At 42.9% G+C, this 120,633-nt stretch overlaps 1 protein-coding gene and 1 long non-coding RNA gene across 6 annotated transcripts; one reads left to right on the forward strand and one right to left on the reverse strand.

The window, feature by feature from the left end:
- Window positions 1-33,613: 33,613 nt before the first annotated feature.
- Window positions 33,614-84,872, forward strand: EMCN (endomucin). Of its 5 annotated transcripts, none has more exons than XM_083756914.1 (14): window positions 33,614-33,781; window positions 45,271-45,312; window positions 45,993-46,022; window positions 47,463-47,516; window positions 50,574-50,669; window positions 55,442-55,507; window positions 57,135-57,242; window positions 72,358-72,408; window positions 73,279-73,374; window positions 75,756-75,780; window positions 79,210-79,271; window positions 82,712-82,790; window positions 83,326-83,402; window positions 84,519-84,872. In XM_083756914.1, the coding sequence occupies exons 1-13, from the start codon at window positions 33,688-33,690 to the stop codon at window positions 83,351-83,353; spliced, it is 831 nt and encodes a 276-aa protein (XP_083613040.1). In that variant the 5' UTR covers window positions 33,614-33,687; the 3' UTR covers window positions 83,354-83,402; window positions 84,519-84,872. The 5 variants fall into 5 exon arrangements, with proteins under 5 accessions (XP_083613040.1, XP_083613041.1, XP_083613042.1 ...); XM_083756915.1 differs by having other exon boundaries at window positions 33,614-33,775; XM_083756916.1 differs by having other exon boundaries at window positions 33,615-33,775; window positions 45,274-45,312.
- Window positions 84,873-97,845: 12,973 nt separating this feature from the next.
- Window positions 97,846-109,308, reverse strand: LOC310852947. Its single transcript, XR_014568472.1, has 3 exons — window positions 109,202-109,308; window positions 102,839-102,903; window positions 97,846-100,693 (listed from the first exon to the last, which is right to left on the reverse strand). It is a non-coding gene; the product is annotated as an uncharacterized lncRNA (long non-coding RNA).
- Window positions 109,309-120,633: the final 11,325 nt, after the last annotated feature.

The raw sequence follows: 120,633 nt of genomic DNA on the forward strand, positions 1-120,633 counted from the left end.
CATCAGTTAATATCTTGAATTTTATTCTGGGCTTTTTGCCCTGCCAGACAAATTTAGATATATCTTTCTGCCACTTCTTGAAACAGTCCATTCTATCAACAATCTGTAATGTTTGAAACAAAAATAACATTCTAGGCAATACATTCATATTAATTATAGCAATTCGGCCTAACAAGGAAAGTCTCAAATTTGACCATATTTCTAGATCTTTCTTTATCTCTGTCCAACATTTATCATAGTTATCTTTAAATAGGTTCACATTCTTAGATGTCATGTTAATCCCCAAATGTTTCACTTTCTTTGCCACCATTAATCCAGTTTCACTTTGAAATCTCTCTTTTTCAGCATTTGTTAAGTTTTTCTCCAAAACTTTAGTTTTTTGCTTGTTCAACTTGAATCCTGCTACATGACCAAAAACTTGAATTAGTTCTAAAACTCTTTTCGTACTAGTGTCTGGCTGTTGTAAAATTAATACTAAGTCATCTGCAAAGGCCCTTAGTTTGTATTGTTTAGCTCCGACCTGAATTCCTTTAACCAGCTGGTCCCCAAGATCATATTTAACAAAACCTCCAAGACAGATATAAAAAGTAGTGGGGATATTGGGCACCCCTGTCGTGTCCCTTTTTCTATAGGAAGTTCTTCAGTAACCACATTGTTTACAATTAATTTCGCTTTTTGTTCAGAATATATTGCACCTATACGATTTTCAAACCTTTGGCCTACCCCCATCCCATGGAGATTCTTCTTCATAAAACTCCAGGAAATATTATCAAAAGCTTTCTCCGCATCCACAAATATTAATACAGCCTTCGTGTTAATGTTGACTTCTAGAAATTCCATAATGTCAATTATATTTCTCACATTGTCTGACAAATGTCTCCCTGGGAGAAAGCCAGCCTGGTCCTTATGAATCTCTTCCACCAACACCTTCTTTAATCTTTTTGCCAAAATGTCAGCAAATATTTTGTAATCCACATTAAGTAATGATATAGGGCGGTAGTTCTTTATCTGGTTCTTTTCAGTCTCAGTTTTTGGTATAAGTGTAATAAATGCTTCTTTCCATGATTCAGGTGCCTTTTTCCCCTTCAAAATTTCATTGCAGACCTCCTTCAACGGTTGTACTAACCATTCCTTCAAAGCTTTGTAGTATCTGGAGGTCAACCCATCTGGTCCTGGAGATTTCCCTAATTGCATATTTTGAATGACACCCTCTATTTCTTGTTCTGTTATTTTCTCATTCAAAACCATTGTACTTTGTTGTGAAATCTTTTGTAAACCATATTTCTTAAGGAAATCATCTATTTCTCCTTCATTCTCCGGCCCTCTTGCATATAATCTTCTAAAGTAACTCTGAAAACAGTTACTGATCTCATTTGGTTTATAAATGTTCTTTCCTTCCACCTCCAAACTTGTAACTGTGTTCAATTTTTGTCTCTTCTTCAGTTGCCATGCTAGAAGTTTCCCACATTTGTCTGCTGATTCAAATGTCCTTTGTCTCATTTGCTTGATTTTCCATTCTATCTCTTGATTCATCAGTTCCATATACTGCATCTGGTAGAACTTAATTTCTCTTAAAATCTCACGAGACTTTGGTTTTGACCTCAGTTTCTTTTCTCCTTCTTCAATCTTTTCCAAGATCTTATCTTTCTTCTCATTTTGTTTCTTCCTCTTTAAAGAATTCTGTTGTATTAGGAAACCTCGCATCACGACTTTACTTGCGTCCCAAATTACTCTTTTCTCGACATCTGTCCTCAGATTTATCTCAAAATAGTCTTTCAAAGTTTTTTGGGCCTTCTTGTAAATCTCTTCATCTCTAAATAGGGTGTCATTCATTCTCCATCTGAAGGAGCCAGCTGTTGTTAATTTCATCTTCATCTTTACGGCGTTATGGTCAGAGCAAGTCTTTGGGCAGATTTCTACTTTTTTTATCTTTGGAGCCATCCCACTAGTAACCCATATTTGGTCGATTCTTGTCCATGTCATTTTTGCTTCAGAGAAAAAGGTTGACTCTCTCTCCAGAGGATTCCTTGTTCTCCAAATATCAATCAAGTCCATATTTTCAGTCATTTCAAAGAAAGTCTTTGGTAATCTCCTGTCTTTGGAGACCACCTGTCTTTGTGCTTTGTCCATGTTTGTGGAGACCACACCATTCATGTCTCCCATCATGATTACATTATAATCCAAATAATCCATTAAAGTCTCATGCAACTTTTTAAAAAATTCTGCCTTCCCTTCATTTGGTGCATAAATTCCGACTGTCAAAAATTTTTCTCCTTGGACTTGTATTTCAATTGCCAAAAATCTTCCTTCTTCATCTTTAAAAATCAGCTTTGGGGCCAACTTTTCCTTTGCATAGATCACCACTCCTCTTTTCTTAACTTTGTCTGATGAGATAAATTCCTGTCCTAATCTTTTATTTATAAGCAATTTTGCTCATCTCGCTTTATTGGCTGAGGGAGTACAGCTTCCAGGTCATGTGGCCAGGATGACTAAGCCACTTCTGGTGAACTGGAGCAGAGCATGGAAATGGTGTTTACCTTCCTGCCGGAGCGGTACCTATTTATCTACTTGCACTTTGACATGCTTTTGAACAGCTAGGTTGGCAGGAGCAGGGACCGAGCAACGGGAGCTCACCCCATCGTGGGGATTTGAACCGCCGACCTTGTGATTGGCAAGCCCTAGGCTCAGTGGTCTAACCCACAGCGCCACCCGCATCCCCAATTAGTATTGGGGGGGGGCTAATTCATGTCAATCACCATCACCAAACACCTGGCATTTATTTAATTGTAAAACCCACAATTAGGTCATTAACATAACTTGTCATTCGACTCTGAGGAGGGGAAGAAAATCCTGACTTCGAGTCAAAACCTGAGACCACAGAACCCTCATCCTATAGTATCCTTTCCCAACCTGGTGTCTTATGTTGCCATTGGACGTCAACTACCATCAGCCTCAGTCAGCAAGGCGAATGGCCAAGGATGGCAGTTGTTGTAGTCCAGCACATCTGGAAAAGAATAGGCCAGGGACGGCTGTCCTTCAAGACCCCATGAGGCCAAACATATTTCTGACTACTAGCCAGCTTTCATCTTGAATCTAGCGGGGCCATCAAGACATTGATCTAGCTATCAAAGTGAAGAGTTAAAATGTCAAAACAGACCCTGAATTTGCCAAGTTATCATTCCCATTAAGGAGTGCAAGAACTATTAATTATCTCTTAAGGAACTTTTATTCCGAGCGAAGGGCTCAAGATAGCAGTTCATTTCATCTTGAAGGCTGTTTTGCCTGAAACTGTAATCTCGAGTCCTTTTACCAGTCAGAAAACTTGACAGGCAACCGAGTAGGTTATTAATATATGTGATGGCTTCAAGTGCAGTATCAGATTTACTGCTTGGCTTGGGGTTTGTCTAGACGGGTGTTTTATTAAACAGCAGAAGGTTTAGAAATTGTTTGCAATGACAGGGCTAACTGACATCATTCTGACTCCTCTAATCAGCAAAGATGCGGGATTTGAAGAGGGCAAGGAAAATGCCACCGTCTCTTTTTAATTAATAATGTGTACATAATTTCCTTTGCAAAATTAGCTAGATAGTCCTGATCTTAATACACTCTAGTTAATTAAAGAAAATGCTCTTCCTGACCACATTCTGATATTAGGCAAGTAGGTCAATGGTTTCCCTTTGTCTAATATTTGTACATTTCTCTGAAGAAAAATGAGGCCTTCAAATCACAGAAGGTCTTATTACCCAGCTACCCACATTGCATTGATTCAGATCCTGGTACAGTATCGGGTAATTGGATCTTGCCAGTTTATTTTACAATAAAAGGGCATATGTTATTTAGATAGTTTGATAATGCGAGAGCAGTGACTTAAGAAAAGGAGAGGGGGCTGGGAAACTCATCATTATTTGTTACTCTAATCCAAATATTTCAAGGTAAGAAAACTCAACTGAGTCAAAGCTCAGGCACACTCCAGAGGAGCCATGGATCCCCAAATCTCAAAACTGATGTTGAATGTGGACCAGTCCTGTGCATGTTCACCTAGAAATGATTCCAGCTGTGTTCATGAAGGCTTACTCCTAAAAACACATAGGATTACAGTCTTACATGAACATTTATATGGTCAAACAGTGCTGCAGAACCTTTGGCCCACCAGATGTTGCTGAACTAAATATCATCCCTGGCTAACAACCTCTGGAGTTCACCTAGGCAGAACACGTAGAAGCCAGTGGGATCATGCTCAATAGCTGGTGCGTGCCTGGAGGAGTGATGCAAACAACAGATGCTAACTCAGTCCACTCCACACATTCATTTCCAACAAAGTGATTAATGTTAGGTAACAATTCTATACCCTCTTACCTAGTAGCAAACCTCATGTCTAGCTTCTGAGTACCATTAAGCTCTTTTGTTCCCAGTAATTAGAAAATTACTGGAGGGTTTCTAGTTTAATTGGCTGGTAAACATGACACTGATCAGTTGATTTCCCCTCCCCCCATTAATTTACCAGAAACACCATTATTTATATGATCAGTGGCAATGGCCATTAGGCATGATGGCTGTTCACAACCATCAGAGGGAGTATGAACTTCTGATCCAATAGAGTTCTTCTTATTCTCAGTGTGTCCAGCAGTGAAATCAGTTTCAACTGCCCATCTGGCTTGCTTCTGTGCATGCAGATCTTGTCATCCTCCTTGGGTAGCAAAATGTCTTGGACAGGTCCTGCATACAATTAAGAGAACAAGCACATGTTTCAAATGATGGGGCATTTATAAGGGTGAATTAGCCTTCTTTTAGTCTTGAACAAAGGCTTTAACAGGTACATTAGGCTTCTATCATCTTTGTATGAGAACAAATTTCACACTTGTCGCATTTTGTAAGCAGCTTAACAGCAGTAATAATCAGCCAACTATCTTCCTCTATTATTCCACTAGTGACTGGCTTTTGTGCTGGTGTTTAAAAGATGCACCTAGTGAAGAAACACAAGATTAAATAGCCAATGATACAGGACAACAGAGCTTTCTGGCATTAATATGAGTAATTCATTTACCACACTTTGCTGGTATGAGTAAATAGATTCCCGCACCCCATGCAGCAGAAGCTAATGACTGATTATAGTTGCACATTGCCATAGAAACTAGAAAGAGCTCATCCATAAATCAAAGGTTATAAAGTGAATACACTCAAAATGTGTCATTAGAGATTGAAGTCACCCTAGACTGATTCCTTTGCAAAATGCCCTGCGCCCAAATCTTATTTTTTTATTATTGTGTGCATCGAAGGAGGATTTATCTGCAAAGTGTTCTACAAGACAACTGACTAGATTATGTGTATTTGTAGCTATGTTTGCAAAGGCCAGCGTGAATGGCAGTGCAGGCTCTCTGTGGGATGGAAACCAGGCGCTGATGAGTCACTATGTATGATGCTGTTTTACATCGGAGTTGCTTGCTGAACATACTGAGTATGTGTGCAAATCAATGAGAGAGATGCAGGAAAGGTACGTGCGGATTGCCCAGCATGCATCATATCAAGAGTCGTAAGACCTCAGATCCTTTTGTTGCTCTCCCTGCGGCTGAACTCATCAGTTGACTAGGTTAGAAGAGGCAGGGCAGCAGGAGGGATGTAGAAGACCTAGTACAGTGATTGGGAATTTCTTGTTATTCAGCCATTGTTGGACTCCATCTCCCATGAGCCCCAGCTAGCATAGCCAATGGGCAGGGGTGGCGGCAGGTGGAATCCATAAATCATTGGGGGCACACCATTTCCCTTCTCATAAGCCCCAGACAACATGGTAAATGGTGAGGGCCCATGAGAAATGTAGTCTAGCAACATCTGAATAGCACTTGAAACTGCCTATGTCTCCCACCTCCTCAGTTCTGGGAAAGACATTTCTGGGTGCTTTACACGGTAATTCATTTTCCTTCTCATTTCACTTTTATCAGTACATGGGACAGCATGGCACTCCCCACATCTTTCTGAGTTATGTTTTTGCATCCATGGTATCCCAAGGGGTCAGTGCATATTTGAAAGCCCCAGTTTTGTTCAAGCATAAACCTCCCTCGTTCTCCATGCTTCCCATGTTACACCTCACTGGGCCAGTCTTTGTTTCCACAAGGTTCCTTAGAGGCAGGGCCAGCCTAACCATGAGGCAAGTTGACATAACTGCCTCAGGTAGCAGCATCCATAAAGGCAACAGATCCCAATGTAGATATTAGTTCCTCCTTTGTTCCTGATGTAACAACAACAACAACAACTTATTGTTTCTACCCCGCCCATCTGGCTGGGTTTCCCCAGCCACTCTGGGTGGCTTTCAACAGAACCCTAAAAACAGAATAAAACTTCAAACAGGGCTGCCTTCAGGTGCCTTCTAAAAGTTGGATAGTTGTTTATTTCCTTGACATCTGATGGGAGGTCGTTCCACAGGGTGGGCACCACTACTGAGAAGGCCCTCTGCCTGGTTCCCTGTAACCTCACTCCTCACAGTGAGGGAACTGCAACAAGGCCCTTGGAGCTGGACCTCAGCTGAATTATGGGGGTGGAGATGCTCCTTCAGGTATACTGGGCTGAGGCCATTTAGGGCTTTAAAGGTCAGCACCAACACTTTGAATTGTGCTCAGAAATGTACTGGGAGCCAATGTAGGTGTTTCAGGACAAGTGTTATATAGTCTCAGTGGCTACTCCAAGTCACCAGTCTAGTTGCCACATTCTGGATTAGTTGCAGTTTCCAGGTCACCTTCAAAGGTAGCCCCACGTAGAGCGCATTGCAGTAGTCCAAGTGGGAGATAACTAGAGCATGCATCACTCTGGCGAGACAGTCCGCGGGCAGGTAGGGTCTCAGCCTGTGTACCAGATGGAGCTGATAGATAGCTGCCCTGGACACAGAATTGACCTGTACCTCCATGGACAGCTGTGAGTCCAAAATGACTCCCAGGCTGCACACCTGCTCCTTCAGGGGCACAGTTGCCCCATTCAGGACCAGATTTTCACTCACCCCTTCTTCCATGGTGTGGAGGGAACCCTGTATAGGGAAGTTTTCAAATGTTTAATGTTTTATTATGTTTTTATATATGTTGGAGGCCTCACCGAGTTGCTGGGACAACCCAGTCAGATAGGTGGGGTATAAATAATAAAAATAGGAGGTCCCTATTTTCGTCAGTGAATTGTTGGAGGGTATGCACTTATGTGGGTGAGTGTGGTTGCACAGCTGCAGAGACCTCCTCTAGCAGATGAAGTTGCATCAGTTACTTTATTTGGAAGAAAATGAGCACGCTCAAGGCATCCTTCCCACTTTGTAGTTTCGATTCAAAGTCTCTGATGGATTTCCCTATGCTGTTGCTAGGAAACCAAGAAGCTGTCTAACAAGGGCTATATCGACTATGAATTATTCTTCCCCACCCCAAGAAAAGCCTGCTTTGTTATGGTAGATGTACTTTCACAGAGTGTGGGATTTATTGACAGTGGAAGCGGCAAAGCTGGGTGCATTTATTTGTTTATTTATTTATTTAGAGGAAAAACTTGTCTCCCACGAGGCAGGGCAGATGCCTCCATATGGTTTTTTTGCAAATGTCAACCAGCTTGGATCAGAGTGCCTGACACCCTCGAACCACGGAAAGTCTGTAATGCTTGCTATGCTGATTGTTCCTGGTCTAAATCGATTAGGAAGATCAGCAGAGTTAATGCAGTTCAAATCTATAACAGAAGCACTAAACCTCCACGCCGGTTGTGCTTCCTCTTCCTCAAGGTAGCTGTTAAGTTGTGGGTGAACATATCAGACGACACAGCGATTCTTCAAACAGCTCTCATTTATTCACAGCCCAGAACAGAACTGAACTGAAAGGGGTCAGCCAGCCTGCTTATATAGAGCTCCACTAGAACGCAACAGTAACCATTTTCTGTAACTATCCAATCACTGAACGTCACTTTCAATCCCTTATTTGCATATGTGGACCTGAGTGAAAACTATCTACAGTATCCTCCTGCTGGCCCAGCGTGAGAACTTCAGTATAACAGTAGTTTCCTCTCCTTAACCTCCAGGTTAGTGCTGCAGATCAAATTCCTCAAGACTCTATGTGACATTATGCCGAGAGGATTTGCGACAGTGAAACCTGCCCAGCTAGAACTTCAACGTGTCTGTGCTGTTGCCAAGGCAAGTGACTGGCAGGATGGACTCTCAGTTTCATGGTGGAGAGCATAATGCAACTGAGCCCTGGGTGGCAGAATAATATTTCTTCTCTCCCAGCAAAAGCAAACAATAGGGAGAGATGGACCCGTGCATTTTGGTTTCTTGTTTTCCAATCTTAAATTCAGTTTGGCGCATTTCTACTTCAGGTTGTGATTATATATGTATTTTTAAGTCATCACACAAAAACTTCCTTAGCATCTTAGTGTACATATGTCCTAATATACACATTTTCTTATGCAACTTTCCTATGCACACATATTTCTGCAAGCAATTATCCTTCACATAATGCATCCTGTTTGTTCTTTTCACTGCTAATTTTTATGCACACTAAAGATACGCACATTTTGTAGGCAAATGTTATACACTGGTTTTGCTAGAAAGCAACACAAAACTCACAAGCATGAATTCCAAAGGGCTGCTGTGTTGTGATTCGTATATTGTTTGGCGAAGTGCAAATTGGGTAGGTTCACGTTTTAATGGTTTTCTCCTTATCTCTAATTAGCAGTGTCTTTCTTGGCTCTACTGCTATCCAAGATAAGCAACCACCCATGGGAGGTCATCACCAGGTTCCCACTACACATCACTGAGGATGAGGCCAGAGACAGTGACTCTTGTTTCTGACTGGGTTGCTCCAGCTGCTCTGAGTGGCTTCCCTGTGCTGGCAGGGGCTGATGGGAGTTGTAGTTTTAATAATCTGGAAGGCTCCAGGTTGTCAAAGGCTGCTCTACCTGCACAATCCCTTTGTTCCATCCTTCTGCTCAGACAATTATGGTGTCACAAGCTGGAGAGTGGGCCGCTCACCCAGGAGTTATCACTTCAAGCTGTCACGCCGAGAGATGAAGAAGCAGAACCATGAATCATTTGCCATTAGAAAGTTTCCTTTTTGCAAATGGTGGGAGTGCAACTGTTTGGCAGTTTTTTAAAAAACAGAAACTTAATTTCTGCCAAGACCAAAGTCTCACCAGCAGGTCACACAAATCACCTTGGCAAGGCATTTCTTCTGCCCACACAAAACCCAGAACAAAACAGTGTATTATTATTGATCTCTGCTAAGTACTAGCACCATCTAGTGTTCCCTGAATGCCAAATAGCCCGTGTACTTCGAATTGCTTCATTTGTATTTCCAAACTGTAGCTCCCCCCCCCCCTCAATTCTACTGTATATTACAGCTTTGAAGTACCATGTAGCAAAACAGCAGCTTAAGGCATGTGTGACACATGCATCGGATACATACCAGGCCTGGTGTCACCCCCCTGGCATCCCAGGGCAGCTGTCAGGGTCCACCAGTGCTGATACCTTCTCAGGGTCCTCCACACTGGGTAGCTGTGTCTGTGAGAGTTTTTAATTTCTCACCATGTTCCCAAGTGACATTACCTCAGGCATTCCAGGGAAATTTAAATGGCGGCTCCCAGCCATCTTGAAGTGCTGTTGCTATCACAACTGTCAGATGAGGCTGAGAAAGCTCATCAAAGCATGAGGAGACCCACCAGAATGTGTTTTTCTAAAGGCCCCCCATTTCAGAACTCACCAACTCTTTGGGGCCAGTAGACACATTTGGAATTTTGAGTAGGTGATGTGAGTACCAGTCACAAAATGGCTGTGGGCGGTAGGTGGGTGGGGAGAAGGGCTGCCATGAAAAATGTCTGCTACCTCTAAAAGAGCAAGAAAAGAGCCAGGATCACAAGGTGTGCCTGTCCACTCATCAACCCACACTACAGTAACATAAACTACCACTGTACTGTCTTGTGTAGAGGAGGTCTTTCCACCTCTCCTCCTCTGGGTGGCAAATGTGACCATGTTCAAAGGATGTTCAATATAGGAGAGTGTGAACAGGAGCAGAATTGAAAGAACATCTCCTCACTTTTACTGAGCAGAACAAGAACTTGACTGTGGATTTTTCCTTCTCAGCCCTCCACACTGAAATTACCCCTTGAGCCTGAAAAAGCACCCCATGAGTCCTTATTCCCAGGGCTGGCTCACCTATGAGTCAAGTTGAGGCGACCACCTCAGGTGGCAGGATCCACAAAGGCAACAAGATCTGGCCTCAAAGGAATACATCGCCTGCTGCCCCCACCACTGCAGTAGCAGCAATGACTGAGGGGCGCTCCTTGGAGGCCAGATCTGCTGCCTCTTAAACAGCCCCCCCATGCCATCTCTGCAGCATCCTCTCAGTGTATAGTAAGCACTGCAGATCTCCTCCCAGCCCTCAGGAGAAAATGGCAGGGCAGGGCTGCCCTCTGGGGTCTCTTGAGGTTTGATTCAGACCCTTTCCCACTAAATCAAGGCAAAATTTGATTTAATTCACTACCTCCTGTTGCCAGTGTAGATCTCCACTGCCCCCTTCTTCTCTGGTGGGAGGTAGCACCATTTTGTGGCTTGCTTCAGGTGGCAAATGTCTTGGACTGACCCTGCCTTCTACATAGAGGTATATTCTCATGCCCTTGGATTAATCATTACTCTTAAGTAGTTATCTATCCTCTAATCCTCCATACACTTTTCTTATCCAGTTTTGAGCTGTGCTACCTTGTCTGCCAGTGCCGCAAATTCCATGCATCCATTTAGGCTTGGCATTTAAAAGGCTATTTGTTTTTCTTGGCTTTAAACCTGTTGCCTGTAATCCTGGTATAAGCTTGCAAATAAACCAGATCAGCTATACTTTCTCCAGCCCGGGAAAGGGTGAAGAAGGTATTCCCTGTTTGCTTTTTCGCTTTGATCAGCATCATCCTAGATGAGTCATCTGCACTGGCAAGACATCAGTCAGAATTATAATTGTCAGTGATAATACCCCCTACGCTGCGATGCAGATGGTGGAACAGCTAACTAGTGTTGGCCAAATTCTATTTTCATTAAAGTTAAAAGGAGTTGCATTATGTACTTCCCCAGGATCATATGAAACCTTTAGCCATAATACGACTTACCCCAGCAAAGCTTTGGTTTGGAGAGATGCAAATTAAAGAACAGAACAACAAACAGAGCATATAATGAAAGGCTGAGAAACCTGGCAATTTTCACTGACTGTGAAGACAATTAAGGCAGGATGTAGGAACAGAGATGAGTTGGCCACAGCTATCCACACTCTAGTAGGATTTGATCTGGGCTTCTTCAGTGTCTCATATGCAGGGCCTGTCTTTGAAGATTGTCAGGAAAGTGCAATTAGTTCAAAATACACCTGCAGCAGGGCTATTTGCAACTGCCTCCATCCCTGTCTATTTCTGAATGCAAAACAATGGCTGAAATGGTTTGAAGCCCAGGTTACATAAGCCACCCCACTGCCCCTGTGAACCCACCTTGGTATTTAACAGAATGCTTGCTCTCTTCCCCGCTGCCAAGTCTGATGGAGACTTGAATGCAAATATCATTTGCATTCATTTATTTAATTTTATTCATTTAAACTGAATTATACCAATGCACTGATTATTGGCTTCAGGCTATATGGTGGAGGGATCGATGACCTACAGTCTTTTCACCAAAGAGCCATGCTTTGTGAATATCCCAGTCTTCCTTGCAGGGCTTTTAACTTTGGGCTGCAGCAGGATAGTCCAAAGAAGCTATTTGGCCCTGCAGGACAATACATTGACAGGTGGGTGGGCAACCCACCTTCTGTCACATGACATCATTAGGATGGCAGATGATTGACAGATGGGCTGTCCTGCCCGCCTGCCAAAATCTTTTACAGCAGGTCAAATAAAAATATCACACAACTTTCCATCCAAAAGTAGCCCTAAAACTGATAGTAGGAGCCAACTCCTAGGGGCTAGCCCCCGCCCCAGGTTCATGGGCATTGCCATTCAAATGGTGTGTGTGCACCATGTCATGTGATTGATTATGTGGGGCTTACCTGTGCCCCCCACAATATTTTATTCAAGTTGGCACCCCTGAAGCATATTAATGTCATGCCAGTCTTTTATGCCTCAACCCCAAAGACCAGCAAATTCCTTAAAAGTTATACTGGAAGCAGGTATCTTGCTTTCAGGGCTGAATGGTTGGGCAAGGCAGGTTGAAATAGGCATCTCTAGATGGTGAACATTGAAACTAGGGTTGCCATGCCAAGAGCATCTCAGACCCTGAGATTTCAGAGCCCACATCAAGGAGACCCCTGGTGATGTCACAAGGATGGGTCCTGGAGATGGAGGTTAATTGGTAGAAGGCAATGGAGCAGCAAAGATCCTCACCCCCGAGTGCTTATGCTGTAATTTGCATCCAGCTCCTGCCAAGCTGAAGCTCGCACACTGCATGCACAGTCTCCTTAATAATTTCAATTTTTTTATTAAAAGCACCCTTGCTCTCAGCCATCTGGAGATCCAAGCCCTCAATCTGCAACCTGGATGGAGCCAAGCAAACCTGGAAACTTCAGGTCAGACCTGGAGGTCTGGCAATCGTAACAGAGATTCTTTCCCCACTTCAGAGGATGAAGCTATGGGCTTGCAGGAACCACCAGAGAGTGAGGGGGTATTGTTCACAATCGCAACAATCTTCACTGTGCTGGCAGTACCAGCACAGGAGGAGCCCATTCTGCCAACATCTCTTCAACCTGAGAAACTCACTCTGCCACATTCGAGTCTTGAGGATTCCAATGGAATCAGCATCATCTACCCAGTGCCGTAGGAGTCTAAGGCTAGTGAAAGAGACAAGCTCCTTTAATTAATTATTATTGGCTCATTATTTACACTTGTATGCCACTTTGCCATATAAATATGCTCAAAGGTTCAAAACAGAACAACAGCAAAAAAAAAGCAAATCAATGCATCATTGCAATAACAACCCAATACTAAATTACTGCAAAACAGAACACAAAGATCCAAAAAATGACTCAGTTGGATTATATGAATGTGATAATATTTTAAAGTCATCATAAAAGCCAAACTGTCCATCATACAACAAATAAAATAAGCATCCCAATGTTGCAGCAGGCCAGCAATAATATAACCACCACCAATGCCTAGCAGTACAAGACCAAACACTACAAAAACTAACAAAGCATATGATTATTTTCATAGAGGCTAAAATTTTAAAGTGCACACTGGTCCTGGCAGTTTGATCACACAAAGAACAAAGTGTTATGTACTGAAGTTCTCACCCTGGGCCAGCAGAGGGATACTGTAGATAGTTCAGGTCCACATATGCAAATAAGGGATTGAAAGTGACGTTCAGTGATGGATAGTTACAGAACGTTGTTACAGTTACATTGTACTGGAGCTCTATATAAGCAGGCTGGCTGAACCCTTCAGTTCAGTTCTGTTCTGGCCTGTGAATAAACAAGAGCTGTTTGAAGAATCGCTGTGTTGTCTGATATGTTCACCCACAACTTAACACAAAGCATATAATAAATCTATACAGTGGTACCTCGGGTTACAGGCGCTTCAGGTTACAGACTCCACTAACCCAGAAATAGTACCTCAGGTTAAGAACTTTGCTTCAGGATAAGAACAGAAATCGCATGGTGGCTGAGTGGTGGCAGTGGGAGGCCCCATTAGCTAAAATGGTACCTCAGGTTAAGAACAGTTTCAGGTTAAGAACGGCTTTCCAGGACAAATTAAGTTCTTAACCCAAGGTACCACTGTACTATAAAGGGCAACAAGAATTTGCAGAGGCTAAAAGATAAAATGCATGCATTTCCTACAGGAGCGTCTCCCACTTGGGGAAGTGGGGCACATGCAGGTGGTTGTTTAATTGTCAATGTGTACACAACATGCAACTGATACATTAATAGCACACCTGAAGTGGATTAAGGTCACATTCACACCATACATTTAAAATACCGTGATGCCACTTTAAACAGTCATGGCTGCCCCAGAGTTCCCGGGGAAGAGAAGAAGAAGAAGAAGAGTTTGGATTTGATATCCCGCCTTTCACTCCCTTTAAGGAGTCTCAAAGTGGCTAACATTCTCCTTTCCCTTCCTCCCCCACAACAAACACTCTGTGAGGTGAGTGGGGCTGAGAGACTTCAGAGAAGTGTGACTGGCCCAAGGTCACCCAGCAGCTGCATGTGGAGGAGCGGAGACGTGAACCCGGTTCCCCAGATTACGAGTCCACCGCTCTTAACCACTACACCACACTGGCTCATTCTAGCATTCTGGAAATTGTAGCTCTGTGAGGGGAGAAGGGGTCTCGTAACAACTCTCAGCACCCTTAAACAAACTATAGTTTCCATAATTCTTTGGGGGAAGCCATGGCTGTGAGAGAGTGTGAAACAACAGGGCAAGCTCCTCCTCTTACCCATTTTTACACTCTTAAAGTTGTTTACGTTCAGGTAGCTCTGTTAAACCTTTGCGCGTTTTCGCCCCCACAAAAACCACAACCTAAAAAGTGATGTCTTTAATATTATAGGAATCTGTAAATGATGTTATTGCAATGATGGGGTTGTGTCTCCGCCCCCCCCCCTTATTCTCACATGGGTGACCTTTTATTCCTCCTTAAACCTCATCCTTCTGTCCTCTTCAGAGATTTTAAAAATATCTTGACACCTTTTTGTTGGAAGTAAACCACCATTTAATAAGAATTTTTTTAAAAGCCACCTACAACCTGTCAGACTCCTGGCAAGTGTTGAGAGTTAAACTAGCAATTTCAACAACCTTTGCAGATTTTGATGCCTCAGCTAAATGTGCTGGTAGCTTTCTCTCTTGCCTGGCTCTAAAAAATAATAATAATTAGGAGTCCTTAACAATCTGCCTCAGGGGAAACAACAACAACAACAACAACAACAACAACAACATTTATTTATTTAACGAGTATCCTGCGTTTCCTCCTAAAAGGAACCAGGGCTGCAAATAACAAACAATAACATCTTTAAAAACAATTGCAATTCAGATGCACAGTGTGAAAGATCTCTAATCAAAAGACTTATTGGAAGAGGAAAGCTTTCGACAGGTGCTTTTCCAAAGCCCCAAACTAAAATCTCAGCTGGAGAAAAATCCTGGCTTCCCTCTTTGAGACAAGAACTCAATCTTTCATGGGTCACTAGACACAAAAATGGCATCCTGATGTGCCGTGCAATAGAGAGCCAGCACACCCACTCATGAGGACTCCAGGGAAAGATGATGGAGAAGGGGGAAACCTGCCTCTGTCTCTTTCTCCATACACACTTTTCTTTCTTAACTTATCGGGGTACATCAGAGTGGATGGTGCAGGGTATACACTCAGTGTGTGTCTTTCTGTTTCTGTAACCTGAGATGGGGAAGGACATGAACTTCAAACCAAATATTGTGAGATGCTTCTTTTTATCAGATCTGCCAGGAAGGAAAAATAAATACACAACTTCCTTCAGAACAAAATTAAAAGGGAGCTTCTCTCAAGAAAGCTGCAACATTGGCACACATATAACTGAAACAGCTTTTCTCGTAAAAGCCCTTGTCTCTTCGAGCCTAGGTATCTGGTCAATCCTTGCTGTGTAAACATGGTCCACCATCTGCTCCAGGGTTGTCCACAATTCAGAACCATCGGTTTCAGTGGTGCTTGAGCTTGCGAATTGTGTTGGACCGTCATGACTTCATCATTGTTTAATTAGTTTTCAATCTGGTGTTCTCAGAAATGGGGCGGGGGAGTCCTATTCCACCTGGACTTCCCCTCCTGCCTCCCTTTACCCATGCTCCCTATTAATCAGAATTTTGATTAATTGTTGCATCGTGGTTTTCTTTATTCTGCATGTTATATACTGAAGTTCTCACCCTGGGCCAGCAGGGGGATACTGTAGATAGTTATGCAAATAAGGGATTGAAAGTGACGTTCACTGATTGGATAGTTACAGATAGGTAGCCGTGTTGGTCTGCCATAGTCAAAACAAAACAAAAAAAAATCCTTCCAGTAGCACCTTAAAGACCAACTAAGTCAGTTCTTGGTATGAGCTTTCGTGTGCAGTATGAGCTTTTCTGTTTCAGATACACTGAAACAGAAGTTTCCAGACCCTTCTATATAGTGAGAAGGTGGGGAGGGGTATTACTCAGAAGGGTGGTGGGAATGGGTGGTTGGCAGATAGCTGTGATGAGCCTGTTGACGACTCTTAACGACTGCAATAGGTCTTACAGGGAGAAGCAAGGGGTGAAAAGGTAAAAAATGGCTTTGTCATGTATAATGAGATAAGAATCCAAGGTCTTTGTTCAGGCCAGGTTTCTCCATGGTTTTAAGTTTGGTGATAAGTTGTAATTCAGCAGCTTCTCTTTCCAGTCTATTTCTGAAATTCCTTTGTAGTAAAACAGCTACTTTGAGATCTTGTATAGAGTCCAACACTTCAATCTCCCAGGACATTCTATACAAGATCTCAAAGTAGCTGTTTTACTACAAAGGAATTTCAGAAATAGACTGGAAAGAGAAGCTGCTGAATTACAACTTATCACTAAACTTAAAACCATGGAGAAACCTGGCCTGAACAAAGACCTTGGATTCTTATCTCATTATACATGACAAAGCCATTTTTCACCTTTTCACCCCTTGCTTCTCCCTGTAAGACCTATTGCAGTCGTTAAGAGTCGTCAACAGGCTCATCACAGCTATCTGCCAACCACCCATTCCCACCACCCTTCTGAGTAATACCCCTCCCCACCTTCTCACTATATAGAAGGGTCTGGAAACTTCTGTTTCAGTGTATCTGAAGAAGTGTGCATGCACACGAAAGCTCATACCAAGAACTGACTTAGTTGGTCTTTAAGGTGCTACTGGAAGGAATTTTTTTTTTTTGTACTGATTGGATAGTTTTAGAAAATTGTTACAGTTATGTTGTACAGGAGCAGGCTGACTGAACCCTTCAGTTCAGTTCTGTTCTGGCCTGTGAATAAACAAGAGCTGTTTGAAGAATCGCTATGTCGTCTGATATGTTCACCCACAATTTAACACTGCATATATACTCTGTGTGTGAGAGAGAGGGGGGGGGGAGACTGACTTGTTGACCACCTTGGAATAATTTCTATCTTGAAAGGCAGACTAGAAATACTTGCCATAAATGCATAAAATAAACATATTGCCATAATACAGGAGCCAACAGTTGTGGTAACCATTCTAATTTATTTATTATTATTTTTCACTCCAAGTCCCTTTTGATGATGCTAGCTGAGACTGATGGGAGTTGGAGTCCAACATCATTCAGGAGGACTGCCCATGTCATAAAAGGATATAACATGAAACAGAGTATCATCCTAAAGAGGCATATTAGGGGTGAAGGAGTTGCCTAAGGCAAGCTGGACCCAATCTGAACAAGTCTCCAAAGCAGGCAGGGAGAACCTGTGATGATGTTGGACTCAAAGTATCCCCATCCCTGACATCTGGCAATGCTGGCTGATGGGAGCTGAGGTCCAATAATCAGTCAGTTTGGGGTCCAATAATATCTGGGAGGCCACAAGTTTCCCTGTTTTAGAACCCTGCATATTGATAGCTGATGCTGTTACACTGGAACTGACCTGATAAATTAATCATCTCATATAGTTAACGACCAAGCTATATAATTCTACAATAGCGGCGACACTCACAACAAGGCCTTTGCAATGGTGGAAATAAATTTAATAAATTCTACAATTTAATAAACCCAGGGCAGTTTAGGAGAATTTCCAGAGCAGCTCTGGGCTCCTACTCTGTCTTCTTCTGCCCCCTCCCAGTCCTGGGCCCAAACCTTGACCACAGTCATTCACACCATGCTTAGATGTTCATCAAGGAGCCTGTATTAACCGCCCAGTTGTGTTATCAGGAAATTAGTCCTCAGCCAGTGGAAACGTGAGCTGCCAAGTATAACACTCTTAAGTAAATATGGAAACAGAGATCATTGTTTATGGTCCACCTATTCACCCATCCGAGTTACAATGCCTTGCGGCTTCCAAAATGCTGGGAAGCTGGAGGTTAAAAGTACAGAGATTATACTTTTTGTTGTTCTTGTTCTTTCTCCTCTCAAGAAAGCCACATGCTGGATCAAACTCTCATTGAACTCTGAGCATCTCTGCATGAACTTCACCAATCATGGCTGTACATTGTTGTTGTTGTTGTTGTTGTTGTAATATTAAGATACAGGAACTCACTCAGGCCTTTCTGAAGGAAAGGTTGGGTTTGGGGGCTCTGGGTCGACTGCTCTCATTGGGAGAAAACTCGAAAACAAGGAGGACACTACAGTAAGAGTCAACCAACAGTCCAGATACCTTCTGGGTGTGGAATGGAGAAGGTGCCATCTTGTCCTTTGCCTCAGGCAACAAAATATCTGGGTCAGCCCTGCTTACCCTCCATCCTTTTAAAACTGCAGCTTCTTAAATATTGGAAAACTTTGATCAACTTAGACTGTCCAAAATGAATACACAAACCTGGAATTGATTTAGAGTCCCAACCTGAAAATATGTATGCAATGCAGGGCTCTCTGAGTGATCTTAGCAGGTGCGTACGAAGCAAATCAGTAAGTCAGAGAAGCTTTGCAGCTCTCCGCTTGCCTGCCTGTCCTCATAAAGGTTTCACCAGCTTCTCTGCTTAGTCATTGATTTGCAGAGCCAAGAGTTTCAGAAAGACCATTAGCCATTTCCATGGAGTGGAAGCTCTATTTTAAACTTATCCTATGCACAGTGACTGAAAACAAATGGCACTTCATGTTGTTGTCTGGTTTTGGTCATATTCTGCCAAACCTCACTGAGTCTTCATTTGCTCCTATTTGAAAGCCATCCACACATATCCGCTCATGAGAAATTGTTATGAATGAGAAACTTGTGATCACTTAAGAGTGCATGTCACTTTTCCAAAATGAGCCAACCCAGCCAGCTGCAATCCTAGTTTATTTTCTGTTTGTTTCTTTATTACATTGATTTCCTACATTTTCTCCAAGGATCTTAAGGTGGTGTGCATGGTTCCCATTCTGCCTGTGCATCTTCACAACAACCCTGTTAGGTAGCTTAGGCTGAGAGGTGATGATCTAATGAACTTACTCAATGAGGAAAGTTTTTTCCTGGTGCTTAAAAGTACAACCAGATTTAGTGCTGATTTGTTGTTATCTAGTAAAACAATAGGGAGAGAAAGTTTAGAAGATGGTTTGAATAAACCACTAATATTATGAAGGCACCCATCTCCATAAGCATTGACAGTGGTCAGTGATCAAGATGGAACACAGAGGACATAATCGCTGGGATTCTGGCACACAAACGTCCAGCTGCTTCTTTGAAGGAATGTTGTTATTTTTCCTGTATTGGAGCAGGAAGATGACTCACTGGAACAATTTCTTTTCCGAGCTGCATAACTCCTGAGCATGGCAGACTTCCCTTCATAGACACCATCGTTCCTGAGATCCATGATGAGAGGAGGGAAAATTAAAAGCAGGAGAAATATAATTTGTTGAGTGGATAATATACAGGCTACAGCACTGTGCAAACAGCCATTGATTTTCCTGTAATCTCCTGGTTTGAATAGCTCATGGCTGCAATCCCCAAACAGTTGCTTGAACTACCTACCTACATTCTGCACAGAATTTGTTTTCTAAAACAACAACAACAAAGAGTTGTTGTTGACATTTTCTGTGGATAAGCTGCCCCCATGTAAAAGGAGAGAGGCACAATCTATGATTACAGTGGAGAGATGGCTCTAAAAACAAAGACGTAAAGATACAGCCCCAAGGAATGGTTGATAAAATTACTGGACTTAGCTATTATGACAAAGTTAACGTGTTTAATTAGAGAAAAGTCATTACTAGCATTTATTAAGGATTGGAAACTTCTTATTGACTTTTTGGTGAAAGAGAAAATGAACTTGCAGGATCAGGATTTGAAGACTGAAAAAATGTTGTCTTATATATGTCTTAGAGTTATTTATGACTTCAAAATACAGTTGCATTTCTTTACAAAAAAAATAAAATACAGTTGCATTTTGAAAAACTGTGTCCATGAAGTTGCAAAACACATGGGCTCTATTTTACAGATTTGCAAGAAGTGCAAGGCTGGGTCTACACTGACCTTTTTAACATTATCAGAACGATGTTAGATATATCGTTCTAAAACGTCACAGGGCATACTGGTAAATTAAAAATGTTCCTTACCTTGTTTTGTCCGTCCAAACACAGTTTCCCTACTGCTGGTTTCGGGTTGCTCTGCAGTGCCTTCTGGTGTCACATTTTAATAGCACCTTATTAACGTTACAAGCAAAGCGTAATGTGTCTATCTACGTTATGAAAATCATTCTTTAACCCTTCCTTAACTTCATAAAGCATGAGTGTAGATCCACCCCAAATCTGCAGCTATTTCCCTCTCTGCTTTAACCTTCTTGCTGAGGAAGACTAGGGGGCAGCACATTTCTCACACCAGGAAAATCCATTTCTCTCTCAGCTGCTCCCCACGGAACAGCTGCTGCTTGGGAGGACTAGATAATGCCTGCCCACAGTTGGCATAGAGAAGGGGTTACACACCCCTAATGTATATATAACATTCTGATCTGCAAATATTTGTTTGAATAAGGCTATATAGCACCGTATCAAGGCTCCAAACCTACTGGAGGGTCTGAACATATCCGAAGATATTAGCAAATCCGCTCCACTTTCCCATGGGGAGGAGTTGCGGAGGACCGCATGGCCACCCACTCCCCTCCAGGGCCATGTCAGAGCCCAACCAGCCAATCCGCTGACCGGGGGCGTGGCTGGGACCATTTAAACAGAGGCACGAGCCGGAGGACTTCCTCTTTGGCTCACTTCCTCAATCACCCGTCCTCCCTATTTTGCAGGTTTTAGGTACTGGCCTTGCTATGGACCTCAGTTGGTTGCCGTTGAGGGGCCTGGTAGTAATTTTTCCACTTGGCAAATTGGTTTTCCACTTGGCAAATTTGGTTTTCGCCTACCTCGTAGCAATCATCACAACTTTGTTAGGGTTGCAGTTAGGCATTGTTTGAGCTTGTGACGGGGGGGGGGGAGGTGTGGCCATCACCTGCCCCTCCAAGCTTAAGGGTATTCTGTTAAAGGAATCCAGGAGTGTTGATCTTGTCCAAAGCCCAGGGTGGGGCTAGGGCCATGACATGACCCAACGGGAACACCAGAGGGAGCTTGAGTTGGTCTGCATCGACAGGGCTCCCCCTTCCGGTGGTTTACCCTTACCGGACTTTCTGCGCATCGGGCTGGAGTCAGATATAGTCGGGTCCATTCAATGCCTAAGCCAATACTGCTCGCATTCTGTAATCAATAAAGTTGTGGCCAAAATTTGCCCAATAACATTAACCTAATATCTGTGTCCTTGTGTGTGTTATTTCTCAACGAAATTGTGGCTTCAGGGTCTCGACATGCAACCATCACCCATCCACCCAGTAAGGTACTACGGTTGTTTGTGTGACCATCATGATACGTCAGCAACTCTATGCCAGGACAAATTGTTGTAGTTGCTGTGCAATAGGCATCCACTGAGCAAGAGTCAGGAGACATGTCCAGGAGAAGCCAGGAATGAAGGATTTGATGCAATGGATAAACTAGAAATAAAATACTCCCAAAGAAGTGTATTTTGGAGCAGACAAAGAAAGTGAGAATAAAATGTATATTTTTGCGGGGGGGTATCTCAGTGAACAAAATATAGCATTTTTCATTAAGAGTGGTTGTATATAATGTGATCACCTGTCTTTAACATCCAAGTCATTTTTAAAAAAAGAAACACACTTATTGGCACACTGGGGACTGCACGGCAGGGAACAGTGGCTAATTTGGACAGTGACAAAGAGCCCTTGACTCAAGTGCTTTCACACCTTAATGAAAAGCTGCTTGTAATGGACAAAGCTTTGAACCAAGCCCTTGCACATTTGCCAAGGATGTTTTCTTAGAAATGTTGTAACAAAAAAACAGGAATCTACATCTTATAAAACAGCTTTATTTGCAGGCTTAATGAAGTAATTTGTTGAGTCACCTCTTCCTTCCCTTTTTGCCTGTTTTCACTAGTGACCCTTACTAATTTGCATACTAATGAACAGTAGTCCTGACAGCCATATGTTATGGACAAAGAAAGCAACACACACATATTTGATAAAGTTTGATTTTTCTCCCCCAAACGGTTGCAATATGACAGGTCTTCTTGAGCCTGGGAAATAATTATAAACTGGTTTTGCCTGGGGGTAAAATTTTGCTGCGTTTGCTAGGAGAAACAGCGAAGAAATTCACTCCAGCCAAACATGAAAATGGATTCATATAGCTATTATCAAATTTCATCCTCCTTCCTGCACTTTAATCTCTCTTGCTTATTGATCCACTAATCATGATGTCACAGTGAGAAGCCTCTTCTCCCACCCCCACCCCCGCACCACCCCCCACTCTCCCTTCCTAGGCTGTTGCTAGAATTAGATCTACTACGTTGAGGTCTAGTGCCTGGTTTGCCTACCAGAACTGGGTTGATTATTTAGGGAACTTTCAGGTCTTCTCCGAGATCTCCTCTGATTGCCCATTTGCTTCCAGGCCAACGTCAAGGCATTACTATTAGTGTATAAATCCCTTAACGGTTTTGGGCCACTTTACTTGCTTGATTGCCCTACCCCTTATTTGTCCACTGGACACACGCATACACACACCATTTCCCTGATTTAATTTCCTACATAAACCAATGTGACATCTTTCATCCCTTCTGGAGAGGTGGGCGAACGCAGGTGGTGCTGTGGTCTAAACCACTGAGCCTCTTGGGCTTGCCAATAGAAGGTCAGCTGAAATATACTCTATTTGCACAATGGGCCCCACATGATTGGCTAATTCCGGGATTCTCCTGTAGGCCAATCAGGTTGCGGATTCACTTCCACCTGGAGCTGGATTGGGTGGCTCCTGTGGACCAATCAGACTGCTGCATTCTGGGTCCTATTGTTCTAGGACCAATCAGACTGCTGCATTCTGAATCCTATTGTTCTACGACCAATCAGACAGCTGCATTTTGGATCCTATTCAACTCAGTACATAACATCAGCGGTTCGAATCTCCGTGATGGGGTGAGCTCCTGTTGCTCTGTCCCAGCTCCTGCCAACCTAGCAGTTCGAAAGCACGCCAGTGCAAGTAGATAAATACGTACCATTGTGGCGAGAAGGTAAACAGTGTTTCCGTGCACTCTGGCTTCTGTCATGGTGTTCCATTGTGCCAGTAGCGGTTTAGTCATGCTGGTCACATGACCCAGAAAGCTGTCTGTGAGCCGATGCCGGCTCCCTCAGCCTGAAAGCAAGATGTGCGCCACACCCCATAGTCACCTTTGACTGGACTTAACCATCCAGGGGTCCTTTACTTTTTTACCTCTACCCCTTGGACGGGTGGGGGAATGCAGGCACTAGCCAGCTGCCTGTAATATTTATTAATACCAGCTCAGCCACACAACTCGGTAAAGTTTTGGTTCAAACGTTTAAAATCATGATGCTAACTATATTTGTGGATACATCTCAATAGGAAAAGAAGGGTGTTGACCTTGCAGTTTGTTCAGTTCTTTTAACTGTTTATTGTGGCAGGAGAAACAGCATATGTGTGACTCAGTTAATTCATTTAACACAGAAATCATTGCTAGCTTGGCTTTTCTACTGCATTAAACCTCTCTTTGGGGGCATCCATCCATCCATCCTTTGTTAACTCATAAGCTTGACATGCTCGATGGATGAAGCTATTATGGAAGCTTCCCCAGCTCTTGTAATGACACATGATAGGCTCAGGTCTGTAATGTACTGTTATCATACTTACCTGAATGGATTAAATTATCCGTCTTTCAGAGCACAAGACACCCAGTTTCTAAAAGCCCAGCAAGAAGAATGATTGCAGATTGCAGAGGAGAATGTTCATTTTTTTGCTAAAACAATGTGAACTGAATTCAGAGCAATTATGATCCCAGTGTTTTGATGTGATTAAAAAGCTTGTTTTCCTCAAAATTACACCTTCATAAACACAAGATTTCTAACCACTGTTCATGCAGATGTGTATTTATTCCCGGATTTTGCAGGTCTGTGAATTACCCAATCTTGTGAGGCATGGTGTGAAGAAGTTGGACAGAGATGGGGGTTTTTCTCTCTCCCTCAAAATACTCTGCATTACCTTCAGGTAACATGCCTCTGAACACCAGCCACTGAGGAACAAAAGTGGGAGAGGACTTTTGCCCTTATGACCTACTTATAGACTTTCCAGAGGCATCTAAATCATTGGTCGATGTGATCCAACAGTGCTCTTTAAATAGTCTCATGAAAATCTCAGTTTTTTGTTTTGATTTCCGAATTTGGTACGGTGAATGTGAATAAATGTTATTGCTTGCAGCCATAGGTCATTGCTTACAGTACAGATAGAAGAAAAATGTCTGAAACACAGGCATACAGCATGACCAGTTAAGCTACCAGGACAAAGTACGATGAAAACAACAGCTTCCAAAAGCTTTCTCTTTGATCAAATTAGTGAATCGCTTTTACAGCCCACTGCCACTTTTTGCAAAAGGCCTGCAGGGGTTTTCTTTGCTCAATAAGATTTATCTGAGTGTTGATAAACCACTGCACAACTTATATTGGCCATACTAGTGCGCAGGGACATCAAGAAAGTCCGCTGCAGACTTGGCCAATGCTCTCCATTCATGGATACACATAAAATGTCTGAGTAATATAAGGATGTAAAGGATTTACAGTGCAGGCCTTCAACAGGACTATAAAGAAGAGAGTCCCATTGAGTTAAATGGGATTTAATCCCAGGTAAATGTGACGGATCCATAGTTTATCTAGAATTATTTTCCATTTCCACAAAATGGAATGAAATAACTTGCCCTCTGATACTCGTTTGCCCAGACATGCGCATTATGTGACCCATGAGAGCAGCAAAATAACCAGACTGTACAACGGTGATGGGATAAAATCAGGCCAAATCTCTATTGACAGCAGCAGGCATGGCAAGCGTTGGCATGGCACTGGGTCCCAGGTTCAGTTCATCATTCCACAAGCCCCATGTTGATGGAATGGATCCGCTGGGTTTGGAGCGCTCCAAACCTGTACGATGAGAGTCAGTCAGTGTTGAACCTTGCCATGGTGCAAGCCAAGCAAGGAAGGTGTCAGGGTGGGACCAAGGTGCAGATTCCAACCAGGCAAATGCCGAACCCACGCTTGGACATGCAATGGTCAATCATCCCCTCAGCCCCCTTTTTTTTGGGGGGGGGGGTCCCTATACTATGTTGATCCTGTCCAGTGCCATTTCTGCCCTCATACAAACAACATTCTTCTGCCTAACAGAGGAAAGCCATAATTTCACTGAGGGAAAGGCGAAACCCCCACCACCACCAATTGCCAATCAGGTTGAGAGAGAGAAAATTCTTTTCCAGCCCTGTCAACCAATGACCCAAAATTGCTCTAACTTGAGGGTGGGTGGGTGGAAAACTCTCAAAGCTCCAGGGGAAGCAGCCTTATATAGGCTTTCCCTCCCTCTCTTCAGCAAGGGTTCATGGGACAGGCTTTTCCCATGAGCCCATCACATAGAGGAGAGTATATCTGAAGGAACATCTCCACCCCCCATCGTTCTACTCGGACACTGAGGTCCAGCGCCGAGGGCCTTCTGGCGGTTCCCTCACTGTGAGAAGTCAAGTTACAGGGAACCAGGCAGAGGGCCTTCTTGGTAGTGGTGCCCGCCCTGTGGAATGCCCTCCCACCAGATGTCAAAGAGAACAACAACTACCAGACTTTTAGAAGACATCTGAAGGCAGCCCTCTTTAGGGAAGCTTTTAATGTTTGATGCATTACTGTATTTTAATATTTTGTTGGAAGCCGCCCAGAGTGGCTGGGGAAGCCCAGCCAGATGGGTGGGGTATAAATAATACATTATTATTATTATTATTATTATTATTATTATTATTATTATTATCATCAAAACCTTCCTTCCTTCCTTCCTTCCTTCCTTCCTTCCTTCCTTCCTTCCTTCCTTCCTTCCTTCTTTTACCCAGTAGCTTAGTTTAAAGGTTGTCCTCCAACCCTGGCTAGTTAGAAATGCCACAACAACAGATGAGTGCATGCTAGAATATACTGTTACGATGAAAAGCCCAGCAGTGTAATAAATTACTATAAGTGTGCATGTGTGAAAAATCGTCTCTACTTTCAACCTTTCTATGGGTAATTTGAAATATTGGCTTTCAGCAAGTTGCCCTGAACACTTTTGATTTTCGGCTGGTTACTTTACTGGCACAATTGATGGCTTTCCGTGGCATGGAAAATATTTCATCCTGCTTTATATGTCTTATATAAATTGGAAAGTGGAAACACAGACAGCAAGGGTGGGGGGAGGTGGGGTGGGGGAGGGGAGGTGCAATAGCTGGAAGGAAGCAGATACAAAGCTGATTACCAAGCAGCTGTAGTATCTGGGGTGTATTTTTTGAACACCAACAGAACTTCTGCCTATTCCTGTTATGTTTTCTGGGCTGATTTCCACAGTCACCAGTGTGTGGTAACTGCTAGAAATTTGTGGAACCTGCTGAATTATTATTATTATTATTTTACAATGCATGGTAAATTAAAATATTCATCTCACACACATATACACATTCTTCCAATCTGAGGGCCAAACGAGACACGACAAGTGCATATTTGCATTTATATGCCTTTTTTAAAATGCAAATGACATCAGCTGAAGGGGTGGGTGATAATGATGAGGACTGCAGCAGGCAAATGGGGGAATGTAACCTTTTCCTTCCCTGCTGGAGTCCTAAGGAAAATCCCTCCTCTGAAACTTTGCACTGGGAAGAAATCTGCAAACCCCACCCAGCACTAATGGGGCACTTGCTCCCAAGGCTAACACTTCATAGGAGGTTACAGATAGGTAGCCGTGTTGGTCTGCCATAGTCAAAACAAAACAAAATTCCTTCCAGTAGCACCTTAAAGACCAACTAAGTTAGTTCTTGGTATGAGCTTTCGTGTGCATGCACACTTCTTCAGATACTTCATAGGAGGGAATTTCCTCATGATTTTAGCAGGGGAATTGAAGGCTTCAATTCCCCATACACAAGCTGTTGCAGCCCTAATAATTGCCACATACATTTTTTAAATGTGAATTTCATTTGAATTAAAATGCAGGTTGATAAAATTTAAAGAGACAGAACGGCAATTTCAGAAAATAAGCTATTTCTTGCTTGCTTGCTTCCCTCCCCGCCATACCATCCTAATGCTACGAAGGTGGACTAATGATATAAGTACTTAATGAGTAGACCTGGCATCCAAAATAAATTATTATTATTTTTATTATTGTTATTATTATTATTATTATTATTATTTATACCCCACCCATCTGGCTGGGTTTCCCCAGCCACTCTGGGTGGCTTCCAACAAAACAGTAAAAATACATTAAACGACCAAGCTTTTTAATAGGTAGACCAGGAGTCTGAAAATCCCAAAGCATCTTGTATATGTGTATTTTTAGGGAAGGGAAGCTTAGTGTCTCATATTGGGCATTGGGATGGAAGAATATATATCTCTATCTATCATAACTGTTTCCGACACTTCCTCCAAGGAACACAAGATAGTCATACACGAGATTTTCCTTACATAACATCGTTTCATTCCCACCTCACCCCAACAACCTTGTGAGGATCTTTAGGCTGCAAAATAGTGACTGGTCCAAAGCCATTGCCTCAACAGGAACTGGAATCTAGGTATCCCAAATCCAAATCCATGTTTTGCTCACTGCCGCACCATGGCTTAGTCTTTGAGGTTCCAGGATAACTAGACTCCTCCTTCAAGGGGGAGGCAAAACAGCTGGGAAGCAACAGTCCAGAGCTCCATCCCAGATGGTTGGCCAGCCAGCTGACTGATGCCTCAAGCCATCCCTGAAGAGTGTGCACTGGAGTCAGGAACTGCTAACTAACCCATATGGTGATGGGACACTTGTGGAGAGCCATTGTGGTGTGGTGCTTGGACTAAAACCTGGGAGACTAGGATTCTAGATCCCATTCAGCCACCTCACTGGGTGACTTGGGGCTGTCACTGTCTCTCTGTCTAACCTACCTGGCAGGGTCGGTGTAAGGCTAAAATGAGGAGAGGTAGAACCCTGTACTTTGAGCCCCTTGGGGGAAAAGATGGGGTATTAATAAAACATCAAGTCATGCCTACTGATTGAACTCTGTGAAGTGTGAGATTCAAGAGGGGGCTGTTGTTGTTGTGTGTGAAAGAAGCAAAGGCAAGAGATCCAATGATGCAATGATTTGCAGCTGTGGAAAAACAATTTAAGCCACTATCAATGTAAGCCTGGTTTGTGCACCAAAATAAAGGAGAGACAGCTGATAGGCACTGCTAACAATGTTAAACTGAAGGAAGTTGTACCTCTTTATCTACATTGCTAAGGCCTCTGCTCTATGACATAAACTTGGCTTTGACGCGTTTTGGCCCAGGGAAGCTGTTGGCATCATTTCCTGACTCACAGAATTGCTGTATTCTGAAGTGGAAAGCTACACCCAGTGAATTGAAACAAACAAACAAACAAACAAACAAACAAACAAACAAACAGGAGTCTGGGCACACACACACACCAAATGGCATAGAAGTCATTGCAGCAATGGAATGCACAAACTGTCATCAGGTTGGCTTGCTTAAAAAGGCAGACTGAATAAATCCTAGTGTCGCTGAGCTGGATGAAGACTAAGGCTGCTAAACCAGTGCTAGAGTATCTCAACTCACAGGAAGCCCCAGATAGCTCAGGGACTGCATATAAACTCCGTAACAGTCCTACCACAGAAATATTTAGAGTGGTTAAAGCAAGTCACCATTGGGGTGACAGGACTGGATCTTGGGTGTGTAAAAGGTGCTGTGGCCAGGAGTGCTTTTGCCTTTGGCTAGGATGCCCCAGTTGTGCCCCTTCCCAGTGGCGTAGCGTGGGTTGTCAGCACCCGGGGCAAGGCAAGTAATTTGAGCCCCCTAACCCATGGATTTGCGCCCCCTAACCCATGGATTTGCGCCCCCTAACCCGTGGATTTGCGCCCCCTAACCCTAACCCCCAGATGTTGCGCCCGGTGCGGCCGGCCCCCCCTGCACCCCCCACGCTACGCCACTGCCCCTTCCTGGAGAATACAGATCTGGCCATGGTGATACATGCTTATCTTTTATAAGCATCTTTTATATTCTTTTATAAGAATTATCTTTTATCCACTGCACTGTCTTCCAAGTTGCTCCCTCTTGCCTATAAGGCCTTAAATGGATTGGGACCAAGAAAGACCACCTCCGTCTCTTGCGAGCATGCCTTAAATGCATGATCTTCATCAGAAGCCCTGTTGTATGTCCCACACTTAGGAGAAGCTAGGCTCATTGGTACCTGGGACAGGGCCTTTTTGGTTGCAGCACCCCTCCACACTGTGGAACTTCCTCTCTAGGGAGTTCGAGTTGGCCTGAACTTGCAAAACTTTCAGCAGGCTATAAAAACTTTTTTTCTTTTGCCTGGCCTTTGATTCAAAACAATCTGCCCTCCAGTTCTGTTTCAATAAAGGTTTTGTCCTGTTTAAGTGGTGTTTTTTTAAAAAAAAAATCTGTGTTGTTGTTTTTGATTATTGTATATTGCCAGGTTGCGGGGGCAGGCAATATACAATTCTTGTGAGCCAGGTTCTTGTGAGCCAGAAGGCAATAAATAATCAATCAACTGCTTAGGGGCTTACATAAAAACGACATCAACTATCTATTATTTCCCAAAAGCCACAGCAGTGATTTTATTATTTCCCAAAAGCCACAGTGATTTTATTCCACCACCACAAGGGCTGAAATGTTTACAAGATAACTGAGTTATCATCGCCCATGTCCATTTAGCTTAAATATTTTTTCACCCAACCGGTCCATCCTCTCCTCCCCATTTCCATTCCTGTTTTCACGTCGCATGTCATTTGCATTAGGATGTGATTTGTACTTAGATAGATAGCGGTTGAGCTTGCACAGTCTTTTGGAAAATTGAGGCCTGGCCCCGACACACAGCTTCTGTTTTGCTTCGTGAGAGACAGCCAAGAGTATAATCAGAGCATGCATTTTGAATAACAAAAGATGCCAAGGAGACTGACTCACTGTTTCCGATTTAATTAGCTTGGATCAGGATGTGGGGCTCATAAACACATATTGGGAAGGGGGACTTTATATGACACAATTATTCACAGAGTCCGTGGACCTCAGTTTTGCTTTGCCTTGTCTCAGACTTCCAATCTCCTAAGCATGATGTTTTGTCTGGCTGCAGCCAATCAATAACCTTTCCTTAATGGTGTATCAGGTTTTGCTTCTGATGAGCTGCTAAAGATGAACAAATCAACCTATTCCCATGTCAGCTCTGCGTGCTTTCAGTCGTAAGTCTGCTCTGCCCCCTTTTTTCCTTTTAAAAGGCACAACATTTAAAATGTGTGTTTTAATTGCATGGGGTTTTCCCTTACGTATGCACTTTCCCTTAAAATATACATTTCATATGCATTTCCCGCCCTAAAAATAAGCACCTCTGAATGCATTTTCTGGGAGGAGAGTAGGATGAGGTTATTTCCTTAACCAAAACTATATTGCAAACTTTGGAGCAGTGCACAAAGTTAATTATGAAGTGCATTCTGATAAGTCCAGGGACTGCAAATTAGCTAGGTGAGCATTAAAATATGGACTAAGCTAAATTCTCCTCCAAACCTTACACATTGCAATGCCAAGAATATTGCTCTTTGCCTGATCCAAAGATGGATATGGGCTGGCACTTTCTCTTTTCAACAATGCATAGCTGTCAACTTTTCCCTTTTCTTGTGAGGAATCCTATTCGGAATACAGTGGTACCTTGGGTTACATATGCTTCAGGTTACATATGCTTCAGGTTACAGACTCCGCTAACCCAGAAATAATACCTCGGGTTAAGAACATTGCTTCAGGATGAGAACAGAAATCATGCTCCGGCGGCGCAGCTGCAGCAGGAGGCCCCATTAGCTAAAGTGGTGCTTCAGGTTAAGAACAGTTTCAGGTTAAGAACGGACCTCCGGAACGAATTAAGTACTTAACCCAAGGTACCACTGTAAGGGAATTTCCCTTAAAAAAGTGTAAATGTTGACAGCTATGCAACAATGTATTATTTACTTCCTTACGTACAGACTTCTAGTCTGCCTTTCACACACACCTCATAAGACACCTTACAGATTTAATTATAATTATAATTATAATTGTCATAAAAACTATAAATTCAGCAATATGAGCAAAGCAGTAAAAATAAATTTAAAAAACCAGCACAGCTTACAACAGAACAAGCCAGTTGGCACACAGAGAAATGAACAATAACACCCTTCTGGACTAAGGTCACGACTACACCATACATTTAAAGCACATTTAGAGTTCATAGCTCCCCCAAAAGAATCCTGGGAACTGTAAATTTACCCCTCACAGAGCTACAATTTCCATAACCCTTACCAAATTACAGTTCCCATAATCCTTTAGGGAAAGCAGGGGAAAATGATAATTTTGAAATTGAAAAATATGCAATTGTTTTTTCCAGCGCCCTTAGAGATTGAAAGGCATTTGGTTACTTTAGTAACAAAGTATTATGTATAACTTGACTAGCCATTAAATTATTATGTTTGGTATTTTAAAAATACAATTAATTCAGTCAATAATTAAACATTGAATTTACTTTTTTTACAAAAAATTAAAATGTTTGCTTGTTTGATTGATTGATTATACTCTGTCTTTCCCCCAACAGGATTTATTTCTAGCTTTAATTAGAAATCCAAGTTAGTCATGACAATTAACTTCAGTGGGTATACTCTGAGTAGGGTTAGCACTGAATACCACGCAATGTCTCCTACAGTCCTCTAGAGCAGGCATCCCCAAACTCGGCCCTCCAGCTGCTTTGGGACTACAACTCCCATCATCCCTGACCCCTGGTCCAGTTAGCTAGGGATGATGGGAGTTGTAGTCCCAAAACAGCTGGAGGGCCAAGTTTGGGGATGCCTGCTCTAGAGTGTCAAGCAGACATCAAGCACTCATTTCCACAAAAAGAGCTGTGAAAACAAGCCAAGATTCAATTAATACGACTTGAAATGTAATCAATCCATGTTGCAACACATACTTCCCTGCTACTAAATTTGTAACTGACAAGGGAAGGCAACTGAGCTTTGAGCAGTTCTTGCCCATGATGTAAATTATTGCCAAGAAGGAGGATCAGGAATGGGCTGCATTGAGGATTATGTGGAAGGGCTGAGGGGTTTCAGCAAGGTGGGGAATGACTCAGTCATGGGAGTGAAAATACATCATATGCTTGTCACCCTAGGAGAGATGATTGAGGAAGAAATAGCGTTGCTTGTGGCAGGCCATGAAGACAACAATGACTGCAGTAACCAGCCAATCAGTTGGTTTGGCTGAAGATCACCTTTAGTTTCTCTTGTGAACCTCCTCCAGCTAATCCTTAGATTACAGTGGTACCTCGGGTTACATACGCTTCAGGTTACATACGCTTCTGGTTACACACTCCGCTAACCCAGAAATAGTGCTTCAGGTTAAGAACTTTGCTTCAGGATGAGAACAGAAATTGTGCTCCAGCTGCACGGCAGCAGCAGGAGGCCCCATTAGCTAAAGTGGTGCTTCAGGTTAAGAACGGACCTCCAGAACAAATTAAGTACTTAACCCAAGGTACCACTGTGTCTGGTTCTGAAACTACTTTTGCTCCCCTCTTCTCTAACCTCTTGGTTCAATCCTCAGGGCAGGGGCTAAGGAAAGGAAGACGAAAAATTTGTCTGAAGGCAGGAAAGCAAAACGATGACTTGTCTTTCATCACTTTATTTCCAGAAGTGCTCAGCTTATTTCTTCCTCTTGGTTGCTTTAATAAGCTGTTCCCCCAAAATGATAAAAAATAATATGAGGAGTGAAGAAAAATCAATTTGAAATTGCATGTTACCTGAATGAGGACATACTGAAGGTGTGTTAGAGCATAGGTAAACAGAGATATAGCTATAACCGTAGCTATAGCTATAGCTATAGATGAGATAGAGATAGCGATAGAGATAGCGATAGAGATAGAGATAGAGATAGAGATAGAGATAGAGATAGAGATAGAGATAGAGATAGAGATAGAGATAGAGACAGATAGAGAGAGAGAGAGATAGAGAGAGAGATAGAGAGAGAGATAGAGAGAGATAGAGATGATAGAGATAGAGATAGAGATAGAGATAGAGATAGAGATAGAGATAGAGATGATAGAGAGAGAGAGAGAGAGAGAGAGAGAGAGATGATAGAGATAGAGATAGATAATAGATAGATAGATAGATAGATGATAGATAGATAGATAGATAGATAGATAGATAGATAGATAGATAGAGATAGATAGATAGATAGATGATAGATAGATAGAGATAGAGACACTGTAGATATATAAAAACTGTGAATCTGGTCCTCTTCTCAAGCAAGATCTGCTCCCTTTGGAACCTTTCCTGACCTCTGAGGCTGAAGAAGAACAAACTAAAGTAGTAACAAAAACACGATTGCCTGCCAAGGAAAAGGAGTTCCTGCTAAAGGGCTGAAACAATAAATCTGAATTCCCAGAGGGAGTCTGTCGTATTTCCTCCTGTTCTTTATCAAGCTCCCCAAAATAAGCAGGACTGGGCAGTGGCCATTCATATGGGGAAAGAGTTTGGTGCTTTACTGCCTTTGGAAAAGGAATGCCCGCAGCACAGAGAACAAGCATTATGGAGCTGTTGGGCAGAGTCCTCCTCTCTGTGGCTTTGTTGACCCTCTGCTGTGTCCACGGTAATGGTACATTCCTCTTTGCTACTCTTTTCTGGCTTGCTTGCTCCCTCAGAGCAGCTGGGGACAAGTAGAGGTTCCTGGCTAGGAAAAGGTTTGCCTGCTATACTGCTTTTTCTTGGGCTATACTAGAGAGTGCTTCATTGCCACACATGCATGGACTGGCTGATTGCATGACTAGAGAAGGAAGGTAGAGGGTTGTTTCTTATGGATCTCAGTGTATTCAGAGAATAATATCTCTTGCTAGTCAGCTCTTCTGGAGCTCTAGTATTTGAGAGTGGGCAGATTTATTTACCTATTGCATAGGGCCCTTAGGCATGGTCACTTAGCCTAATTCACCACGACTGGTAGCTCCTTGAACACATCAGACCTCCTGGAGATTAACTCCATCAAACCTTTTATTACAAGCAAAGAATAAGGCTGCATTTCTAAGCACACTTACTAGGAACTAAGCGTCTTTGAAGGTAGTAGAAATTGCTTCTGAATACACATGCAGATATTTGTACTGTTAAGAGTGGTAAGTATTGTTCAAAGCAGATTGAAACAGGTAGAGGAGTAAAACTGAGAGGGGAGTGTTGCATTATTGAGGTCATTTTCTAATTTTGTTCTTTTTTAATTTTAAATTTTGAAGGAAAAGGGACATGGAGAATAAGAAAAAAATACACAGATTAACACAGATATCATTGGGACTATGCAGATCTAGGATTCTTTCTTATTTTAACTTTGGATTCTAATCATTGTATATCATTCAAACAGTTTTTGCAGGCTGTAGTACAGAATTGTTGTGTTTTTTACAGTCTACAGTATTCAGTTTTAAAGCAAAACAAAGGCTGATAACCAGAGAACTGGAACTGTTATTTGAAAAGACAGTAATTCCATTTGATGCTAGGAAATGTTGTTTTTGCAGAAGGTGCTGTTTTGTGCAGTTGTCTCCTTTAAAAAGATGCAAAGTCTATACCCTTTCACAGATATATTATAAATAGACCAGTTGATTGAATGGTTACTAACCATGTAGCCGAATGCCTGCTGCTAAGTAATCACAAGTATTGGATCAAAGTCTTTTCCTCGGCTTACTCATTAGAATGGAAATAAACAGAAGCTTAGTGTGGCATAACCCATGTTGTTGGGCAGGCTCGCTGCTGTTCAAAATGTTGACAAGGAGATTGGCACCAATGGTATCATCACTGAAAGATCTGCTTTCAAACCCATGTCATGTCAGCATACACTCTGAAAATCCTCATTGGAGCACCATTGGTGTCCTTCAGCATTTAGAAGAAGGAGCCCTGATGCCTTGGTTAAACTTTGAAGGGGTTGTATGACTTCTGCAATTCAAGATGGAAAGGGGTCAATAGTAGCAGAAAGAGCTCGGTGTCCTGGTTATGAGAAAGCAGGGGTAGGGAAATTGGTCAATTTCAATTCTTCCAGTCTTCAGCTTTCCACATTTCCTCATCAGTTTGCAAACTCTTTTTTAAAAACAGCAAAAGTCAAAGCATCGCAAGAGGTGTTGAAATTTTGGGAGGTTGGATAGTTACAGTGGAATGGTCTTGAGGGTGGGGTGCACATTCTTATTTTTATTTATCATTATTACTTTGTTTTAAAAAATCAAAATCATTTTAGTGCAAATTTATGCTAATATACATGTGTTTGTATGCAAGTTTGCCTAATATACCATTTTTGCTGAGCAATTCCCCCCATTATATGCACTTTTGTACATGTTACTTGGCTGCAGAACTGCATTGCAAAATTCAGAGAAACGAGCTTTTGAAAGATGACTTGCGTTGGGTCATGTATTGTTTCAGCAAGTGCGAGTTGAAAAATAGGTTTACCTTTAAATACAAATGAAATCTAATTCCCCCACCACCACCCCACTGCAACCCAGAAAGTGCCCCCTGCTTCATTTTCTAAGTATCTGTCTTCCTTCCAAATCAATGGCTGCACCTTTCCCCTCCTCCCCAAACTGGTGAGTAATTACTACAGATTGGGGAGGTATATTTCAGCCTGGGCAGGCCTTCTCCATTAGAGCTTCTTCCTAACTGAGTTCAGAGTGACAACTTTGGATAGTGACTTAACCCAAACTGCCTAATGCTGAGTTTCATGACACCCCACATCCAAAACGAACAGCCTACGCCAAGGATGGAGAACTTGGAACTCTTCAGTTGTTGATGGACTACAACATCCACCATCCCTGACCTTTAACCATGCTGACTGGGTCTGATGGGAGTTGTTGTTCAACAGCATCAGTAGGGCAACCAGTTGCCCACCCCTGTACTATTATTTGAATGGAGGGGCTTGCATTTTCAAGCCCCTTCCCCTCTGCAAATACGTAAAGGTAAAGGGACCCCTGACCATTAGGTCCAGTCATGACCGACTCTGGGGTTGCAGTGCTCATCTCGCTTTATTTGCCGAGGGAGCCGGCGTACAGCTTCCGGGTCATGTGGCCTGCATGACTAAGCCGCTTCTGGTGAGCCAGAGCAGCGCACGGAAACACCGTTTACCTTCCCGCCGGAGCGGTACCTATTTATCTACTTGCACTTTGATGTGCTTTTGAACTGCTAGGTGGGCAGGAGCTGGGACCGAACAACGGGAGCTCACCCCGTCGCAGGGATTCGAACCACCAACCTTCTGATCAGCAAGCCCTAGGCTCTGTGGTTTAACCCACAGCGCCACCCGCGTCCCTTGCAAATACATACCCCATCCCTAATTGTACATAAAGATATTTAAATTGTGTGGACAATGCCCCTAGCAATTAGTAACCATTGTCCTCAGTTCTTCTCTTCCTTGTTGGCATAAATTAGAGAAATATTAAAACTACTTTAGGAATAATCCAGTTATTAAGACATGCTGCTAATAAGCAAAACCATTCACACAATTACCCTAATCCTATTTGTGTTGACCTAGTAGCATCTTCCATATTTTTCATTAATTAGAGATTAAAATGACCTGACCTACTTAGGGATATTATCCAGCTCTTTGAAAGGCAGTATATATATAAAAATACACACATACACACATATTCCTTCTTTGAATATATTTTCCACAGCTTTTAATTTATATGTCTTGAATGCCAAGGGGTTTAGCTACTCTCTCTCTCTTTTCATTGCAGGCTGATGTAATGGGACTCACCACATGGTTATTTTGGGTGATATTCCATTTAAACAAATGCTATGACTGTTTAACAAAAATAAAAACCCACCCTATTGCCCTGTGTAATGGTCATCCCATTTCCCTTTAACTAGTTTCCATCCTTCTTTGGTTTTTGGCATTCTGATTCTTTGTGGGGGGTTTTTGAAATTGTCATCCTTAGCTGGGCTTCTCAACCCAGTCATATTGAGAAAGGGCACACCCTGCTAAGAATGGGTGACCCAACTGCATCCCCACAAGTCATTGCTTTTGATAATCAGTAATAGCCATGTGTGGCGCTATGGGTTAAACCACAGAGTCTAGGACTTGCCGATCAGAAGGTTGGCGGTTCGAATCCCCGTGACGGGGTGAGCTCCCATTTCTCAGTCCCTGCTCCTGCCAACCTAGCAGTTCAAAAGCACATCAAAGTGCAAGTAGATAAATAGGTACCGCTCCGGCGGGAAGGTAAACGGTGTTTCCGTGCGGTGCTCTGGATTGCCAGAAGCAGCTTAGTCATGCTGGCCACATGACCAGGAAGCTGTATGCCAGCTCCCTCGGCCAATAAAGCGAGATGAGCGCCGCAACCCCAGAGTCAGTCACAAATGGACCTAATGGTCAGGGGTCCCTTTACCTTTTAATAGCCATGTGTAACTTTCTACTAGATGCTTTTTACAAGCATGGGCTTCCTTTACAAAGCTCTGCATGCAGCAGGCTGTTATCTCTGCCATTTTATTCAAAGTAGCCTCATAGAAAATGTAGGAAGCTGCCTGATACCAAGTCCACACCTTCCAACGCGACGCAGGGAAAAACCAGGATGCCATCTTCTGGGGCCGCATTCCCATGCAAGTCATGTGACCTGTGTGAGATCGTGGCCCTGGGAAAAGTAAAGTAATTTTCGGGGATGAGATTGCATCCTAAAAGAGCACAAGAGCACAGGGTCCAAAATGGCCATAATAATTTAAAATTCAGAATTAAAAACAGTTAAATTAGGTTACTGTCACAAGAATAGGCTGGGTCCTGAAAACACACGACTCCAGTGTACAAGAACAAGGCTAAATCCCAGGTTAGGGCATCTGGTGAGTTTGGTGCTGTTGTTTTTTCCCCTCAGCCTAAGTCTGCCTCTCCAGATATCACAAAAAAGAGCACTCCACAGCTTTTGAAATGGCTTTACCATAATCCTTTGGGCTGGCCAAAGTGTGCTCACCTGAACAAGTAGATCTTTTATATGGAAACTACAAGTGATTTTTTGCTGAGGGGACTAGTTGCACACAGAGAATGCTGTTCAGCGCGAGAGACCATGGTGGAAGTGCCCCTTCTGCTCCTTCAACAAGGCTGCTCATCCCTGCTGCCCAAGAATTTCAGGCAGCTTATCTTTCTGCAAGTTTAATTAAGAAGAGAGAGCCCTGACCATCCATCAAAATAAACTTCAGTATAAGTCGTAGGATTTCAATGGGGGTGGGGGAGAGAGAGTGATAATGTCAAGAGTTTGGATTCATTATGCAATGGAACCCTTTTTCTTTCAGGAGGGCAATGCGAAGCAATGTCAGAAGCTGCCTCATACTCTTTGTTCGCCCAGCTCAATACAGTCTGCTCTGGCATCAGCTCTCCAAGGTCTCAAGCACACATCTTCCCCTTCTTTGCTACTTGGTATTTTTCTGTGGAGGTATCAGAGACTGAACCTTGCACCTTTGGTTTGAAAAGCATATCCTCTGTCACCAACCTGTGGTCCTTCCTACCTCATTAACGTCCATCAGACGTTACTTTGTTTCTTCATTTAGCTATCTTCTACCAAAGGCTCCTCACATGTAATCATCATCTGGATGATTTGAAGTTCTAGGTGTGTATTTTCAGTGTCCTGTAACGTGCCATATTCCACATTTGTGTACATAGTTTGGGGGACGGGACCCAGACTAACCTGGGTCATGGCTCAGTGGCAACACATCTGGCTTGCATTCAGAAGGTCCCAGAAAAACTAGATAGACCAGTAGACAGACACTTGTAAGGCAGGTTCCTACGTTCCTTTGTTTACAAGGGAAGGACCATGGTAGAGCATCTGCCTTGCTGCCGTCTTCCCTGTTGGTCCCTGCAGGAGTGCTTAGGTTTCCCATTGCAGATTAGCAGCCAGAACCTTTGATGTAACCTGTAGCTATGTACTTCATAAAAGTGTACCAGCAGAGATGTTGCCTGACAGTAACATTCCCTTCCCCTGATCTAGGATATTTTGACATGTGATGCAGCTGTTCACACACACTCAGAGCACTTTTAAAAAATATATATTTATTTGGTTTTTCAAATTAAAATTTTACTGTCACATGTCCAACTTACAACATAAAAACAAGATTCCAAGGAATCTCCTTGACTTCCCTCCTCCCCTTTGTGGGTCCTATTGTTAATCATTTCCTTTATGATAATCCAAAATCGTTTACCTCTCCATTGTGTCCAAAACTCACCATTAAACAACAAGTGATATTCCAATCCTACTAACGATTTTAACTGTTTACAATGGTTTCTAAGATAAGTTATAATTTCCCCCCATTCCTTATTAAACATTTTGTCTTCCTGATTTCTGATTCTTCTGGTCATTTTGGCAGTGGCGTAGCGTGGGTTGTCAGCACCCGGGGCAAGGCAAGTAATTTGCGCCCCCTAACCCAGGGCAAGGCAAGTAATTTGCGCCCCCTAACCCCTAACCTGCCGCCAGTGTGCCAGCTTCTTCTTGCTGCTGCCTGGTCTGGTCTGGTGTGGTTCTCTCCCGCGCTCAGCGCTGCGCTGGGTGGCCGCTGCACTGTCCCTCCCCCAGATAGTCCCTCGCTCTCTCTCCGCACTGCACGCCTGGCACCCACCCCCTCCACAGTGGGCGGCGACCCAGCGGGTTGGATCGGATTCTCACAGCCAGCACTGCAGTGAGAGAGAGTAAGTGAGACAGGTAGGGGCAGAGAGCTGCGAGTGCGAGCGCCCCCCCAGATGTTGCGCCTGGTGCGGCCGGGCCCCCCTGCACCCCCCACGCTACGCCACTGCATTTTGGCCATTTCGGCATAATCCATCAACTTGATCTGCCATTCTTCTCTGGTGGGGGCTTTATCTTCTTTCCATCTCTAAGCCAATAACATCCACACAGCCGTGGATGCATACATAAATAGGCTTATCTGCTCCCTTGGGATTTCAGCACCTAGAATTCCTAAAAGGAAGGCTTCGGTGGGGTATTAACGAAAAGGTTACTTTAAACTTTTTTTTTAACTCATTATATATCATTTCCCAAAATTCTTTTTTACTGCCTTACATTTCCACCACATATGATAAAAGGTGCCTTCTTTTTCCTTACATTTCCAGCATACATTTATTCCCGTTTTATACATTTCTGCTAATTTACTCGGAGTTAAATACCAGCGGTACATCATTGTCATAAAAAAAATCTTTCAACGTGTAACATGCTGTGAATTTTAAATCCCAATTCCATAACTTCTCCCATGCTGTTAGTTGTATATTATATCCAAAGTCTCTTGCCCAGTATAGTACATACGTTGTTCAAAGACTCATTTTAATGGTAGTCACAGGATGAGCCCAGACAGGGGTGCCATCTGGAGAGCCGAGAGGCTGAGGACCCTCCCAAAAAATTCAAGGAGAGGGCTGAGCCCCCTCAATATTCCACAATGACTGTGCACATGCTGGGCATGCACAACATGCAATGTGCTCACATCACTCACACACACTGCATGCCATGGCATGCTCGCGTCACTCACGCAAGCCATGCAGCATGTGGGCAACACATCAGCACGTCACATGGCATATACGTGAGTGACATCAGCATGTCACATGGGCCCAGCTCCCTCAATCATGGGGGCAAGCCAGCACGCTTGAGCCCAGAGATCACCTCTTTGTCCAAGCAGCCACTAAACTTTAGACTCGAGTTTTCACTTTCTGGAGAAAACTGAGCATAAATAAGTCTGTAAACAGGAGTGGGCAGCCATCTCGGGGGGGGGGGGGCAGGATGCAGTTGGAACCACAGTAATAACTCCTGACATGCTACCTCAGTTCACACTAACTGTTCCTCATATGGAGAAAGGTTGCCATATCCGTGAACATGTCTGCATGATGGTGTGGAAGAATTCAGAAGAGGAGCTGTTAGTAGCAATGATAGGGTTGCCTTTACCTAACTGACACATTGTGAAACCATTTGCCAGTCAAAACACAGCCATCCTTTGAAATTCTCACTTCTCCAAATTTTGTACAAAAATGCATGATATAGGGCAACGTGTGCACAGAAATGTATATATTAGTGAAAAACAACATGCAAAAATATGTTATATTTGCTTTGCTAAAATGTGTGCATGAGGCAAAAGTGCATTGAAAACATGTATATTAGGAGACGTTTGCACTAAAATGCGGTTGGAATTTCATGAGGATCTTTGGGGGGGGTAGGGAAATGCCACAAACTGATGTAGAAATGTGCAGAACCTAGCTAAAGAGTGGGTTGGTGGGAGAAACGAAGAAGAACCAAAATGGACAGATTTGCACATGTAAGAGAAGTCAGCGGATGGGGTGGGGGAACAGCTCTTCTGTTGTGTAGCAAACGATGGGCGGTGTTCTTTTTGCATTATTCGGTCATATCTCGGTGTGTTGCTAGCTTGACCTTGCAGCTGCGGCTGTAATGCTCATATTTTTAGCATATCCTGTTATCTTCCACACACTCCCTGCAGCCACACCCTCACCACACTTCTCCCCCTGACACATTCCTGGAAGTGACTGCATTGGGATCAGGGAACAGAGACGGACTCCCACATGAAGCTTTCCGTGGGAATGTTGCTAGTCACTTCCACCAGGGATGGCAAATCCCTGCTGAATCCAGCCCAAGAGAGCCTTTCCTCTCAATGCTTGAAAAGATGAAGCTGTTGCAGCTAAAGGGATATCAGAAAAGCACAGGCTGGGGGAGGAATAAGCAGGTGACTGCTAAATAGAGGAGGCCATGAGAGGACGGACAATCTTTCTATCACTGTAACAAATAAGGGGAACAAATGAGGGGAAGGGCCATAGCTCAGTGGAGAGCGCATCTGCCTTGCAAGTGGAAGGTCCAAAGTTCAATCCCTGGTACCCCTATCTAAAACCCTGAACAGCTGCATCCAGTCAGTGTAGACAATACTGAGCTAAAGGACCAATGGTCTGACTCAGAATAAGACAGCTTCTTATATTCCTATGACAGCCTTCCCCAACATGAGCCTTCTAGATACATACATACATACATACATACATACATACATACAGTCCAGCAACATCTGGGGGAACCACCCTTGAATTAAAGCAGGCATGAGGAGCCCTGGTCATCCCTGGTCATTGGCCATGCTTGCTGGGGCTGATGGGAGTTGCAGCTCAGCAACATCTGGAAGACCACAGGTTCCTCTCACCTGGATTAAAGGATTAGTCCCATCCCTAAGCAAAATAGCTGACTTGTTGGTAACCGCTCTGTGAATGCTCCTAGACAAACATTCATTATTGACTCTGCCGCTCATGTGTACAATTGTTGCTGGAGGTTTTTTGCAGCATCCACACAATACTGCTGACATCAAAATGCCAACTCTATTCCGCCCCAGACCATTCCAGATCTACCCTTTCCAGGGAAACCCCCCCCTCTCTCTCTCTCTCTCTGTGTGTGTGTGTGTGTTGCCAACCACCCATTTACAATATGAAGCCCCCCCCTTGGAAGCCCCCTTCCCTCATTCTTGTTCTTTGTCATCAGCTTGCTCCTCATCATCCTTGTTCTTCATCATGGACAGAGAGCTTTATTTGGAGCTCTTGAGTGGACCAGAGGATTAAAGTTCTCCCTCTGGTCCACTCTGAGGCACCTAGTCCAACTGGCACCACTGGGAGACTAAATGGCTATCTTTCACTTTCTTACTACTGTTATTATTTTTAAAATCTGCATACCGTCCTTCATCTGCAGATCTCATTGCACACGATGTGTCCTGGCTGAAGTGGGGACCACGTTTTTGAAAGACCCACCCATTTCTTCACTATCTATAGGAAAGGGCTACTGACATAAATAGTAAGCCTGATAAGATAGGGAAACAGGGCAGAAAGCTTCAGGTAGAGATATCAGAGAATTATGCAAAAGAAAAAGACATTGCTTTAGTCTGTGTGTTCACATCTGCAGTTTACATTTATAGTTAGAAATGGAAATCAGTCAAGTGGCTATGATTGATATTCATTGATATAATTGTTTTAAGTTCATACATAATTAACTATGGGTTTTTCTGCATTGATGTTCCCTTTACATTGAAATTAATGTAAGTTATAGAAGTTATATAAATACTTAATTTATGTAATTTACATTACATAGTGGACAGTGAGATGAATAATGCAATATTGGAAGAAACTGAACTGCAGCATACCAGAAACAGCACCGATTGTGATGAATACAGGTTGGAACAGAAATTGCTGCCTTCTTCCATCTCTAGCTCTAGGCTGCAATCCTGTCTACATTTACAAGGGAGCAACCCCCATCTTACTGAGTGTGACTTTATCCAGAGTAAACATACACAGGATTGCCCTACACATCATTTAAGAGTAAATAAGCTATTAAAATGTGAACTTAAAAATTGCCCCCCAACAAATCAGGGGCCTTAACAATAAACAAAGTCTCTGAAATGACACGCTCTTGAAGGGAGAGGTTCACAACTAAAGTTGCTTAAAAACCTATAAACTTCAGCTTCTTCTATAGATGCAAACCAGCCTTTTCATCCATTCATGAAGTAATAAGATGGTTCGAATGTCACATAATTTTCTTTGCCTATGTGATTTCCCCAAACATTTCCTCCTGCGCTGCTATATATTTTCTGCAATAAGGATTGCAATTTACATTGCACATTTGCACTGAAAAATTCAGACCTGTCATCACTGGCAATGGCTTTTTTCTGTGTCTGGGTTTGCTACTATAATTTGCTTTTCACACTGTAATAACTGCCGTATAATTAAGCTTTTCATAGTGGATTGACCCCTTGCACAGCAAAGTCAATGTGTTGAGAACAGGGGCACTTAAGTCTATTTACTGGAAAGAAATTATACGAAGCCCAGCTCTCCATATATTTAGCCTAGCTTCTTTTGGCTATGCAGCCATGCTATCGACTTCTGCTTATAGGTGCAAGTCCAGGAAAAAGCTTCCACTTAAAGGCACCAGCCAATTCCTGTTCCTGCTTTGGAGAAGAAAAAGAGAGAGAGTACATTTTTCATAAACAGGAAGCAAACTGTTCTTTCTGCAAACTGGTCTTTTCCTAAAATTGCAAACCTGGTATCTCCTACTGTAGCTGTGAAATCATCATAATTTCAGTAAGGAATATCAGCAAAACACAACTGCCCACATTTTAACGAAAGGAGGATGTAAAAGAACAAAGTTGTAAAAAATTTCCCCCAAAATGAATGTGATAGGAATTTTATGGTCTTAGATATATGGTAATGTTCATAAGTGTACCAACCAAGCACGTACATAGATCAGCACAGGAAGACCAACCTGGAACCATTTTGATTCCTAAACTGAGGCAATGTTTCTCTGCAAGGTCAAGGTGGGAAACCTCCCCATTGTCATTTCCTTCACAAATCCTGTCTTAAGGGTATGACCTGGCCCAGGAACTAAGTATTTATCACTACAAAAGACTGGCCAGGCTACCCAGGAAATCCAATCAAGTAACCTGCCAGACAGGAGATAAACAAGGACAGGAGAAAAACAACATTCAAATTTCTGTTTAGACCGCCTTTTCTGTGATGTAGGTATGATATATCTGAGGGATGGTCTTAGGTTACACCCTTTCTGTGATGTATGTATGACGTTTCTGGGGGTGGTCTTGATCTACTGGGTGGCAATTTCAAAAGTCTTTATAAGGCTTTGCACGCCATTTTTCTGGGTCCTCCTCCTCTCCTGCGGGTGAGGGGAGCACCCTGTTGCAACAGATCAATAAAGATCAAGCTTACTAGCTGCTTTGCTTCTCAATATTCTCTGGTTGGCCTCTGTTATTTTCTTCTACCAATAGGGAACCTATGTAAGGACTCTATATGGGCTCTTGGATACCCCAAAAGGGAAAAGGGGCAATTTTTGTTTACAACATGAACAAGCTGCCCTGAACACATTCTAGTACTGGTAGATAATAGGGAAATACACCCAAATGGTGATTGGAATGGTAGCGCCTTATACCATTAAATAAGTGATGAGCTATAACAGAAAAGGTTAATCAATAAACCATCAAAGGAAAGCATTACCAACTGTTCAAACAGCTGCTCAGCAGAATGACTTCTGCTTTCATGGCATTGCCTCTGAGTGCTAATTCTTCATTTGACAAAGATTGTTGAGAACAATGATTAACACTCATACTTATGTGTGTGTTTTTTTTAATATTCAGGAGACATGAATACAACAGCCAGCAAGGCCCAAACAACTCCTGGTAAGCAACAACCCTTTATTGTCTTATTTTTAACCATCTCTTGAGAACAGGCCCATACATTAGAGTTGCTTTGTTCCAGAAAAAGAAACTTCTTCCTTGTTGCTGTTTATCAGCAAAGCACATCATGGGTCCCTGCTGATTCTGGGCTTAACTATGATGGTGCATGAGAGCCAGTGCAGTCAGCTTAGTGGTTACAGTGTCAGGCTAAGATCAGAAAGATCTGGTTTAAATCGCTTCTCGTGCCCAGGGTGAGTATTCACTATCTCTTCCCAACCTACTTCACAGAGTTGCTGTGGGGATAAAAGAGTGAGGAGAGAACCATATATACATCACCTTAAGCAGGGTATAATGTAAACAGCAGGAGTAATAGTAATAGTAAATATGTAATGCCTTGCCTCCTCTGTTATTCCCAAGGATTGTCAGAATTCCAGGGGGTCACTAACTTTCAGAAACCCTTATTCTTGCAATCTGGGGTGCTCATATCATCATTGATCCTGTCTGTTAGTTTGTTTTATTTCTCCAGGTATTCCTTTTACGCTCCCACAACCTTCCTTTAGCATAGGTCCCCTGCCTTATGAAATCCCTTCTCAACAATTATTATTAAGATAGCTGTTTAGTGTAGCATTAATCTGAACTGCAAGATAAATCACCACAATGAATGCTTAATGTTATTTGTACAGGATCAGCCACAACTATCTCAGCAACTACAGGTAAGCTATATAATTGTATATAATCATCTGGAATTTTAAAGTCATTGCATATCATTTATACTAATTCATGTAAACAATCGTTTTTAGCTTACTTCAGTGTCCATTGAAGGGTCCACTCGATTGGGTTAAATGTCTTTGCATTTGGTTTCCATTGCATTCATTTGCAAGGACTTTGCTTCAAGGTTTCCATTTCAAATCGAAATGGATATATATATATATATATATATATATATGTATATATATATATATATGGAGAAGTTGGAGATTAGTGTTATAGTACGTTAAAAGGGAGGCTCCTTACTGTGGAGGTGAGAGGAATCCAATGGAAGAGGAGATATAATATTCAAAAGTGAAGCATGATAGGGCAATGGAGTCTGCTCCATTAGAGCAAATGGGCACTGCCCCACTAACCTTTATTCCACGAAGCCCACTTGTCTGCCTTCTGACTTGCAACCAGTCCTTATCTCCAGATAAGGTCCAGGCAGAAGGTACTATTTGTAGATCTCTGGGTTATTTGTAGCTAATCACCAATAACATCTGACTCCCAGTGGTTCAAAAATAGCACCAGCCTTTTCCCCCGAATTAGGCTTCTAATTTGTGGGGTGGCGGACTAGGATTTTTTTGTGAAAGAACTATGACCTCATTTCTAGTACTGAAGACAAAGTCTTGGGCCGAGAGATGCTTTGTTACATTTTGATACAGCTGGTATTTGGGTTTGTGGGTGGAAATCTGATCTTATAGGTTGGCAGTTCACCCAACCCTGCTTTAGATAATGATCAAGAATCCAGAAGTGAATTTTGAAGCACGCACTCACACCTACCATTCATATTTTCATAATAAAGCTGATACCAATTTGCAGTTAACTAGGATATCTTAGGGAACACTTTCTCTCAAATAGATCTGTCCTGTCACTAAGGTCTTCTTCCTGGGGCTACTTTCCCAAATTTTAAAAAACCAGGTTCTCTACTTAAATCATGATTTGTGTGTAGGAGTAACTTGTCCCTTAAGTATCATGGTATGAAGACCTTTACTTCTCATATAAAGTACAGCGAAATTGAAGGGTATTGTAACTTCAGAGGCCAATAAAAATTGTCAAATGCCTGGCAGAGCTCAGGAAGAGAATAGATTTTATTTTATTTTTTAAAAGGTATATTAAAGCAGTAAAGACACAGCAGTTTCATATACCAAAACTGCTCTCTTCATCTCCTAATACAAGCACAAAAGGGACAGGCAATGCTGCGAGATGGAACATTTGGCATGGTATATTTGAAATATGCTTTCAGGTAACTTTTATTTGAAATGCGGCATATATTGCCATGAGATATTATCATGTTCCAAAAGACCATTGGTCAACATATCTGAACCTTCTCCTTTCCCTCAAGCAGACTTGGTTGTTTTTAATAATAAAACTCATTTTGCTTTACCTTACCCTTCTCATAGCAAGCCAAGAAACCTCAACCTCTTCCACAACCACAAGCAAAGCTGAAACTGCAGGTAATTTCTTCAACATTTGAATTATTTTTTTGCATGTGATTTTCTTCTTCTAGCTTCTGCTCTTTGATAAATCCATATCAGATGCTTTCCGCATGGGGTGCTGCACATAAAACCATGTTTGTCTGTGAAAGTGAGTTACAGTGAAGTTTGAAGAACACATTGTATATCTTGGCCACATCTGCACCATACATTTAAAGCACTGCTATACCACTTTAACAGTTCCAAAGAATTATGGGAGCTGTAGCTCGTTAAGGGTGCTAAGACCCCTCCTGCCCTACCAGAGGTACCATTTCCAGTTGCCTGGGAAGCAGGATTGATTGTTAAACCACTCTGGAAACGGTACACCTATGAAGAGAATAGGGTTTCCTAATGACTCTCATCATCTTTAGCAAACAGCAGCTTCCGGGATCCTTTGGGGGAAATCATGACTGTTTAAAGTAGTATAATACTACTTCAAATGTAGGGTGTGGATGTGGACTTAAATTATGATTTTTTATTATTATTATTATTATTACTGCTGCTGTTGACCCACAACTCCCATCATTCCCATCCATGCTGGTTACAATGGTCAGGGTTGATGTGGGTTGTAGTTCAACAACATCTGTGGAGGGACCCAAGCTTAGACAGTTGTCAGGCTTTGGGGACTCGCCCACCCCCCTTTGGCCGTAGATAAGCAGGACAAAGCAAAAAGAGCCACTTAACATTTAAAGAGGCTTTAATGATCGCAGCAAAAAAAACAACACAGCCATTCTCAGAATGAAGGTGTTCCAATTAAGGTTTATACCCAATTCCCCCCTTGTCACTTCCGCTTCTTGCAACCTGATCTCACAACCACTGTGCTTTTTTTGCTCTCCTTGACCTTGGACTGATAGGCTGCACACTTTCCAGCGAAAGAGCCTGTTAGCTCGCTCTCTTCCTGTTCTTCTTCACTTTGCTGATCAACACTCCCCCCCCCCCCCGTTCTTCCCAACTTTTGTCGTCAGAACTATGCCCCTCTGCAAACCACTGTTCCAAATCTGTACTGTTCCATTACTCCTGGGCAACTTCAAGATCCTGGTCAGGAGCAGGGGGAGGGTGAGGTTCCCACAATTCCTCATCAGAGCTGTACTCCTCAGCTTGGTATCTGACAACAGTATTGTAGGCAGTACTGTGCATGAGAGGCCTGTGGTCTGACTTGGAATAAGCTCGCTTCCTGAACTAAGCAGATCCGGAGCCGTCTGGGAAACCTACCTGAGAAAACCCAATGCATTATGGTTGAAAGGTAGGATATAATTGAGATGATGTATTTATTTACTAGTGTAAAACATGTTCATCCTGACTTTCGATATCAGGGTGGTGCAGAGCATTAAACGAAAACAAACGAAACAACAGCAAACCAGCTAGAACTTGCACAGTTAAGGCGGAAATTCTATGCACACTTACCTGGGAATAAGTCCCGCTGAGTTTATGGGATTGCACTGTAAATCAGTAAAATCTATTAAAATGTTTCAGTTTAATGTCTAAATGATGGTGGGGTTGGTATTAGGTGAAGCCCTTTGGGGAGGCCATTCGGTAACTGGGCTACCACTGCTAATCAAACCCTCTTCTTTTTAGATGATCTTCATACCTCTGATGGGAATATTTGGCTCAACCCTATCATTTTCGTTGACTTTCCCAGTATCTTCTTCCGTTCTGAGTCTTAGACACTTAACACTGCTAGCATAAGAAGGGAATGGAGCTGCATACACACCCACCCACCCCAGTTTAAAGGGAAAGCATGCACTGGCATCCGGAACATTTTGGCAGTAAAAAAGCAAATCATGTTTGGAATGATTTCCTCAGAGTGCCATTTACTCTTCTTGAAGTGATTAATTCTGTGCCACTGTCTACGAGTGAGGCTGTGCTTTCCCTTTGAAGAGCTGCACTCTGATGAAGGTGAACACTTTTTTCATTTTCAAAAACGCTTTAGCGGCATTTGCTAATTCATTTTTTGCAACTCCTCTGCAACCTAAGTGGGTAATAATATCATCATTCCTGCTTTATAGAGAAGCCCAGAGCTATTGCCAGAGTCAGCGACAGAAAAGGAGGGCAAAAATGGAAGCTGTAGATGGAGGTAGCTTTCTCAATAGCTCTGACTTCAAAGCTGCTCTACTGTTTATGTGGGTATTTAAAACAACAATTAATTTTTTAATCATGGGGGTGGGGGAATGCTATGAATCAATGTACACCCATATAAAATGGGCACAATTTACTGCACTTCCATGTTTCCCCCCTCAAATTAAAATCCCCATATGCTTTCTAAAACATGTAAACAGTGATTTCATCATGTGGAGTTGAAATCATAGAGCACCTGACTGTGCAAAGCTTTAATAGAAATGGAGATTTAGGAAAGCAGCATTTTCCATTCCATTCTGTAATTGCCACATGCAGCACTGCTCCCATTCCGCAGCAGTTCCATCTTCTGCCCAAAACTATGCTATTCATGTCAACTTAAGAGAAGAAGTCCCTGAGAAGCATCCTGAAACAGAAATAAAGCACGTCATTGACAAGGAGTGGGTGAAGTTGGTCCACTGTGGCAAAATTACATAACTTATGTGAATTACACTGGGTGGCATTCAGCTAAGTTTTACGCAGGGAAGACCTATTGAAATGAATGAACATGACTGATGAAATAATGAACATGAATGTGTGGACACTGTCAATTTTCACTCCCAGTTTTATTTTCATGTGAATTTTCTGACATCCCTACAGGGCAACAAAAATTAGACCTGAATCTCTTGTTCTTTCTCTTTGGACAATATTTCTGTCTGTGACAAGGATATATATATATATAGTCTCAGGTATAGCCACAGGAAGTGAATAATCACACATCTGGATCAACAGGAGTGTCATTTACATATGCAGACAATGGCTTGGAGCTGCATCAGGAACACGGAAAGTAAACAGCATGGAATGCTGGGAGTTCTGTTGTCTTTTCATAAGCAATTTTAGCAATAAACCATTAGCGTGTCACAGATCGGCTATGTTTATTTGGCAGAGGAAGAGTAACAGAAAAAAAATGTGTGTTCATTGTTTCAGGTAACATGACAACTACTGCGAATTCTTCAGCAATAGCCCGACCAACCCAGGCCTCTGCACATGGGTCACTATCAACACCCAACAACACAGCAAGCAGTAGGTATTGTGTTTCTCTGGCTCACTGGTGAATTCATTGTAAGCCATACCTGAGGGTGAGAAAGGGCCACCATGGCTGTGAAGCAGGGCATTGGTTTGTGGCGAAGGTCTTGACTCACTGATGGAGGACATACATTGGACGCTAAAACCTCCCAGGTTCAATCCCCAGAATTTGCAAGAGACTCCTATGTGAAATCTTGGAAATCTGCTACCAATAGACCATAAAAGGTAAAGGTAAAGGGACCCCTGACCATTAGGTCCAGTCGTGGCTGGCTCTGAGGTTGCTGCACTCATCTCGCTTTATTGGCCAAGGGAGCTGGCGTACAGCTTCCGGGTCATGTGGTCAGCATGACTAAGCCACGTCTGGCAAAACCAGAGCAGCGCACGGAAACACCGTTTACCTTCCCACTGGAGCAGTACCTATTTATCTACTTGCACTTTTGACGTGCTTTCAAACTGCTAGGTTGGCAGGAGCAGGGACCAAGCAACAGCAGCTCACCCCATCACGGGGATTCGAACCGCTAACCTTCTGATCGGCAAGCCCTAGGTTCTGTGGTTTAACCCACAGCGCCACCCGCGCGCCACCAATAGACCATACTGAGCTAGATTAACCAATGATCTAACTTGGTACAAGGCAGTTTTCAATGTGTGACCCAGCTTCTTACCCCTGTGCTGGTGAACATGGGAGTGAAGAGTACTAGCGTAAGAATGTTGGCTAGTCTTCATGCAGCCACAGCTGAAATAAAGGCTATGTACATGCAGGGCCTGGAATCCGTAGATCCACACCAGCTTAAAGTCTGCCCACCCCTGCAGTAAACCAGCATATTAATTGATGATGCTATCATTCTACAATATTTCCAGAAGGGTAGCTATGGTAATCTGCTGCAGCAGGAACAACAAAGAGGTCTGTGGCACATTAGCAATAAATCTGTTAGATCCTTAACACACTGCAAGACTCTTTTTCATGGTAGGCAGAAAAATGATGACAGACAGACAGTGTTGTATCTGCTGGCAAACTGCTCTCTGCAATGTCTCCACTGAACACATCTTGAAGAATAAGGTCATAGACCTGCATATATAATTTTACAATCTATTGATGCTTCCCTAGTCTCTGTGTGTGTGTGTCCAAAATATGCCTTTCAAAATAAATAGAGGAGAAGGAGAAAACTCATACTGGACTGGATATTACTTTTGTAGGGCAGTTAGTGGTGTAATTCATATGAAGCAATGTTGTGGAACCCCTCTGTCCCCTAGATCTTGGAGAAAGGTAAAATGGCAAGGGATCCGATTTCAAATCTCCACTGTCTCTTCTGTTTTTCGTCCTCAGTCTTGGGGATCAAGTGATAATAAAACCCAATTTTCTTGCACATGGTGCATCAGGCTAGATGAAGACATTTTATTTGGCTTCTGAGCAGTTCTTTTGGGTCCACAGCTCAACTTTCAACACCTAAGCCTCTCTGAATATGAAAGGCCCCTAAGGAAGGGGAAAGTCTGACCCTTCGGTTCTTTGCAGAAGGTCATGCCAGTTGACTCTTGCATAACTCAAGCATAGCTACCATCAGCCTTCTGCATAAGGGTGTCTTATGGGGAAACTGTGGCTCTCCTGATTTTGTTGGACTCCAACTTCCATCAGCCCCAGTCAACATAGCCAAATGTTCAGGGCTGAAGGGAGCAAGGCCAGCCCACTCATGAGGTAAGGTGTGGTGACTGCCTCAGGCGGCAGCATCCACCAGTGCAGCAAATCCTGGTGTTGATTTTTCTTCCCCTCTTGTTCCTGATGTAAATATACCCAAACCCCCTTCTTCCCTGGTGGGGAGGGGGTGCCATTTTAGGGATTGCCTCAGGTGCCAAAATGTATTGGGCCTGCCTTTGATGGGAGATGTAGCCCAACCAAATCTGGAGGGCCACAGGTTCCCCATCCTGACTTTAGTATGTGAATGTGTCCATTATTATGGAATACTGTAGACATTTTTTAAAAATGTACCCATAAATAATTGCAAACAAAGGCATCTCAATTAACCATAGTCTTTGGATGCACATCTTTTATTTTATACTTACCTACAGCACTAAAATACTGAACTGTCTGTCTCTGCTGTTACTGCACCAAATGAAGATTTGCTGATGTAGAGCTGATGCTGTAGGCTATGAAGAAGCTTTAGCTTTTGTTTTGCTTTTGCCGTTCCACTTTATAGCAGAAGTCCTAATGGATAGAAACAAAACAAAACAAAAAGCCCACAAATGTGACTCCTTTTCTTTTAGGTCATGGAGAAGTTCCTCACTTGAGGGTATCCATAGAACACAACCACCTATAATTAACCTGTACTGAAAGCTAAAGCTTGTGGCATGTAGGGAAAAGCTAATAAGCAACGGCAGGCCTGTCTCTACAGCTTAGTTCATGGTAGTGCCCTGAATGAATACTGGAAGTTGACTACTTCCTTGCCCATAGTAGACCAACCTAGAACAATACCATTGATTATGGTTTTTACGATCAGCTTCAAAGCTGAGCTCCTCCACCCATTCCAAGTGACTTCCACAAGGGGTTTCGAGAAGAGGACAATGGCAGACGAGGCCTACCATGCCCATGAACTGCTTGTGAGCTTCTCACTAGCATCTGGTTGACCACTGGAGAAAAAGGATGCTAGATAGGAATTTGGTCTAATCCAGCAGACCTTTTCCTGGGTTCTTCACATTTATTTTGTGCTAACATTGTGGAAAATAGCTGTAGAAAAGACTTGGGAGTGCTGCAGCTTTTGGATTGGGAGAGGCATAGAAGCTGTTGCTCACAGAACTACACACCTTCCAGCAACCATAAAAAAAGACAGCTCTCGGGGAAAGCCATGTGTTTTACACGTACGGTGTATATGCAGCCTCAGTCAGCACTGTGCAAGTGTTGGGCAACTGCTGACTATTCACCCTTTCTGGCATCAGCAAACCACCCCCACCCCCCAGATCAGCCCGCAGCAGTCAGTGGTTTCTTCTTTTAAAAAGATAACTGTGTCACTACTAGTCGGGATGAACAGAACAGTCTATTTCTGGCCAGCGTGATATAGTGGTTAAGAGAGATAGACTTGTAAACTGGGGAACCGGGTTTGTGTCTCCGCTCCTCCACATGCAGCTGCTGGGTGACCTTGGGCTAGTCACACTTCTTTGAAGTCTCTCAGCCCCACTCACCTCACAGAGTGTTTGTTGTGGGGGAGGAAGGGAAAGGAGAATGTTAGCCGCTTTGAGACTCCTTCGGGTAGTGATAAAGCAGGATATCAAATCCAAACTTTTCTTCTTCTACTACTCTTCTTTAAGTCTCAGTTGGGTTCATTCGTAAGACCTACTTCATACCAATCTGTGACTCTTTTAAAATGTACCAAAGCCATTTTTTAGATATGTATCAATGCCTTTTATCTCAATATATACCTTTCCATATGCATTTTATCCTGAAACACTTTTAAAAAATGAATTTGATACTTTTCGTTGTCTGGAACAGCATTGTGACATTCGGAGGAGTGCAGAATCTGAAGAATAGTTGCATTCTTATCAGTGTATTAATCCAGATGAGGTGAATTAGGCCAGTATGCCCCATGATTGTAAGATGAAGGGCGGGATAAAAGTGTACCAACTAAATAATTAAACGGGCATCAAAGGAAATCCTCCTCCTTCCCTATCTGCCTGCCCCCAATAGCTTGAGCACTCCCTCGGGTAATAAAAGTTACTGATAGTCTGAAGAGGGATTGGCAGATTTTGCTGTGGGAAGATGTGCTTTGTAGCATATCTAAGTCTCTCCTCTGAAAATCAGAATTTCAAACCAAGGCATTCCTGGCCCTTTTTTCTTTTATATAACTTTATATTCTAGGTTTATATTCTAGGCTTTATATTTTCTAGGTTGGTCCTGCCAACCTAGCAGTTCGAAAGCATGTCAAAGTGCAAGTAGATAAATAGGTACTGCTCCGGCGGGAAGGTAAACGGCATTTCCATACGCTGCTCTGGTTTGCCAGAAGCGGCTTAGGTTTGCCAGAAGCAGCTTAGTCATGACCCGGAAGCTGTACGCCGGCTCCCTTGGCCAATAAAGCGAGATGAGCACCGCAACCCCAGAGTCGGCCACAACTGGACCTAATGGTCAGGGGTCCCTTTACCTTTACCTATGGAATGATGTTCTTCAGGTATTCAAACATTGTGGTGCTTAGAACAAAACACCCCAAAGATAATCCCACCCTTTGCACACCCAGCTGATCTCTGTATTCTGCAGAAGAGGGCATCATACAACCAGCATTTCATTGTGAGGTCCATTGTCAAGTGCCAGAATCAGGCCTTTATTGTGACGGCGCTACTCTTTGAAATTCACACCATCAGATAACCTCCATCCCTATTGTATGTCTGGGAACTTGTTGAATATCTTCCTCTTTTAACATGATTTTTTCAAATCATTCATTGTTTATTTAATTGATTTTCAAATTGTTGTTTAAATTGATTTTTTTCTAAATTGCTTTTATATATGTAATTGTTTCATGAATGTTTTTATTGTATTGTAAATCGTCTCAAGAAGACTCTTGGGAAGTGATTCATAAATGAAATAAATAACTAATAATAATAATAATAATAATAATAATAATAATAATAGGCACAGTTTTAAAGAAAAAGATGCAGGGACCTGAGGATGTTGAGACAACAGCTCTGCAGGATTACTCTGGTTTTCCCCACACTTGCATACTGATTATTCCTTTGACAAATATGTTTTGAGAACAGCAGTTAACACACTGTCATTTATCTTATCAAAATATCAGCAGGGACAGCTGAATCACCAGCACTGAGCTCTGTGACTTCATCTCACTTGGCTCTAACAACTTCTGGTAAGACATCCCCTTTATAATCTAATCCATAATCAACTGTTGACAACTGGCCCATTAAACAATTATATGACTGTATTATAGCAGCGGTTTTGCTTCTGTGTGGCAATGTTGAGTAAAGCTTCGGTTTCCTTGCAGTAGATGCAAGGCAGAGGTTTTTCATGCTTGATTTCCCCCTGTAGCTTCTGGTTGTTGGGTAAACTTGATGAAAGGCTTGCAGAGGATGGGTCCAAGGAAAAGCATCTCGCAGCATGCTCCAGGGAACAAACAGAATAACCTTTCAGGGGATGCTGTCCCTGCGGTCAGTTTTAGGGCATCCATGTGCCTTCCTTTCCAGAGATGCTTGAAAAGCTATCCAGTCCCAAGCCTGGTTTAAATTGCCCACCAGCAGTTATCATCAGGACAGGGGACTAAATAGGCACCCAGATCACTATCCTCCCTGCTGTGATGAGATGTATTGCATTAAAAAAAAACAAAGACTATTTCTAACTTTTCATCCATAAAATAAAGCAGCATATGCACAATTTATGAAAACCTGTGCCTCTTATGCGCAATGCATTTTCTGATTCCCACCCCACCCCCAATGCATAAGCATCCATACTGGTTGACAGACCTAAACTATATATAGACCAATGCCCTACCTTGGTATAAGGCAAGTTTCTTCTGCTCATATGTCATCTTGCAGCAGCCCTTGGGAAGGCTACAGATCCCAAGGGTTACTGCACCTTTTGTCCTGGCATGTTGTTACAAAGCATGATGAGGCAGGGAAGAGATAGATTTCCCCTCCTATTCTACCCTCTCCCATTGTGCCATGGCTACTCCCACCAGCCAGATAAGTAGAGGAAAATGTTCTACAGATGGGTTGTGGCGTTTGCCCTCCTAGGTGTGTGACATCATACTGGGTTCATAAGGAAAGGGTTAACTAATTGTAAAATGACTAACCAATGGGAACCCAAGGGGCCGAGTTAACTGTGTATACGGTTTAAGCAAAAAGGGGTTTTTTTTGGAGGAGTTAGAGTTAGGGTGGTTGAGAAGACAGTCTGGAGTTAGAAGAGACAGAGAAGATAAGTCTGTGGGTTGGGCTAGTCTGGTGTGAGAGAGTGAGAGAATTTGTTAAGAGGAGTCAGTCAAACAGTTGAGATAATCACTCAGAAGGTATTAGGAAGGCATAGGCCAGTAAAGAAACTAAGGTTAAGATACTGACAGGAATATTATCTGAGAAACCATAAACTTGTTAATGTTTCTACAATAAACTTGGTGGGTTTTTCTGGTTCACTTTTAACAACTGTCTGGACTCAGTATTCTACCAGAGAGTAATTGGTTGGTGGCAGCAGGGAAGCGAGCATAGTGGTGGCACAGGGACTTACGGTAAACGTCTGGGGATCCTGTGTGATCGTCACAGTGGTGGACTGGCAAAGAGGGGATTCACCTCTACCCTGCCCCTCCAGATTCACTTCCACACTATCTCACCAGATCTCTCAAGGTCTTATGAAAAGTCTGGAATGGGCATTCAGAAAGAGAGGGAGAGAAACTGCCTTTGTTTCTGACTGCAAGCAGTGCTTCCTACCTAGACAAGAGTCTAAACCTTAGGGTGGTGTTTGAGTTTAACATGAGATTTCCTTCCTTACAGATCAACATAACAAGACAACGACAACAACAAGGGCACTTCCCAGCAAGAAGGCCACTGAGAGAAGCATACAAGACACACTTCAAAAAGTAACTGAAGTTCCAACTGAAAGTAAGTAAAGATTGTCTCCTATTTTACCTCCAGACTGCCAGCATTTTGTGGGAGGGATTCCAGTGAATATGGAAAAATTAGCAATTGACATGGGTTAAAGTGCTTTATCCCCCTGGTGCATCAAATTCACTTCAAAAAACCAGTTTTGTATGTTGGGAAAGTTTTGGGGTAAATGCATTAAAATGTGTGGAATTAATAAATGATTAACAGGAACACCATTCTCCCATTCACACTGTGATTCCACTCCCCTTCCCTTCATGCTTTGTGGCAAACCATAATTTGATATTATATATACAAAGCAGCAAACTTTCAGCTTGCCCTACAATTCTGAGTTGATAATCGGGACTCATAAATGAGTCACATACGGAGCAGCCAGTCTGTGCTTTAAGTTCTTGAGATCTTCTACTTTTGTCCTTTCTTCATTATTGAATTTCTATCCCACCCTTCCTCCCCCAGGAGCCCAGGGCAGAAAACAGAAACACAAAAACACAAAAACAAAGCAAAAACATTTTAACACTGTAAAAACAATTTTAAAGCTGTTACAGTTTAAAACATCTAAAAATCGTTACAGTTAAAAATATTCTTTCATCCAACAGTCTTAGGGTTGCTACCAAATGCTGGGGTAAACAGGAATGTTTTCAAATGCTCCCTGAAGGCTCCAGAGGGTTCGGTTGGGCCCTTATACCTCTAATACACTTAAGACTAACACAGGAACACCACAGGGATGCGTACTTAGTCCGCTCCTTTATATTCTCTACACATACGATTGTGTCGCTGCTCACCCTAGTAATAGGGTTGTCAAATTTGCAGATGACACAACCGTGATTGGGCTCATCTCTGAAAGGGAGGGTGAAACGGACTATAGAGATGAGGTGGAGCGGCTGACAGAGTGGTGCAGAGCTAACAACTTGCTCATAAATACAAGGAAGACAAAGGAGCTTGTGGTGGACTTCAGGAGACAGAAGAGCAATGTCCAGCCACTTCTGATTGATGGGGTCTGTGTGGAGAGGGTAACAACGTTCAGATTTTTGGGTATTGAATTACAAGAGGATCTGTCCTGGAGTGTCAACACAAGGGGGCTTGTGAAGAAGGCGCAGCAGAGACTGTACTTTTTAAGAATCCTAAGGAAAAACCATCTTCCGCAGAAACTGCTGCTTGCCTTCTATCACTGTGCCATTGAGAGCGTGCTCACTTATGGCTTATGTGTGTGGTACTGTAGCACCCTGCTTGTGGTTAACGCTTAGCTGGAATGAAATATTCAACGCAGCAATAGAGAAATTAAAATAATAATTTATTTGTCAGACAAATAAATGAGAGGCTCAGTGGTATATGGTTACCAAGCTCTGGCCTGGCCTCTTGCCATCCTGGCCAGCACTTATATTCCCTTAATCCAGCCCCCTTTGCTCCTCCTGTGGCTGCCTCTGTCCAATCAGCCTGGTTGAAATTCCTATTGGCTGTTTGGTAGAACCAATCACAAAAGATACACCCACAAAAGATACACCCACTTCCTTGCCCTTATAAGGGAGACAAAGAGCTATATATAAATGACAAATAAGTAATAATATATCTTACATGGAATCTTAATTACTAGCTCACCTCTTGCCCTCCTTGCCCTATTGCCTTCTAAAACAAATGTTTAATCTTACATTTTTATGTTCAACAGATGTCAAGGATCTTGAGTTTCACATCAATATTGAAAGATTTCCTTCATTTGAAAGTTTCTAAACAAATGCCTGACAACCATATATATCAAGAGTGCTTGGATGGCGTCTTCTGTCTAGCAGGGGGGCTAGGCTGGTGGCTGACTTAATTTCAGGATAAATACAACTCTTACAACCATATGAAATAAGAATCTAGCATTCCTTAAATCCTTTGCATAATTACATTTAAGCCAATATATTTAAGCTAATATATTTCATTCACTTATCATAGGTAGCCTTTTAAAAGAATAAAGCCTTTGTAAAGTAAAAAGGAACTCAGTAAAAAACAGCTTTTAAAAAGAAGCCTCTTCAGTTTACACCTCCCCCCTTTCCCCCTCCTTTCCCAGCCAGCTAGATGCTTCTCCCATTAGCTCTTCCCAACAGCTTTAGAAAATTTCCCAAAAATGCTCTCTTTTCTTCTAGCCAAGCCAGTTGCCTTTTTCACTGCTCTTGGCCTTTCAACCTTGGAAAGAAGATCTGGCTCATTTTACTGAGAGGCACATTGGTATTATTTTACTATTTACCCTTGCCTTTAATTGTGTTTTCTCAGCCTTGGGGCAGCATATGTAATTCTCCCTTTTTTATGACTTTGAGAATTGTTTTTCTACTATAAATCAATGGGGCCCCCTTGTCTTAGGAGAAAAACCTCTTGCCAAGGTTCTTTCTGCCTGGCATGAAACATTTGAAAATCTAAGCCCATTTAATTTAGGAACCTGATCAAGATATAAGCCAATATAAGTCTTGATTAAAAATGCAGTCTATATTCAGATGCCACATTCCCCCCTTTCAAGCTCAAGGACCTTCATCCCAAGTGTCCTTGATAGCTTGACCTTCATCATATTCCTGAGGTAAAGCTCTGTATAGGGCCATGATATGAGGTAGAGTTTCATTTGAAACCATCTTGCTAATTGTACTTCTAAAACATGAAATGATACATGGCATCATACACAAAACCATTACCACTACTGTCAAGAAAAACAAGCAAGACAATAGTATCCCTTTGAGTCCTGCGACATTAGGTAACCAATTGGTGAGCCATCCCATATCCCATCCTTCCCATGTTTGTACTGGGACATGTGCTATATTCTCCATCTTTGTGGCCAACACACGGATTGCCTCACCATTATCTGAAATGTTAAAGCAACAGGCATTCCCTGTCAAGTTCAAGACTCCACATAGGCCTCCCTGCCTGGCAAGTACATAATCCATTCCCATTTTCAGCTGCAAAATGGCGGCTCTACTTTCATCCAACTGTTGTGCAATAAGTCTCAAACTCTGGGCCGTTGCATTGGTTACAAGTTCCACTACTGCTTGCAATCGAATTATTCTGTTTAGATTATAAATAGGATCCCGTGCCCCTTGTATGAGCTCACCAGGATTCCAGGAGGCAGGATCATAATAGGCTATAATGCGCTCTGGCGGCCAATCATCAGTACCGCTCCAACTTTGGGTACTTCCTCCTGCTATATGAGAAATATCAGCATTCCTTCGTGTTCGCCTGGCCGAACTAGTGGGCATAATCCACATTGGTGGTAATACCCAACCCAAGAAACAAGTCCCACTCCATTTGGAAGGGAGCTTTTTGTATGCCCATTCTCCACATATCCACCACAACCATCGGGTCTGAGGTTTTTGGTACGTGGAGTACAGAAGGCGAAATACCAAAAGAGGTAGAGAGTTCACAGTGCAGTATGTTAGATTGCCTTTTTCTGTCACAGTTATGTTCCACACCACTTTCCATGCGTGAATAAAAGGAGGTGCACAGGGCAAGGTATTCCGAGTTCGATAGGTAGTACCGTGTGCCCAGGTATGACTATTCTTAATATAATCCCAAGTATAGTGACAATGAGAAGAGCCTATCATGGGAGAATCAGCTGCATCTGATGATTTATGTACACAGAATTCCCCTTGTACAGGTATAACTCGTAATGGTTTAGTTGAGTTCCATCCGGGGAAATTCTGTATTTCTGTTTGGTGTGGCATTTCGCTTACCATACCAATGGCATCTAATGGTATCGGTAATAAGGGCATACCTCCCTCTGAATCATCTGGCCCAAGAGAGCAAACAAGGCAATTGGTCCTATTTGCAACATTGGCTACCATCTCAGCTAAGCCTACCCACATATTGTGGTCATGGCTGAATCCATATTTAGCCAATTTGGTCAGATTCAAGGACCCTTCCCCTTCCCAAGGGATCAGGATTAATAATAAAATCATGTTGATGTCTAGTATATGCATTCCTTCCACAAAAGATTACCTTATTGTGATAGCAAATAATTATTAGCCCCAATAATTCCCCCAGTGACAGAAATGGGGTACCACCAAGACCAAAACATATATCCCGAGGATCCCCAATGAGTAATATCTCTGATAATTGTTCCACAAGGGGGCAGTCAATCAACTGTATTAGAGAATCTTTCCGTTCACAGTCGCTGGTTCAGACGCTCCTCAAGCTTCAGGCGTGCGCAGGTCAGCCAGCTTCCAGGTTGTGGCTGCAGCAGGCCGGTCGTCAAATGTTGCCCGTGACCTAGCCCGTTCCCGGTAGGGCTAGATACAGGGGTTTTTGGAGAGAGTTAGTTTTAAAGGATTAGAGGGGTCACCTTTGCACGTCCAACTGCCTTCGGACTTCTTCAAACGAGAGTGATGAATCCAGGGGGTCACCTCAGCTACCTTCACCGCTGTTGGAGTAGAGAGCAAGACGGTGTAAGGTCCACGCCACTTTGGTGCAAGTGGATCACGTTTCCACTCTTTCACCCATACGCTATCGCCAGCCTGGAACTGATGAATCGGCTCGGCAATGCTGCACGGCGTGCGTTCGAGGGCCCACCTGTTAAGAGAAACAAAAACACGGGAGAGAGATTGCACTTGTCCCTGTGTCACATGATCTCCTATTTGTTTAAGGTCAGCTGGAATATCCTGAACAAAGGAGGGCGGTCTCCCATACAGGAGCTCAAAAGGTGACAACTTAAGTCTTTTTGTAGGTGCACACCGAACACGAAACAGTGTTATGGGTAACACATCTACCCATCCCAATCCCGTTTCCTGGGTTAATTTTGCCAATTGGGTTTTCAGAGTCCGATTCATTCTTTCAGTTTTCCCTGAACTCTGAGGCCTATATGCTGCATGCAGTCTCCATTTTACTTGTAGGACTCGACATACATCTTGTACTACTTGATCAATGAACGCTGGCCCATTATCACTTCCAATGCATCTAGGTAATCCAAACCTTGGGATCAATTCAGTGAGGAGTCTCTTAGTTACCTCTCGTGCCTTTTCAGTTCGGGTGGGAAAAGCTTCAACCCATCCGGTAAGAGTATCTACAAACACAAGGAGATACTTGAATCCCTTAGAAGGGACCAGCTCTGTGAAGTCCACAATTAGACTTTCCATGGGGACATATCCCACATGTTGAATTCCAGGAGGTTGTACTGGTCCCTGCCTGGGATTGTTTTTAGCACAAAGAACACATTTCTGTGAAATGCAAGTTGCTAATTGTGATAGATTAATAATATACAACTTCCGACTGAGACTCTCTCTGGTTGCAGTACCGCCAAGGTGAGTAGATTCATGATAATTTCTTACAATTGTGCCTGCTAGATGATGAGGTACATAAATCCTATTGTCCGGCAGGATCATCCAACCGTCCTTCATAACCGCTCCTTCCTGTTCAGCCCACTTCCTCTCTTCTGGGGTATAGTGAGGTTTAACTTCTTCTGGAACTACCTCTGGTATGAGGGCTGCTATAAATCCTCCCACAGGCTTTTGGGCTGCCTCTCGGGCTGCTTTGTCAGCAGCATGATTTCCTCTGGTTATTGGATCCCTTCCTCGTCCATGACCTTTGCAGTGCATTACAGCAATCTGTTCTGGAGCCCATACTGCTTCTAACAGGATTTCTACTTCAGGTCCATATTTCAAGGCCTTCCCGTGGGCTCCTATTAGACCTCTTTCTTTCCATAGAGCTCCATGTGCATGCAGGGTTAAGAAGGCATATTTAGAATCAGTATAGATGTTTGCCTTACATCCAGCTGCCAATTGCAGAGCTCTAGTTAAGCCTATAAGTTCAGCCTTTTGTGCTGATGTGCCAGCAGGCAAAGCTTCAGCTTCCACAACTTCCTCATTGGTGACCACAGCATATCCTGCTCGTCTGGCACCTTCATGAAGGTAACTGCTACCATCCGTATAATATACAACATCTGGATTTTTCAATGGTTCATCTTTCAGATCAGGTCTACTGGAATAAACTTCATCCATTATTTGGAGACAATCATGTGATTCCTCATCATCTACCTCTGGTAGGGGCAGCAAAGTCGCTGGATTGAGCATATTCACTACTCGTAGATGAATCCTGGGATTTTCACACAATAGGCCTTGGTATCTAGCCATCCTTGGGTTCGTTAGCCAATAACTACCCTTATATTCCATGAGTGTCAGAACAGCATGAGGTACATTCACATACATCGTCTGGCCGAAGGTAAATTTATCAGCTTCTTTGACAAGGCTTGCAGTGGCCGCTACTGCCCTTAGGCATGGAGGCCATCCTTTTGCTACTGAGTCCAATTGTTTAGACAAATAAGCTACTGGGCGGTTCCAACTTCCTAATCTCTGGGTCAGGACTGCAGCTGCAATCCCATTCTGTTCATGTACATACAGCTGAAAGGGTTTTTCCGAATTAGGCAATCCAAGGGCTGGGGCCTCCATAAGTCGTTGTTTGATAACTAAAAAGGCTTGTTTCTGCTCAGGTCCCCATACGAATGGGTCCTTTTCTGCACCTCGAGTGCTTTCATGTAAGGGCTTGGCCAGACTGCTGAAATCAGGTATCCATAGTCTACAAAACCCTGCTGTTCCCAGGAATCCTCTAAGTTGTTTTCTTGTGGTAGGTTCCTTGATAAGGCAAATAGCTTCTTTCCTCTCTGGTCTCAATGCTCGTTGTTGGTGTGAGATGTCAAAGCCCAAATATTTGACCTTTTCTAAACATAACTGTGCCTTTTTCTGGGAAACTCGGTAGCCAGCTTCCCAGAGCAAGTGGAGCAGTTCCTCTGTCCCTTCTTTACAGGTATTAAAATCATTTGCCGCTAGTATAAGATCATCTACATATTGCAGAACCACCTTTTCTCCCGGTATTGAGGGGTAACTTGTTAGATCCTTCGCCAAGGCAGTGCCAAATAAAGTTGGGGAATTTTTAAATCCCTGGGGCAATCTTGTCCAGGTTAGCTGGCCTTTTGTTCCTGTTAAAGGGTCTTCCCACTGGAAGGCAAATATAGGTTGGCTCTGTGGTGCCAGCCGGCAACAGAAGAATGCATCTTTCAAGTCCAATACAGTAAAAAATGTTGCTTCTGGTGGGATCAAACTCAACAAGGTATATGGGTTTGGTACATTTGGGTGCAAGGTCTCGATAGCCTGGTTTACGAGCCTCAAGTCCTGCACTGGCCTGTATTCATCTGTCCCAGGTTTTCGAACAGGCAAAAGGGGTGTGTTCCATTCTGATTGGCAAGGCTTAAGCAGACCATATTTTAATAGGCGGTCCAAATGTTTCTGGATGCCCTCTGCTGCTCGCCGGGGTAAGGGATATTGCTTTACAGATACGGGGGTAGCCATAGGTTTTAGGGTTACTACAATTGGAGCTATATTCTTAGCCATTCCTGGTGGGCTATTTTCGGCCCATACTCCTGGTGGCACTTGTAGAGTTCGGAGGAGCTTGTTTAATTCTGTATCCAATGTGGGTTGGACTTGCAGGGCTGACATTAGGCGCCATGATTGTTCCTTAGGTACTGAGAGGGTAATTATTCCTGCTGCTTTTGATGGCAGTTTCATTTCTGGACCTCGAGGAGTGAAGGTGATTTGGGCCTGCAATTTGGACAGCATATCTCTGCCTAAGAGAGGTATTGGACACTCAGGTATATACAAAAACTGATGGGTTAAACGATGTCCCCCAATCTGGCATTCCAAAGGTTGGAGGAAAGACCTCTTAGCTGACTGTCCAGTGGCACTTTTAATGACTACACTTTTGGATGCCTTTTTCTGCAATAGTTCTGGGAGTACTGAGTATTCAGCCCCAGTATCAATCATAAAGTCTATTAAATGGCTCCCTAATTGAATCGTGACCGTGGGCTCCTGGAAGCCTAACTTTATGGAGTCCGGTCGTTCCTAGTCTTGAGTAAAATCCTCTTCTGCCAGTCCAATGAAATTGTCTCTATTCTGTCCTTGTCCTGGTCTCTGATATCTTCCATTTCGGATCATTCCCCGTCCCCGTCCCTGGTTTCTTGGGCCGGAGCCTGGGCCTGGGCCTGGGCCTGGGCCTGGGCGTACTTCTTCCAACCTCAGGGGTTCAGGACACTCCCGCTTCCAATGACCCTCCTTCTTGCAATTTGCACATTGATTCCTTCCCAGTGGTGGATTCCTTCCTCGCCCTCTCCCTCCATTTAAGGGGCGGTGGTCTTGCTTCACTGCTGTGGCTAGCATTACCATCTTTTCCTTCTGCCACTTCTTCTTCTCTTGCTTCTCAGCCTCATCCCTATTCCGATAAACTCGGCGTGCAATGGCCATAATTTGGCTCATCAGCATCCCTTCCCATCCTTCTGATTTCTGAATTTTCTTACGAATATCAGAAGCGCACTGGGCCACAAATGTAGCAGTAATCATTCTGCTGTTTTCAGGGGCTTCAGGGTCAAAAGGAGTCCATATACGATAGGCTTCTTGCAGCCTCTCTAAAAAGTCTCCTGGACTCTCATTTGGTTTCTGTTCTACTTCTGAGACTTTAGACATATTAGTGGGCTTCTGGCATGCCCTGCGGATACCTTGCACAAGCGTCTGGCGGTAGGTGGTAAGTCTGGCCAGGTGAATTCCATTGTTTGGATCCCAATTAGGATCTTCCAAGGGAAAGTTATCTTGGAGATGACGGTCAATATTAAAAATATTTCCCACTCTGGCCTGCTCACGCAAATATATCTGTGCCTTTTCAATTATGTCTCTCCTTTCCTCAGTGGTGAAAAGAGTATTTAGGAGCTGGCGACAATCTGTCCAAGTAGGGCTATGAGTATTTACTATTGAAGTCACCAAGTCCATCATAGCCTGAGGTTTTTCTGCAAAAGATGGGGTGTGTGTTTTCCAATTCATCAAATCTGTAGTTGTGAATGGAATATATTGCAGGGTCGAAGTTCGAGGTGGCCGTGGTCCGGGTTGCCCGTTAACCAGCGCAGGCTCCTCAAGTGCATCAAATACTCTTCTAAGAGGGGCTACTACGTGATCTTTCTCTTCGCTTTGCTCTAGGGGCCTCAAATCATAGGGGATGGTATTTGTCCCAAGGCGTTCTTTTAGCAGCTTTATACGCCTGGCTGTATTGCTTGCTGACCGATTAAGGTCTCCCTGTAACTTCTGTAATATTTCTCTGGGACTTGGATGTACAGGGGTTTGGGGTGGGCAATCAGTTGTTCCACTAAAGGAGACTGTAGATGCAGGTCTATTAGGAGTCACAGGTGGAATAACCACTTCTGCTTGGGCTTTATTATAGGACTCCAATGCCTCCTGAAGATATTTATCATAATCTATCAAGGAATCAAGCTCTGTGACTCCACTCCCATTATTCATTCCACTTTCTTGCCTTGGGGTTACAACTGGCGGAGTGTTTGAATTAAGCTCCCTTCGATGTGGAGCATAGGGTGGAGGTGGAAGCACCTCTTCCTCTGGTCCCTCAAAAATGGGTTTGAGTTTATTTGGCAAGATTCCTTTCCTAGCTTCAGCTTTTACAGCCAATAATTTGCATCGTTTGACTTTGCATTCCCTTATCCATGGAGGATTTTTATTTAATGTGCTCAGCCAGGAATCTATATATGGAAATTGTTCTGGGCACCCTCCAGTTTCTTTGGCGATATTAGACCAAAGTTTGCTTACTAAATTTATATCAAAAGTTCCCTGAGATGGCCATTCAGTATTTTGTTTCGGCCATTCTAGTTCACATAACGTTCTCAAGCGCTCTGGCGTCATTTTGACTCCATATGCCCCTGAGAAGGCTTTCTTAAAATTATTTAACATACACTCAAGAGGTGTATTTTCCCCCTTTGAACCCCCAACTCCCATTGTATGGCCCTGTGAAGTATCCACTCAGTCACTCCACACTCAGGTCAGCTACAGATTGCTCTGTACTTTCTCACACATACAATGCGCTAGATACTTCACCACACTCTACCTCCCAATTTTCCCTTTTCCTCCACCAGACCAACATCTGATGTACCCAACCACCTAGCGTACTCAGTTTCCCCTTACTGAGACGCAGAAGTTTGATCAAGACTTCTCTTCCTCCCAATTAATTGGAGGGCCAAAAATCCCTTTGTGCACTTACCCTTGGTTGGTTCCCTGTTTCCCCCCGGTCCGTCGCCGCCAATGAGCAGGGTATCAGACAGACGAGTCTTCTGCGTTCCCCCTGGAAAAATTTACCAGTGCCCGCTGGGTAAGCAGTGGTCCTCTCTCTTGTACCCTGCCCAGTAGGGCGAAGGGGCTGCGTTCCAGCAGACCACTTATCCGAGTCACAGTGGCACCATAAAATGTAGCACCCTGCTTGTGGTTAACGCTTAGCTGGAATGAAATATTCAACGCAGCAATAGAGAAATTAAAATAATAATTTATTTGTCAGACAAATAAATGAGAGGCTCAGTGGTATATGGTTACCAAGCTCTGGCCTGGCCTCTTGCCATCCTGGCCAGCACTTATATTCCCTTAATCCAGCCCCCTTTGCTCCTCCTGTGGCTGCCTCTGTCCAATCAGCCTGGTTGAAATTCCTATTGGCTGTTTGGTAGAACCAATCACAAAAGATACACCCACAAAAGATACACCCACTTCCTTGCCCTTATAAGGGAGACAAAGAGCTATATATAAATGACAAATAAGTAATAATATATCTTACATGGAATCTTAATTACTAGCTCACCTCTTGCCCTCCTTGCCCTATTGCCTTCTAAAACAAATGTTTAATCTTACATTTTTATGTTCAACAGATGTCAAGGATCTTGAGTTTCACATCAATATTGAAAGATTTCCTTCATTTGAAAGTTTCTAAACAAATGCCTGACAACCATATATATCAAGAGTGCTTGGATGGCGTCTTCTGTCTAGCAGGGGGGCTAGGCTGGTGGCTGACTTAATTTCAGGATAAATACAACTCTTACAACCATATGAAATAAGAATCTAGCATTCCTTAAATCCTTTGCATAATTACATTTAAGCCAATATATTTAAGCTAATATATTTCATTCACTTATCATAGGTAGCCTTTTAAAAGAATAAAGCCTTTGTAAAGTAAAAAGGAACTCAGTAAAAAACAGCTTTTAAAAAGAAGCCTCTTCAGTTTACACCTCCCCCCTTTCCCCCTCCTTTCCCAGCCAGCTAGATGCTTCTCCCATTAGCTCTTCCCAACAGCTTTAGAAAATTTCCCAAAAATGCTCTCTTTTCTTCTAGCCAAGCCAGTTGCCTTTTTCACTGCTCTTGGCCTTTCAACCTTGGAAAGAAGATCTGGCTCATTTTACTGAGAGGCACATTGGTATTATTTTACTATTTACCCTTGCCTTTAATTGTGTTTTCTCAGCCTTGGGGCAGCATATGTAATTCTCCCTTTTTTATGACTTTGAGAATTGTTTTTCTACTATAAATCAATGGGGCCCCCTTGTCTTAGGAGAAAAACCTCTTGCCAAGGTTCTTTCTGCCTGGCATGAAACATTTGAAAATCTAAGCCCATTTAATTTAGGAACCTGATCAAGATATAAGCCAATATAAGTCTTGATTAAAAATGCAGTCTATATTCAGATGCCACAGTACGGAAGCTGTACTACCCAGGACAGGATGGTGTTGTGCAGAGTTGTTAAGGCAGCAGAGAGCATTGTTGGCTGCCCACTCTCCACCTTAGAGCAGATTTATGCCACAAGGTGCCATAGGAAGGCACTGGACATAGTAAAAGATCCATCGCATCCTGGTCACTGTCTCTTCGAGCTCCTGCCGTCGGGACGGAGATACAGGACGATGATGACAAGAACGAGCCGTCTCAAGAACAGCTTCTTCTCCAGAGCGATCTCAGCCCTGAATGGGAAACCTGGACTTTGAAGTCATCTAATCTTCCTTGCTGTATTATATTATATTGTTTTAATTAGTGTTTTTATAGTTGTTCTGATTTTAAGTGGAGTGCCCTATCTGGGTGGATGGAGCAGCCAAGTAATTTCGTTGTCCCTGAGAGGGGGCAATGACAATAAAGATATTATTATTATTATTATTATTATTATTATTATTATTATTATTATAAAGGACCTTCCCCACAGTGGGTTCATTTGTAACCACTTTCGGCAGGTTTTATTTCTATAATTTGGAGAATTGGGAAGTTTAGAACAACATATGTATGTGTCATTTTTTAAAAATGAAAAAGTGTAGATCTTGTTTGAGCTCCTCCACCTCCAAATTACAAAAACATACTTTGTGTATTTTAGCATCCCCTTTGAGCAATCAGTCAGGAGCGTACTTGAGCTTAGCTTCATTTGGTTGCCATCCAAAAAGGAAGGGGGGAAAGAAACAAACGGAAGAAGACTGCAGTTGTTTAGCCATTTGAGAACACAATGGAGGGAGGTTGGTTTGGGGTCTCTGTCTCCCATGCCATCTGCTGGTCTGTTAACCACCTACTAGAATGAGGCAAGGCAGCAATGCAAAAAAGAAGGGGGAAAACAGGAGGCTTTCTCTCTCCCCGCTTCATAGCTCATTGCCCAACAACAACTTATTCCAGACAATATTGCCCTCCTCATTTTTCAGTAATGAGTCTGGAAGTCTTCCCAGATTCTTTTTATAGGGCAGCTGCCCCTCTAAACTCACAGCCCCCAAAGGAGCATGAGGTTGACATGGAAGAGGCATCGAACAAGTTCAATAAGTCTGCCAGTCATTGTCAATTTCTTGGGCTTTCTATAGCGATGACGGATGCGGTGCAAATTGCTCATTAAAGGTGAACTGAAAAGCATGATACTGTTGACCAGATATGCCTAACAGCACAAGGATATAAACAGCAGCTTGAGATTACTTGTCCATCTAGATAAACACAGTAGGGCTTATTCTGACTGATGGCAACAGTCTGGTGGCTACAGGAGATCCTTTAGGTCAGGTCTGGGGAACCTTTGGACTTCCAGATGTTGCTCAGCTACAACCAACTTCAGCCCTAGCAAGCATGGCCAATGTTGGGGGATGATGGGAGTTCTGATTCAGCAACATCTGGAAGGCCAAATGTCCCCTTCACCTACTCTATGTGACCTCAGGAGATACCAACAATTTAACCTGCAGCTTTATAGCAAGGGTGGGGAGAGTTTTTGCAGCCCAAGGATTGGACTCCCCCTTGGTCAGCCCTTCAGGGGAACACGGCAGTGGCCAAGACAACAGTGAATGTGGCCAATGTGAGCATTTTAGCTTTTTCCAAGCCTTGCTGCTGACGGATGGTTACCCATTCCCCCCTCTGCTGCTTTTTCCAGGAGGACCTTCCTTTCCTCTGAAGCTATGAAAATGGTTCCATCACGCTGCAGTTAGGCTTGGAAAAAGCCTTCCATTGGTTCCAATAGAAGGCTTTCTTCCAGCCTTGTTGCATCAGGAAGGGGCAGATGAGACTCTGTTGGCTGGGGGGGGGGGGAGTGTGGCAGCAGGAGCTCTTACGGCCTGCAAGTTAGTGATTCCACACGCTTGTTTTACAGGCCTTTGCAGACAACGTTTATGTTCTGCTACCGTGCTATAGGGCATTCAATTCTCAGCCATATGGCAAACTTACCTTTCACAAATGGAGGGAAAAGAAACCCTAGGAATAAATACAATGATCACGATTCACAACAGAATTTATAGTAAGGTTGCAGTCCTTTGATATGCCCTATTTTGGTAAATACTGACAAAAATATAGGAATTAAAGCATCTCAGAAACTTGAGGAGGTTAATATGTGAGCTTTTTATTTTTTAAAAAATTCACCTGGGATTCAGATAATAAGGTAAAGGTTAGTGTGAACTGAGAAATGCTTTCACTCAAGAAAGAAAGTAAAACAGATGCATATTTTTAAGACAATAACATCACCTAGAATGTAGGTTTCTTAAGTGTATATGAAAATTCAAGAAAACATAATAATGGATGCCAGATTATTTTTCAAATAAATAATATCACATAGTAGGGAGGCAGAAAACTGCTGACCAGCATAAGATTTTGGTTAATTCAATAAGGTTGAACCTGGATCAGCAAAAAATGTAATCTAGTTTTAATGAGACCAGCAATGTCAATGAAGAGGGCTATAACAAAATCCCTGAAAAGCATTAAATAAGCCATATGCTATTGGGGTGTGTGTGTGTGTGTGTGTGTGCGCGCGCGCGCGTGTGTGTGTGTAAGGGGGGAGAGATCTGTGAAGTTGAGGTACTTGGATTTAATTCAGTCTAAATCTCTTGGAAGCAAATTATATTTAGTTGGCTTAAATTCTAAGCACTCAAAATGGAATCAGGGGAGTGAAATTGGGTTATATCCAAGTGGACTCGGCTAATATTTGAGTTATAGATCGTTCCTAGCTTGGGATGGAAAAGAAATTTGATTCAGTTCATATTTTAAGCCATATCCACCCGATTTGCTCTTTTTAAAACAACACATGAACTGAAGTACAGCCATCCTTCTCCAACTTTTTCAAGGAAGTTCATCGCTCAAGCAGTATATGTATACTTTAGGGTAAAATGTGCAGACCCATATATTAGTGAAAATAACATGCAAAAATGGGGAAACAGATTTGCAAAAATGTGTACATTAAGCAAAACCAGGGCTTTTTTTTCCAGCCAGAACTCACTGGAATGCAGTTCAGGCACCTCTCAAGTGTGCACCATTGTCATTCTAAGAGAAGAAGGGAGGTGTTTGTGGAGAGTTACGGCACTTCTTTTTCTCGAAAAATAGCACTGAGCAAAACTGTGTACAAAAAGGTGTCTTTTGGGAGAAATTTGTTACTAAAATGCTGGTGAATTTTCCGATGACAAAAATAAAAAATCGCAAACTACTGTGGAAATGTGGAGAACTGACACTTGGAAAATGAGAAGGGAAAGAGGCGGAACCAAAGCAGCTTCTCTTGTCAGAATAGTATCATAATAATTGCTCTTAAGTCTACTGGTGACTTGGAACTGGACAGCAGTGGGATGCGGGGAGATAAGAAAGTTGCAGTTGTGTTCATCTAAGGGCAGCCCTGTTTTGGGAAGCTTTTAATGATTAATAGATTTTAGTATTTGGTTGGAAGCCGCCCAGAGTGGCGGGGTATAAATAAATTATTATTATTATTATTATTATTATTATTATTATTATTATTATTATTATTCAACTGCTAGCTGAATTATTATTTTTTAAGCAGAAACCATGAGAGTGAATGTTTTACTTTAATCACAGTTTTTCTTTCTCGTAGGCAACACTGTAAATGCACACGCCGAAAAACAGGATCACCCCTCTTATACCAGTAAGTACACTGAGTGTGGTGGTTTTATGGCAGCTGCCGAAATAAATTTGTCAGCAACTTAACTTCAGTCCTTGGTGGACAGTGAACCTAATTACAGAAAGCTGTCTACCTGCCTGCATAAGAGCTATCTGCAAGAGAGACAGGCTCTAATGAGAGCAGAACTGACATCGCCTTTCACCCTCTGAGCCCTGAAATTATTCTTGAGGATGGAGGTCAAAGCTGCAGTATCATGCAAGTGATAACCCTGGATCAGGTCATTCTTACAGAGAGCATGAACAGGGGGGATATGTCTGCCCAATAACATCACAAATACAACATAAATCATAGAGAATAATTAACAAATCATCAGTAAAACAATGTGTGGCATTTGCCTCCTATCAAAGGCAGCAGTTCAGTCCTGGACAAAGAAACCCACACACACACAAACATAACGTAATGACATAACATAGGATAACAACATAACGTAACATGCACGCACAATGCAATGCACACAAACAAATTGGAATTTTACTGCAGTCACTGCTGACACTTTTTTGTAATCTCATCCTTAATTCTCCTAGGAAAAGTGTTATACACCTTTAGGCCTGTCAAGGAAGGGTATATATGGACGCAGGCCTCGCAGCAAGGATATTGCTGTTTACTGCAGAGGGAGGAAGTCAGGTTATGGTCTTTCATAATGGCTGTAAGCCTGCCACCCAGTGGTTGCACTGGAAAATAGGAAAGCTGGGAAATTAGGTAAGAATTTCCACTGCAGGCACTGTGTAGAAAGGGGTCAGGGCGGAACATGTTTTGCGTGTTTTTTTTCTTTTGAAAAAGAATCTAAGATGTTGACATGTATGAATTAAAACAGTTTTTCTCCATTGCATGCAGCCATTATTTTGCCGGTCATCATTGCCTTGATAGTCATATCCCTTTCCGTATTCCTTCTGGTGACTTTGTACAGAATGTGCTTGAAGACAACTCCAGGTATCTATTCAACTTTTAACCCAAATATATATATATATATATATTGAATTCTATTTCCCGTTTTAATTTCAGCTGCAGCATATTTGTTAGAATATTTTTGAACTGATTGGGATTTTTTGCGATTTGTAATCATGATGTTCAACATGTTGCACTGAGTTCTTGCTTATCCAGCCTAAGCATCATCAACCAGCCTCCTTGCCTCAAGAGGGAGCTGTCAGCAGGCTTTTGGACACCCCACGGTTTGCAGAAGAACAGGAAACGAGTCCTATGAAGACTGAGCATGCTCAGTCTTTGCGGAATAATGACTGATTGCAGAGGGTAACTGTACTGCAGAGGGTAGCTAGAATCCCAAACATCAGCTCTATTCACAGCAATATTAAGTTGCAGATCAACATACCCATGACTAAACAAAAAAAGCTTCGGTCTCTCTTCCCTGGGGGGTTGGCCATATGAGTTTGTATTTTATTCTGTATCTATGTTATGGGTCGTTGGACAGTAATAAAGATTATATATATATATATATATATATATATATATATATATGCAGGTTTTGGTGTCCTCGGGTGTCTTCCCGTGTAAAAGTTGGGGTGTCTAGGCGACGTTTCGACGAGGTCTCACTCGTCATCTTCAGGCTGGTGCTTTCGGCTTCTTGTTACTGGAACAGAGCGGGATCTCAATGTTTGAGTTCCTATAAATACTGTAGAGGGGGTGTGGTGTCTAGCCTCCAATGTTCTGGGCAGAGAGGAAGTTCCCAGGCTAGTGTGCCTTTTCTTCTTTTGTTCCTTAATTACTTGAGAGATACCTTGAGTGATTTCTTGAGTGATATCCTGAGTACCACTTAGGTGGGTCATTAGGTGTGGATTAGTTGCTAAAGTCTTTGTGTCTTGACCTCTTGAACTTTGTGAAGAGTTTTCTTGAGAAGATGGCTGTATTGCACTTAGTTGTGCTTTGGCTTGGCTTCGTGTATAGGGGCGAGCTGTGGTTTTGTGGCTTGTGTCAGCCAGATCTGTGTAGGGATTGCAGGGGGGTGCAGCATCCGGAGGTGCCACCATGGATTGGCTACTGGATGGTGTCAGTAATTCATCTGTGGAGAGGGTCTGGGTTTGGGTCTGGTGTGGTTGATTGGTGTTGGCGTTCTGTGTGCCTCTGGATCTGGTGTCAGTTTTTGTGGGGAGGGCTAATTTCCAGATGTCTGGCAAGCGGGATGTGTCGTCACGCTTGTTCATGTTGTGAGGGTGTTTCTCTATCTCGATGGCTTCCATGATTATTCTCTTGTGGTGATGTTCCGTGTTAAAGAGCAATTTGGAATCTGCAAAATTAATCCATCTCTTCACACGTACACTCTTCACACCTGTACCCGTGAAAATCTACGAAAGCATATATATATATATATATATATATATATATATATGCTTTCGTAGATTTTCACGGGTACAGGAATGCAGGTTTTGGTGTCCTCGGGTGTCTTCCCGTGTAAAAGTTGGGGTGTCTAGGCGACGTTTCGACGAGGTCTCACTCGTCATCTTCAGGCTGGTGCTTTCGGCTTCTTGTTACTGGAACAGAGCGGGATCTCAATGTTTGAGTTCCTATAAATACTGTAGAGGGGGTGTGGTGTCTAGCCTCCAATGTTCTGGGCAGAGAATATATATATATTCAGATGCAAGGGGGAATAGGGAGGATTCAATTCAGTTCACATTTAAAGGCGTTTCTGCCTAATTCACACTTTCTGAAACAATATGCAAACTAAAACACAGCCAGCCTTCAAAATTTACACTTCTCAGAATTTTGCAATGCAGTTCTCCTGCCAAGTAACGTGTACAACAATACATATGTTAGGGTAAAGTGTGTGACAACATGCATAGATTAGTGAAGATAACATACAAAAATGCACTATATTAGAGAAATTATAAGTATTATGGGAAATATACTTTGCAACTAATATGTATATTAGGCAAAAGTACATACTAGAAAATAAGGGTGTAACTACTTTTATTCTGAATTTTGATTTGTTTTAACCCACTCTGGGGCTTGCTGCTGAGCTAATATGGAAAGGTAGAGAACTGAAGATTTGAAACCTGAGGGATTGTGAGAAACTGTAATTCACATATTTACCCATCCATACTCAGAAAAGAGGCGGTAGTTAGGCTCCCATTCTTATTGCTCCAGAGATCGCTTACAACTGTATAACCCTAGCAAGTAAATCATTCCTTATTGCCAAATTCAGTGAATGCTCACATAGCATGATTATTCTGATATGCAAGAAGGAGAAAATCCTGGCATTTGAAAGAGTTACATGTGATGGAGAAGACTAGGTAGGAATCTTACTCCCTGACAATTAGCGCTGGGATATCCATATCATGTGAATCTCCTTTTCCTTTCAGAGAGACAAGAAAACGGAACTGAACAGTAAGTTGTTTTCCTTTCCTCCCATCCTATGCTAATATAAAGGTGCCTTATGGAAGCAGTCCCTTGAAGGCAGCGAGAGCCAGGATAGTACCCTCCAGATGCTGTGGGGCTCCCCACACCCATCAGGATGAGAGTCGTAGCCTCACATTGGCTACCTCTGCTATAATGGTCCAGGTTTTGAAAATAACTAGGCCATTCTGCCACTAGTTCAGCAATCTTGCAATTCCTGTCCCTGCAACCCAGCCGTGCATGTTCTTCAAATTCAGAAGAACCCCACTGTGGCACTGGCTTTCTGACAGTTTCTTTTGAGATACAAATCTGGACTTATCAAGAAGGTCTTGACATCTCTACAGTACATGGTCAGGGTCATTCCCATAAATGAGAGAGAGACGAGAGATTTGCAGAAGTCCGTTCACAAAAATACACTCTGACACGGTCCTTCATGATTTGTGTGCATTGCCTCTTCATATTTGTCACTATGTGAGAACAAAACACACCTGATGTCTGCACAGATTCATGCAGCTTTATCAGCGTGCCTCCTCTATTCAGTAGCTATCAGCCTCTGTAATAACCAGTGTGGGCTTGTTTGGGAGATAAAACTTCAGAATGAGGGCAGCTGGGAAGATTGATTTCTATCACTCCCCTGACAACAGAGAGCCAGGCAACATCTTTCTTCCATAACTGCTTCATGGAATCATGGAGCTGGGATGGTCAACTGCAAATGCAGAAAATTGGCTGCTACAGAATCCCTCGTAGCCTTTTAAAAGGTTATTAAGCCTCTGCTTGAAAACTTCTACCACTTTCAGTGCTATTCAGTATCACTGCTGAACACTCTGTATATCCTGGGGTAGCCAGTCCCCGTTGGGATTGGTAGGGCAGAAGACAAGGAGGCTGACAGTAGGTAGCGCCAGAGCCAACAACAGATTTGTTGTTTAGTCGTTTAGTTGTGTCCGACTCTTTGTGACCCCATGGACCAGAGCACGCCAGGCACGCCTGTCTTCCACTGCCTCCCACAGTTTGGTCAAACTCATGTTGGTAGCTTTGAGAACACTATCCAACCATCTCGTCCTCTGTCGTCCCCTTCTCCTTGTGCCCTCAATCTTTCCCAACATCAGGGTCTTTTCCAGGAAGTCTTCTCTTCTCATGAGGTGGCCAAAGTATTGGACCCTCAGCTTCAGGATCTGTCCTTCCATTGAGCGCTCAGGGCTGATTTCCTTCACAGTGGATAGGTTTTGTCTTCTTGCAGTCCACGGGACTCCCAAGAGTCTGTTCCAGCACCATAATTCAAAAGCATCAATTCTTCGGCGATCAGTCTTCTTTATGGTCCAGCTCTCACTTCCAACAACAGATAGTGCCAGCTTATTGTCACTTTGACCCCTGTTGATCTGTGTGAATCTTCCTCCCTGTTGAGTTCTAGAAGGCTAAGGAGGAGGAACTGACAGCCAGGACCTCCCCACCACCTCACCCTTCCCACCCTCCCTTTCTCCCTCCCAGTAAGCAGCAGTAACTCTGCTGGTCATGTGAGCACCACCCTCACAGTCTGCTACAGCAGCCTCAGGACCACTCCTTGGAATGGGAGTAAGTAAGAGGGCAGGCAGAAGGGCATATTGAAGTTATTGGAACAGTGTCCCATTTGCCCTAACAGACATGCCTTTGCTGATTATTCTGCCAGGAAGTCCTTCCTCACATTAATACAAATCGTGTCCTCCCTAAAAGAGGGCACGTGTTGCAGTGAGACCTGGAGACTGACCACCTGTGTTGTGGGTGGGTAAGATTGGTCAGCCACAACACCCAATTGGTAGGTCCCTTAATGTTGGGTTCAATCTGGCCAATGGGGCGTAGTCTAAACAGATTGAGGGAGCTATATATACCCATGCACGTGACCCAGAGCTTCCTCTTTTGGCGCGTGCATTCGGAACACCCACCCACATCACCCTACTTTTAGGGAATTTTGTGATTGACCTTGCTATGCTGTCGTGTGTCATCTGTCATTGGGACAGGGGCATGGCAGGAATTTTCCCACTTGGCTGATTGGCAGTTGCCATTTGGGTTTTGCCTACCGTGTAGCAAATCGTCACAACTTGTAAGGTTGTGGATAGGCACTGGTTCAGGTGATAGGGATGGGAGAACGGTCTCACTATCCCTTTGTGAAGGGTATTCCGTTAAAGGAATCCAGGGACTCAACTGGGGGTTGTGCCCGTGTCTGAGTCCAGGGGGGCATCTGGGTGGTGAACATAGTCTGTTCCTGGCTTTTCACCTACCCAGGTGTTCACCCTAGGCTGACCTAGGCTGGTGCCCTGAGTCAGCGCTGCAGGGAGCTAGTCGAACCAGAGCCTATGTAACCACTCACCTTCTGTAATCAATAAAGCTGTGGCCTAAATTCTACCAAAAACCAAAACTAAAATTTGAGTCAAGTGTGTCGTTATTTAGTGGGGAGGTCTCTGGGTCTAAACACACAATTTCCCTTTCTTATAATTTGAATGACTTTTGTGTTGTAAATGTATTTGGCAGAAAGAGTCCCAGGTAGCTTACTATCGCCAATACACACCTAAATTCTGTAGCAGCAGTGACTGTTCCCAGTTCTCAAATGGCCCATACCTTGTCCATCCTTGTTTATTTATTTATTTTAGAAATCAATTATGTGCGGGGAGAAGTTGCCTTTTTCTTTATTAAGTCCTTTATTTGCTGATTCAGGTGGTCTTCCTGGAGAGGTTTGGCACATTCCTCTGCGGCTGACCCAAATACCAAGCTATACTCTCTAACTACAATAAAATTCTTGACAACTTTTTTCAGCTCACTGTTACCTCTGGAAGATCTTTTTCAAACAGTATTTTCCAAATAGTATTCTGAATTTAGTCCGTTTGGCTATTCTTTCAGACAGAGTTGGTTTTTCCAAAACTCTACTGTCCCTATCTGGTTAAGAGAATGCAGATGCTGCTTACAGTAACTTAGAGTATTCATCTTGAAAATGCATTGATACAGAACCTGTTTCCTTCACAAGGGGTACTTCTAGACTCTTGCTATTTGGGGGCAATATTCAACCGTAGATTGGCAGATTAAGGTTGCACAATTAAAGTTGATTCCATGCTCTTGAACAACAAATCTATCCCTCCCTCCCAAAACTGATTTTTTTTTTCTGATAAGGAAAAATACACTGAAAAGTGTGAGATAACTATTGTTCGATGCAACATCCAGCTCTGTCCCAGAAGATGCAGGTGTCCTCAGTGGCCAGGAGTTTCTTTTACCAACTTCAGTTGGTAAGACAGTCCTGGCCATTCCTGTATTGGAATAACTTGACCACAGTCTTATTTATTTAAATACATTATTTATGTACTGCTTGGATCGGCTAAATTGAATCCTCTTCTAGAAATGTACTCTGTCCCCATCATGCTTTAAATGTCTCCAAACACCTTCAACATCTCCCAACAGAGCCCCATCGGATAAAGAGAATGTGAAGCTTATTTCTGTGAAGACAACTTCTCCAGAAAATGGTAAGTCATGATTGCTCATCACTGCCTATACAGTGGTACCTTGGGTTACAGATGCTTCAGGTTACAGACACTTCAGGTTACAGACTCTGCTAACCCAGAAATAGTACCTCGGGTTAAGACCTCTGCTTCAGGATGAGAACAGAAATTGTGCGGCGGTGGCAGGAGGCCCCATTAGCTAAAGTGGTACCTCAGGTTAAGAACAGTTTCAGGTTAAGAACGGACCTCCAGAACGAATTCAGTTCTTAACCTGAGGTACCACTGTACTGGCAACTAGCAAGAAGTAAAGGGTGGGTTTCTTTAAAAATGGTTAAGTTTAAAGGAAACTTCTTTTTTTTTCTATTACCATTTCTATTAGACGTCATAGTTGGCCTGGGCATGAAAAGAGTGTACCCCTGTGGCACTCGGGGCAGAGACCCATGTGACACAAATTTGCATTAAATTTGCATATTCTAAATTATGTGTATAAGTGCCTCCGCTGGGTGAATAGAGTCTCACCCAGTAAGTTTCTTAAAAGCTACAGAATGGGGTGAGAGGTTTGGAGCCCAGCTCAAAAAAACTGAAGCTCAGCCCCTCTAACAATGCCCACAGCACATCCTCACCATGCCCAGCACACCTCTGAGGCTCCCCATTACAGAGGGAAAGCAGTCATACTTTTCTCTATTTACTTACCGTTACAATCCCTCCCCTCTATGGCCGGCCCTACCATGAGTCAGAGTGAATCTGCTGCCTCAGGTGGGTGGATGCTGTGGGAGGGGACGCCATCTTGCCCTTCTCCTGAGGCGACAAAATATCTTGGGCCAGCCCTGCTCCTTCCTTCCATTACAGAACTCAAGTAGGTATATAACAGGAGCGAGGCAGCAATAAATCATGTCATGCAAGTTGGAGTTCACTCTTTATAAGCAAAAACACGACCTGCACAGGAGTGTTAGGCCTCATGAGCACAGCAACTCATATTCAGTAGGTCTTGCCCCCATGAAGCAGTTGCTAAGACTGAAGGCCCCTGTCTCCCCACAGCTGCCTAAGTCCCTTCCTTGCTTGGATTTTTTTCCAAGCAATCAGAGACTGTGTCTGTGCATCGCCCATCTGTCCTCCACCCTTTTCATGGCACTCCTGGTTCTGGGAGACAAGGGGGAAGGGGAGACACCTGTGACTCTTCACCAGCCTGATTCATCTCTGCCTTTTGGCCTCTCTCCTCCCATCCTCCTGCTTCAGCTTCTGCCTCTGATTTAGGATCTCTTTCTGCCACAGACTTTCCCAGCTCACTAAGCCCTGTTGCCTCCTCAGCTTCCAACACCTGCTCCGAGTCTTCTCACCTCTTTGATGACCCACCAGCACTCCCCAGGCTCTGAGCCTTCTTCCCTTGGGGGTTCCCCAGCTGGTTCCTGCTACCATTCCTCTGTGTCCAACCAGTACAAGACAGTATACCTGTGGTTCTCAGGGACTCACTCATCCCTGCGCTGACCAGACCCACACCTGAGCTCCAGCAAGATGGTTCCTTCAGACCAGACCCTAAGATTGATTATCCCACTGAAAAATCCCTAATAAAGCCTTCCCAAAATTCTAGGACTCAGTGGAACGCAGTTCAAAAAACACTACTATAGAGTTATCAAAGTATTCCTCTTAGCCTTGGTGATGTCTAACTTGCAGCAACAGGAGAATCACACTGACAGATTCTTTATTTTTTTAGGAAATTGGGAATGAGCTTCTAATGCCTCTGGGAGCTTCTGAATCTTCCACCTTGGCTCTGAGTCCTCTTTTTGCAGAGCAAAAGCTTGATAAACTCGTTACTGAACAATGTTTTGTGCATACTATATTTGGAAGAGAACTGAGTCATAACCACTCGAGAAACATTATTTTCCCCGCTTCCCTCTCACACTCCAGCTAATTTGATTCATATTTAATACACTTTGCAGCTGAATTTTCAGAAGTTTAATACCTTTTCAGCTCACACACATTTCCATAAGTATAAAATCCACTTTTGCCTTTCAGGTCCTATAGAATGTTGAGGGTTTTTTTTTTCAGGAAAAGGGCTTGAAAGTGAAGGTTCTTCTCCTTCTAAATACTCCTTGGATGTTCCCTTTTCATATGTGTAATCACATTCACCTTTATCTGTGTCTTCTAAAGGAGCGAGGCTAATTTTTTGAGATCTGTACACAACCCAGGTCAAAGCAGTTCAATAACAGCAGGAAATGCACAGAAAGATGAGCAACTGCCCAAAAGGTACAGCTTAGTTCTGTGCTGAAGTGTAGATTTAACACACAGTGGTGTAGCGTGGGTTGTCAGCACCCGGGGCAAGGCAAGTAATTTGCGCCCCCTAACCCATGGATTTGCGCCCCCTAACCCTATCCCCCAGATGTTGCGCCCGGTGCAGCCGGCCCCCCCTGCACCCCCCACGCTACACCACTGTTAACACATAATCATGGTTTAAGAAAACTTAACCATGGTTTTGGGTTATCTCTGCTCTGGTTCACACAGTTGCTGCTTGACTTGGGATGCGAATGAAATTTGATTCAGTTCTCATGCAAAGGTGATCTTTACATCCACGTTTCCCAAAGCAAAGCACGAACCAAAACACAACCATGCTCTGAAATTCGCACTTCTCTGAATTTGGCAGTGCTATTCTCCCACCATACTAGGGTAAATAAGCACAACAACATGCATGTATTTGTGAAAATAGAACACACAAATGTTAGGAGAAATTGCTTTGCAAGATATATTAGGCAAAATTGCATATTAGGAGAAATTAGCGTAAAAATGATGGTGAATTTTCATGATGACTTTTTAAAAAATCACTAACTGACATAGAAATGTGGAGAACTGAACTTCAGATTAGAGGTATTAGAAATGAAGAGAAAAATTACAGAGTCACCCATCCCTATTTTTGGCATAACATAGACTATTGACCCTGTCAGTCATCTTTGAGTGATGGCACATCTAGTACCTGTTTTATATTCAAGACAGTGAATTAACTGTGCACTGTCCCCAGTGCACAACCCATCCTCTCTTTTTTTTCCTTGATCTGGGGAATGGGGAGAACTCTTGCTGGACTGCACTAAGAGCCCTGCCAGAAAGCTCCTTAAAACCTTGTTAATACACCAGTGATGTTACCAATATCTGTTTGGAGCCTGAATTCCTTAACTGTGATTCAAGAGACAGCGCAATGCCTTTGTAAGCATAATAAGCACCCTACTGGATCAGACCAAAGGCCTATCTAGGCCAGCATTCTGTTTTCACTATGGCCAACCAGATGGGTCTACAAGCAGGGTGTTAGCACAATAACACTTTCCTGCTCATGATCTGTAGCCTCTGGCATTCTGTATGCTGATGGTGCTAAGCAGATTTGGTTTTCACCTAATATAGTTTAGTAAGATTTTGTATTATGCTTTACATCTCCGATATATATCTACTCCCCATTAACATTTATTTTCCTTCTGGGCCAGGAATGTCCAGTTTCTTGAATCTTTCCTCATATGACTTGCCTTTAGGCATGTCATTACCTTTGGAGCCCTTCAAACCAATGTGAGTACTCCCATTGGTTACAAGATTTCAGGCAAGGTCCATGCATTTGACTGTGTGCTTAGAAATTTGGTCTAAATTGATGCCATGAAGGTTGAGCTTAAGTTACTTCCAGAAGACACTTACCGTGGTGGTGGAATATATATGTGTGTGTGTAGAGCTACATCAGGGGAAGCCAATGTGGTGAGACCTCCAGATGCAGTGGACTACAACTCCCATCAGCCCCAGCTAGCATCACAAACTATAAGTGATGATGGGAGTTGTAGTCCAAAACATATCTCTGAGCTACTTATACTTGGGAAAAGATTAACCTTTGCCCCCCTTTTTTGGAACTACAAATGAGTAGCTGAACTCATTTCTAATTATGCATCTATATGCAATGCAGACATACTAGATTATGTGGGCCACATTTCTCTGGATAGCTCTCATTTCTGTGGCTCTCCTCCACTGACTGCAATGGCCTATGGCTAATACAGCAAATTCTGATGTGATTACGCCTTTGTGCCCAATTAATTGACATGCACTTTCTGTTTCTTAGGCGATCAGGCTACTCAAGGGAAGAATAGAACTCGGCAGCAGAATGATTCGTCTTCTTCACACCTTGGCAACAAACGGGTATGTTCAAGACCTTCCATTTGCTAAACATGGCCTTGATGTTTCTTTTTTTTTTTAGTGCTAATCAAATGTTTTTCGCTGGGAAAGGCAGAGAACCCTTTTCTTAGATAAACCTTCAAAGGGTTTGGAGCAAATTCTGCTATGGATTCCTGAACTACAATGGTAAAGTGGATATGGTGCCGTTTGGAGCTTTGGAGCATTGGGATTTATAAGCCCTGGAGAGAGAAAATGGAAGGTTGTTTATGGAAGTTTTAGGTAGAATCTGGCCAGAATTGAACTTGGGCCTCATAAGACACTGCATAAAGGTAACATGGTACCTCCCAGCTGTATCATGAAGCAGAATACTTCAGATGAGACCATCAAACAACGAGTTTCTTCACTCCCACTGGCAATGGCATGGGTGTGAATCACAGGTGGAGGAATTCAAAGTGTGATGACCCACCCAACTTATGCAATGAATTTTTTGCAGTACATCCAGGAGGTAGAAAACTTGCCACCAGAAGACAGTTTGTCATGGTGTAGGTCAGGGATGTCCAACCGATTAACCACAACAAGTCGATCCCCGGATGGTCATGGTCTATCTTGGTCAATCACAGGAAGAGAAAAACAATGGATTGAAAGCGCTGCCCCCTGCGCTTTGTTCCTCTGTTGCGTCAAATGGGCAGTCTTCAATCGTCTGTTGCCGACGAGTTTGCATACGGAAGTACTCATTACTGCTGCATCGTGGTTTAAATTTGCCCCCCCCAAAAAAGGTCAACAACTTTGGCCTTATACTGGGAGTAGATCGCAGTCTCTTGGGAGCTGGACGTGCCTAGTGTAGGTAATGTCTCAACTGGTTCTTAGGTTGTGGTTAGGAAGGACTTGGCTTCTACGTTCACCTGTCCTAGAGATGTTAAGATAAGATAGAGTGGTGGGAATTTACATCTCTCCAAAGTACTGCCCATATCTGCAAATGAACCAACTCCATCTAAGAATTTAAGCTTTATAACTGCAGCTTGATACAACAGGGCTCATTTTGTTTTAGCACCCTAAAAGCAGCCTAGCTGACCTTCCTTTTATGAACCCAGAATAATCTTTCTGGAATAAATAACCCTGTGTAACATTACCGTGTTTCAGGTGTGAAGACATCCTGTTTCATGAATTCCTCCTGGAAGGAGTCACTCATCAAAGCGGACATTCCAATGGAGCAAGGTGGATTCATGGCGTCTCCACATCTACAGACAGAATGTGCACACTTACTTCATAATAGTTTTATCTACAAATTGCCACATTCCCCGCTTATATGCCTGCTGTTTTTATATTTTTTTATAGTGGCTCTGTTAACTGGTGTATAGTACATATTTATTGATTTCCCCGTATGTAAAAGCACTGAAATGTTCACATTTTATAATACTAATGTTAAATCGATATTTGACTGTTGGTGAGAAATTCTGTATAAATAAAAAATGTTCTGCCTGTAAAGGGGGGAAAGTTAATACATTTTCTTGTACTTCCAGTTTTTCAAAAAATACTCATACCACATGGAGGGCTTTGTGTAGGCAGAACTGCACACTGGTGTCCTAACTTTCCATCCATAAAAGGAAGGAGTTTGTGGAATGGAGCTTTCCAGCCACTCCCTTCCCTTTGCAGTTCCCCGTGCCCCCAGAAAACTCTGCTCCCAGTGGTTGGGGAAGAGCCAGTGTGGTGTAGTGGTTAAGAGCGGTAGACTCGTAATCTGGTGAACCGGGTTCGCGTCTCCGCTCCTCCACATGCAGCTGCTGGGTGACCTTGGGCTAGTCACACTTCTTTGAAGTCACTCAGCCTCATTCACCTCACAGAGTGTTTGTTGTGGGGGAGGAAGGGAAAAGAGAATGTTAGGCGCTTTGAGACTCCTTCAGGTAATGATAAAGTGGGATATCAAATCCAAACTACTACTACTACTACTACTACTACTACTCCTCCTCCTCTTCTTCTTCTTCTTCTTCTTCTTCTTCTTCTTCTTCTTCTCCTTCTTCTTCTTCAGAAAGCTGTGTGATCTGGGGCAGAGTACCACATACTGAGTGTTTGTTTGCAGGGGAGATTTTCCCCCCTGCTTTACTTGAACTTCAAGCACATATCTAATTCTTCAGATAATGACCTGCTTCACATATCACTTACGGTAAACCAGAGTTTTAAAATAAGCCATGGTTTATTGTGAACTAGCAACATGCCGGGTACATCCTACTCAAAAAAGTTTCCATGGCACTGCTCTCCCACTGCTGCTATGCTGTGGATGAAGCAGGCCAAATTCTGCCTTATCATGTCATCCATACCTGTACTGAGGGTTAGTTTCCCCTCAAACAAACCATGAGTGGTAACCAAGGTTCATAGTTTGTTTGGAGGAAACAAAGTATGAGCTCAGGTTTTGATAACACAACAAGCCAGACTATGGCTTGGTTTATCTGTGGCATGGCAGCAGCAGGAGTGGGGAAGAACTTCCACAAGGAAAGAGCATGCTGCCTCGTCGCATGATGACGGAAGACCAGCCGTCACGAAATGGTGCTTAGCATAGAAAAAAGACACAGAGAGCCAGCAATATTCTCAGGATGGGATGAGCAGCTCCTTCGACCACTCTCCTCCGATTTTATTATCCTTTGTTCCCCTCTGTCGCATGGCCGTCTGCCAATGTCTCCCGTTACCTCATCCAGTCATGGCTTTTACTACACCCATCACAATATAAGGTAATCACTGCCCAGAGGAAACACAACTCCATATAAGGTCAATACATTCTATACACTGCCAGGCACAGAGTGCTGGTCAACTGGTCAGGAGGCACCCTGCAGTATTACAAGCCTCTGCCATGGCTTTATGACTCCCACAGCATGAAACCATTGTTTACAGTATTTAAAACTATGGCACAATGCAGGATTGGAGATCCTGCGGCCATCAATATGTTGCTGGACCACAACTCCCATCATCCTTCATTGTTGGCCATGGTGGCTGCAGTGGCTGAGGTTGATGGCAGTTGGAGCCTAACAACAACTTGAGGGTTACAGTTACCTCAGTCCAGGTTTTACATGATTTGTCAGCTGTGCCGATATCACAAATGGTTCCAGTTCCTTCGATAAAGCTTTCCAAAGCTCGAGCTCATTAAAACTTATCTGTTCCCAGTGGCTGATGAGAGACTGACATTCCTTGCTATTTGATCAGATGAAAATGCCACAGGCAAGTCTTTGGATCTCAGCGATGCTGTGCTTCATTTTCCAAGGGCAAAGGTGGAAAAATGACCTTTTGAACTAATAGACCCAGGCATGCTGGATTCTAAAGCTGTCACCTGCTGTGTCTGCTCCACCCAGAGGAGGTGCACAGTTCCTGGTGTTACCACATTCATTATTCTTTAAAATTATAAAGTTTCTGTAAGCTTGGGGGTAATACATTAATTTTATTTACTTATATATGGCAGGAACAAAAAAAAAAAGATGTACAGAGATCCATGTGAGCAAGTGAATGAAATAAATCAAATGTGCAAATTGTGCATCAAAGCCATGAGATGGGATATAAATGCATTAAAAATAGAGTATTGCAGAAATTGAGGAGGTGCTGAGTAGGCTCCTAAGCTTGGGTTCCACTTGGGGCTTTCCTAAATTAAGAGCATTATTTAGCTGTTTATACCATATTTCCCCTATATGAATTAGACCAGAGTAGTTCACACCCAGGGATGCAGGTGGCGCTGTGGGTTAAACCACAGAGCCTAGGACTTGCCGATCAGAAGGCCGGCAGTTCGAATCCCCACGACGGGGTGAGCTCCCGTTGCTCGGTGCCTGCTCCTGCCAACCTAGCAGTTCGAAAGCACATCAAAGTGCAGGTAGATAAATAGGTACCACTCCAGCAGGAAGGTAAACGACGTTTCCATGTGCTGCTCTGGTTCGCCAGAAGCGGCTTAGTCCTGCTAGCCACATGACCCGGAAGCTGTACGCCGGCTCCCTCAGCCAGTAAGGCAAGATGAGCACCGCAACCCCAGAGTCAGCCACGACTGGACCTAACAGTCAGGGGTCCCTTTACCTTTTAGTTCACACCCACACATATTTGAATTTGTTCATGAGGAGCACATTTGGTTGCTGATTTTAAATATGGACTGGGCATATGTAGTAGTGGGCATGGAAAGGGGAGCAGAAGGACCAGTGGTGACTAGCATTAGATGAAGGTTGAATTCTTCGTGTGTCCATCTACTTAAATAAAAGATGGGGCACTTTGGACGACTGGTGTGTGTGGAAAGTTTCTTCTGCATCTCCCCCCTTATCAGTTCATGAGGGGGGGATTGCATTTGAACATTAGCAGGGGGGAGAGAAAATCCTGAAGCAAATCTCATGGGCTAGGTACATAGGTTTTGTTGTGCTTATTTTAAATTTGAGGCGGCTGAGGAGAGTTTTGTCAGTGCCCTGAGAAACAGGAGGGAAAACAAAGGATTATTTGCAGAGGATTGGGGGGGGGGGTGTTTATATTGTTGAGAACTGCCCTGAGACCTGAGGATATAGGGTGGTATACAAATTTAAATAATAACAACAGCAATTTATGAGGGCAGCTTTCGGCACAGCACCACCCCTGAAAATCCTGGTAATCTTCTTCAGCCTTCCCACTTGTGGACTTTTAAACCTGGATCCAGATTCTGCAATGCAGGTAAATATTTGATAATGAGTGCTGTATGGGAGGCAGAACTGGTTAAGACTTCAACTCTCTTGTCATTATGAGAAAGGTTAAGCCTCCTGGTTTTATAATCACCCAAACCTGCCTCAGTGCTTTCGAAATTGAGAAGTGAGGATGATTTATTGTGCTGGAAATTCCTTATCCTCTGTTGCTTTTCAGCTTAGTTGTCACTGAGCTTCTTACCAATCTCACATAAAGGGCACGGATGTGGCAATTTGCAAATGCTTGAAGGTAATCCCTATAGTTTTATCTACACTTTCAGCTAACTTTGTTGTCTGCTGCAAGCATTATGCAAACAAGGATACAAAATCGGAAAGATTTCTCACTCAGAACTGAACAGATTATCTCAACAGAAGCCAAACCTTATTTAAGGGATTATACTTGAAGAAGGATAAATAAATATTAGATGTTTTTAAATAGAGCTGCTCCAGAAGCCAGCAACCATTGTGTTCACGTAGGATATTGGGAGTTTTCTGTTGTATCTAAATATTGCTACAAAAATTCTGGTATACTTAATCTAATCCACAGTACTTTCCTTGTAAGCATCTCAAAGTTTTTCAATAGGTTCATGTTGTAGCAATACCATTCTCTGCTATTATGGTATATTTTTCAACTCTGTACTGGAATCCTTTCAAACCAGCCTATCCTCTCCCATTATGCTGAACCCTGCAGTGTTATTTTTACCTTAACATTGAACATGCACTTATAAAGACATCACATCACAAACCCAGGAAGGTACTATAACAAATAATATTATTGCCAATCGAAAGGTCGGCGGTTCGAATCCCCGTGGCGGGGTGCGCTCCCGTTGCTCGGTCCCAGCGCCTGCCAACCTAGCAGTTCGAAAGCACCCTCGGGTGCAAGTAGATAAATAGGGACCGCTTACTAGCGGGAAGGTAAACGGCGTTTCCGTGTGCGGCTCTGGCTCGCCAGAGCAGCGATGTCACGCTGGCCACGTGACCCGGAAGTGTCTCCGGACAGCGCTGGCCCCTGGCCTCTTGAGTGAGATGGGCGCACAACCCCAGAGTCTGTCAAGACTGGCCCGTATGGGCAGGGGTACCTTTACCTTTACCTTTTTAATTCAGTACACCAGGCAAAAGCAGGGCTTTAAAGGATCAGAAGGAGATTTTGGGCCCTTTTGCACTACACATTTAAAGCATCATCATACTGCATTAAACAGGCATGGCTTCCCCCAAAGAATTATGGGAACTGTAGTTTATTAAGGGAACTGAACATTGATAAGAGACTCCTACTCCTTCAAAGGAATTTCTGCCATTTGGAGAATTTGCACAAACATCCCATTCTCACTTTTACTACCCAGGCACACACACCCCCCAAAAAAACCCAGACATCCCAGAAAATGTTTCTGTACATGTGCAGCGGGAACGTTTATGTTGTTAATTCATTTTTCCCAGGCTGAGTGTCATATAAAGAGGCACCAGGATAAGGCCCTCAGTTCAAATTAATCCCTGGCTGTGTATGACAATGACCTAAGTAGATCATATTTCCAAGAGCAGAGGTCAGCAAACTTTTTCAGCAGGGAGCCGGTCCACTGTCCCTCAGATCTTGGGTGGGGAGAGGATGAACAAATTCCTATGCCCAACAAAGAACCCAGAGATGCATTTTAAATAAAAGGACACATTATACTCATGTAAAAACACGCTGATTCCCGAACCATGCATGGACCAGATTTAGCAGGCCTTAATTTGCCTACCCATGTCCTAGAGTAACTCTAGAAGGAAAAAGCAAATGCTTTACCTTTCCAATTCTACATACATGTCCTTTGGTTCACAAAGGTGAACCACCCCAATATGAATATGCCCTCCACATCAGCCTTCCCTACACCAGAGATCCTACAAGGCTTAGCTGTTGAACCAAGATAAAAGGTAAAGGTAAAGGTACCCCTGCCCGTACGGGCCAGTCTTGACAGACTCTAGGGTTGTGCGCTCATCTCACTCTAGAGGCCGGGAGCCAGCGCTGTCCGCAGACACTTCCGGGTCACGTGGCCAGCGTGACAAGCTGCATCTGGCGAGCCAGCGCAGCACACGGAACACCGTTTACCTTCCCGCTAGTAAGCGGTCCCTATTTATCTACTTGCACCCGGGGGTGCTTTCGAACTGCTAGGTTGGCAGGCGCTGGGACCGAGCGACAGGAGCGCACCCCACCACGGGGATTCGAACCGCCAACCTTTCGATCGGTAAGTCCTAGGTGCTGAGGCTTTTACCCACAGCGCCACCCACGTCCCTGTTGAACCAAGATACAGACATCTAAATAAAATCCCCATTATTGCTGTTGGGGTGGGAAAACGGAAATGGGAAATTATGAAGTCTTATTAAATGTTTGCTCAGGCAAACTCACTTTGCTGCACATTTGCATACCATTTTCATCCCAAGGTGCCAGGCATTTCGCAGATATGCAAAACCTGCATGCTAAATGTTTGTGTCATGCCAGAGATATAAAAAAGACAGGGCAGTATTTTTTAAAGAGCAACCATGACAGGGAAATTCATTGCTTTCTGTGCAATTGCTTGCCAACTTCCTGCACATACTTTTTTCCTAGCCGTAAAAGTAGCAGCCGTTTGCAGTCTTTTGATGCAGGACCCAAAATGGATTACAGAATGTGTATTGTTCATGCTCCTTCCTTCATCTCTTTCTTAACAGGCCTAAGCATAGCCATCAATCTCATTAGTACCTCCTCCTCAACCCTGCCATATAACAATACTAAAAGCTTATTGACAGTCTCATTAACAGATGGGTTAAGGAGTGTGTGTGTGTGTGTTCATTTCATTGTGAAGTGAAACGGCTTGTAATGGCCTTGAACGTATTTTCTGGTGTGTTGTTTTCCTCTCTTGCCTTCTTCATTGATAACATTCAGAAAGACACAGGGCAATCTGCTGTTTCCAAGTGAATACTGGTGACAGCCTTATGTGCATGTCAGTTAATCTTCCAATGAATGAGAACCTGCAATCTCAGCAGGGCATGGGCTTTCTTTGAAAACTGAGTTATTGGCGGGCCAACCTGAAGATGCTCTCGCTAAACACTAGATGGTGCAGTGTGCAGGCTCTGACCTTTAGTTTGCAGGAATTGCTGGTAACTGCTGGTAAAGTAACTGGAACTGAGCATTTTGCCATTATTTCTATCTAAGCATATTCTAGCCTTGTGGCAAGGGAGATGTGATTATTTCTAATTTGTCATTCATCATATTTATGCATTTGAGGTAATTTGATGAATGGCAATATTGGTGAAGAACCTGCCTTATAATGAGTCATATGAACAGTCCCATCTAGTTTGGTAATGTGTACAACAAGCAGCAAATTTACAGGGTTATGGGCAGTGGGGGAGACCTTTGTTTCAGCAGCACCTTGCTGCTAGCAAAGTGCTTTGAAGCTGCAAGTTTGGGCATTCAAAGCACCAAATGGTGCCATCATTGCGAGATCAGGTGATTGACAGGTGGGTGGTCCCACATTCTATCAAGGCTAATCCTGGTAAGGATCTGGCCCACGGAGTCAAAGGGTTTTCCCACACCTGCAACAGATGCTCGAGAAACAACATTAGTAAATAAATTTTATTTTTGTGTGCATAATATCTGCATGAAATCCCAGGATCATAGACTTGGAAAGGCTCCAAAAGGTCAAGTAGTTCAATCCTCTACTTATGCAGCATATCACTTACTACAAGAGTGACCATCCAGCCTCTGCTTCAAAACCTCGAGAGAAATATGTACAAATACTCAAGCTGAATAGGGAGATGCACACTGACAACAACAAGGTAGACAACACCGAATTCCCTAAAAGCAATAGCCCTCCTAAGAATCTATTTAACTGCTAGGTACACTAAAGCAGGCTTCCACAACCTTGGTCCTCCAGATGTTTTGAGACTACAATTCCCATCATCCCTGACCACTGGTCCTGCTAGCTAGGGATCATGCGAGTTGTAGGCTAAAAAAATCTGGAGGGCTGAGGTTGAAGCCTGCACTAAAGGGTAACTTCTTCCTCCTTCCTCTTTCCTCCTTCCCTAGCTGAAATCAAATTTCATATTTCATATTTTGTAAAATATTTCTATCCTGCTTTATGTCAACCAATATCCGTGTAGGGTACCTCTTCCACAAAATAGTTAATTCAATGCAACTGAGCCACATGAAATTACGATCGACAATAATATCAGCTACCAGGAAGATCAGAAATCAGCTACCAAGCAGAAGGGATTTGCTTAGCTACAGTATTCCCTTTGGCACCCATCCAAAAAAGCAGTAGGGCATCTTATATCTAATAGCCGCCAGCCATCAAATACTGTTAATCAAGCGATCAACCTTGACACAAGAGGTCTGCCATAAAGCCACAGCTCTATATGCATGCATCCTTGGAAGTATGCACCACAAGACTAACGGTGATGACTTGTGCATGAATATGCATGGGATCGTGGTTGCATACAGACTGAATGTGTAGTAAGCTGATTGAGAGCATACTTTTTCCTATCAAAAGTTACATGTAGTGCAAATAAGGTCTTTCTCCATTGATCATCCTTTACTCGGTTCAGCTTGATTCATTCATGGGGGTTTTTAATATGCCGTTCCAGAAAGTATTTCCTGATCTTAAGAAGTACCCTATTGCTAAGATCGCTTCAGAGAAAGGTCTTTGCAATAATAAGGCATCTGCTTCAGGGATATGTTCCGCTATCTCGGTGACATCTGTTGCAAACCGATAATCCTGTTTTATATCGCACACTGGTTTCTCCACATTAGTTGATTCTCCCCCTTTGGTTTTGAATTTTATTTTATTTCTACAGTCAGGCAAAAGAAAAATGTTCAAGCCTCCAATGAACTTAAGCTCCATGCTTAACACATGGAGGCCTGGCCTCCAGCATTTGTTTGTCAACCTCAGAAAGAACATTTATAGGGCAATCCTATCACCGTTGACTCAGAAATGAGTGCCATAGAATTAAATGGGGCTGACTCACAGGGAAGCTGCTGTCTTATTCTCCAGCAGACCTCTCCTGTCTTTGTAAATAAGCTGTAACCATTGTGTGATAATAAGCAAATGGTCTAAAGCTGGTCTTTGTCTCACTTGCATGCTACCTGGAAATATGAACTAGCTGGAAGAGGCAACCCCCTACCATTATGCAGGGGGGCAATCTCTATAACATATTTAAAGTAATTGCTAATACTGCCCCCAAATATTACTCATTTCCAGTATGTCAATGATTTCACTTAGGGCAAACCCTTCCAGGGCACCTCATGTACATTGTTAAAAACATAGGGTGGTAAGCCTGCCCAGAGTAGACCCACTGAAGTTAATAGGTATTACCAACTTAGGTTCATTCTGTTATGTATTAAGATTAGTAGCGGTTCTCACTCAGGGCCACCAGTATGTAAATGAAGGATTGAAAGCTGTCGCTCCTGATTGGTTAGCTAGTTGTGAGTTGTTACTGTTTCAAGTTACTTAGTATTATATATATATTTTTAAAAAAAATTATTAAAGATTTTATTAATACAATAGAAAAGATAACAGAAAAAACAGAAAACAAAACAAGAAAAGAAAATATAGAATTTACATCTTTTAGTAACCATATTTTCTTCGCTTTTTGGACTTCCTCACATCTCTCGCTCCTGCGTTCCAAATTTATACAGTTTTAACCAGCAATTTATCACCTTGTTTCAATTCTTATTCTATAAATTTCCAATATTGTGTCCCTAACTTTGAATTCTTTTATCTAAGTCTTAAGTCCCTGCTTTGGGCATGTTATTTATTCAAAATTTATCTTTCTCTTAAAATTCACTCATTCTCATATTCTTTTCAACTAGCTTAAGGGTGCCATGTTATTTTCAGTCTCGCATCCATCTTAGCACTCAAACAATTTACAATGTTTTTGTAAATAGTCCTTAAATTTCTTCCAATCCTCTTCCACTGCTTCCTCTCCCAAGTCTCAGATTCTGCCGGTCATTTCTGCTAGTTCCATATAGTCCATCAGTTGCATCTGCCATTCTTCCAGCGTGGGCAAATCTTGGGTTTTCCAGTGTTTGGCGACAAGTATCCTTGCTGCTGTTGTTGCATACATAAAAAATGTTCGGTCCTTCTTTAACACCCTCTGGCCAACAATGCCCAAAAGAAAGGCCTCTGGTTTCTTAGGAAAGGTATACTTAAATACCTTTTTCAGCTCATTGTATATCATTTCCCAGAAAGCCTTAACTCTAGGGCAAGTCCACCAGAGGTGAAAAAACTTTCCTTCAGTTTCCTTACATTTCCAACACTTATTATCAGACAGGTGATATATTTTTGCAAGCTTGACTGGGGTCATGTACCACCTATATATCATTTTCATAATATTCTCTTTCAAGGCATTACATGCCGTGAACTTCATACCGGTGGTCCATAACCTTTCCCAGTCAGCAAACATGATATTGTACCCGATATCCTGTGCCCATTTTATCATAGCTGATTTAACCGTTTCATCCTGTGTATTCCATTTTAACAGCAAGTTGTACATTCTTGAAAGTACCTTAGTCTTAGGTTCTAACAGTTCTGTTTCCAACTTTGATTTTTCCACCTGGAATCCTATCTTTTTATCCAATTTAAAAACCTCTTTAATCTGAGCATAATGTAGCCAATCTCGCACTTTATCTTTTAGTTTCTCCAAACTCTGCAGCCTCCAATTATCTCCATCTTTTTCTAATATTTCCCAATACTTCGGCCATTTGGCCTCCATATTGGGTCTTTTCAGAGCCTTAGCTTCCATAGGTGATAACCACCTTGGGGTCTTATTTTCTAATAAGTCCTTATATTTTGTCCAGACATTAAACACTGCTTTCCTAACAATATGGTTCTTGAAAGTCTTATGAATTTTAACCTTGTCATACCACAGATATGCATGCCATCCGAAAGCGTTATTAAACCCTTCCAAATCTAAAACATCAGTGTTTTCAAGAAACAGCCAATCTTTCAACCAGCAGAAAGCTGCTGATTCATAATACAACCTTAAGTCTGGCAGGGCAACCCCCTGCTTTCTTTTGCATCAGTTAATATTTTAAACTTAATTCTGGGCTTTTTGCCCTGCCAGACAAATTTGGAGATATCTCTTTGCCACCTCCCGAAACACTCCATTTTATCCACAATCTGTAAAGTGTGAAACAAAAACAGCATCTTTGGCAATACATTCATCTTTATAGCAGCAATTCGGCCCAACAAGGAAAGTTTCAATCGTGACCAACTTTCTAAATCCCTTTTAATTTCTGACCAACACTTTTCATAATTATCCTTAAATAAACTCAGATTCTTGGCTATTATGTTTACCCCTAGGTATTTTACTTTTTTAACCACATTTAACTCTGTCTCTTTCTGAAACCTTTCTGATTCTGAAGATGTCAAGTTTTTTCCCAATACCTTAGTTTTTTGTTTGTTTAGTTTAAATCCCGCCACCCGACCAAACTCATGAATCAATTGTAATGCTCTTTTCGTACTAGATTCTGGCTCTTGTAAGGTCAAAACTAGGTCATCTGCAAAAGCTTTAAGTTTGTACTGTTTCGCTCCGACCTGAATTCCTTCAACCAACCGGTCCCCTCTAATCATATTCAAGAGCACCTCCAGGACCAAAATGAATAACAAGGGGGAAATAGGGCAGGCTTGTCGTGTTCCTTTTTCAATTTTAAACTCTTCCATCACCACATTGTTAACTATCAATTTGGCCTTTTGTTCTGAATAGATTGCATCTATCCCATTTTCAAATCCCCGTCCCATCCCTTCCAGATTTTTCTTCATGAACTTCCATGAAATGTTATCAAAGGCCTTCTCCGCATCTATAAATATTAACACTGCTCTTGTATTAATATTTGTTTGCAAAAGTTCCAAAATATCAATAATGTTCCTTGTGTTAGCAAACAAATGTCTACCTGGGAGAAAGCCTGCCTGGTCCTTATGGATCACATCGCTTAAAACTTTTTTGAATCTACTTGCTAAAATGTCTGCAAAAATTTTGTAATCCACATTTAGAAGGGAGATGGGACGGTAGTTCTTAAGTTGTGTCTTTTCAGTTTCTGATTTAGGTATCAATGTGATGAAGGCTTCTTTCCACGATTCCGGTGCTTTCTTCCCCTCCATGATTTCATTGCAAACCTCCGTTAATGGATGTATCAAATAGTCTTTCAATATCTTATAATATTTGGAGGTAAGCCCATCTGGCCCTGGAGATTTGCCCAATTGCATATTTTGAATGACATCTTCAATCTCTTGTTGTGTTATTTTATAATTCAGGGTTGATCTGTTTTCTTGAGACAACTTTGGTAATCCATTCTTTGTCAAAAATTGTTCTATCTCAACCTCATTTTCTGGCCCTTGAGTATATAATTGTTTGAAATATCTCTGGATAAGTTACTTAGTATTATATAAAGCAGCCAGCCAGGCTGCAGCCAGGCTGATTCCAGGAGCAGTTCTAACTGCTGCAATAAAAAGCTGTGAATCCAACAGAGCTGTGTCCTTCATCCATCTTTCCCACTATTCAACACATTCACTTCAATGGGTCTAATCCAAGTAGGATATAGTTGAATACAACCCATTACAATTTAAACAGTATCTTTGTCATTTTTTACAAGAGGATAGTACAGTACCTGGATGAGTAGTTGGGGTTGGGTGCTCAAGTTTGAAAAACTTCCATTCGCTTTCAACCTTTGTTGAAGCTGGTTGCTGTCTGTGAACTCTCTGGGCTCTGCACACGAGTGCTACAGCTTTTAGTTTATTAGCTATCTCTAGCTGGTTTTGGGGTATTTCCCCTTTTCCATCAGGGATAATGCCTTCTGAAAGTGTCCATCTAAAATGCTTAAATTGGTCTTCAATAAGTTTTTTCGGGGCATCACGGAGTTTTCATTTCATACTTTTATTCATGCCCGTCATTAGAAATTATACACCATTGTGCTGCAGTGAAAGAGAGAGCACTTAAAGGAAATGATAGATCTGACTTCTTGTGTGAAAATGGAAGGAGCTTGTCTGCTGCTGCAAAAAAAAAAACGTTCATTCTCAAGAAGACGTGTGTCTCCCCTTCATTTCTCTAAAGGCATGATTTGTCTAGACTTCCTCCACAACAAATCAAGCTGAAACAACCAGATGAGGGATTTAGAGATATCTTTCAGAGCAAGAGCTGGAGAAGATGCTGCATGCCCCATGGGCTCTGCAACACAGGGCCCTTCCCAGGAGCTAACTGGATTAGCCAGCTGACCTTGGCAGAGGTGCAGGGACTGGGAGTGGACCTGAAAGAGAACCTTCTCGCTCTGGTCTACTACTAGAGCATAAACTGAATGCTCCTATGGGGCTGACTTCGGTCAGTATTGATGGGATAGCTCATTTGGTAGAGCATGAGACTCTTGATCTTAGGATTGTAGGTTCAAGCCCCACATGGGGCATAATAATAATAATAATAATAATAATAATAATAATAATAATAATCTATTATTTGTATCTCACCCATCTGGCTGGGTTTCCCCAGCCACTCTGGGCGGCTTCCAACAAAGATTAAAAATACATAAAAATGTCACACATTAAAAACTTCCCTGAACAGGGCTACCTTCTAAATGTCAGGTAGTTGTTTATCTCTTTGACATCTGATGGGAGGGCATTCCATGGGTGGGGGCCACTACCGAGAAAGCCCTCTGCCTGGTTCCCTGTAGCTTGCTTCTCACAGAGAGGGAACTGCCAGAAGGCCCTCGGAACTGGACCTCAGTGTCTTGGCAGGATGATGGGGGTGAAGACGCTCCTTCAGATATACTGGGCCGAGGCTGTTTAGGGCTTTAAAGGTCAACACCAACACTTTGAATTGTGCTCGGAAGATTCCTGCATTGCAGGAAGTTGGACTAGATGGCCATCGTGGTTCCTTCCAGCTATACAATTCTATGATTCTATAATACGGATACTACATGCCAGCATAGAACTCTCAGAAGGGAAAACGGAAGGCCCCCCCCATACACACACACAAAATGCTGACCAACAAACCTCAAAATTACCAGGCTGATTTCAAATCAAGCCAAAGACCTTCACCGGTCATTGATGTTTCCCAAAAACGTTCACATATTCTAAGTGGGAAGTGCTCAGAAAAGGAAGGGGTTGCTGGTATGCCCTAATATTTTTCTCCAAGGGTCTTTAATTATGTTCAGATGAGACTCCAGACCCATTCGGTTTTCAGCAGCAGCTTCAGGAATAGGATCATTAATAAGCTGTTGGTATTCAGAGCCAACATTAAATCTAGCCAAGTGGTAGCCATTATGCAAATGCATTCCGCCTTTGCTTATCCTGGTCTGATGTGCAAATTGGCTGTTTCTCTGCACTTTTGAAGCTGCATTAATTATTCTAGAATATATACAAACAGCATATCTGATGGATTGCACCAAAGAGTTATAGGCAGCATTAAGGATCTGAACATTGTGAAAGATTTAAATTCACCTGTGCTCCTCAGACTGTGCAGAAAGCAGGGGAGGAAGTGGGTGTGGGAGAAAAGGAAAATTCCCTTAACTGGAGACTCAGAATAATGATCTGCAGCAGTTGTCTAGAACTGTGAAAATACAAATCCCAGACCATGGAGGAGAGATGCAACATATGGACCACAGCTCAGTAGTAGAGCTGTGCTTTGCATGCCCCAGATTCAATGCTTGGCATCTCCAGGTAGAGTTGCCTGAAATCCCATCCTGAACACCTTGAGGATTGCTGCCAGTTAGTTAAAAAATACTGAGCTAGTTGTAGCAAGTTACTACAAGGCAGTTCTCAGCAATGCCCTCCAGTTGTTTTGGACTACAACACCCATCAGCCAGGGCAACTGTAGAGTAACAAAGGAAATGGAGCCACTTCCCCTTTCACAATGAAAACAGTTTTCTCCATTCATTGAGCTCTCTGATTTTCTGTGCATGTGCATTTGTACTCAGTTGCTCCACATCATGGGTTGTTGTTTTTTGAGAAACTATTTTCCAGTAGCACTGTTATAATTCCCACTTACAACTGGGTTTTTGACAAAATTTAACAGCAGTCAAGAGTACCACGTTGCCTCTTTGGGTGCATCCAGGTGGGAGTTTTGAGGGGTGGTTTATTCATGTTGAGCGTGCATCTCCCCATTCTGTACCTATACAGCCACAACTACATCCCAAAATGCTCCCCTGTCTTTCCAGGTCATTAGCTCTGCAAGGTGGTGATGCTAGAAGGCCAATGTTCACAGCAGATATTGTACTGGGGCCTGTAAAAAGAGATACCCATATCCACTCTATTTACTTTCTCAGTTCCTGCCGTCTAGTGCGGGACAAGTACTGAGCCAATACTATGATAAGCTGCAAAGCTTTTTGTTTTATTTATTTTTTAAAAAAATATTTAATTGACTACACCGTGACTGTAATAAAAGATGAAGCAGAGGGTGATTTATCTCTGCAACAGCTTTCACTATGTGGAACTATTGATTGTTGTATGTGAAAGAAATTTTCAATTAAATTTCTCATCCTCTAGCCTTGGCTGCTGATTTAGAAGAAATGGCTTGTCGTTCTGTTGATGAAACAGCTGTTTTTCAGCCAGCTGGAGCCTGAAGTTGCTGGCAAGAGTTCCCCAAACAGATAATCACAGTTCCGTGGCAGAGAGGTAGCATAGTGTGGCTTTCCTTTACATTCACAGAATAGGGCTTTCTCAACACACCCTTCACTCTATAATACTCCGCAGCCCCTCATCTGCTCCTGGGGCTCTGGGTGCTCTGGGAAATGGAGTGGGGAACTGTATATGGAAGGGGGGGCTCCAATGAATGGAGGGACTTAAGATCCAACGATAGCCCTAGATCAGCACTCCTCCAGCAACTTCACCTCCAAAGAAGAAACGGACCCACACCCTGGTCCATCCCATGTGAGGCCATGGGCACCAGAATCTTGAGCTCCAAAAAGATGCTTCTGCTGTCAGATTTTGGTGGCTTGACCACAGACCCTTAGGGAGATCAAGAGAACCCAGAGGAGAGATCACGACAGCTGGAAACCTTGAAGGATCCCACAACTGCAGAAGGCCATGAGACTTGAACCAGCAGCTTCCAGGCAACGGCTACCTAGCCTTGCTCTAAAACTCAGCCAGTTGCTTCAGGATCTCATTGAGAAAAGTTGGGTGTCTATCTGTAGCAATCTCTGTGATCCTGAGCATTCTCACCTTGAGCTCTCTCCAAGGTGCTGATTTTGTCTAGGTTTACTTTTGGGGGCCTGCCTGAGGAACGGAGAGCTACCAACCACTCCTTGCTAAGGCAATCACCCCTCCATGGTGGGGGGCATCTCTTGAGACACATCCAAGTTTAAGAGTTCAAATCTCAGATTACTCTGAACTCACAAATGGAGGATTAGCCAATCCTATGTCCCTATTCCGAGTAGGTAGTTTGATATTATTGGCCCACAGTCATTTAATGATTCCTGGGAAAGTGTTGGCAAAACACTTTGAGCAATCAGCAAATTGCTATAGAAATGCATATGATTTTTGTTGTTTTATCTCATACATACTAACAAAGCTGCAGATGAGCAATTAGAGTCCATGCAGACCAGCATTTTTAGCGCTGTCTACCTAGATTCAGAAATGTCTCTTCCCTTCTTCCATGTTTTCTCAAGGGAAAGCTGATTCAGGCATAAACTTCTTTTGCAGTTCTTCTAAAGTTCTATTGTCAATCAGAAGGGCAGGATCAGAAAAGGAGAAAAGATATCCCACACGAAAATTGTTAACCAGCACAGCAAAAAAAAGATGTTACCTAGTTGCAGATCTGTGTTACAAGCATATATCGGTATTATAGAAGTTTAGCTGCTTGGGATTAACCCTCCCAAAAATTGGGAACTGTAGTTTTGCAAGAATGGTGAAGAATTCCTTATCAGATATTCCTACCCTCTCAGAATTATAGTTCCTCAGATTTCCTAGGGAGATGAAATTATTGTTAAACAAATTTAAGTCTGTGGTACACAGATATGCTATATCAGGCATCCCCAAACTCAGCCCTCCAGATGTTTTGGGACTACAATTCCCATCATCCCTGACCACTGGTCCTGTTAGCTAGGGATGATGGGAGTTGTAGCCCCAAAACATCTGGAGGGCTGAGTTTTGGGGTGCCTGTAGCTGCTACGTCTTTCCCAGTCCTCTTGCCACTTCAGCTGTTAAGTGTTTACAGGGCAGAAGCAGGATTGACCCAGCTGCAATTTGATACCAGCAGCAGTGCTAACTTGGCAGTCTGTCAATATGTGTAGGATCAGCCACAATTCTCATGTCCAGTATTCAGGAACCTAATTTTAGCCTTGTTGATTTTATACCAATGAAACCTACTCAAAGCCGCATTTTTTATGGCTTAACCACAAGTCACACTTAAAGTAGTACTGTTGACTTGTAAAGTAGGCTGTTTGTTCTCAGAATAACCTTTCAGTACTTCTAATGCCACTGAGGTCTTAGAATTTCCCTGCAAGTGTATTTGTACACAGTCACCCTGCTTCATGGTTTTTGTAGTCTAAAGAGTGCAAACAGCCATTACTACCATGCATATGTATTTTGCTCACTAGCAATTAGATAGTTAATAAACGGGTATGAAATTAAGTTCCAACTGAGAGAGGAGATATCGTGGTTAAACAATTTAAACAATTTAGGGGTCTTTCAAAGGGCAGGATTGTTGCATAGAAACAGGCTTTCCACTTACAAATGTTTCTTGAAATGTTACATTTCAAAAGCAGCACATGATACTCAAAACAGTGTGAGAGAGAAACGCTCTCATTGGGGCATTTGGTTCAAACTAAGTCTTTTTAAAGCCAGCCCAAATGGAGGGGGCAATTTAAACTCATGTCAATAACCTGAAAATTAACACAAATAACAAAAGCTTAAATCCAACTCAAAGCTGAATGATCCTTCACAATCTCATATTTTACTATCAAATTTTGAAATTCAAATCTCAAATTTCAGTATTTAAAGATTGTTACATACTGGTATGAAAATCGAGCATTTGAATATGACTTGTTCGCCATTGCAGGATGTATCTGCATAGAGGCAGCAATAATAATAATAATAATAATAATAATAATAATAATAATAATAATTTATTATTTATACCCCGCGCATCTGGCTGAGTCTCCCCAGCCACTCTGGGCGGCTTCCAATTGAGTGTTAAAAACAATACAGCATCAAATATTAAAAACGTCCCTAAACAGGGCTGCCTTCAGATGTCTTTTAAAGATAAGATAGCTGCTTATTTCCTTCACATCTGATGGGAGGGCGGGTGCCACTAGCAAGAAGGCCCTCTGTCTGGTTCCCTGTAACCTCACATCTCGCAATGAGGGAACCGCCAGAAGGCCCTCGGTGCTGGATCTCAGTGTCCAAAGGGATGTTTTTGGCATTATTATTATCATCATTATCATTATCATTTTCTCTGGATCCTGATTCTGAAAAAGTTCTTCCATTTCTCTCCATCTCCTGTTGCCCCTTGAATTTTCTGTAAGGCATTAATGATGCCCAAGCAAATAGATGCATTTTTCTTGTCCTCGTACAAGATCTTAAAAAGCAACTATGAAAACCAGCCAAATCCCATCATCTTCCACATCTTAGTTGTTTAAGCCATCAAGCCAGAGACCGAAAAGGAGCCACCTACAGCCACCTACCACTGTTTGGCCAAGCTGCAAAGTACGATAAAAATAGCACAGCAAATTTCAGTAATAAGAGATGCATGTAGCAGCAGGTGGGCTGGGGATTTGTTTTGCCCTCAGCATCTTTGGCAGGGCTCTTGAAAATTAAACTGAAACATGAGCTACAACACGGTGTAGTAGTAAATACTAACCAGGAATAAACAATCCTGCAGCCTGCAGGAAAGTTTGACAGTTTTCTTGCAAAAGAGGTTCCTTGCTGCAAAAGATGTCCATAGCGGAATGACTCTCTCTCATTTATTTCTTTAGTTATTCATTAAATTTATATTCCACCCTCCCTCCCAACAGAGCCCATGGTGGCAAACAAAGTGAGAAAACAATAAAACTGTATGAAAAGCATTTCTAATACAGATGAAGACCAAGGAAAACCTCAGCTTCAAAGGCCTGTTGGAAAAGGGAGGTTTTCAATAAGTGCCAAAAAGACATCAGAATACAAAAAGGCAGGTTATAAACGTCATCATAAATCAACAACTCCTTATAATCACTTGGGCTGTAATCCTATGCACACTTACCTATTGAACTCAGCAGGACTTGCTACTGAGTAGACGTGTGTGTAGCTCTGATCAATGACACACCACTAGCAGCTTCCTAAGAACATTATAGAATACATTTCCACCAATTCCTATGGATCAGGGCAAGGGGAATGGTTATCCTATCTTATGCACAGCATAGTAGCCTAATGAGAACATTAAAAAAAAAAACTTCCCTATACTGGGCTGCCTTCAGATGTCTTCTAAAAGTTGTATAGTCACTTATCTCCCTGGTTTGAGGAGTTGCATAACTCCATACCCTCCACCATTTCTCCACTGAAAATAAGGACGTCTTAAAGAAAAGCAGTACATTCCAGGATCAAATAAGAAACAGGGACATCTGCTGTAAATTCAAGTCTGTCCCTGGAAAACAGGGACACTGGGAGGGTCTGCTGATTAAAAATTTAAACTGAAACTTTCCAGGTCCAAATCTTGCCCTATTATTTGTTTTATTTATTTGTTTTCACCATTTTTATACTGCCTCAATATCGTCCACCACCCAGAAGCTCTCCCCCCCTAAAAGAAACAGGAAAAAGAAACTATTCAGGTATGTTATATTAATAACAAGTCTCTCTGAGATTATGGAGGTCATTTGGCCACACCAATTTTGAGATGCAACTCCCCAGAGGGTTGACCATGGGTCAATGTGTGTCTCTTGGCCTGAAAACGGTTAGCCATATTAGGGGGACCAGATGCTGAGGTTTTCACTTTGAACCATATCAATACCCAAAACACAGAGCAAAATACAGATCTCAAAACAGCATCTGGCTGCTTCTCTTAAAAAATAAAATAAATAAACAAACCGCACCTGCTCTGGCTGCATCGTTATACACCAGATTTGTTTTAATGCCTGCTAAATTATGTAAAATGAAGCCAATTAAGATATACAGTGGGAAAGATCTAGTTTGCATATCGTTCCGTCCAGAGTAGCTGGTGTGAGAGAGGCTTGGAAACTGGGAAAGATTAATATATATATATTCTTTTTTTATTTGCTGAAGCCATGGGGGGGGGGGGCGGCATGCATGCAGTAAACTTTAAAGAGCAGATAAGTACCAATGTATAAAGAGGGGTTGAGTCAAACACATTCTAGTGGTTTTATTGGGTCTTAGGCCCCATCTGCAATATACATTTAAAGCAGGATCATACCACTTTAATCAGTCATAGTGTTACCCAAAGAATTCTGGGGGCTGTAGTTTGTTAAGGATGCTGAGTACTGTTGGGAAACCCTCATAGAGCCACAATTCCTAAAGTTCCCTGGGAGGAAGGATTGATAAACAACTGGAAATTGTAGCTCTCTGAAGGCAATAAAGGTAAAGGGACCCCTGACCATTAGGTCCAGTCGAGACCGACTCTGGGGTTGCGGCACTCATCTCACTTTATTGGCTGAGGGAGCCAGCGTACAGCATGACTAAGCCGCTTCTGGCAAACCAGAGCAGCACACGGAAATGGCGTTTACCTTCCCGCCGGAGTGGTACCTATTTATCTGCTTGCACTTTTGATGTGCTTTCGAACTGCTAGGTTGGCAGGAGCAGGGGCCGAGCAACGGGAGCTCACCCCGTCGCAGGGATTCGAACTGAACTGCTGACCTTCCGATCGGCAAGTCCTAGGCTTTGTGGTTTAACCCACAGTGCCACCCGCGTCCCTGTCTCTGAAGGCAATAGGGTTCTCCTAACAATTCTTGACAAACTGCAGCTCTCAGGATTCTTTGGGTAGTATTCTATGACAGCTTACAAATTGTATGACAATGCTATAAATATATAGTGTTGATATCTAGAGATGGAACAAACCTATCCTCCTTGGGGTGAGCCAAGCTGGGTGTGGGTGTCAATATCCCTTATTACAATTACATTTCCCAGGGCTGCTCACTGGCGGGTCACATGGCAAAGCACCAGGCATAAGTGGAGGCATTTCCCAGCCTTCTCTCCTTCTTCCTGCTTGCTGCTCGAATGGCAGCAGTGGTCAGGTGTGTAAGAGGGAGGCAGAGACATCCTGAGTTGGAAGAAAGAGCTTGGGGTTGAATAGATAAAGGAGGTTGTGTATTGCATATGTGTGGCGGAAGACAGAATGCTTCTCCAGCTCACGGGAAATCCAGCCCATAAAATAATGATGACAGCTTACATCAACCTGGTACCCTCCAGGTGTTTTCAACTACAACTCCCATCAGCCCCAGGATGGTGTACTGGCTGGGGATGATCTGGGGGGCACCAGGTTGGCAAAGGTTGAATTATGAGGTCCTCATGCTTGCATCATATCTGAGGCTGCATTACAAGCTTCCAAGGTTCATATTTCTGAGGTACTTTTCTTCGGTGACTTCACTAGGAAATTCATGTTTCAGTGACACCCATACTCATGATGAACTCTGGCTTAGTTGGGGCCAAATATCAGTTTTCACCATTGCTTGACTATAGGCCTGATGAATTCATATATAGTGCTGTAAACATCTCATTGTAACGTTGTGTTGACTAATTGTACCCTCCTAATACAAACAATACAAAGGCTCCAATACTTTGGCCACCTCATGAGAAGAAAAGACTCCCTGGAAAAGACCCTGATGTTGGGAAACATTGAGGGCACAAGGAGAAGGGGATGACAGAGGATGAGATGGTTGGACAGTGTTCTCGAAGCTACAAACATGAGTCTGACCAAACTGCGGGAGGCAGTGGAATACAGGAGTGCCTGGCGTGCTCTGATCCATGGGGTCACGAAGAGTCAGACACGACTAAACGACTAAACAACAACAATACAAAGTGGAAATGGCATCCCCCATGGGGTGTAACTTTAGACCAAGATGTTCAAGCTAGCTTCTCTCTTCAAATCCACAATTTACTGTCCCTGGACAGTCTGTGAAAGGTTGGTTCTCCAGAGATTTCTTGGCATCCCACACCATTCCCATATAGTCCTAAGCAGTATATAAATATACTGAATGCTCTGGGTCTTTTCTGATTTACAGTTTATTATCTAGAACAGGCAGGCGGATGTGTGGGGAATTCAGGAGAATATTGCCCCCCTCATTTAGTCCTCTACAGTGTCAGCTTGGTGGTTTTGGAATGCTCAGAACTTGGCATTCTGGGCTGGGTTTATTTTTCCCTTCATGGGGCAGTGGATTGTTGGGACATTTGGACCGGGTTAATTCCGTCATGTTCTGCATAGAACCTTGCAATCAGGTTTTTCTAGAGGTTGTTAAAAACAACATTGTGGTTTGCTGCCTGATTGCTATGCATGAATAGATCACCATGATTTGGTTAAGGCAATGTGAGCTTCAAGTCTGGGACTTGACAGAAGAACAATGATCTGTTACTTATCAGCTTTGGATGATCTAGGAATGAACAGACGTGTCTTCCAAATTCACGCCCAACCAGCTACTCCCTCCAGGGCTGGCCCAAGACATTTTGGCATCTGAGGCAGACCCCAAAATGGCGCTCCCCTCCCTACTGCGGAGGAAGGGGTGAGGGAAGATCTACATCTGGAACAAAGGTGGAGGAAAAATTGACATTGGGATCTGCTGCCTCTGTGGATCCTGCCACCTGAGGCAGTCATCCCAACTTACCTCATGCATGGGCCAGCCCTGCTCCCCTCTAATCCCCACCCTCTTCCTCTCCGTTTCAAGGATCATCTGTATAAATTTCCTACCCACCTTCCTAGGCTCCCTTCAACTCCCCACTCCCCCTTACCTTAACATTCCCTGCTCCCAGTAACTTACTTTCTTCCCTCTCCTTCCTTACTGAACACAATCCCCAAAAAGTGCATTGCATTACTCATTGCAGCACATAGTTCGTTTGCCTGGGATTTTTAAGATGTTGAGATTTATACAGTTTAATCTAGGACTTAGGTTTTCATCTTTGCTACTGCGATTTTATATTATTTTATGTTTTTAATTTTGCTAGCCACTCCTCAAGGTTTCTTTTCTACCCAAAGAGCTGGACAGAAATTTGTTAAGCAAATAAAATAACAATGGTTGATACGGGGCATATAGTAATGAAGCATTTTGTTGCATGCTGCCCATTCCTAAAATATTGATCTTATTTTTTTTAATATTTATTAAGGTTTTTTTGAATATAAAACATAAATAACAAACAACATTACTTATATCATAACATAGTTTCATCACTTCTTTGGACTCCCTCACGTCTCCCGCTTCCACTTACATCGTTATAAAGTCTTTTCAAGCAAATTATCATCTTGTTTACAATCTTACATCCGCTCCTTTAAATAGAATCTAGCAGTTCTCCAAAAATTTATATTTTCCTTAATCTCACTTATTGTCAAATTCAGATCTAATTCAGTGGTGGACAATTGTTTATGATCTAGCATCCTTCTTAACATTCAACCAAATTACAATATTTTTGTAAAAAAATCTTAAATTTCTTCCAGTCTTCCTCAACCCTCTCTTCTCCCAGGTCTCGGATTCTGCCAGTCATCTCGGCCAGTTGCATATAGTCCATCAGCTGCATCTGCCACTCTTCCAGTGTGGGTAGATCTTGAGTTTTCCAGTTCTTAGCAATAAGTATCCTTGCTGCCGTTGTTGCATACATAAAAAATGTTCGGTCCTTCTTTGACACCTTCTGGCCGACAATACCCAGAAGGAAGGCCTCTGGTTTCTTAGTGAAGGTATACTTAAATACCTTTTTCAACTCATTATATATCATTTCCCAGAAGGCCTTCACTTTAGGGCAAGTCCACCAGAGGTGAAAGAATGTTCCTTCATTTTCTTTACATTTCCAACATTTATTATCAGACGAATGGTATATTTTGGCAAGTTTAACTGGGGTCATGTACCATCTGTATATCATTTTCATTACATTTTCCTTCAGAGCATTACATGCAGTGAAGTTCAGCCCATTGGTCCACAACCTTTCCCAGTCCTCAAACATAATGTTATGCCCAATGTCCTGTGCCCACTTTATCATAGCCGATTTAACCATTTCGTCTTGTGTATTCCATTTTAACAGCAAGTTATACATTCTTGATAATACCTTAGTCTTTGGCTCTAACAATTCTGTTTCAAACTTCGATTTCTCCACCTGCAACCCTAACTTTTTGTCATTTTTAAAAACTTCTTTAATCTGAGCGTAATGTAACCAGTCTCACACTTTATCCTTCATTTTCTCCAAACTCTGCAATTTCCAATTGTCTCCTAAAATATTGATCTTAAATGCTTTTATTGCACCTCCGTGTTTCCTACCCTGAAATGTTCAGTTATTGTTCAGACAGGATCTCTCCCAAGAAGAGAAAACAAGGACCCAGAATTGAGGGGTGTTGAATTCCCAGGGGTGTCTAATGCCCATGGGGTAGAAAGCAGGGAATAAGCAATGATCATTGGAGCTAGAGCCAATGGCACAGCCAACTAGTTTTAGTTTTGTCCTCAACCTACTCCATGCTGAGATCTGCAAGGGGAACTGTAAGACTAAGGAGAAGGAATACTACCCCTTGGACTAGGTCAAGTAAGAAAGCAGACTAGACAAAGCTGCCTGGGGTTTGTTGGGCAGCGCCCCAATGGACTATTCTCCACTCTGCATTGCTTTCAGACGGGACGACTTCTGCCTTCTCATACAGATCATATTAAGTATGAGGTTTTTTGGAGGGCAGGCTGTATGCCTGAGCCCCCTTCTAATCCCTGGATCAGGAGGGTTTGGTGTCAACATTTGGCCTTCATTTCATTACCTTTGTGTGTAATGTGGTTCCTCTCATAACCATCAGGAGTACATAAGGTAGGCTGTGTGCCACTCTGAACTGATTCACCTACTATGGAGATATATATAGACTACTGCTGGTAACTTTATAGTTCTGCTTTCATTGGTCCAATAGCTGTGGCCATCTTTCGTTACAGCTCATAAAGTCACTAAGTGCTCATCCACACTTTCGCCTGACCCATACTTTGATCGTATCACGTTCCTATTAATTCCCCAAGAGCTCCCAGAGCCTTTTCTTGTTGTTCCGTGGCTGAGCCTTGGGAAGATCAAATCTTACCTGCTAAATTGAAGCTCGTTTAAGCAAAATATCTCTTCAGATTTTCCATCCGTCTGATAAGATCTGATTCAGTGGAACTTCCAAAAAGCAACGCAACTTCAGTCACCCAACAGTAATATAGGGATAATGCTGATCTAGCCGACAAGATTGTTGTAAGGATTACAAGTTAAAAATAATTCACAGCTAAGGCTATAGCTCAATTTTTAAAAATGTGAATCATGTGAGGTAGAGTTGATTGATAGATATTGTGGTTGAATTTGCATCTGTTTCTGAAGTAAGACGTATACTTCCTTTGTTTTTAAATGAGAAGGTATCATCACAGGCATTTTCTTAGAAGAGATATTCTAGTCTTTCCTGTATGTATGAGAGAGAAAATGGAGGTACCCTTTTTAATATGGTGGCTGCCAGTTGACGCTTTTAGAAGCACTTCTGTTAATATTACTTTATTTTTAAAAATCTGCCTTTTAACCCATTTTAAATCAATAAATCTAATGAATTAGAATAGTTAAACATTGTAGTATATTTGTGTGTATCTGTGTGTGTGTGTGTTATTTCTCACAGGATTAGCTCTTTCCAGAGGAAGGAGGTACATAGCTTATTAGAAAGCATATACAGTAATGTGCATATATGAAGTGCTAGGGGGGTGGTTTATTGGATTGTTGTGAGCACTCAGGGCTGATTTCCTTCCAGAATGGAGAGGTTTGATCTTCTTGCAGTCCATGGGACTCTCAAGAGTCTCCTCCAGCACCATAATTCAAAAGCATCAATTCTTTGGCAATCAGCCTTCTTTATGGTCCAGCTGTCACCTCCATAAATCACTATTGGGAAAACCATAGCTTCAACTATACGGACCTTTGTTGGCAAGGTGATATCTCTGCTTTTTAAGATGCTGTCTAGGTTTGTCATCGCTTTTCTCCCAAGAAGCAGGAGTCTTTTAATTTCGTGACTGCTGTCACCATCTGCAGTGATCATGGAGCCTAAGAAAGTAAAATCTCCCACTGCCTCCGTTTCTTCCCCTTCTGTTTGCCAGGAGGTGATGGGACCAGTGGCCATAATCTTAGTTTTTTGATGTTGAGCTTCAGGCCATATTTTGCGCTCTCCTCTTTCACCCTCATTAAGAGGTTCTTTCATTCCTCCTCACTTTCTGCCATCAAAGTTATGTCATCTGCATATCTGAGGTTGTTGATATTTCTTCCGGCAATCTTTATTCCGGTTTGGGATTCATCCAGTCCAGCCTTTCGCATAATGAATTCTGCATATAAGTTTAATAAGCAGGGAGACAAAATACAGCCTTGTCGTACTCCTTTCCCAATTTTGAACCAATCAGTTGTTCCATATCCAGTTCTAACTGTAGCTTCTTGTCCCACATAGAGATTTCTCAGGAGACAGATGAGGTGATCAGGCACTCCCATTTCTTTAAGAACTTGCCATAGTTTGCTGTGGTCAACAGTCAAAGGCTTTTGCGTAGTCAATGAAGCAGAAGTAGATGTTTTTCTGGAACTCTCTAGCTTTCTCCATAATCCAGTGCATGTTTGCAATTTGGTCTCTGGTTCCTCTGCCCCTTTGAAATCCAGCTTGCACTTCTGGGAGTTCTAGGTCCACATGCTGCTTAAGCCTGCTTTGTAGAATTTTAAGCATAACTTTGCTGGCGTATGAAATGAGTGTAATTGTGCGGTAGTTGGAGCATTCTTTGGCACTGCCCTTTTTTGGGATTGGGATGTACACTGATCTTCTCCAATCCTCTGACCACTGCTGAGTTTTCCAACTTCCTGGCATATTGAGTGTAGTACCTTAACAGCATCATCTTTTAAAATTTATTTAGTTCAGCTGGAATATCATCACTTCCACTGGCCTTATTATTAGCAATGCTTTCTAAGGCCCATTTGACTTTACTCTCCAGGATGTCTGGCTCAAGGTCAGCAACCACACTGCCTGGGGTGTACGAGACATCCATATCTTTATGGTATAATTCCTCTGTGTATTCTTGCCACCTCTTCTTGATGTCTTCTGCTTCTGTTAGGTCCTTACCACGTTTGTCCTTTATTATGGTAATCTTTGCATGAAATGTTCCTTTCATATCTCCAATTTTCTTGAACAGATCTCTGGTTTTCCCCATTCTATTGTTTTCCTCTATTTCTTTGCATTGCTCATTTAAGAAGGCCCTCTTGTCTCTCCTTGCTGTTCTTTGGAAATCTGCATTCAATTTCCTGTATCTTTCACTATCTCCCTCGCATTTTGCTTGCCTTCTCTCCCCCACTATTTGTAAGGCCTCGTTGGACAGCCACTTTGCTTTCTTGCATTTCCTTTTCATTGGGGTGGTTTTTGTTGCTGCCTCCTGCATAATGTTATGAGCCTCCATCCATAGCTCTTCAGGCACTCTGTCCACCAAATCTAAATCTTTAAAACTGTACCTCACTTCCACTGTGTATTCATAAGGGATTTGATTTAGATTGCATTTTACTGGCCCAGTGGTTTTCCCTACTTTCTTCAAGCTTGAATTTTACTTTACTTTAAGCTTGAATTTTGCTATAAGAATTTTACTTTGCTTTAAGTTTGAATTTTGTTATAAGAAGCTGATGATCTGAGCCACAGTTAGCTCCAGGTCTTGTTTTTGCTGGCTGTATAGAGCTTCTTCATCTTTGGCTGCAGAGAATATAATCAATCTGATTTCGATATTGCCCATCTGGTGATGTCCATGTGTAGTCATCTTTTGTGTTGTTGGAAAAGAGTGTTTGTGATGACCAGCTTGTTCCCTTTTGACAGAACTCTATTAGCCTTTGCCCTGCTTTGTTTTGAACTCCAAGGCCAAACTTGCCAGTTGTTCCTTTTATCTCCTGACTCCCTACTTTAGCATTCCAATCCCCTATGAAGAGAAGAACATCCTTCTTTGGTGTCATTTCTAGAAGGTGTTGTAAGTCTTCATAGAACTGGTCAACTTCAGTCTCTTCAGCACTGGTAGTTGTTGCACAAACTTGGATTCCTGTGATGTTAAAAGGTTTGCCTTGGATTCGTATCGAGGTCATTCTATCATTTTTGAGATTGCATCCCAGTACAGCTTTTGCCATTCCAAACTTTACTTTTATCTAAAGGAGAGGTGGCCTTACACATGTTGTTGGACCATTGACACCGGCTAGAATGGCCAAAGGGTAGGGATGCTGGGCATTGAAGTCTAGCAACATCTGGAAAACAGCAGGTTCCCCACTGCTGACAAGGATTTCAGAAGACAGGATTTGTAAAGGTCTCCATCTGAAGTCCTGATGCAAAATTGTCATTCAGCCTAGAGATGGCCACTGGGATCTCCAGGAGTGTCATTTCACACATTCATTGTAAACCTGAACATTGTAAAGGTGGATGCCATAGATGTTTGCAAAGGCACTTGTAATATGAGAAACCTCTCTTAGCTACCACTGATGCTAATTTAATAATAATAATAATTTTTATTTATACCCCGCCCTCCCCGGCCAGAACCTGGCTCAGGGCGGCTAACAGCAATAGAATTACAATAAAACATAAAAGAAAAAGAAAAAACAGTTAATTAAAATACAGGTTAAAATACTTTAAAATACAGCCTCGTTTTAGTAGTAGCCCATAAATCAAAACCATAAGGGGGACATAAGGGTCAGACTGTATCCAAACCCAAGGCCAGGTGGAACAGTTCCGTCTTGCAGACCCTGCGGAAAAATGTCAAATCCCGCAGGGCCTTGGTCTCTTGTGACAGAGTGTTCCACCAAGTCGGGGCCAGTACCGAAAAGGCCCTGGCCCTAGTTGAGACCAATCTAACCATCTTGCAGCTTGGGACCTCCAAAGTGTTGTTATTTATGGACCTTAAGGTCCTCTGCAGGGCATACCGTACCTATGGCCTTGGTGTACATGGCACCTGACAGCATTAAAGTGGAGGTGCAACTACTTGCATGAATGAACAAGTCCTCTATTTAAATTGTCCAGGATCCAAAGAACCACTTTAGCTTTAGCAACAAGGGCTTTGGGTTTAGGTTTCTATCCTTTGAACAGCTAGTTACTTGCATCACTCTCTCACACACACAAGGTTGGAAATGATGTATGTCTCTATATCTTCCATGCCCATAATTATACTCCTGTTCTATGAAGGACCTCGTGCATTTTCTTGGAAACCCATTGGGCTGAGTCCTAGAATGAAGGAAGTTACTGTTTGTTCTTGCTAGTCCATTGGGCTTGGGACATGCTGTGCCAGTCTTCTTCCGAACGGTGCCAAGATGAGTCCGTTGAAGGTCACTGAAGCCTGCAGCCCCAACTGACGAAGATTGGATATCCCTGTTTGTAAAAATAGAGGTGTTATCCAAAATCGTCTTGGCCTGTGCCCAAGCTTGGCAATTACACGTATTCTTCTCTCAACTTAAAATCACCTTACGCCCGTCCAGTGGGATTGCATTCTTTCCCACTTCCCCTCCCGCAAACCAAGTGTGCCGTGTGCGGCTGCCAGTTGCTAAACAACTGCCATGTTTGGCAGACCCGCGAAACGAGATCCCAAGTCTTGTTGGAGCAGAAGGGCAAGTCTGAGGAGGACAAGGAGCCTATTGATTGAAAACAGAGGCAACAGGCAGTGTGCAACTCCTGTAGCGTTTAAAATTTAAAAATTAAAAAAATTAGTTTGCATTTTGCAGACTCCAGTTAGGACAGGTGAATGAATAAGGAGTCACCTACTGCACACAACAAGTCCTAAGTGATGGTGCCACTGTTGTTCTTTTTCACATCCAGATTTTGCAGCCACAGTGGATGCAATAGTGTCTTTAGCTCACAGTATTGTTTTTTGACCCCATCTGTACATTTAAAGCAGTATTTTGTCACTATTCCCCACCTCGGCTATAAATTTCCTGACATTCTATTGATTCATCTCACAGCCAGCCTGACGTAAGCAGAATGGAGGAAAGCCAGAGAACCCAACAGGCTTTATTCCAAGATTGTATATTGCAGAAACACCAGGAGAGGCTGAAAAAGAATATGGTGAGTGTAGGACAGGTGATATAATGGACATCTGTGACTCACAAATATTTCCCAAGGAGAAAGTCCCCCAAAGTGGGAAGCTATCCTGCACTTCTCTCTCCCTCCTCCTGCCAACCTCCGGCATCTATACTATTCTGGATTGCATTAGGAAGGAGTGGAAAGGTTAAATGTCATTCATTCTACACACAGCTGACTAGAGCTCAAGCATTTATTTATAGGAACTTGGATCCCGGGGGGGGGGGGCAAAGGAAATGGAGAGAAGCACCTCATGCAAACACTGTATATCATGTTTACTGGGCAACAGCAGGAACAGCACTAAAAAGGCCTTCATGTGAATCTGATAAGTGAGAAGCATCTCGTTCTGAGCATTTGGTAGATTGAGTATGAAATTGAGACGGGACACCTCTTTCCTGCTAGCTGGTTCGAGGCATTATTATTTTTTCTAGGTACAGTAACCAATGCTAACAGCAAAAAACTTTATCGGCCAATCCAAGCCATGTGGCCAGGAGAGATTTTTGGAGACTTGGAGGTGGTGCTACAGAGCTTTGAGTTTGCCCACTGCATGTGTGCTGATTTTTGTATCTGTGCTCCTGTCGAATCAGTCTTGCAGATTCTTATTTTTGAAAACCACACAGATACTCTGAAAGCTCTAAGAAACCCTCACTGTTGCTCTACATTTTGGTAGACTGTTATGCACACCTATTGGTCAGTATGATGAAGTAGGTCAGTCTCTAACTTTCCACAAAGTTCCTAGGGAATTTTTAGAACAAATTTTAAACATTTCTCTTGCATTAGTTTTTGCTTTAAAGGTCAAAGGATGAGCGCATATCCACATTATCTCATGTGAGTTGCCTCATATCCATTTAATTTCCATGTGAACTAAGTCTTCAGGTTTAATGTCACCAGCAATTTGCGGGACTTCTCCTATATTGAGATCAGGCAGACACCTACAGTTCTGGTATTTCGTCACCCGCTGAAAATGTTTTCATTAAGCCAAGCGTTTAGAAAATCAGGCATTGTATACATAACTGGGTTAAAAAGCAGAAAAAGCAGTTATTTTTCTCAAGACAAATCAAAGCTGTTGTGGGGGGAGGCATAAAAACACAGTATTTCATAACAAATGACAGAATAGATAGATGCTAGGTACGAGTTGTGGCTAATGTTGTGGGAACACATTGAATGCATATTAAACTGGAGTGTGTATGCGGCCGTAATTTGATTCCGCACTGACCATTTGTTCTGTATTTTATTATTGTATAATTTTATGATGCTTTACTGATTTTATTGTACACTGCCATGGTTTTTTAAAGAAAATGTTTATATTATAAATAAATAAAATATACGAACCCATGTAATCTGTTTGTTTCAAAAGGGGTGGGGGAAAGAGTTCACTTTTGAACAGGGATGGGAAACTTGTGGTCATCCAAACACTGGGCTACAATTCCTATCATCGCTGACTGTTGGTCTCCAACAACAGCTGGAGGACCACAAACTACTTGTATGGGGGATCATATGGCCCTTTGGCCACAGACAGACCACAAGAACCTTGCAGTCTGGTTTCCCTCAGTATCACTACTACATTTCCTTGTATGGGAATAGTAGGAACTCCTGGACTTAGGAAAACACGAACAGGGTTTTGCAGTTGAATTTCCTCTTTGTATAATTGTATAGCTACAAAGCCACTGATTCTGGAAAAGGGCTTGTGCAATGGGGATAAGGAAGGGTAGTCTGAGAACATGGATAATATGTATGTTTGTTCAGTCCCACTAAATTCAACGGAGCTTTCCCCCAGGCAGCTACAAAGCTTTTAAATGGCCAGCAACAGAATCTCTTCTCTTCAACTCATCCATATCTTTATATGCTTTTTTTGCTGAATAAGTACTCCTCCACTTTTCAACCCAAATGCGAAAGTGCCCATCAACGGAGCACCAAAATGCCTGTAGGACATTCTCAATGATTGACTACCTGCTTAAACTCTACACCCCATCTTTCCACGTGCAGTTTTTTGCACAACAAACGCTGGCCTCCTTGTGCTTGGGCACAGCAGCTTTAAGCTTTCCAGAAATTAATGGCATCTACAGGGAAAGCAAACATAACATAAATATCTTCAGTGTCCCATTCCCCTCTCTAGGCTATCAATAACAACACAGAAGCCTGCAATACCTGCAATGCAAGGTTGCCCAGGCAACAGGTGAATCCTGACTGCACAGAGCAAGGGGCATTGCTTTTCTGTCTCTCTCTCCACCCCCACCCCAAGCCTCTATTTCATATTTGTTAAGTTGTGTGGCATGTCTTTACAGTGTTGTTTGTGGAAGAGGCTCCCTTTTACATCCCCAAAGCACCAAAGAATCTGCTGACCCCATAAAGTTGCCAGAACCTAATGATGAACTAGCTAGAGTCTAGCCTCTGAATACAGTTATTTTGGTACAATCCAGTTTAAATTTAGCGTGGAACTTTTTTTCACCCCAGAGGCCACATTCCATTCCAGGCAACCTTCTGGGGGCCACATGCCAGGGGTGGGCAGTGCTAGGGCCAAAAGTGGGCAGGGCGGCTGTTATGTACTGAGTTGAATAGGATCCAAAATGCAGCAGTCTGATTGGTCCTAGAACAATAGGATCCAGAATGCAGCAGTCTGATTGGTCCGCAGGAGCCACCCAATCCAACTCCAGGTGAAAGTGAATCCGCAATCTGATTAGCCTACAAGAGAATCCCAGAATTAGCCAATCACGTGGGGCCCATTCTGTAAATAATGTATATAAAGCAGACATTTCGGGGGAACTTCCTTTCCTCACTACTCTGAGCTGAATAAAGAGCATGAAATCCACACTCGACTCCGAGTATATTTCAGCGGCGAATGTAAATGTTACTTTTGTACCATAGGGACATCCCTCTCTATGCTTTCTCCAGGGAAGCAACAGGGAACCTCGACATGCAAGGATATGTTCCAACCAGGCAAAATCAGGAAGGAAGGGGCCAATACAAGGCCAGTTAGGGTGTGGCAAGGCAGCTGGTATGATCTGGATGAAGTCCTGAGGGCCAGACAGAGAGACTTGGGGGACCACATTCAGCCTGCCCACCCCTCTCGGCCCAAGGTTCTCCATCCCTGGGATGGGTCTTTGCTCTGATCCAGGAGGGCTCCCTTCTGTTCTTGCGCTCTAGGGCTGAAAAGCATGTTATCAATCTATAAATAAATGCAATCAACTACTTTTAACTACCATTTAATTCAGGGAGACTTAAATGAGCTTAATTGTATTTATTTCATTAGATTAGTAACTGAAAGGGGCTTTTAATTCAACACCTGCACGCATCAGTTAATCAGGCAACACACTGTACATTTTTTTTGAGAAAACACTTATGAAAAACTGGATTTGGAGAGGTCCGCCAACCTCAAACAAGAGGTGATGCCTCCTTTTGGAAGATGTCTGCCACAATACATACATGCAATATCTCAAAACAATAGAAGTCCCCCCCCCCTCTTCCAAGTATTGTCATATGCAAATATATGTAGGTTTATTCCATTAAGTAATTGGCCGCAGCTCAACTCAAGATGACCATAACGCAGAGGAATGGAAAGGGTCCATGTCATGTGCATGCACACATGCACACATAAGTGCCAAGACAGAAGTACAATAAATATGAATCCAGTTTCACATCCCATTAAAGAAATACAGTGGTACCTTGGTTTATGAAGTCAATCCCTTCCGGAAGTCCATTCTTAAACCAAAGCGTTCTTAAACCAAGGCCTGCTTTCCCATAGCAGTGGGGAGGGGGGCTCAGTTTTCAAATGGAACACACTCAACATGTTCTTTTTACAAGGCAAAGTTCACAAACCAAAACACCTACTTCCAGGTTTGCAGCGTTCTTAATCCAAGTTGTTCATAAACCAAGGTATCACTGTACCGGTAAGGGCAGTTTTTAGTCCTTATAGGAAGTTGAACTGCATCCAACAGATTAATGGCCATTCTCACATATTGAACGTGTTCGTGGTGGGTTTGTTATTTTAATGCGGGGGCACAATCCACTGAGGGCTTCTCCTACTTCAGACAATGGGGCTGCTTTAGGAGATCTGTACAATAATATTCTCATCTGTTATGTGGGCCTGTGGGGGGATAAATCCAGCTCCCCAAAATTTGTCCTAAGAGGCAGGATTCAGGTAGAAACAATGTCTTTACAAAGCAGAGACCTGGATTCCAGCCTATAACACAGCTCAGAACTGACATCCCCTCCCATATATCTCTGATACAATAGGAACATGCTTTGAAGAACTTTCTGAGGGCAACAGTGGGACAGACTCCTTCGGAAAGTGGTGGACTCTCCTTCCCTGGGGTTATTTTTTCCATCAAAGGTAGAATCGCCACCTGTCAGTGATTCTTCATCTGAGAGTCCTGCATTGCAGTGGTCGGATGAGACAACCCTTCCAACTATGCATTTCTATGGTTCTATAATCTCTTTTTCTGTTCCAAAGATCAAAGCTTGAGTTTTCCCTGCACTGCACATTGCTGATGACGCCTTCTCTGGCTGTTGAATGCTTCTGGTACTCTGGAATATAGCCTGTCCTCTGCTGAGGCAGTGTTTGCTCTTTTAGTTAAAGATCTACTAGAAAAACAATATGTTCATATGCTATCATACTTCAAAATGCGTCTCATCCACAGCAGGGTAAAGCTGTGTGCAGCATGGTGCCTTAATGCTCATGCGCAATCACACATGGGTGCATATCATGTGCTAGAGGCGATACACAATGACTGTGCCGGCGGGGGGCTGATGGGAGTTGTAGGCAGAAACCTAAGGTAACATTTGGGGAAGCTTCCATCAACTTCTTCTTGCAAACCATCTTCCATATATGTGCAGCAGCCTCGTGCGCATAGCATCTCTGTGTAATAACCAAGAAGGGAACAAAAGAAGCAGAGGGCAGAAAAATCTGAAGATCTTCAGGACAAACTCTCATTAAATCTCAAGGACTGCCTCTCCCCATATAAACCCAGCTGGACCCTGCGATGATCATATGAGGCCCTTCTTCATGTGCCTCCTCAAGAGGCCCAGAAGGTGGCAACATGAGAACTGGCCTTTTCCGCAGTGGTTCCCCACTTGTGGAGAGTTCTCCCCAGGGAAGTTCATCTACCACCTTCTTTATATATCTTTAGGTGCCAGGCAAAAATGTTCCTTTTCAACCAGGCCTTTGGCTGATTAATATTCTATATCTTTTTGATTGAGTTTGTGGGAGTAGGAGGTTATTGTTTTGTTGTTTTTGTTTTATCGTATTTTTCGCTCTATAGGACGCACCCGACCATAGGACGAACCTTGTTTTAGAGGGGGAGAACAAGAAAAAAAATTCTCCCCCTCTCTGCTCAGCGCCCCTTCAGCAAAGCGGCAAGAGAAATGGAGCCCCTTCCATTTCTCCTCCCGCTTCGCTGAGGGGGCGCTGCACAGCTCTCCCTCTCTGCTGAAGCCAGGAGAGTCTTGCTCTCCTGGTTTCAGCGAGAGGAACCCGTAGCCTTCGGAGAGCAGCGCAAGTTCCTGCTGCGCTCCAAAGGCTTCAGGCGGCTATCCCTAAAGCCTGGAGAAAGAGAGGGGTCGGTGCACAACGACCCCTCTCGCTCTCCAGGCTTCAGCAAAAGCAATGCAAAGCCTCCGGAGAACGGAGGGAGTGCTCCCTCTGCGCTGCGGAGGCTTCGCGTTGCTATCGCTGAAGCCAAGGAGCCTGCATTCGCTCCATAGGATGCACACACATTTCCCCTTCATTTTTGGAGGGGGAAAAGTGCGTCCTATAGAGCGAAAAATACGGTAACTATTTATTTCTGCTTGTATCTCATGTTTGTATCTTGTGAACTGCCCTGAGATCTTCTGATGAAGGGTGGTATATAATGTTGGTTTCTGCTTCCTTCACTGAGCAGCGAAGTGCTTGTCACAAGACAATGTTTACATTCCACAGTCAAGTGCTGTTGGGTTTTCTCACGGGAAAGGAGACTGGATGTGACGTACACTGGTTTCCTGTTTTTCACTGTTCTTTGCAGTTCAGTCTGATTCTCTCCGTGCTTTAGAGGAGAGAGGATGCCTTTCTCTGCTCCGGCAGAGGGAAAATGTTTTTCTGTAAATTACCAGCTTTGAAGTGTAAATAAAGTAATATAGAGCATGTTGGCACGTACTTTTCATCATTCCGCTGTGCACTGGACACTGCTTATCTCCAACATTTGGTTCCGGGCCCAGAAAAACGCAGTGTTTTGAGAATGGACTCCAGAAGTCGGGCTCCTGGCAAAGGAACAAAGGAGCAAAGAATTGGAGTGCCGGCAAAGGATCGGAATGCAGAGGGCCGGATCGGACGATATCTCTGCGCGTCAAGATGATTTGATGAGGTATGTGCTACAGCTCCGGGCAGCCTGCCAGCTTCTAATTAATGGCTTTATGGCTGGACTTTGAACTTTTATAGCCGGTTTTGCCGTGGCACAGGCAAAAGG

This window comes from Podarcis gaigeae (genome assembly GCF_964106915.1).
Source record: "Podarcis gaigeae genome assembly, chromosome: 9".
Taxonomy (NCBI): domain Eukaryota; kingdom Metazoa; phylum Chordata; class Lepidosauria; order Squamata; family Lacertidae; genus Podarcis; species Podarcis gaigeae.

What these genes read in the sequence shown, in the direction of transcription:
- EMCN (XM_083756914.1), top strand. Translation starts at nt 33,688, where the DNA reads ATGCCCGCAGCACAGAGAACAAGCATTATGGAGCTGTTGGGCAGAGTC. An exon ending in CTGCTGTGTCCACGGTAATG is followed by an intron (nt 33,782 to 45,270) that starts GTACATTCCTCT and finishes TTTAATATTCAG; the next exon opens with GAGACATGAATACAACAGCC. An exon ending in CAAGAAAACGGAACTGAACA is followed by an intron (nt 75,781 to 79,209) that starts GTAAGTTGTTTT and finishes ATCTCCCAACAG; the next exon opens with AGCCCCATCGGATAAAGAGA.